Genomic DNA, 122,588 nt, shown 5'->3' on the forward strand with positions numbered 1-122,588 from the left:
AAGGGTTCTGCAGCCTTTAAATGGTTTTCCCTTCACAGACTCCCTTTATGCAATATGAGCATTCATGCAGGCATTGATCCAGGTTATTTTTTTCTCCTTCCCAAGGTTACTGTTAACTCAGATCAGTTTTCCTGTCTATGTGTACAGTGCCCCTGTATGAGTGCTTATGCCAGCACAAAAGGGTTGGTAACAGGAAGATGGGTCTGCTTCCTTCCCTGTCAGTGCCAGCTTAATAAAATGACCATAAAACTGCAATCTCAGCCTGCAGGATAAATGGGCATTATCTGTAGAAATCATAGACAGAATCCCAGAGTCACGGAAGGGTTGAGGTCGGAAGGGACCTCTAGAGATCATCTAGTCCAACCCCCCCTGCCCCAGCAGGGACACCCAGAGCACGTGGCACATAAAAAGGTCCTTTTCAGCTTGTGTGTTATCTAACAGGTTTAGCCATCAGCATATGGCATATGTCACTTTGGCAAGGATTTTTCACCATCTCAGCAGGTTTCGCTTTTGCTGTTGTAGCACACATCTCAGGTAGGAGGTTGTCTGAGACGGCTCTATCCAGGCAACACTATTACCAGAATAGCATAAAACATGGTAGCTGCCTACTGTTCCCTTGCTCTGCTTTAAAACTGCTACACTGCTCTACTTTAAAATATACACCGATTTTACACAGGTCTGAGTTTTATGAATACATTAATCCATGCTTAGGCTTGGCATCAGAGCAGGATTTTTTTTTCTTTTTCTCTGAAGAGTCAAATAATTTTTTCAAATGCTTCTGTGTGTTAGAAAGCATTGTGCACAAAGAGTCAGAAAGCTTTCTGCTGTTGTAGGAGGAGTGAATGTGTCCTGCTACCACTGTAAGGAACCTGGCTTGTTCCAAAACTGATGTGCAGGACTCTGGGTTATTCCTCTTAGTCAACAATATTTATTCCTTGGCATTTCAGTCCCTCCAAAAGTGACAAACACTAGCAAGAAAAATACAGAACTTCAGCATCTTGCATGGGTTTTCACTTAACGATGTCTTGTCCATAACGAAAGACAATTTAGAGAGTGAGTTAAAAGAGAATATTTAACCCCAGTTGATTCACACACACACACTTTATATTAACTCCCTGTTTAAACAAGCCCCAAAAAAGTCTTTAAGTGGGGTGGGGATTTCATGGTGGATGAATTGTGTTTATCACCATATATTTTGTTACATAAATTACAGGCCAAATTATGACCAAAGATAGGTGGAATATGGAAGCATGTGCCTCCACATGGATCGCATTTTCAGACAGGCACTTGATCTGACAGCCACAATGCATGATAGCAGAAGTCAGCTGTGAGAAAAGACAAGGGAGTTTTCAGAGAGGAGGAGGGATTTTTTTGTTGTTTTTCTGAAAACTGACCACATAACAAGTCAAAACACTACAGCTATTTATCACTTCCCTCTGCTGGAAGTTGCTGTCCATGCAAGATACTGTGCTTAATCCCTCTTAGGCAAAATCAGCCAGGTTATTTCAAGCACATTCTTTTGCTATTTGAACTTACCCAAGTAACTTGGTCTGAAACAGATCAGAAATTACAATTCCTGCATTCTGCTTCCAACAAGAGTGGTACTGGCTGTTGTTTCCAGCTGTTGATGGCAACATCTTCAATAAGGACTGCTGTTACCTACACGAAAGGATCTGTGTGCAGTCTTCCAAGCCACATGCATGAATCAGCTTATTAAAAAAATCAATTGAAAACTATTAATTTGTACCATGAGGGGAAAAAAACAGCAAATGGGAATTGCCTAAGTTTTGTGGCTGATGCAAGAGGCTTTTTTGATGTTAGTCCATGCTGTGCTGATAAAGTGGAGATTTACAAAACACGAAGACAGAAGTGGGGTCGAAACGGGGAGGGAAAACACATTTATTGTAACAATCACTGCTGCCTGTGTATTTTACTTTGCAGGATAAATGATGTGCCTATTTTGCTGTGTTTTCCTTTAGAAACCGTGCCCTCTATGTGATGAAGCCAAAGAAGTGCTTGAGCCATATAAGAAAAGGGTAATGTATTATACTACCATGTACATGTCATGTATAGAAAGAATAGTTAATCAGGATTCTTTCTTTATAAAAGAAGATTGCTTGGATTTATTTCCATCCATTATTTTTTCAGGAGTGACCTCTTCAAGACAATTTCAGCACCAATTTCCATAAAACTCATTATCCAAAGGCATTCTCCAACACTGTAACTCAAATAAGTCTTAGCAAACCAAACCAACATACACTTCCCTGTAAATGTTTTTAAAACCTATGCCCTGTAAATACAGGCCTATATGAGCGTTTGCAACTTTTATGAGGCAGATAACAGTGCTGTTTGGAAAGGATATTGTGAAGAAATTTCTGAGGGACAAGAAACTACAAGTATTATAATTCATGGCACAGTTTTTGGTGCTCATTTGGTTTTGATACTTTTCTTGAAGGAAAAGGTAGTCAACATTAGGGTTGAAAAGGTGGTGCTCTCCATTGCCTAACAAGAAACTGCTGTGTTGCCAGCTGTATTTTGGTCAAGTCCGTGCAGGGGATCAAGTGTCTCTTGCCAGACTAGATAGGTCGTCTGCAAAGAAAGCGTTTGTGGCAATATGTATTTTGTGCTGACAAAATGGGAAATTGTCTAAAATATGGAAGAATGTAGCAAAAGAAAAAAAAACCCAGAGAAAGTGATATTGCACATCTAAAGAGAAGCTTATTCAAAAAACAAGCATTTTTTTTCTCCTCAGTATTCACTATGTCCTAACATACTTTTATTATTTGTCACAGTTTATTTTGCAGGAAGTGGATATTACCCTTCCAGAGAACTCTTCATGGTATGAAAAATACAAATATGACATACCTGTTTTTCATTTAAATGGGAAGTTCTTGATGAAGCATCGAGTAGACATTAAAAAGTTTGAGAACCATCTAGCAAAGCTGGAACTGCAAAATGATGGAAAGCAGTGAAGAAAACACAGCTGTCCTTGTGTGGATCAGAAAGGTTTTTGCAACATCAAGCTTGTGAAAGGGCAATATTCATGATCAGGCCTTTACTTTGAACTTATGATACTTCTTTTTTGAAAAAATTGACAACGAATTGATTCTATTTTGTATTAATGCTCCCACCCAGCTGCCTGAGTAGCGACCTTTCCTGTACTGTTTATCTGCTGCTATGCTAAATTGTTTGGCTTTTATTGACAGAATAAGTACTGCTGCAAAGCAGCAGATAAAATGAAATGAGCTTCCAGACTGTTAGCACCTGTACGCTATAGGTCCATAAGAAGCCTCCTTGTAGAAGCTTAGCAATGTATCCTAAGTGTTCATTTTGAAATAGAGACGAGGGCAGTTGCTGTAAATGAAAAGGACACTTGATTAAAGACAGAACACTAACTGAAGTGGAGTCATAGTTAAACAACAACCCCAATTTGATACAGTTACTACTTGTACATGAGGACTGAATGGATTATTTTTCTTTTAATGGGATGAACATGTTGCACTTAAGCCTCTCACATCGACTTCGGTGAGCACTGAGTTCTTCAGCCCTTGAGTTAACCCCTGCCACAGCTTGCGAGGGTGAAGGAGTAACTTGAGTCAACAATTTGAGAACCAACCCTGGAATGGAAACAAAATATCTTACCTCCAAATATGACCTTCTAATTTCAGAGTGTAAAATGAAAGCAAGAAACTGAAGAGTTTCATCAAAAATTTGCTGGCCTAAAATAATGCAGCTTTTCCCTGAAAACCCATGTATGTTCTTAAAAAAGGATAAAAGTAACTTTTAAAAGGTGATATATAATCCATGGCCATGGTTAGGGATGCGTATGGCATAATTCTCTGCCCTTTCAAGTCTAGTGAGCAGAGTGTTCCTAACATGATAGGAATAGTTCTTAGACCAATGGTCTAGAGTTCTGTGGTAGTTCAGCCTGCGCTTTACACTTTCTGACGAGTTTACTCTGCAACACAAATGCAAATCCACTTAGCAATTTCAAGAATACTCGTTCATGAAGGGATGCAGCAGTTCCGTTAGTGCTTCTCTGGAAGGATGCAAGGTGAGCAGTCAGAACACTAATGTTAACCTTGCAGGAGAAGAAAAACTGATTAAGGGACAGTCAACTGTTCTAGGCTGGATAGTAAACACCAAAGAAAGTTACGTGCGTTTTTGGTCTACTTGATAAATCCTTCTAAACAGAAACTAATCCACATCCCTTGTATTTCTGTTCTTTCTGTCATTCTTGTCCCATTATTGGAAATGTATGCAAGGACACTTACCTGATGTGGTCTTCAGTATTGCAAAGATGCCAGACTGCAACGCCCAGATAGACGAGCAGATTCATTACAAACTTCAGCTTCTGGGGTATGGTTTGATGAGAATCCAAGCGATGACAGTAGGCAGTCCCACTCCCTCCTCCGTGGTCCGCTCGTGCTGTGGCTGTAGCCTTTGACAGATCATTTTCTAAGCTAACTCTTTTGGGTTCTGCAAGATGAAAACTTCCTGAGCAGGTGGGGGTGAGAAATTAAAACCTTTCGAGAGTTCAGCAACCTGAGTCTACTCTGCAAAGGCTCTGAAAGCATCTGAGAGCTTGCAGAGGGAACAGCTACTGCCATTTCTATAGCGGAGCGCTCTAGCCAAGTTCAGCCACATCATCCAACCTCACCATGATGTTTACAGGACTTGAGAAGCTCTCACTTCATACCACACCACTATCCTGAAGAAGTTTAGAGTGAGTGTCATCCACAGGAAAGCTTTGCTAGATTCACAAGAACTCAGGAGCAGCCCGTCAGTTTAAGCCCATACTTAGACCTATTTTGAAGTTTCCTTTCAAACGTTATGACTGTTTGACACAAAACTGAAGTTATAGTCAACTATCCTTCCTGTAGAACAACACTGATTTTAAGTAATCTGTTTGTTTATTTTATATCCTTACTTTTACCTTCAGAGCCTTTTGTTTTACCCTGATGTGCTCATATGCCCATGCATGGTAGTTGAAAAGTGGGTGAAAGAGGTTGTCAAAAAACAAGCTGAAAATTCTCAAGAGTAAGAGGCTGCACCCAGGGTAACCCAGCAAAACAGTTAAGTATGGTGCCTTAACCATTAGAAACAAGCCAAAAAAAAGCAACCAAATAAACAGAAAAACAGGTAAAACTTGATGAAGCAAGATGCTTCTTGCACTGTATGCTGTTGCATAGTCTTGCCCTGCCCACAGTGCTTTTTATCGCCTTTTTTTAAAAAAAAAATGGAAGGGTTTACAGTCAAATTTTAAGTCATTTTTAAGTTTATGGCAATCTATTGCTAACTAATTGGTCTGAATTAGTTCTCTGTCAGCAGGCAAGTGCCATTCTCTTCATTCACTTTACTCTTATAATCTAAGATGGTTTGAGAGTAATCTGTTTTTCCTTATGAAGGTTTGATAATAGATAACCAGGGCACATAGTGCTTTTTAGTCATGGTTCTTCAAGTGCCTTTCAAAATACACCATTATTATTACTTATATACAGAGGACACAGGTCCTTGCCCCGTTTCCCAATGTGCATCACTGACAGAGGCTGGAATAGCCATCAGAGAGCAACTTTCCTTTGTTTTATTTTTAGTAAGGTCTCTTTGGGTAAAAATATTGGGAGCCAAAATGAGACTTAATCATGCAGTAGATGATAAAGCCCTTGTTCCTTATTCATTCAGTCTGGGGCAGTTTTCTTTCATAGCTAGAGCCAGATTTTCTTCCCTTATTTTGTAGAGTGCATGATAAGAGGATTTTTATAATAGCTTTTGTCTATGGGCTCGCTTTATCAGTGAGATAGAGGTTTTCCATTAGTTTTGGCCATGAGTTCTGTTCACATTTAATGTGATGAGAAGGGGTGACTGCCTCTTCTTCCCGCTCTTCTTCCTATGTAGGACCAAAAACAGTCCTGCACAGCCCTTCCTCCTTGTCAACGTGAGCAGCAGATGTAGGTGCCTGAGGAAGGTCGTTGTAGACCAACGTGCATGCAGGGGGCCTAGGCTCTAAAAACCAGGACATTTCTACAGTGTATCAGAAGAGTAAGAAAGTCCTTTTCAAACAAACACTTTAAACCCACCCTATCCTTTCAAAGCCGTTATATATATGTGTGTGTGTGTTTGGCCTTTGGATATAAGGCCAAAACCTTCCAGCAGCATCTGAGAAGATGTTACTGTTTTCTTTCAAGGAAGGGAATCCCTCTTCCCATCAGTTTGGATGCAAAGAAATGGAGACAACTGAGTTTGGGACACTGGTGGCCGACATGAGGGAAGAACCTGTCATTTCCAGATGGAAACACTGCAGCACAAGGTGACAGAGCAAGGGGCTGCCGGCTTCAATGAGGCTTCTCATTGCAGAGTTTATGTTAAGGTAGCAAAATATGTTATTCCCCTCACAGTTACAGTCCGGAGTTGTCCCTGGGGAATAGTGAAACCAAAAGCAGGCTACCAGTTCTCATGAAGCTGGCCTCTGCCCAATGGAAGAGTAATTTGTTTAATGGCTTAAGGTTTCACGTGTTCTACGTAGATGAGAAAAGGAAGTGTTTCCGAGTCACCTTGCATTTCCCTTGACAGTAGCAGTCCTGAAAAATGTAATGTGAATTTGAGGTACCATAGGCAAAAATGGTATCAGTGGCACCAGAATTTTGCCTCACATAATTAGCTATTTCCAATTTCCTTTGATATTTTGGGAGACTGAGCAAATGACATTGTGACTTAACGTAACTAGCAGATCTGCTACCCTCATCTTCCAAAAACAAGAAGGGAAATAGCGTACATGAAATGGTGCATTTTTTTTCTTGTTGTATGTAACAAATGCAGTAAACTCCTGGCACATGCATCTCTCTAATCACATGTGTTAAAGTGCAATATTAAAATGAGAAGAAATGTGCCCTGATGAATATATATTTATGGAGGCACACACAGCTTTGTGCAACCTGGCAATTTATTCTTTTGACAGTGAGTATTTGGCAGAAATGCAAACCCCCATAATGTACTATCTCTATAACATAAAAAGAGCTTGAATGCATAAGGAAGGAACCTAGTTCCAACTTCTTCCCAATTAAACACACACACAATGCCCTATGTTCCCTCCAGTAACTATAAATAACAAATACCCACCAGGCTTACTTGCCTAAAATTTCTACTTCTCCAGCAATTTGTGTTTAAAATGCAGTCACTCCATCATAAGGTTTATCTGGTATAGCACTTCTAGCTCAATGTGCTCCCAGTCCAAATTTGCCCTGTCCAAATATTCCTGGTTCCTTAAACAAACAAACAAAAAAACACCTTTCTGTAAGGCATAGAGCACTGAACATAGTTTTCATCTATTGGCATCTAATGCTCGGAGTAACAAAAATAAATGAATCTTTACGTAGACGCAGCTGATTCTGAAAGTTTTGAAGCTCTGTTGCAGGTCTGTGCATGCATTTACCTTTGAGCATCACCACAGGCGACCATAGATGGCCATCTCTATTAGCCAGAAGGGGAAGCGCTTGGCAAGATTATCGCTCCTGTCTTTGCTCAGTGACAGCAGCAGTTTCTCACCTGCCTTGTTTTCTACCACCCTACCCTTGGGAATGGCCTCTGGACCTTCCTTGCTCAGAGGTGGGTTTCTGCTGGGCAGGAGGGGGGCTGTGGCATTCACACGAGGGATTAGGGATCAGCCTTTGGGGAGCTCAGCGGAATACACTGCGCCTGCGCTGCGCAAAAAAACACCCTCTACCCTCACCCCTCATAGCAATTAAAATCAAACTCTAGCTCCTGGTGTTTATCTTCAGGTGTTTATCCTCATGGCATGTGCCCAGCACATGTGGAAGATGGCAGAGAACAGGCTCCTGTAACTCTGGAAAAGGCAAAGTGAGTTTGTCCAGGAGACAGATGTTTTCAGTTGTCTCTTTTGACTGTGAAATGAACTGGAGGAACTAGGACTACTTAAACCTTGCATGTTTTTCCTTGATAGTGCCTTCTGGACTGTATATGATTGATCAAAAATACAGACAAAATCTGAAATAAATCCCCTCCAATCATATGCACACAAATCTTACTGAAACCAAGACACAACTAATACCCACTTCTCCTGAGAAGAGGATTAAAGAACAGCATGTGACATGCATTACTGGAATACACTTTAGATACTATAGTGATGAGCGTATATAGAGTAGAACTGTCAAGTTTAAATCTAGGATTTATTATAGGGCATATATTTTTAGCCTGTCTCTTAAAGAAATGAGACCTGGAAAATATAATCACGTACCCAGCCCAGTTCTTTCCCTTTCCTTTCCCCCTACTCTCTGACACCTTCCCAGGAGCTTTTAGCCCAGGCACCAGCTTGACAAGGGGTCAAAACCCGTGCACGAAGCTATTTATTGCATTCCTAGGAGTTTCCCGAAGGAACAGAAATCGCTCCACGCGCTTCCTGCGCCGGCGGAGACGCGGGTTAAGTCACCGTGCACTTTGTCCAGCTGGTGGCTCCCAAGCAACCAGCTGCAGCAGAGCCCCGTCCTGGCTGTAGCACTTGGCGTCTCCTGTCCAGAAGGCAGAAGGATGCCCAGGGTTATCCCATGAACTTCCCAAGCTGCTGGTGATGTGGCTTGTTACTTTTGTTACTATTTGCTCGTTTAGTTGGAGTCCGAATGCCTGAAAATGGAGGTACAGCTTAAAAAAAAAAAAAAAAAAAGTGATCAGAGGCCATATTTATATACACAGATTTGATACATGTACAGGTCTACAGGCACATTTAAGCTTCTCCCCTAGGAGCTGAGGCATCCATTTCAGTGGGTCTACATGGTGGTAAGCATCTGCCACGGCAAATCCAATTTCAAGGCCAGAACCTAAATGATTTTCTTAATGCACCTGTTCCAGTGAACACCCATCTCTCTGCTTGTTATAACTCACCTGCGTACTCCCGTGCGTAACCGAGCAATTCACACAGCCTGGGCTAGACTCTCTCTCCCCTTTATTTTAATAGACCAGTAGCACCCGGGTACAGCTTCCATTTGCACCTGCAAGAGCACCTGCCTCACCAGAGCACACAGCACACAGCCAGCTGCAGAGACAGTGAATGGAAAGCAAACCAAGGACAAAAACCTCCAAACAATTAGACTTACAGCAAAATTAAAGCTCATCTTGGTGGTCTAGTTAATGCAGAAGTGTTTTAAGAGAAAAAGAATAGGAGGTAGTAAAATGCAGCAAAATCTCAACCCTGTAATTCATTTAGATTTCAGCAAGCAAAACTTGGGGTTCTGGGGAAAAGACTAGCGAATCGAACCCAATATGTATGCAAGAAATCTGTTAACCATTCCACACAATACCAATGCCTCTAACCACGCAGATGCCCCCGGGCTCCCTCCGCACGGCTCCCGGCTGCCTCAGGCTCCCGGGAAGGGCCGTTTTCGGGTGCGGCTCCTCAGCAGCGTCCTCAGGGCTGCCCGTGAAGCCACCCCGAGCCCGCGCACTTGGCCCCGCCGCCAGAAACTTTCCCGAGCCCCGCAGTGCGGCGCGGAGCCGCCCCGTCATCCCGCCGCCCCCTTTGTGCCGCCGCCGCCGCTGCTGCGGGGCCGCGCCGGGCCGGGCCGGGCCGGGCCGGGCGGGGGGCGGCGGGGCTGGGCCGGGCCGGGCCGGGCCGCGCCGGGGGGCGGTTCGACCCCGCCTCCCGCTCCGCTCCCGCCGCGGCCGCGCGCGCGGGTCCCCCCTGGGCGGCAGCGGCCGCTTCGCGCCCCGCGGCGGCGCCGCACGGTGAGTGCGGGATGGGGCCGGGGCCGGGCCGGGCCGGGGGCGGGTGCGGGGCGCCCGGGACGGGGGCAGGGACCGCGTCTCTCCGCGGGTGCCGCCTGGGGCTTTGTGTCCCCCGGGTCGTGCTGGCACCGGCTGCTGGAAGGGCACCGGCGGTGCGGGTCTGTGGAATGGGTGTCACTGGGCACGGAATGGCGAGCCATGGGAATACTTTATCGGTACCGGGATGGATTGCTGCGCCCCCCTCCCCCGCCCCCCCTTTTTTTCTATTATCAGGAAAAATTACAGTAGCAATAGTAAAATGCACGAGTTAATTAAAGTGACTGTTCTAGCTGAAGGCTCTTCATTAGAATTAAACTCTCCAGCTATTAGAATTAAGATTTCTTCAGGATTTGTTTAAAAAGAGAAAAAGTCAAGGGCTTCAAAAGTCATAGCAAGCCCTGGCCATGAGATGCAGCCTTGAATTCAAGTCTAGCTTCAAGGATTCCGAGATTCAGCTTCATATCCCTTTTCTTTTCTATTTTTGTTGTTGTTTTATTAGCCAGGGCTTGCATGGCTCCTTGCAGATAAAAGGGATTGTGAAACTGCTCAATAGTAATGTCTGCATATGCCAGAAGAGTTTAAGGTCAACAAGTTTTTAAACTTATTTTTAACCCTATATTTTACTCATCTTTACTGATGATACCGTGTATGCAGGAGGTAGAGCAGAGTAGTCTGGCAAACTCTGACTGCACGCTCAGGCTCTTTCAAAGTTATGAAACCAGTGAACACAAGGAATAGTTATCTAAGTGGTTTTTGTTGTTGTTTGTTTTGTTTTCATTCTTTTTATGAGGATATGTACAGCGCATCCGATGGGCACCAAAATAACCCGAAAATGCCCATGGGCTTCTTATCAGGCTGTTGGCACATGGGACAGGGAGCTCTCTGCTACTGATCCAGCACAGGGTGCTGCCATAGATAAGCTTTGTGCAATCCCTAGGGATTTAAAGGGAAGGATGAGGTGTGGAGCAGACAGCAACTAGTGGGGTTATGGCTTGATTTGTCTACATGTATTCAGCAATTAAAAATAGCCTGAAAAGGGCCCCCTTTTTATGTTTTTAAGTGTTGTCCTTTAATTAATTGGTCATGACATGGTCTGCTGGTGTCTGTTAGGCTGATGAAGCCACCAACCTGTTTATCTGGGTTAATGGCTATTGTGAGAGCACCTCGGGCGTACAATGCCTGTTCTGAAACTTTCCGATGAGGGACTGGTTGAGCGCAATAGTTACAGACTCGCTCAGGTAATCACCTCATTCTGGAACACAGAGATTAGCTGGTTGCCAGATTTCTAAACCTAGAAGGATTTTTTTTTTTTTTTGGTCTCCATCATTTATGTTGTCTCTTGTTTAATATAGGCAGCAGAATTTCACAAGTAAATTCTGTAGCAAGCCCATAGCTTCAGTGTGGTCTTCACTTGCTATAAAAGACAAGCTCCATCTGGAGCAGGAGTCCAAGTATGTCAGAAACTGCCTTGCGGCTCAAGGGTTTGAGCCCTAAATGATTGGGTAATATCAATTGCTCCAAATAGCTGTAATTAGGATGAGAGTTATTCTGGTCTACCAAAATATAATTTGGTAGATAATGCTTATTAAAACGCATCAGCATAATTATACTTCTCATGGCAAACATACTGGCAGAGCCTCCTTCTCTCAGCAGGAGGATGAAGCTGATAAAGCTGGAAAGGATGTAGACAGGTCTTCTCAAAGGGGCTGAGTTGCTGTGTAGAAGGTTCTTCACTCCGATGTGTGTGCAGATGCCCTCCCGGGTTGATGGCTGTTGTGATTCCCGTGAACTGGAGTGGCTTGGATGGTTCCCACGGTTTTCCCCTCTGGACCCTGCAGTGGAATATGCTTTGAAGGTACCGTGCTGATGTCTCTGTGAGCAGCTAAGGCTTTTGGCACCCGTTGAAATGGCATAGGGTAGTGAACCCTCTAATGCCCAAGCGAGCTTCGGTGTTAGCACAGGTAACTAAAGCAGGTATGACAGCACATCCTGCAGGTATGATAGCACATCCTGCAGGTATGATAGCACATCCCGCTTTGCACCTGCAGGCTACCTTTTAAAGTTCCCTTTTCCACCACTAGATAGGTGCAGACACCGGCATTCAGGACCCTGTCCAGGACAGGTTGGTCTGTCTGTAGTGAGATAGCTGGAGTGTAGAAAGAGATTTTATTTATTTTGCATCCTTTTTTGACAGAGCTAGAGCTGGACTAGCTTTAAGAGCTTCATAAGCAGCTAAAGACTGAACATTAAAGAGGTAACAGTGCTTACAACAAGAACCTCTAATAGAGTCAAGAGGACCCAGAGCTACAGACCAGTATGGTGGCGTTGAAGGGGTGGCAACGCTATCAAGGAGAAAACATTAAAAAGAAAAAGGTGGAGGGGAGGGCAGATTTGGGTGGAAATTTTCAAGCGTGCTTAGCATCTCTTCCGCACGGCCAAGGGCTGGTGCAGCATGTGAAGGAATCAGGACCTAGCGGAGAGGAAAAAAGCCGGCACTGTCCGGCCGATCCGCTGGCCGCAGCGCTAGGTAGGGGCGGGCAAGCTCAGGTACTGGCTGTGCTTTTGCCATGGTGATACTGATTTTCACACAGACTAATTTATCTCCTGCACTACGGTGCCTAGACTGCTTCTGGAGCCCAAACTGACTCATTCAGCTGAGTCCTGATGTGTGTGTTGCACCGTGCTGCAGAGCAGAGCCCTGTGTAGTAAAGGAAAAATAGGAAAGAAAGAAAATAAAGACAGTGGGGAAGAGAGAAAATCTGGCATGTTGCTACCAAAACATGTGGCTTATCTAAAAGGAAAATCAATATATGTTCCGCTCCCTCTCTGCCAACACATTTCAGAATTTATATAGGGTATTATTTCTTCCTTCTCTGCAGCAGATACAATCAAACTCTTTCCACAGGTATGCATAACATTAGAAATTACATCTACATTTGAAAACACGGCTGGCAGTTATATAGCTGTTCTTTGCAATTAGTTTTTCCCTAGGTCCCTCCATAGAAACCTTAGAGGCCTTTTCTTTGCCAACCGTTTGAATGGATTCATCCTCAGACTGGCATTGATCGAATGATATATCTTTCTCTGAAGATGACTCCAGCTAACCAGAACGAGCCCAGAAGAGCCATTGTGGGCACCCTTCATTTAAAACAGAGCATAGATTATGGAGCGAGGAAAAGAGAGTGAGTGTTGCAGTAGTGCACACAACAGATTTCCTCTGCTGAGGGGGTGTCTTCCTTTCTTTCTGAAAGTTGGCAGGAAGAAATACTGCTGCTGCTTAGAGCCAGAGTATTAGAGGGAGGAAAAATATTAATGAGACTGTGCAGGAAGGCTTGTCACAAAATCGAAGTACTGAAAATCACCAAGGTGATAATACAAAGCAGAGCACTTATCAAGGAATTCTAGCTATACCCATATGTCATCCTTGCTGTGGCAGTCCAACGTGTGCTGCAGTTATTCCTCATTTTCTTTATTATGATGCCCCCTCCCACAGTAGAGTGTCTCATCCCTCTTCCTCTCGATTACTGAACCTACTTTCATGTAAATATAAAAAGGAAGGAAAAGAGTTAGTAACTCACTTTGCTCTCTCTCAAGCTTCATACAAGGCACTCTAGACCAAAATTAATTATTAATTCCAATTATATTTTGTGTCTAGAAGATATTGATGATATTTTCAATTCCAGATTGATGCCTCTCCAATTTCCTTTTTTTTACTGCAGCAACAAAGCCAGCAAAGCTCTTAAACACATGCCTATTTTTAAGCCTGCCAGCAGTCCCTTTGACTTAATTCAGCTGAATGGCCCGGGGTGGCTGGGGGCAGTCATTTAGTATAAAACACTGGCTGCCCTGATGGCAGTCTAAGCTGTTGTGGTTTTGTTGGCATTTTGTGGGGGGAAGGAGAGCAGGAGCGAAGGAAGATTTTTTTTAACGCTATTTCTTGCTGGAGAGCAGCATGCCTCTGCCGTAGCTCTTCTGTGTAAGTTTTAAAATGGTAAAAAAAAATACTTGCCTCAGAATTTCAGAACATTTGTTCTGACGTTTCTACCATGCAAGGTGTAGTTTCCAGACTTCACATTCGAGGTCAGCACTGACTGCTGTCCATCTCTGGCCAGCATGGTGCTTCCAGCCCTCTCGGGGGTCCCCTCGCAGGCAGCCGCTGAGCAGGGTCTCCTGTGGGGCACTGCCATCCCAAAACTTGGGTCCTCACAGGGTAACAGTGCCCAGGGACTAAATTATGAGATTCAGATTAGGACCAGAAAAAAAACGCTTTGAGAAGATTTTCCCAACACAAGGATCTGCCAAACTGTGTGGTGGAACACTTTATTCTAAAAACCTCAAATTTTGACAGGAATATGATTCATTCAAAATATTTTTACTGCATCTTGTTCATTCTCACTGAAAAATCTGAAAGATAGTATTTTGGGGTGAAATCTATAGCAGTTGCACCCACAAAACATGTAGTTATAACAAAAACATGTGTTAAGTCTCTCAGGTGTGTCTGTTTCTGGCCTGGCCCAACTCTGTATCTCCAGTGTCTCCACCTTATCATCCATCCACATTTCCCTTTCTTAGCCTTTTATGCCTTAAGCTCTTGTACTTTCCTGTTTCTCTATGTAGCTGCTTTACCTTACACCTTTTCTTCCCCTGACAGCCTCCCCCTCCTAAATGTAGGTGGTCGTGACAGTCTCTTTGCCACCATCAGTGTTCTGCCTCTGCTTCTGTGTTTTCCTTTTTTCCACTGAGTGCTTGTCCAGCCACTCTAAACAGTCAGGGCATGCCTTTAAATCATCATTCTGTATTCGTACAATGCCTCATGCAATAGAGCCCTGTGAGTGCAATGCTGCAATAATCATGATTAATGGTGATATGTCTCTGACTATAACAAGGATATTAATAAAGTGGATAAAGTTTTCTCTATTTCCCTTCGTTTGGTACTGATTGTTGGTGGTCTTCCTTTCTCAGCGCTATTGGAAGAGTCAGACCATGAGGGAGGGAAATGCCATTTGTCCCCACATTACCCAAACCAGACAAAGGCAGGAGGAGGATTAGGGTACAGCTCTGTGTTGGTTCAGATTTGGTCATGCTGTAGTCCTGCTGCTTGTGGCCATGGGGCTTTTCCTTTGGGCCAGGTCAAGCGCTCAGCTGCCCCTGTGGGGAGCTGGCTGGGGGAAGCCCACCAGCAGAAAAACACCAGTTTTCTAATATTCTAATTCCTAACAGGACTAGTGTGGGGCTAGTTTAGTAACCAGAATTGAGTCACTGTAAGTGCCAATGGACAGGAGAGAGCAGGATTAGAGGGGAAATGGGAGGGCCAGTAGTCATAGCACTACCTTCAAATGGCTCAAATAGAACTACATTTGAAAGTGGAACCACAGCCTGTGTGGGTTGCTGAGTGTCACCTGGAAGATCTCTTTCCTGTGGGAGCTTACTGCTCTATTGACTAGCTACACCATCCTGTTCTTACTCTTTCCTCTTAGTAGTGACATTATTTAAAACCAAGTTGGAGCATGCTAACAAATGGAAAGGCTATTTTCATGTTTATACAGAGCAGTGCAAAGCAGTGGCTGATAATGTCATCTGTAAGGTAGCCACGGATAGGGTGGTGAGAAACTGGCTTGTGGTGGCACTTCATGAGCCTTGCTGTTTTCTGCTAGCCATGGAGAGACCAGGCAGCCCGGTAGCTCGGTGGTGGAAGCCTGAGGGAGCCCCGAAGGAGAGCTGCCAGGAGAGCACGTGTGTGGGACCTGTGCGCAGGGGTACGTCCTGCGTGTGGACAGGCGTCTGTCTGCTCGCTCTGACGGTGCTTGTAGCAGGCACAGAGGGGCTAGCACTATTCAGAAGCTGTATTAGCTTGCAGCCCTGCTCAGACTAATGAGTCCTGTCCCTTAGGGTGCGCTTAAGGAGTTTTTTTGCAGGTAGAGGCAAAATTGCTCTGCTCTCCAGGCTGAATTAAAGTTATTTGCTTATACTCTCCCACGTGCCAAAAGCCAGTCGTACGGTTGCTTGGCTGGGAGCGCAGCGTCCCAAAGAGGGACAAGCCTCCTCTTTGCCTGCAAAAGCTTGTGCCAAAACACTGTCCTTTGGAGGCACCTCTGCTGGTGATGTCCCATGCTGACCCTGCACTAAAGCCCTTCCAGGCTTCAGCAGCTCCAACACCAGCCTGTCTGTGTCTGCCCACAAAACTAGCCCACTGCTGCAAGCTGTGGTGCATTTGCCCTTGGAGCGTGAAGCCCTGCTAACCCCCTGTCTTGTTCAGCTGGACTGATGAAACGTATGGTAAAGGGACAGGGCAAAAGGCATGTCTGGCCATACACATCTTAACCTGTAACCATGATGTACTCTTCATATCCCAAAGCCATTTAATAAGATCCATGGCATGCCATGCTGTGCATGTGTAGGGGCACAACGCTGAAATACATAGAGAGAGCTTTGCAGTCATGGCAGCCCTCAAGTCATTGCAGAGGGCACCCTGCGTGGACACAGAAGTCACTCCTGGTGCATCTCAGAGCCCAGTAGCAACACTGGACAAAACCATAACCTGGACCCTTTTCCTGGGCCCTGCCCCGGTGCAGGTAAGGCTTTTGGTTGGTGCTGCGTTTTCCTCTGGTTGTTTCGTTGTGATAGTGTTGGTTTGCTGCTGCTGCCAGACCCACTCTTGCAAGATGAATTTTAAAAACAGGCCACAACTATGTAACTGTTATTTGATATGCTGTTGTAACGAATTCCTATCTAACAACAATGTATTTGTTATATTTCATTCCTGATAAGTGCTAATTACTAATGTGCTTGTTTCCTGAACAATCAGCTTTCTTTTCTAGTTGTCACTCAGTCTGATTTCCTTATACTGCAAATCAGCAATAACAAGATCCGGCTTATTCCTCCTGGTGAAATACAGTGCTTGACACTGCATTGTGACATCTCAGAGTAAACAAACAGGATGTCTGACAGACAAATAAACAGGGGTCTGTTTATAAAATACATGCACCAACGTTTTGTAATCAGTATGGACTGACAAAGAAAACCAGGCATATTTGAAAGAAGTGGTGGCAAAAGCGTCTATGGTATAGCCATTCCTGAACTCATTATTTTCATAAATAGAGTTTGTAAACGAATCTGGTCCTGATAAGTGCTGTGTGGTAGTATGGATGAGAATACCTGAATATCATTTGTCTATTTGTCTCACTTGTTCTTCCTTTCTTTCTTTTTTTTTTTCCTTAGTAAAATCTTATTTAGGCCTGAAAATTGAAACTATTGTTAATATAAGAGAAATATATCAATTTTAAAATATATTTCCATTCATTTTAACAAATTAAAAGTATTTTCTGAGAATGGAAATTATTCTTCTAGAAACACTGTTCTGGGAGCATGAACTAGATTTTTACCCTTTTATTCCACAGTATCTAGCAGATTGAAAATGTGATTTTTTTTTTCTGACTGGGAATAGCAAATGCATTTTTCCAGACCTTGACAAGTGGAGTATTTTCACTTCTCTCCAGATTCCTGAGTGTGTTGCCAAAAATAATTATATATGTCTCATACCATGTCTGTCAGAGCAGTTTAAGGAACAAACTCTTCTTCATTGAAATCACAATTCTAGGAAAGTAGAACTGAGTTCTAAACAAGAGAAGAAGAGTTAAAGCTGATTGTCTCAGCACATGTAGTTTGTGTTAAAAATGAGAAAGTTCCATTCTTACCATGATTTATTTTATTGACAAATATCACACTGAGACAATTTAAACAAAAGCTATAAGAACACGGTTTAATTTCTACAGATTTCCTGGTGAGAATTTTCCACCATTAAACATGTTATGTAAACAATTTAAAAATGTGATTTTCTAATGGCGTTAGAAAAGGCAGGTATCAGAGCACCAATAATAACAAAACGTTTTTGCTAAAGATGACGTGAGCCTCTATATGCATGCCTGCGTGCTCATGTCTGGTGAGATAGCTCTGCAAAGTTTGACAGGAAAGCATTTTTACTCCACAGGCTGCGTGGGTGGGAAACAGCATGAGCTTACAGAAAATGTATAGCAGAAGCAATTAGAAAGAAGCCATAATGGTTACACACACATAACTGAAATACTTCTGAAGTAACATGAGTGAGTCTTCTCCAGAGCCGGGCATGTGCTTTTTCATGTGTGAATACTGTGCTTTGAAAGCTCCTTTATGAGCCACAGACGCAGCTGCTTTAGAGCTAGAGTGGCCATAGAGTTTCTGAAATACATTTAAATAGGTATATTGCAAGCTGCTCCCATCTGTTTTGACGATTTGGGAAAGCCGAATTCTGGGAATGCGTTTATTCAGCAGTAGCAATGACACGGTAAGTACAACGCTGTTAGTCATTGACAGTGAAGTGGTCCCTTCTCAGCTCGCTTAAGGTCTGCAGATCAAAGTCATCAAAGAAAATCAAATTTTGAGTAGGCTTTGGTAGATAACTAATCAATCTAATTTCTACAGAGTCTTCATGAAGGTAATTTACAATTAAATGGGTATTGAAAGAACAGGGAGATTTCTAAAGTACAGTTTTTCAGATATTTCTGATAAAAAAATGTTAACACTTAATGCAGTCTTTTTATTTCAGTGATTAATTAAAGTTATTTTAATCTCCTCATTTTGTTTTTCATAACTGTAGCAATTCCTTTTCTTTATACTTCTGTCCTTTTGAATTATATTTTTGCTGTACTTCCTGTGGCTCTATGTGGAGGTTTGCTTTTGTGCAGCCATAGCTAATGAAAACCCATGTGACAATTTTAGGGCATTTTTGAACATTGTGCCCAAAACAATTTTTATCCAAAGCCTACAAAAATGTTAATTCTGCTATCTCCGTACAGATAATATTAGCAGAGTTCTCAGCTTCTTTACGCTATATGTACTTAGGTGTTAGCTTTGTGTTAAGAACTCTCATGGACATATCTTATAAAACCGAATAGAGGTGAAAATTAAATGGTTTCTAGATAAACTACTCTAAAAATCTGAATAACAAGTTGAAGAAATCACTCTCTGAGTTTTTTCCTGATGTTGAAGATTTTGTCACAGAAGTGTTTTCTTTTATATTCTGGATGACTTCTCCTAAGAGGAAAGACCATGGGTTACTTGTTTAGAAAAAAAAGTACTGAAAAACAGCAAAACGGCATTGAAAACAATGGAAATATTTGACACAGTTATTGAGAAGCGTTTGTATCTTCATAGTTTCAATAATGCAAAAGCTAAAGCAAGCACAAGAGCACTTCAGGTATTTTAGCTGAAATTTTGCTGATATTGTTATAGTGGGTTTCTGCCCAAGAAGTGAACAGATGTAAAATGCAGTTTTTAAATTTCAAATCTGAGCTTTAAGCTTTGAAAATTCCATGTTAAGTTGAACAAGAAGGTTACTCAGTGGTGTAACATGAGACAGGAAATGTCTCCGTTAAGATTAGAAGCCAAACCAATGCAACTTGCCACTCTACACTATTGTCCATTGTGCATGTCTGAAAGACTGCATGGGCTGAATTTCTGAGTTTAACAGCTTTAGGAAGAACTTCTGTTTGTCATTCCCAGTTGTCTCCAGATAACTGAGTTCCTTGTGAAGGAAAGGTAAAAGTGGTTAGGCTTGTCCAGTGCTGATAAACTCTCTACAGCAGTATATGCCATCTTCATACCATATGAAAGCGAAAACTGTGTGTTTGAATTCACACAAAACTGGATGAACGAAGGGCAATTCTCAGACAAAGCGGAGGACTTGACTCAAAATTCAGTTCTCTGCTGAAGTTTTGTATCTCCTCATCTTTGCCTTTGTTTACCTGTGAAATAGCTGAGACTTATTATTCCTATATAAAAATACATTTGGAAAGGATTAGTTAATGCATGCTAGTGTAGACACTATTGAATTGCGCAGCATTATCACTTGAAATAATTTATATCCTTATAAAGAGAAGTTTTTAATCTATGAAAAGAATAAATTATTCTGTCAAGGAAAAAACTACCTACATCTAATGGGATAAAACTTACCTACTAGGTAGCTACTTTTATTCAAAATTCCCAGGTTGCCATCATACTATTTTACTTAAATGATCTGCTGTTAGTCTTCCATTTTCCATCCCAAGTATTTGGATCATATGTCATAGTGTTTAATTCCAACATGTTGACTATAAATAAGTTGTCAGTATTTTGCTTGTTCACTTTTTAATCTGAGAATCCTATGACTATTCAGCTGCTTTTTTTTTTTCTTGAAGATGAATCCTGAATAAAAAAGAAAAAAAAAATGTATACATAATTTCTGTAACAGATTACAAAATGAACTGTGAGTCACAGGAAATGAACAGACGAAAGACATGTACTTTCACAAATTCATGTGAATTTTCAAAATTTTGTTGGAAGATAAGCCCAAAGAGTTTATCTTCAAAAATTGTGATTATTAAAAATGCATGAATATATATACACAGAGGCAAATTTTTAGCTAGATTTTGGAGCCAAACAAAGCTTTTCTGCATGTAATCTGCTTCTAACACTAAATTTGCTGGTACTATACTGTGACTTAACTTTGGGCTCTGATAGACTCCATCCCCTCATGCTAGATTAAACAGTTGAACACATGCCCAAAAACCCTGGGGTTATGTGGATGAGTACATAGAGGCATGCAGTGATGATTGAATTTGAATCTGTTATGAGAGCAAGTATTCATTCACTCACTAGAAGTCCTGGACAGAAATAACCTAAGCTTATAAGTATAGGGTAAACAGCACAGATGGCTGCTGCAATAATTTACAGAAACCTCTAGGCTAACATTTTTGCAGCAGTTCTATGAATTAGACATTTTACCTTTAGCCAACAGGATTCAGATTACTCTCTCACAGCCTTTTTAAAGAAGCTTTTAGAGGACATTTTACTTGTAGGGAAGCTTCAAGGGACGTGTGACCCATCAGAAAGATTTCAGATCCAAAATCTTTATCAGGACTATGCATGACCTAGAATTCCCTCCCTCAGCAACAGCTTCTCTTTAGGACTGATAGAGGGTACAGAGGTCTCGTAGAAACCATCCTTATGTGACACGCAGGTACGGGTCATTGAGTAACAGCAGGATTTTTCTGCTTGCCTTAATCACGCTTTTCTCAGAGGAAACAGAGACTGGTTGGTAATGCTGTGGCCATGAAACTAATTTATAGACTGTCATGACATTGCACCTTGCCCTGTGTGATTTGGGTCTACAGTATGTCACAAAAAATGTTCTCCACACAGAATGATCTTAATTGTGATGGGGCTACTCCAAGTCCATGGCTGGCTGCTCAGTTACTTTATATATATATTTTTTTATTATTATTTTCTTTTGTGTGTGTGTGTGTTGCATGAAGGAATTGGAGAACAAGCCCACTTTGGAGGTAACGAGGTTGGTTTCCTGGGCAGATAACAGTGTTTGTCTGATGATATCTTTCCTAATGCAACAGAAAGTGTTGTGGATGGTGGTTTAATCTGAGTAAGGTAGAAGGCTCAGGATTTCTCCTTGAGTCCAAATGTTAGAGTCATTAACTGATTGATGGTGACGCATATCCATGTTCAAGCCCTGTCCTGGGGTCCAGCAAAGCTGAAGATCCTCCCAGCCTTGTACTGACAAGGGTGCCTGGGCATCACCCCAGGAATATGGAGGTGAATCAAAACCTGGGTTTTCTTTGCTGCAGTGCTGCAGATAAATACCAACTAAAACATGTTTCTATTCTGTTCTGTTCTGAGTAAGTGGTTGACAAGTGGTTAAATAGATGAGTTAATTTGAATGTTGTCCTACACAGTGTAAATAAGCATTTCCTAATGAGAAATTACTAAGTTTTCCCTGGGTGTGTAACATGGTCATACTTACTATTTGCAAGTGAGGCAGCATTTTGTAGCAACTATGCCTATTTTAATCACCTAATTTTTCTACTTCCTTATTGTGAATTTGCATGTGCAAAGAACAGAGCCTTAATACATGCACCTAATATGCAGTCACTGTAAATGAGTGAATAATTTGAGCTCTCACTTTTGCTGTGCTAATGATTCCTTTAAGCTACAGTAGTTCCTTCATTTTGCCTATGTTTCTCTGGGAAACTTCTTAACTAGTTTGGTTGTTTTGACCTCCCTAAGCCTTTGACATTGTCCTCGCTAAAATCAGAGCTGTTACAGTTGGCTAGAGGCATTTCATGCTGAAAAATATGTGCCACAATAGATGAAGGTGGCAAAGTAGGAAAATCAGTTAAAAGCGATTGAATAGACCCTGCTCCCTCTGGGGAGAAAAGCCTAAGAAATCTGAAGCCTTGTGCAATTTATTCAGTCATAAAGGTACTAAAACAAGAGATACTAAATTGGTTAACTACTTGGAATGAGTCCCCAAGCTTGTCTTTTTGACATTGGTGTCACCAAAGCTTAACAGCAATCAGTCCATTTTCAACCAAGCTCTCAGATGTTTTGTGTAGGTAACTCCTCCCTCCTGTCCAATCTACTTCTCTTGATTATATTGATCCCGTCTCCCTCTTTGACAACACGTGGGTATGAATCTCCTGGGACTTCTCTGGACAATCCTGCTGTCTCTTCTTCTAACAGGCTACCTTTCTTGCATTCTTTCCTCTCTCTATTTGTCTGGATTGAAAGGAAGCCCCGGTTCCTTTTGAATGTATAGGCATCAGGCTACATTTGGGCAGTTCAGCCCTGCCTAGCAGACAGTCCTTTATGGCCCTGTCTGTTTCCCTCCACAGGATTACTTAAGATAACCCCTACTGTTTCACTGTAATTATGTCTTCACTATGATTAAACCTCTCTCTCTATCTCCTTTCTTAGCGTTTATCTAGTCTGCATTAGCTCATGTTTCTGAAGCTTTCTGGATGAGGACCTTTTTATAAATCTAAACATGAAACATTAGACATCTTTTCCTTTCTATGTCAACTGAGTGGTTGTATTTCCTTTTCCTTGTTCTTGGTCTAGATCGCCTGGGCCCTAACCAAGATCTGTAATCGCTTGCTTGCTCATTCTGTACGTTTAAGCACAGTGCTGTCAATTCTTCTTCCATGACTTCTGTGTCTGTCCACTTTCTCTCTAACTGCGTTCTTCAGCAGCACTTAACTTCCTATTCCTCTTACCTTGTTTTTCCCTATGGCAAGTCACTCCTTGACAAAGCTTTATCACTTTCTCTTTGGATGTCTCTATTGAATCAAATTCAAATCCTCTTTGAAGTCCCGTGTTATGTCACCTTCCTGCTATCTGTTTTCTGTACTATGTTATGCCCACTTCTATCATATGCTTGGCCATTCAGGCTTGTCTCCTTACATCATTGACTGACCCCCTTGTTACCATTTCTGTGTTTTCTTTTATGCTTTCATTTGTGGGAAACTATTCTTGACCTTGTCCTCAAAGATTCTTTTCTCTTCCAAACTTTTCTTGAAGATAAATGCTTGCCATAATGCCTACAAGGAAACTCACTGACTGATAAGGACACTTGAAGGGTAATTGCAAACAGTTCATATATTCCACTTGGAAGAATTATCCTCAACCACTTGTGCAGTAGTTCTCAACATTAGCTATATATAATTAGAACTGACAGTCCATTGTAGTTAAACAAAAGCCCCATCTCATAAATAATCGCTGTAGCAACACAAAAGGTGAATTGTCTAGATGTAACCACCCTCTACTGACCTAACTTTTCTTGTATCTTGTTCTCCTCTTATTTGAACTCCATCGTGTGTGGGTTTTTCTTTTTCTTTTTCTTTTTCTTTTTCTTTTTCTTTTTCTTTTTCTTTTTCTTTTTCTTTTTCTTTTTCTTTTTTTCTTTTTCTTTTTCTTTTTTTCTTTTTCTTTTTCTTTTTCTTTTTTGGATTTGAATGATGAATACTTTAGGAGAAGTCTACCTTTTTTTTTCCTGTTTGGAAAGTATCTCAGGTATTAGCATAATCAAATGCAAACAAGCAGCAAGTCATCTTTGATTATAAGGCCACTGTTAATACAGAATAAACAGATGCAGCTTCCAGAAGCCTTCTGTTGTAATTCTGCCTGTGATGTACTTGTTATCACATGCTGCCAGATTCTGGAAAGTCAGAACAAAACTGCAGCCTCAGAGCTAATCAAGGCTAAAGGTCTGCACATGCACTGTTACTCATTACACTGTCAGATAAAAAACTGCTTCCAACCAAACAGGTATTTTGAGACACTGACTTCATACGTGTCCAAGGGGAACACCAAAGTAACAAAGACAGATACGCAGCTCTGCAAATAGTAAAGTTTCCACTTACTGTCTAGAAATTTGAGAAGTCATTGAAGCTAAGGGGAAAAAAAAAAGGAAGATGAATTTGGAAAGACAGAATTCATATTCATGTATGTCCCTCATTTTACATGCCTGATGTTTTTGATAGTAAAAAAGACTGTGGTCTCATTTAGCCTGCAAAAAGAATGTCTCTGAACTGCTAAGTCTTCTGTTTAATGTCTGAGATAGTTAAGAAACAATATGCACCAAGAGAAACTCAACACAGCCTACAGAGCTTTTGCCTTGGCTTCCGAAGGGCCTGTGTTCAGTAACTGAACTGCAAAAGGCTGAGTGTGGTTTAAGTTTATTCGCTCAGAGAGTTTGTAGCTCACTGGTGTCTATTGGTGATTAGCTGTTTATAAAAATGGAGAAAAAAAACATAGCTTCACTTTCGCTTGTTTACTATAACAAAAACTTAAATTATTTTCTGTTTTGCTTCATTTCTCTACATATTGGTAATTGTAAAAACAGTTTTGACTAGTGGTATAACAAGATGTAACCTTGTTACAAGGATAACTCCCAAAGGGGAGTCCTTATGAACAAAATGCTAATACTGGTCTTAGGATTTAATGTACTTCTCAGAAGAACATATGATACCCAAGAATACTTGCTCTTTTCCTTGACTTTGGCTTGAACTGTGAATCATGGGCAACATTCTGACTTGGACCTTTCTTGTGTCAAGGTATCTTCAAGCAGAAGTAAGGGCTGTGAGGGAATTCTTAAATATGACAGGGGAGAGGTTTTTTTATTATTATTTTCCCCGATGTACCTGTGTAAAGACCAGTTTGTGACCAAATTTACAGATATATAGAATTTACTGCCACAGCAGCTGCAAGTTACAATATAAATAAAGCAGTATGTCCCGCCTCATTAAATGGGCAGTTTTGTTTGTTATGTGATCCAGATGGTCTATTAAACAAAAACTGTAGCTCCTCCCCTTTCATGTCTGTTCATTTTTTATTTGCTTCGTATTGGAGCAATCACCAAAGAATCTAGCACTAGAGACAATGTAGGCTTGCAAGGTGGGATTGGAAATTTCTTATATAAAAGACCTCCAGAAAACTGTCAGCATAAGAAGAGATCCTGTCAACAAAAACACCCTAATCATTTAGGAAAGATTAAATTCTTACTCTGTCCCTGATCTTCACATCAGTGTATGGCAGCTTTATAGACATCTGTTAGAAACAACAAGTTTTTGTTCTCCTAAACTTCTGCATATAAGTGTCCCCAACACTCTCTCCCTTCCTTTTAGTGTGACAGAAGAAATGTCCAGGATTGAATTTGAGCATCTGCAGATTTCTTTTTAATGCGCAGAGTAAAATACCAGATATTTTCAATCCCCGTCCTTTTTCACTTCTGAACCTGAAGCTTCCTTGTGAAATAAAAAGCTTTAGACCAGACATGTACAGTTTGTTCCCAGAAGGAATCTGGATAGCTTGTTAGGACAGGCTAGACTCAAACTGGAATTCAATCTCAGCAGCAGCAAACAGTAACTGTGCTTGGCAAAACCTGGGGGAAAAAGCAAGGTGTCGTCTAGAGGCGCCTTGGATTTCATCCTGTAACATTTGTTTCACCATTGATTTCAACAGGTGTTGGATCAGCTCTTCACAAAGTACTCCGTGCTTAATCTTAATTTGGCAAGATGGAAAAGAAGTGGTTAGGAGTCTAAAACTCCTATCACATTGATGCTTTCTAGCAAAGAGACATTTGGAATCTGCTGTTTGTCTGCCTTGATATGCTTTAATGATGATATGAAGTTAAGACACCAGATATTTTCTGTTTTAGCTCTCTTCCCACTTCTTTTCTTCAGCCGGTATTTTTGCAAATACAGCCTCCATATTATCTGGCTTAAACATTTTTTTTTCCTTTATCATTTGCTTCTGTATCAGTGTAGACTTGGAGAAAACATTGCTACCTGAAGTACACTGGAAATATTTGAGACTGCTGGGGCTTTATGGCAAAATCTTAGGTTTGTTTTACTTACTTTGTTGTTATTGTTGTTGTTTTTTCTGTGCTGTGCTGTGCACATGCACATCTATTTTCTATCCTTTCTCATGACATGAGCCTTTTATATGCAGTACTCAGTGCATTTCTCTGCAGCACTGGTGTTTTACAGTCCGTTCTCCTAGCAATGCTTTTTCTTTAGTTGATTTTCACATGAAGGGAAAAGTCTGGGTAGTTGGCATCCTTGCCATGGAGCTCTAGATGGTTAATCATCAATAATAAATATTTCTGTTATTTTGCTAAGGGGAATATCTGAGATTAAAATACACGTTTCCTCTGAGGTGCCCGATTCTGCAAGATTCGAGCGGTATCATGCTCGTGTTTGTTGTATTACAACATGTGGAGCACAGTGCAGAACACAGATATACGTGTGGTGCTCTCTGAGGAGCAAGCAATAAAAGTGATGCCAAATGATCCTTACAAGTTGGCAGAGCTCTGCCGTTGCACTATCCTGCTCACTTTTAAATTCTGATTATATCAAATATTGCTGCTGTGGTAGCATAGCCTCTGAGAGGATCAAGTTCAGTCTAGCAGTTAAAAGAGGAGACTTGGCAGGCAAGGCGCTTCTTATTCCTAACATTTGTTCTCTATGCAATCTGAGGAAAGACAGGCAACGTTTCCTTCCACCCTGTTTTTTGTTTCTAAAATGAAAATGATTGCCTTAAAATAATGATTTGAGTTATATTTTAGAAAGGAGATCCTTAGCCTAAAGGAATTTTAGATTTTCCTACTATGTATAATTTTAATAAAGTGAAAAGAGTAGGGTGTTTTGCTTATAATGGTTGAAGATTTCTTAAAGGTGTCTTCTAAAGTCATACTAGGTTGACCAATTTCCTTGAGAAAGTCTGCATAATACAGCTGCTGGTAAATTATAATCTCTCTTGGCAATGATCACTAATCTTTAGATTTTTCTTAATGGAGTCAAAGGAAATGCTGATTTCTCTTTTCACTGGCTTTGTATTTTGCTTCCCCTGCTGATTCAGTTGCATAGTCCTTTTCTTCTAAATGTTGCTTCAGTACTTGTGTGTAAAATGATTGTGATCATTGTGAAGTTGTAAGCTTCATTTCAGAAATAAGTTTGAAAGAGTCATTACTAAGAATACAATTTCCTAATTTCTAAATGTTGCTAGAGGTAAGTTTATTTTTATAGCTTTATAAATGTATTCCCTCTTCCCCTCTCCCCAAAACATACTTTTTTTTTACTTTTTCCTGAAATCTGCTTTGCCTTTTGTAATTGATGAGATATTGTTGCTAGCTGATTACACTCCTATTGTCTTCCTTCTCCTTTCTGTACCCGCCTTACTTTATCTACTTCCTTTCCTGCTTTCCTTTGTTATACTCTTTTCTCCTGTCCTTGGTGGTCTTCCCATCAATGGAGTCCCCAAGTCTTATAGCACCAGACGTTACCAGCAGTTCTCACTTACTCCAATAATTCCTGTCGGGTAGATAAGCACTGGAATTAGATGCTGTCTGTAGAACTATACCATGTCATTTTTCATGCTGACAAAGAGGCTCTTCAGATGAACAAGGCGTTCACGCATGAAGTCAACTGCATAAATCATAAATAACAGGAGATAGTGCTGTGGTCTTCACGTCTCAGACTCTCGTAGGCCAAGCTCTGGAACAGCCTTTGTGTACTCACAAAGTTATACCCAGAGAGGTATGAACATGTAAGCTGTAAGAGCTCTTCATCTGATCTCTGCATTGATCTGGAAAGAGTCAGAAGTCTTGGTAGGCTGAGGCAAATCTAACAGTGAATAGTCTAGGCAGATAGTGTAAGAGTCCGTACATTTAGGAATACCATATGCTCACAAGAGGTATTGATGTGTCTTTTGAATCAGATGACACGCAGCCTTGGAGAACAAACTGTCAAGGTGACAATTTAGTTTATGAAAGTATCTGATAAGTAAGTTACTTTGTAGTATATGCTAGTACCTATTAGAGATGATGCTATAAGCAGAATTTATTGCATTATTTATTACCAAAAAAGAGCCTGTGTAGCTGTGTGCTTCTGATAAAATCCAGTGTTTGTATGGGCTTTTCAGAAACTCAGTAGGAATATGAGCAGAATGTATTTTTCAGTGACTGATTATGGATCCAAGCTATCCTCTGTAGAGGAGTCACTGTTTTATATGTGAACTCATTCCATCTGCAGTAGGTCTATCCGTTGTGAAAGCAGGTAAGACTGGATCATCTCAGAGAAAGGACGTGGCCCTTTAGAGATGATGCCCTTAGATCTACATAAGTTGTCTCAGCTAAACTGCTTTTTTTGGCAGTGGGGACATGCTTCTGCACAACTGCTTGAGCTTGCCCACATCTGCTGGCAGACTCCAGAACTACAGTTAGATTTTGGGGCCTTTTTTTCCTTGAAGAGAGGAATTGAACAGGTAACCAAGTAAGAATTTTTGCTACTCTAAGACTGTTGTAGACATACATTGAATCCTCATTTGAGAGTGTTAGGATTTTGGTGATAGTCTGTAGGTTTTATTATTTCCTCTCAGCACATGAGAAAAGCAAACTGCAGATGGACATGCTGTTAAATTTGTTATCCCACTGGAGCAAGCACATCAAAAGACTGGCAAATACAAGCAGTATTTGGCCCATTTTCAAGACTATTTTTTGCTGCATTTTGAATACAGATTAATATAAGATGACTTTTTTTCTTTGTGTGCATCATGACTTTGTGTTCAAGAATGAGCTCATTCTTGAATCTCAGCCTTATGTCTCTCCTCTTTTACCTTGCACCACCATCGTGATGCATGCCCCAGTGTGGAGGACAAGGACACAGAGCAGAAGGTCCTGTTTTCAGAGACATGAGCAGAAGCCCTGTGGATACCGCTATACTCCGATCCAGCTGGGCTAATAGCCGTTCAGCACATATTGTTAAAGAATATGGCTGACAACCAGAAAGAGGATGAGAACAACATTTGTAAGGAGTTCGGAGCTATTTACAGAAACAAGAATAACACATATCCTAGGTTTTTGAGTTAAGTTTTAAAGACAAATTAGCAGTACCATGCATGTGGTGGTGTTTGGTTTCCCCTGATTATGGATCTCTGACTGAAAATTTGTAGTAGATCTATAAAGAGCCAAAGCTGGAGTAATTAACTGTGCACCATGTGCAGCAGTAAAAATAATTCTGTGCTCATACTGACTGTTCTGGCTCAGTAGTAGGAATGGAGCCATTTTATTGCACTGCAGGTGTTGGATGAGGGACCAATGCTCCTCTTTTATGCTCAGTAAACTGTTTTTCTAGACCTGACAGTGTTTTTACAGGAAGTGAAGTATATGGCTTTTCTGGATTTCATGTGGCTTGAATAAAGCGCCATGGGCACAAGCCATATATCAATTCTGAATACTGGTTAGTGCACTGAAGAAATCTTAGGGGAGGTGTGTTAGGTTGGTGTATTAAGCGTGCAATGTGCTAGACACATTTGTCACTCTGGGGAATGTCTTTAACAAGGAACATAAGACAGTGCTAATGAATATGAGCGAAAGAAGCAATAATGGAGGTAGCTGTCAGCTGTTAATTTTTGTTATTTAAGAAAGACAAGTTTATACTATACTAAAGATTTTTAAAGTGTTACGGGATAATATAGGGTTGCTTAAAACTGAATGCGAGGATGCTGTGCTATTGCCGACAGCATTTTCATGCCAACAGTATTTTTTTTTTTCCCCTGTGTGCATTGCATTTTATGGTTTGGTTCACTTTATCAGTGCTGCTGGCAGCTCTCCAAGTCCTGCACTTTATCCGAAAGCAGCAGCCAAAGTGAAGCCGTGCCAAACCACAACTGATGCAGTGTTGTGTTTTGTTTGTGCTTTGAGGGGGGCCAGGGGAATTAGGGAGGCTTACAGGTACGATTTATGGTGTTTACGAGCAGTCATTTACTGGCTTTCATGCCAGTGGTTGAATTTCTCAGTACATATGTTGAAGTTAAAAAAAATAATAACAATAAACACAGAAAGGGCCTAAAACAAAGTGTTGGACCTTACCACTAGCTCTCTTTTTGTTTGATCTGAACTACCTGTTTGATCTGAATCTGAATGACCATTCTGCTTATTTTGAATCTATTCTACTTTTGTAAGGGAATTGAGATTTTGGAATATCTTCTTGATCTAACTTGTTTTAGATGCTTGTTTTTGTGTTTGTTAGGATGGTATCATTACAACCTTGGGGCTGATAGGGTGGGGTACAAATCACGCCCTTGAGCCATATCTTATCCTTGCATGTTTCCATACTACAGTTGCCAGCAAAAATCAGTAAGATAGGAATGTGGATCAAAGGTAGCATATTGTAGATGCCTTGGATATCTTTAAAAATCAGAATATTACTTGAAGAAACACTAACAGGTTTTGTCACAGTTTAAGAAACTAATATTCGTATATTCACCTTTGAACATTTTGCATTTATGGTTTATTCTCTGCAGATTTGCCTGATCTAATTTAAGGAATGAGGGAAACATGCTAAAACAGTTTTGGAAATTGAAAGTGGGAAAAAATCACCCTCAAATAAAGGTATGAGACGTAATTCACAGGCTGCCTGCATCTTGGCAATCATTCTGACAAGTGCAAAAGGCAGTATGTTATATCTGCTTTTCACATACGTGATTATGCAGAGAAATGTCAATGATATTTCTAACTCACTGTTTGTTTATGATGAAAGTAGCGATAGGTGCATGAATAATTTAAGAGACTACCTTCAGTTTTTCTCTTTAGACACTGCAAGGTTAAGATTGTAAATTGATGCCAATCTTCTTTCATAATTTTAAGTTAAAGGCCTTGGTATCTTAGTACTTGTGATTCAGTTGTTTATTTCCCCCCCATCTTTTCTTTTTAAAGTGTGTACCCTTAAAGTATGAAATAACTGATCAAAGCCTGTGGAGTTCACTGTTTAGTTCTCCATTCTCTGTTAAGAGAATCCTAATGCCTCATCTTTTTATGTTATTTGAAAAACAGTTTGTCTTAAATCTGTAATACTGTGGTATTGCTGCAAGCTATAACAGGATTACAGGTGAATTCAAGAGAAGACTAACCTTTTCAAGAGCGGTGGTTGCACCCAGCTGATTTAGAGCTGTTGAATGCCCATATTCCTTACTAGCCTTTTTCCAAGTCTCCCATGCCTTTTTCAGTGATTAAGTGCAGAAAGTTCACCAAAGCAAGGTTGATTAAGTGACCCTCCATACTCTAGTAACAGCAAATAATAAAAAAACCCACCACATCCAACCAGCACATCATTGGATGATGAGGCTGGTGTCTCCAAAGTAATGGATGGAGAAGCAGATCGTGCTGTTGTAACGTGATGCAGTTTTCTAGGGCCTGACTCACTGCAGCGCTCTGGTCCTCCTGCCTAACCCATCTGTTGAATATGTAGCAAAAAGAGGCAAGAAGCACAGCAGAATTTCATGGTCTGGCTTTGGGATGAGCAGCAGAGACCCCTCAGGAGCCTGGCAGGAGCACAGTGAAATGGAAGAGCAGATGGGGTAGCTGAAGTTCAAGTAAAGACACTCTTCTGTTTTATACAAAACCCCAGATGTGCGTGAAGGTTCAGAACAGATTTACTTGCTGCTTGAGAAAATGTTGACTGCGTTTTGGCTGGATGTGCATATCTGCTATGAAGATATATATCTATATCTTAAACCTTATGCAAAAGTACTGTAAGATAGATTTATAGGATGTCACTGTATTAAAAAAACAGAGTTGTGTAACAGAGTTGAGAGTATATTTGAATTCCAATGACATCCCAGTCCTCATACTCTTTTTTTTTTTTTTTTTTTAGGGAGGGATTCAGAGCTGTAACTTGGCAGGAGATAGCTGCAAATTTGCAATACATACTAACAAAGAAAATTCTTCCTACATACAAACATAGTGTTAAAAGAGAAGCAAGGAAGTGTTCTGCATCTCCTCACCTTCTTCTCACACTTAAATACAATCTGAAAGGGTTTTTATTAAAAGTTTAGTTTGGGAATTGTATTTGTTTTCAGTCTGCTCTTGTATTGCTTGTTCTCAGTGGAAGAACTGAAATTATCTTAATTAGGAACAAGAGTTTAGTCAGCCTGTGCTTGGAAAAGCAGAGAATTGTCTTTCACAAAGCTCCTTCTGTGCACATTATTTTTATTAAAGGCTAGTTAGATTTTAAAAGTCCAAAGCCAGTGTTTTAAATTCTTTTCCTCTTCTGTTTGCTTGAGCTTCATCTTCAAAATTTTATAGTCAAAGTAATTTTTTAGTTTTTCAGTGATTCCTGAATCAGAAACAGAGAAGACAAATGTCTTTTATTCCCCCTCTCTCCTCTCTAAAAGCAGAGAAATACTTCCACAGTGATACTGCTCAGTCTTTCTATGTGAAAAGGGAGACCAAGTGCATCAACACATTTTCTTCTCATCTATGCATCTTTTTTATGGACTGAGATCCATACTGGCAGCCTTCCATGTCAGCTTTAAGTCATGGGTAATTTCAATCTTGCCTTAACACAGTCTTCTCTGGGAACATTAACATTTTTCATTATTGTAATGAGGACCAAACATTCAGTTGTTTGTTAGAATCTAACATTTACATGACTTTAGGAAGAAACAAACAAAAAAGACAACTGTGCAAATGCAGACAGATTTATCACAATATGTTCTGTGGTTGCAAAGACCACCTTTCATGTGACATGAGGTCAAGCCTCCCCATGCCTTGGACAGCTCCAGGGCCACTAGCCCAGCTCACACTGTCCCTAAGCCTCTGTCAGATACAACTACACAAGTGTGAGGGTTTACATGTGTGTTGTGCTAAAAACACAACAGCAATAGTGCGACTGACAAGTCATTCCCTCCCCCAGCTGCCCCTCCAGCTCCATCGGGTCCTGCTCCAACCCTGCCAGTGCGAAGCTTCCATTGAGCTGAGCTTAGTGCGGCAGAAGCTACAAGTTGCTGGTTGTTTTTAACCATTCACCAGGGAAAATGATTAAAACCAGCCCAGGGGAAGGCAGCGTGGTGGAAACCTGCCCTCATCCTCCCGCCGCGACCGGAAGATTGTGTGATGGAAAAGGGATGTGGAGGAGAGAAAAATGGTCTGTGTTGTGATCGTCAGATTATGATGTGGGAGGTTTCATTTTTTCTTAGAAAATTCCTGGCTGGGAGCTTCTGGGAACTAGATTTGAAAAGCAAAAATCCACGGATACAGATTAGCTTCAAAACCGAGTATCTTGCTCTTTTTCCCTCAACTAGATGGTGCGGAAGAGGCTTAGAGGCCTCTAGAGGCCTAGAGGCACATGTTTGCATACGTCTGTCTTTTCATAGCCAAATTGGTTGAACTCTTGGATCTAAGCAGCCAGAACTCGTCTGTGCTTCGCATTTATGGAAAACAGGAGGAGGGAACGGTTGGTTGTCAGTAATGGGGGGAGAAGACCCCTTAGAAAACATGCATATACCATAAAGGGGCAAAGCTTATGCTCCAGAGGAGAAGGGGCTGAGGTGGGGAGAACAAAAATCAAGCAGAGAAAAGGGAAGACCTGAAGTCCACCAAATTCCACTGGGAGAGAAAGTCGTCAAAAAAGTCTGGGATGGGGAATAGGAGCAAGGAATGCTAAGGGGATAGAGTAAGTTGCATATCTGAGTTAAACAGAAAGTTGATTTACATCGTGTTGTGCAACACACCACAAATAAGCCTGTGAACTTCCAATTCTTCAAAGGATTTTTGTCCTTTAAGACCAGGGAGGATTTTGATAGGAGTGGCAGCAGACATGATTCTAACTCTTTCACACACTTAGTTCCTAGGCCCATAGGAACTTGCAACACAGGTCCGTGATCGCTCACCAGTCCCAAGTATTGTATTATTCTTACTGCTTTGGGTCACTTCTAAGGATCTTCCCCTCCTGTGTGCTTCAGAGGGATGTGCGAGCTCAGCAGCACTCAGCACCAGGGCACTTTCCACTGAAACGGGAAACTTCTCACTTCATTTCTCACACCTGCTGGGTAGGGATTTTGCACAGGGCAACTACTTTCCACAGCCCCTCTGGATTAAGTGTTGATGTTTACCTGTCCGAGTCAAGGAAGGAAACATTGCACGTGCTCAGTATGCTTGAAAAGAACTAGAATTTTACCTGATATTTGGGATTTTTTTCTCTCAAAGAGGTGAAAGGCAAAACAGCAAAAAAGAATTTGTCTCAACATACAATTGACAAACACGTATCACAACTTTTAATTTGAACTTTTTTTCTTTCTATAAAAACACATCAGAGTAAGCCATTATTGTTTGCTATTCAGTAACTTTGGAATTACTTAATCATTTCCTACCCTGCAACGCTGAGTGCTGTGCCCGCAGTAGTCCTCAGGGTAAATTATAGCAAGTGAAAGTGGCTGTCCAAATTAAAACCAGCATGAAAGTTAACAACCTATTTTGGAAAATGCCTCTTTGGACATCAGTAGGTACAACTCACTGCCTTGTAGATGTGTTTGTTCTAAGGTAACCTGGAAAAATGAGCTATTTTGGTTGAATTCCAATCTTTCTCACCATTATTGTTTTAATAAGGTGAAAATGGATAGAAAAGAGAATTTTCAGTGAGCTGCTGGTTCTGCCTTGTGATTTAAGGATGATGTACACACACAGCACTACTGCCTGTGTGAATCTATGAAAACAATTAAAATCAGGATGTTAACAGCCAAAGATACATGCATTTCCTAGTGTTTCCAGGGCATGGTCACAATGCATGAGATTAAACCCCAGCTTGGCGGACATTCATTCACTTACACAAAAATGCACTTAAGAGCTTGGCATCTCCATCATGCAGCTGTCTGCACTTTATGTGTTATCACCATGTGTGCTGGCTCACTGGCTAGATTATAAGGAAGATGAGGGATGAGAGAGTAAATGAAGCCAGCAGCCCCAAAGCACAAAATAATTTCTCTGCTAGTGAAACTTACGCTGACAAGCGTGTATAGTAAATGGGTTCTGTACAACAGCGGAGTCTCTGTTTTCTGGAACACATCTCCTCATGCCTCAGTTAAAAGATTTGGGGGTTCAAAAGCATGATGTACAACTTGGAATATTAAAGTTCCTTCAAGAGGCGGTAATTTCTGGCTGTCAAGCAGTCACCCGTGCAATGGACAGAGCCCTTAGTGTGACAGATCGCCTCACTCATGCCTGCATGCACTGAAGTGGCAGACACATCACTCCAAGGTGGGCTACGAGGGCTTGGGGGTGACCTGAAGCAGGGGAGGAATTGTGGGGAGGCTGAGGCAGCAGAGGCTCTGACTGTAATCTCTTGACTTGTTTTATCGGGATGAAGACCCACAAGCAGTTTGGTGTAATATTCCGGCTATGGTTTGATGTTTAGTAGCACTAGAAAATACCTGGCTGTGAATGGGCACTTTTTTAGTCTTCATCCTCCTCCTCCTCCACCTGCTTCATAGAAAGGGGGATAACCAAGGATTACAGATTGTGCCATAAGAGATGCTCTTACTCTCTGGGATGGATAATGCTGCAATTGCCTTTTGCCTTTTCATAGCCCTATTTCTGGCCATCTAGTTTTCTTAATGGATGTCACACATCTAACCCTTTCAACTGAAAGAAAAATTGCAGTCTTAATGACTTGCAAGGAGCTAGAGCTTTGCATGCGCAAGTGGGGGCTGTATGAGTGTAGTGGGAGGCAGATGTAAATGCTCAGATTGTTACAAGGTTGAGAAATCTGTAGAGATGAAAGAAGATAACAAAATCTTAAGTGTTTAATAAAATAGCACAAGATTACAGTTAATATCTGCTTCCTCTATATATGCAATTCTGCAGCACAGAGATCTTCAGTTTATCTTTTTTTTTTTTTTTAATACTAACACAAGCTAGATATCCATAAAGAGCCTGAAACTGCTCCCAGCTGGAAGAATATACTCGACTGCTTCATCAGTTCTGTCCTTGGTGGTGTTTATTGTAACTGAACTCATTGAGCTGTTAGTTGGGACATCTGTGAGCTATAGCAGGTATTTCTGTAGTAATATGCTTTTTCAAAATCCTTAGCTATTTTTCAAAATCCCAAGTTATCTGGAAGGCAGCTCATGAAGAATTAATGTTTCTACATTTGAAAACTGTTTCAGGAACAAGTTTACAGACTGTACAGTATGTATGCACAATTAGTCAGTGCTGATGTCTCACAGGTATGTTTGCCCACGCCTTTTGGAATACTTAATTTATAAAAAAGCATGAATAAAGTTCCAGAAAATGTGAAAAGTTATCAGAAAGCATATGTTTATTTTTGAACATCTAACATCCAAAGGTGCTTGAGGCAATAGAGCATAAGAATTATCTGTCTTCCTTTGGTCCAGTTGTGCTTTAGAGGAAAAGAAAAAAGCAAGGGTTATGCTTGCTTGCCTCTTGGGTTTACTTTGTATACATGACTTTTCAGGTATGCAGTATGTGGTTTGGAGAGCAAAGGATTTTAATCTACAGTATTTGTTCTTTAGAGAGTTTAACATATGAAAGAAAATGGATTATATGAGATATATGAGGGAAACTGTTTCTGAAAGTGGGAAGTGCTCTTTTTCTAGTCATACTAAGCTTTGAAATCTCCGTGCAAAGTTTTCATGCCAGTACTGTCAAGATTTTATGGAAGTAAATGTAGTAGCTTTGTAGGACATGAACGGTGATTTCCGAAAGCTGTGGCATTTGAAATTTCAAAGTTGAAGACCAGAAGCAGAAATGACAGTGATGTACAAACCTGTACACGTTTGACTATAGATCATCTAGTGATTGCCTGTATTTTGCTAGAGTAGAATTCCTCTTAAAGCACATCAACTCATGCAGTCTATGTGACTGCAAAGGTAAGATTCCTTAAATGATCAGCGTTCAGGAGGGCAGACAGCATAACAGCCTTATCATGCTAAATTGTTAGTTCAGCATCTCTAAAGTTATGTAGGCTCTCCTCTTAATTATATTTAATAAAAGCAAGTTTTTTTTTCTGCAGGTGCTAATGTCATATTTATTTATTTCCAAACTTCTTATGATGCATTTTCCAGGTTTGAGTGTCCTTTGTCATATATTTAGTAGCCATCTTATCTGCTCAGAAGTTTAAAGAGCTCTCACTTTAGTACACCACTTAAACTTATGCAAAAGGCCTGGAGAAGATGCATGCTGAAAGTCTCAGACAAACAGGAATGTTGGATCATCTCCTGAGGGAACGTGGTGCATTTAAATAGGAGAGGATAATCGCATATCCCTGCCTCATTTATTTGATTTTGTATGGTGGGCATGCACCGAGGTATTCACAGCATAGATGGAAACTCTGTATTGGGCCCAGTTTTTTTCTCCAGACCTGGAGAAAACAGCACTTTGAGGTTGTACAAAACTAAATGAAGGAGATGAATTTTGCATAGCACCAGTACGGACACAGGGTTGTATGCGCAGGGGTGGATCACAGGCACATGCTCATCGCTGCTGCATCTCTCTGAGCTTGTTGGAGAAGTCTCTATATTGGATTTTGTTACCTAAATGTTATTTATACTGTACTGCACAAAGTTTTGTGTGAGCATTTGGAATTGAGCTAGTGTCAGAGCCTCCAAAATGCTCTTAGTCCCAAGTAACTTCGTTGCAGTTGGCAACCATGTCCTCTGTAATTCTGTGGGAAATGAAAAGCAAATTATCCTTGTATTTTACTATCGTGATTCAGAGACACATTTAGCAAATATGGGAAGAGTTCAAATAAGTAAATGTATTGCAAATATTTGATGTTTTCTTTTGCATTACACAACTGGATGCACACTTCTGCAGAGTTGACTCAGGATGCTCTGGTGAAGCAGGATACATTCATAAAGTGAGATACTAACTTAGATTAAATCAGCTGTCTGTCCTTTTGAAAAACTGTGCTCAATAACTGTGGTTTCCAAATGCTTTTCTGTGGCAATTTCTTAAACAACAAACCAGGTATCAGGTGTAAAAATTTAAACTCCAATACAAAAAGAGCAGCTAGCTGATAGTAAGAATAAGAAAATTTCAACAGTTACCAGTTTAAATGTTTAAGTCACTCTGAAAAGGTTAGTTTTACCTATGCCAGTCTCTTCCTCCACCTGCTCTGCTAAAGAGAGGTTAAACTGTAAAGGCCTTGAACTCTCATGTCTGTTCTGCAGAGATTATGATCCATTTCTCCCCTCCTTTTGTTCACAGCTCCCTTATCAGTCTGTAACTTTGTAAAATGAGTGCCTGACTGATATGCCAGTATTTTTTTTTTCCTTTTTTCCTTTTGGGAATATTCTGGAGCAAAGGGCAAGGAATTAATCCTCCCAAAACAGAGTTTAGTTTACTTTTTAGCACATGCAGATCACAATGTAAAGCCAACAGAAGAAATTATTTTCCCCAACTATATCAGCAAATGCAAACATGGTAAACTGAGTTTCTCTTTCGGATGGAAGAGATCCAGGGATTGTTTAAAAGTCTGAAGTGATGGAGATGAATAAAGCCCTTTTTACTAATAACCCAGGGGTAGTCCTTGCTCCTTAAAATGCTTCTCCTTTTGAGTCTGAATGTTTTCCACCTTTAACTTGCAACCAAAACATCTTGCAATGTCCTCATCTAATCTGCTGAAGAGCTGCTCTCTACAAGAGGCAAGAAACATAATATTTCCCACTGCTTCTTTACCTTTTCTGCTTTTCTCTCCTCCCTGCATTAGCCCACCCCAAGCAAGACCCAGAGGGAGAAGTCAGGATGTTCTTCAGTCACTACTCTAGTGATGCAACCTGCCTGGACCTCAGCAATCTTTTTCCTGACAACATCTAATCAAACAAACTCCAAGAATAGCAGGGTCTCTGGCACCAAGGGGGCATTGCACACACAGTGCATCTGCTTCTGCTTTAAGCCCGTGGAGATGCAAGGGGGTTGGTTTTAGAGTAATTGCCCTGGCCTCCATAGGAGTGGAGTACTGCTGTTACTCCCCATTCCTGGCACTTGTTCCCTTACATTGATCTCAGGCCATGGACTTAAGGACATAACTTTGAAGCAGGCAGCCTGCACACATAGTAACTAAAAGCTAGGACAGCATCACAGACATGCTTCCACTTTTCTTTTTTTGGCTGCATCAGCCTTCTTGGAAACCCTGTGATATCACTGTGCACATCAGGGGAGCACGCACACTTCTCCATTTGCACCGAAGTGCAGCTGAAGCAACGACAAGTTTCCCTTTCATTAACAAAAACTCCTGCGTGGTGCAGTGAGGGCTGCCAGCGTGGCAGCCTCAGAGGAGGAAATGCACTTTTTCTGACACACAAGACCCTACGTTGAATCATGCTGAGCAACACTGTCCATTGCAAGCCCCATGCCCATTGGGAAAGCGATGGCTAAATTAACTGTGGCAGCTAATCTGTAGTTTGGCTGCAGCATAACTTCCATTTTGCTATTCTCTGACCCCATAGAAACTGCTAAAAAAATGCTCTGTCTGCCTCAAGTGTGGCAGGTGCAGAAAGTAAAAGTACCCATCAAATGTTTGTCAACACAAAATAGCCGAATATCAGGGTCAGCAGCAGACACAAACGGCATGCTATTATTTTAGTCAATTGCCAGGAAAAGGAACTAAGTTTATCTGGTGTAAATTCTATTTTTTTTAGGATTCTTAGCATTTCTCACTAGTTTAGTAAACTGGTTTTCCAGCTCTTTCTGCAGGTGTCCAGGGGCTGTGATTATGTCCAGGGGCTACAGACACACAGACACGGCCCCATTAGCAGCAATAGGATCATAGTGACTGGTGTAATGAAGTTGCTCCTCAGTGAGGAAAGGTTGGCTGTTCTGAAGGTTGTATCAAATCTCTCCTTAAAGTCAGCAGGGCCAAAGTTTAATTGTAGCGGCCCAGCTGGAGCTAATACTTTCCAGCCATTCCAATAGAAGTGAAGATGTAATGGAAATATTAGGAAAAAGAGGAGAGCCGGCATGGCTGTGGCAGCATCTCGGCAGCCGGAGCTAATGGAGAGCATTTAAGAGTCCGTCGCTGTAATTGCAGGGCCAAGTGAGCAAACAGGTCTGCCGGGCACGAGCGAGGTCCAAAGTTAACGTTTCAGCATCGAGGGCAGTGGCATGCAGAGGAAGGAGGCCAGGGCTTGATGGAAATCAGGCACGGAAATGCCTGGCCGCTCCTGCCAGGACACGAGCACCAGGGGCTCCTGCAGGGGCTAGGAGCCTCCTGGGGAAGCAGAGTCTCCATCAGGCTGGCCCCTGAATAAGATGGTTTCATCTGCTCCCCTCTTCTGCTGATGTTACCTCACTAGTTTGGCACCCGGCTAAACCCTGTCCTGCTGAGCAGCCTCAGTGCCTGCTGTTATGTTTTGTTCTGCCATGCTGAGCACAAAATCCTGCTGCTTTTTTTCCCAGTCTGGAGCTTTTAAAGAAGCCGTCTTTGTTTTCAGGTGCTATTTGCCTCCTGCTGCTCCTGGGCCAGGCCAGCGGCGGTCCCATGGCCATGCTGCCAGCTTCCTCTCCATCCCAGTGAGCTTTGGGAATGAGCCAGGCTGTTGTTCTGTGTTATATTCTACTCTACAGTGTCCTGGGATGCAATTATTTAAAAATGTAAAGTCTGAAATTAAAAATAGCATTCTTTTTGTTAACTTCAGCCCTTGTGGAGAGTAAATAAGTACTTACATATGCAATCAGGTCAAAGACTGTTCCTGAGAAATTAGTACGTCTGTTTTTTTTTTTTAAAAAGAGGATAAAATAACATAGAGTAAAATTAAAAATCTATGCTTTGTAAAGGGACTGAAACAATGGATTACACTGGATATCATCTAAAGAATATAATACTAGCAGAGGTAGTATTGAAAGTAGTTCACAACACCGGAGCAAGCATTCTGGGGAAAGAGGCCAAAACCCATCTGTTTAGGCAACCCCCTGCCTCTGCCCACAGCTCTGTTTCCACCACCTGCTGGCAACAAAATTTTTCATACAGGATAGTGAAAGTCTTCCAAAATGCCCAGAGAAAGTAGATTTCTGTCTGAAAATAAATAATCTTTATTAACCAATTAAGCAACAAGTTATAGTGCTTACTGGTGAGGAAGGAAAGTTAATACTAGTTTATAAGATATTAAAGGAAAAGCAGTACATGATAACAAAAAATCCAAGTTAACTATTTTATCTCTATGATATCTGCTTGATAGGTAAGCCTCAAAGTATCCAAATGTAAAATGCTTTATTCTTTCCTAACCTTAGCATACAGATATTCCAGGAAAGTTCTCTAAAACTGGAGCCAAAATGAGCGATTTGGTAACTTCATGCAGCAATCTCATCTCTAGCTCTCTAGACTCTCCTGGTTTTGTGGGATAGCCTGTCTTCTCAAAAAAAAACCTGCATGAAAGTAGGAATAATATTACCAAAAGTCCTAGTTTTGCGTCATGTCTTCCCTGTGGCTTGACTCTATGTGTGTCTAAAAGGTGAAAATGAAGCACAAATAAGCACAGTTCGGCTTGAGAAAACTGCCCGTCTTTATTCCTCAATTACCCTCTTAATTTAAATACAAAAGTTAATTTCTGCCAGCTAGGGTGTAACAGAAACAAATGGTCCTATTTTGTAAAAACAGGTTCAGGGGATCTGGGTGAAAATCCTGTTGATCATAGCAGAAGTCCTGTCTCAGGGTCAGTGCACGTGAAAGCACTACGGACAGTGGGATACTGAATGCACGTGTGCTACCTGGATGAAGTATATGGATCCTAAAACTCACGTGTTAATCGGGTAGAAGACTGAACAGTTTAAACAGTTATGTAGAAGGCAACCAGCCTTTTCCTCTGCAAATGCTACTTCACAGTTATGTGACAGAAAAACTATTTTGCAAGTGTCGAAAATGCTCACTTAGGCAAACTCAGCATCAAGCTCTTTCATGGCAACATGATTAGAAGAAAAGCTATCTGGAAAATGATGTTTCATGGATCTGGGACTTGATTCTTTAATAATAATGATGAATAATTGGCAGCTCACCTAATTGAGGATTTTATTATCCTCAGCTCTGTCTGTTCTTTGAGGATGAAAAGCAGAATTGGTAATAGTGCCATTCAGTTTTATTTAATAGAGTTGTGAGGCTTTTTTTGTGTGTATGTGTGTACTAGCAGAAGGCCGTAAATGAACAATCTTGTTAACATAACCTGTTCTAATTTGTTGGTTGTCATTGCAACACTGCTCTGCCAAGGACGAAATAATAGAAAATAACTTAGGATAATTCAGTCTATAAATTACTTTCAGCTGAAGAGTTAGCGTATTCCTATTCTGAACAGATCCTAGAAAAATGAATGTTAATTAACTGGCTGGAGGACATTTATTTTAAAGGAAGAAACTACCAAGAGAAAATGTCAAAAGAAAACTGAAATATCATCTGCTTTTAATTATTGAACAGGTTTAGTGGTGATTAGTCATTGCTGACATTACCAAATGAGAAGCAAGACAAAATATTTAGTCTAACACTTCTAAAGAAAAAAAAAGTCTAAAAGTGCTTAGGTCTTTTTGTCTGAGATGCTTTTTCTTGGATGCTTGAAGATCTGTACTAAGTTTTCTCTGGCATGTCAACATTGCTAGCGAATTAGAAACTCTTACCACTCATGTACACAACAGCAATCAGCATAATGTTATCGTGGCATTACATATCATCCTCGTGCTTATCTTTCCACTCTCATATTTGTTTTTTCTTTTTTCCAAAGTACTGCATTGTTAGATTCATATAATGATGTTTCAGACTATGCCGTGTTCCCATGCCAATTGCACACTCTTGCAAGGAATTACTGCAAGAGCTCGTCCTGTGGAATTACTGGCTGCATAACACTGAGCTATCTCTGCTCCAGACCCTGTGACTCTTGAACCCACAAAGCCCTTTCAGTGTATCAGGTGAATGTTTTCATAGGAGAACACAGATTTCTGTCTGCTGCTTCTGTCAATATTTCTTCCTGTGTTCATGTACTTGGCCTAAACTGTGGAAACTGAGTGAGGATTTCTTTTATTTTTTTAAGATAGCATAATTCTGTGTTGATTTTTTACACGCAACCTCTGAATTTTGAGAACAAATATCCTTGTCTAACTCCTGTGGCTACATGCAGAAGCAGCATAGTGGCGATACCTTGACTCACATAGTGTCTTTTATTTGATTTGACTTATTATTTTTATGTTGATTGTTCTTGGGATAAAAATGGACACAAGATGTGCCCTGGAGTAATGCCTGTAAGTAGGATGGTGCCAGAGTGTGGGAAATAGACATAAAATAAGCTTGCGTAGGTTGTGCCAGTTCCTAGGGGACCTTAATAAGTTCTGCTCAAGTGTCATCTATCTTTTAGGAGGAACAGTTTAAGGAAGGAGAGCAGCACTTTCCTTCCCAACAGCAGAGGTGGCCACTGTTGTCACCTGGGCCAAGCTTTCAAGTTCATGACCTTAGAAAATTCCCCTTTGGGAATAGGTAGAAGTCCGTTACACATAGCTGACCATTGCTTTTAGTCTGCTGTGTTCTTAACAGTCTTCCCAACAACTGTAGTGAGACTGGGCACATACCAAAACTTAACACATAAAAGTTGTAAATGTGGTTTCTGCATAGAAGTGCCTATGATGAAAAACAAAACCAGCAAGAGCAAGACTCTTTTCTGGCTGAGCGATGACAGCCGTGATGAATATGCAAGCCTCACACAAGGTGAACCAAAGGATACAGACAATTGGCCTAAGACTTTTATTGACTGTGATGTTTATTAGGGTGAGACAGTAAACACAAATGAATAACTGCTGTTATGAAATTACTACAGACCAGGCAGAAGAAAGGATTTTAATTTTGCTACTTTATAAAAAGCTAATGTAGAGCAAAAGTACCAAACCTTCTATAAGGGGTTTATATCCTACATTTTAATCTTTATCCATCTAATGATCAGAATATAGTACCATGCAGTAACTGCCACTCTTCTTTGGGATGGTCTTCCTCATTCCTTTTATCTCTATCTCGTCCCTCTGGAGGGGCAAAATAAAGAGCTAGGGCTCCTGACACCGGCGAGCCAAATGTCCCCACAGGCAGTGGTACAGAAACTTCTACGGAGAGCAGCTGCCGGGATAAGGTCTGAAGACAGCTAAGACCATGGTGCAACAGCAGTGGTAGATGCAGTTGTGTGGCCTTCCCTGTGATACCTTGTGGATATGCAACCAGCTGAACACGTTTAAAATCTGACTGACCAGTGCCTTATCTCAGGAAAGACAACGGCATGAGGTGAGGTCACAGATGCAGTTTTCCTGTCTAGGAATCTTTCCTATCTTGGCTTTTCCTATTAGTGTGTAAGCTCGTGGAGAAGGTTTCATTTCCTTAGTGTCCCTCTGAGACCTTTTGAAGCTTTTTTTTCCTGTTAGGCAAAGAGGCCTTAGCTGATGTTGAATAGTATTCAACACAAAAGTTAAGGATCTGGTCTAGCATTTATTAGTATTTGTTAGTATTTGTACAGTTCTTCCAAATGGAAACTACAGTGTAACTAACTCCTGCATATTCCTGATCTTCTGTAACCCTGCAGAAGTAGCTCCAACTGACTGATGGAGATTTTGCTGGTGGACTTTAGCAGTTGCTTTTTTCCAGAGGTGGAGTGCTAAATAAATAAATAAATAAATAAATAAATAAAGCAAGCTTGTTTTGCAGTTTTGAAGTTGTCACATTAGAATAGTCAAGGGCAGTGTTGTTTCCCCCATAGCCAGATGCTTTACAAGCCCCAGTGGACTGAAGACTGGAAGATTAGTCTTGTCCTAAGTAGCTTAGGGTTGAGATAATTGGTTTTCTGAAGGGTTTAAAAAAAGAAATTGTAACTGTGACACAAGGTCAGTGTTAGTTGTTTGCTCATCCGCTTTAGGCTGTTCGTGTAAAGGATCAAATGCATTTATCTATAAAATGTTTGGAACTAAAAAGCTGTAGCAGTTCATGTTTGTAGACAGAATTACTAAAGATACAGGGTGTGTTTAAGCTTCTCAATATTGACAAAGTCATCATATTATCTTCACAGAAGGACAGCCATTACTGCCTTGTCCTTTGGGCTGTTTGGACCATTAAATTACTCTTTTATGTTCGATTCACTTTGAGCTCAAATCTCTGTGGCTGAGGATAAAATAACCCCTGTAGACACTGCTGGAGACCTTATGAACTATGAGAGAAATTCTTAGACCCTTCTGAATTTTAGCAGTGCAAGGGCCTGTCTGGGGCTGATGAAGCTGCTAGGTGCATCCCATCCTCTCTGGGGGAGGCTGTCCTGTCCAAGGCAGTCACATGAGCAGAGGAAGTCAGAAAAATCTGGAACATCTCCCTGGATCTCCTTGGATATCGGTAGGAGCCATGCTGGTTTGGCGTGTTATTCCAGACCTCTGCACAGGCTAATGCTTTGGGACACGCTTGTGACCATCGCCTGGCATGCTGTTCAGGGTGTCCCCTTTTTGAAGGATGTGCAAGTAGTAACAGTTTCTAATATTAGAGCTTAAATCACATCTGAGGGAATTTGGAGCTGCCAGGGGAGAAGAATTACTTGGTGCCAATGAGAGTGTTAAAAAGACAAAGAATAGGTTTTGCCTTCTAGGAGCTGCTCCCATAGGTGATCGTATCTTAATCTTACGGAGCTGGAAATTGAATCCTATCTCTACATTTTCCTCTTCCAGCAAAACTGTTAGCCACTTTTCCACAGCTGCAGAAACTGCAGCTTCTCTGGCTCACTGCATGCCTCTCTGCCAAGATGCAGAGGAGGATGATTGCAGTCCCATTCTGACTTTCTGCCACCGATTTCGTGTAACCTCTGAGGCCATGCAGCTCAACTGCAGCATAAAGGGATAGTTTCCTAGACAGAAGCTTATTTTAGATTTAGGCTGAGGTAAAGCTTGTCAGGTTGAAGTATTTTCAATAGCGCAGAAGGAACTCCTCTGTCATGAAGCTCTTAAGGCTGACTTTGTAGCCATAAGCTGCCTTCATTGCACAGGGTCAGTCACTCGCTGTGACCACAGAGCTGTCTTCCAGGGCATAGTAATCCTGCTTTTAAGGACATATCTTGCACTGGAAGTAATTGTTGGCTGCAAAGCTCCTATGGGTTTTTAACTGTGACCGACAGTTAAGAATTAATTCACGACTGCCCTTTGACTGCCTGACATGCAAGTGCAGCCCGGATGAACAGGCAGCATTTTACAAGAGCCATGGAAAGTGTGATGGGGAGCAGAACCGAAGGTGTTTCACTTAACATTACTATTGAAATCATATTCTAATACCAGTAAGGTTTTAGAAAATAATAGGAAACTCTCATAGGCTTCCAAGAGATCTTATATGTACTCATGCCTTTTCCCTTTCTCCCTGTCTTTCTCTTGCTGTCTCTCATTTTTACAGGTTTCCAATAGGTTTTGATCTGGGTAGTTTGATTTGTGTGCTTCACTTAACGAAATCAATGTGATATAATGAAAAATTGCAAACTTGAGTGACTCCAACTCAAGTTTTGTCACAGGAGTTGATATGTGCCACACTATACAAGGACATCTTCATTGAAACCAAAAAGATGTCACACAAACCAAAAAGATGTCATACAGGAGTTGCAGTTGACAGACTATCCGTTTGTTCACAGTTGGTTAGGAGAGCAGCCTGTGCAGAAGCACAAGCAAGTATACCTTTTTTTTTTCTCCCCAAATAGTAATAATTCAGTTAATGCCTTCTAGTTACAGAAAAAAAAACAACAGTGTCAACTACTGCTAAAATTTCCTACCTTGGCCTCCGGCACTTTACTTCCTTTCTTTGAGCATTAGACTCCCACCAATTTCCTTTAGACAACCCACCAGACTCTGTTGGGGGCCTGGTTTGTTCAGGATTTTAGGGCTGAGATGAGGGATTTTTCACTTCAGTTTTGCATGTCCAGTTCTTTTTGGCAGTTATAATGAAAAAAAAAATCTCAGTTTAGTTTCTGGAAACACCTGGTCACGAGAACCTAACCACAATAAGTCCACCCACAGCAGTACCCAGGAATGTTATGCGCACAAAGCAGGGACTGGCTGTGAGGAAGGAGAATCACCCCAAACACTGAAGGCGCCTGTGAGTTTTAATTATTGTAAGGACTACACGGTTCAGCTTTGGAGAAGAGCTGCACTGAGAAGGGGGTTAAAAAGATGTGTAATTTTTGTCTGGGTTCTGAATCAATGGGGGTTTTTTGCTAGGGTTATAAATAAATTCTGTGTCTGGAGGATATTGGATAGACAGCTGGTGTCAACAAGTATGCCCGGTCATTAAGATGTATTTTATAGAATGATGAGATATCAGGAATTCATTTTGCATCCACAGCTGTGGAAAGAGATAAACTCAGGGGTAGGAAGGAAGAAGGATGTTGGCTTCCTAAAAAAAATAGCAGGAATGCTTTTGTTGGAAAACTGAACAAATTTAAGAACAAATATGACTGAGAACAGTGCCCAAATGGGATGGGAAATGCAATTAGCCATGGTAGTGCAGCAGCAGAGATGGATTTACAAACTGCTAAGAAATATTTATATACTGTGATTGGTTTCCCTTCCTCAATATCAGTGTGACTCTAAAATATGGATGGAAAATATGATGAGAAAGAAGCAATCACATCAAAAATATAGTAGTCAAAGATAAGAGAGGTAAAAATAGTGGAGATGGCCCAATCTTAAACAGAAGATGATTGGAAGTAGTTATCAAACTTGCAAGGTGAGAAATGATCCTCCTGGCAGCTAGGAAAAGTAGGAAGCAGTACTTAATGAGAAAGCTTGGTTCCCCAGTGGTTCCCCATAACAAGGTATACTTTCTTCCTGACAGGATGATAAACCTCAGAATGACATTAAATTGGTAATGAAACACTTTACTAAAAATAATTTTCTTTTTTTTTCTTTTTTTTTTTTTCCCCTGGAAAACCAGAACCAGCTGAATCACCTCTGTAATCTGCTTAGTTCTGAATTTTCAGTTGTCTCTTCACAGACCCTTGGGACCTTCTCCTCCTCTGGCTTGGAGCAGAGCCGTTGTGTTGTGAAGAAGTAGGTAGAACTGGAAATAGGTTGTTTGACTTTATTTGTCTGCTAGGCATGTTTGAGTTGTTGTTGTATGTGCTTTATAAACTTAGCTTGAGCATTAACTGAACCAAAGGAAATACTCTTCATGGAAAGTGTTGTATGCTTGTTTACTCAAGTGCTATTCCGTTTCATACAGCTTCAATGGAGCCAGATCCTCAAACTTCACATCCATAGTCAATGTAATTTTGTAAGTGGCTCTCAATTAAGGGGACACAAAGCGAGTGTATCAGAACCCACAGCTGGAATCATAGTGCAGTACATTTTTAAGTTTCCGTTTTCAGACTTCTCTGATGTCTCTAACAGTTAATGTGTAGTGACTGGGCCATAGCAGTGACAGTCACTGTGTATCTTTTAGAAATATCCATGGTCTTAATGTGGGTAGGACCAAGGGAATCCTAGGGCAGGGTCTGTGGGGAAGTAGAAGGGAATCAGATCCACACAAGCATGCTTTGTGGAAGAGGAAATGTAATCCACAAGCCAACTGGCATATATCTGTAAACCAGTTTATAAAAGTCCTAGATCCACAACCTGGGGACAGAGTATTCCTTCTTACCTACCTCAGCAGTAAGCAGCAAAAGAAGCCAAGCAGGAGAAAATTTAATTACTTGTTTCTTAGAATGGGTCATGCTGTGGGGTGGTGAAGTAGCTTGGCATTTCTGCTGAAGGCGGAAATGATTTTATCTTAGCTTTTATTCCTTGTTCTTCGCAGCTTTTCCAGAAAACCCATCATTGTGCAGCCTCTGGGCCTAAACTTTGAGCTCCTTAGTTATCTTGCCCTTTAGCAGCAAATTATCTTTTCTTCACATAAGTTGGCCTGCAACCGAACCAACATGCTCTGCAGAATTGTAGTGTTTCCATGCTCTTGGATGCCGTCTGTGCTATTAGTGATGCTTTATGATATGCAAAATGGTGCATGCACACATGTTTTGATGAGATGTAAGTGAATCTATAACAAGATACTGCTTTAAAAGGATAGCTGAAGGAATTTCATAAAGATCACATCCCAGGACCTAAAGGGACTTGTTTTTTTTAAGCCATTTGACCAGAATCTCTTCATCATACCCACACTTGTAGGATGAGCTCCAGACTAGAGCCCACTTATCTCAAATAGTCTTCTCTGTCCTTGCATATATTAGGCTTGAGAGGAGTACTTCATCTTAGAGAAGGAGAAAGTTACTGCTTAAATGATAGATATGTTTTAAAATAATTCATATTCAGTATACTTTAATTACAGAGAAAGATGAAGAAATGCCAGATTAATGTGACTGAATATCTGCTATGAGTTGGTGAATGTTGCCCCTGTGGATACAGTTATGTGTGGATTTCATAACCTCATTTGGACCAAAGGGATATAAGCAAATGTTTCAGGATTGTAAATCAGCCCGTATTCCTGTGAAATATAAGTGTGAAGTCTGACATAAGAGGATTTTAAAAAGTTGTTTCAAGGCCATTTGGAATGAGCAAGTAAACTTTTCATATTCTGTTCTTTAAAATTGTCCCTGCCCAAGTGAATATGGTATTTTTCTCAAGGATCTGATACTTGCTACTGCTGAATGTAGTTTTTGAGTCCACAGCTGCTGTGTCAGCTGGGTGAAGATCACCTAAAAAAGAAATATCTTTTTACCCTTACTTTATGAGGTGACAACCAGAATCTGACTACAAGTGACTAGACAGGAATTTCACTGGTGGAGAGAGAGCTTTGCAGTGGTATAAATGAGGAAACTATGATGTAAAAGGCTTAGTCTAGTCCCCGAAAAAGATAGACAGCAGTGGTAAATCTTAGACAGCAGTTGGCTAGACTGCTGAGAAGTTCAAGTGGGACTGGCACAAGCTGAGATGCCACCATCAAACCATTTCACTAACACCATCCTATGCCAAGGTAGATGCACAAGGCAGGAGAGACACACAATAAAATCTACACCTGAGGACTGCTTTCAGTGCAGAAGTTAAAATAACACAGACATTAAAATCTCAACTGAGAGCCACATATGCTCTAAGTTTCCACTGCCTTTATTTCTCATAATATTAAGACTAATGTCTAATTTTCTTCTAATTCTTGTTACTATTCTTGCATTTCAATGTTTCTCTTGGCTTAAGCTAAGGATAATAAAGTTGTCCAGTTTATTTTATATGTGTTATTTCAGTTAAGTTCTGCGTTGTGGCTTCCATGCCCTAATGAAGTATTTCAGTAAATTGCTTGAAAATTACTGAGTAGGAACTGGATTTTATTTAATTTGTTTACAACAATTATTTTTCATCCTCAGGTCTAAATGCCAGGTCTGATTTAGTTGACCAGTCAAGTTTATTTGACAAAGACTAAAAGCATCCTTGGTGTGCTTGTCGCACAGGATCAGGACTCACCGTATAGTATTACACAATAAAACACGTATACATATACAAAACTAGTTAGTCTAGGGAATGATCATTTTTTAAAATTAACTTGCAGTATTCCTGTGTACTCTTAGCTTCTCAAGTGATTTCTAGAGTGCAAGTCACATACTTTGGTGAGAGACCTTAGAATTCAGATTTAGAGGAAAATCTTTATGTAAACATTATTGAAGAGCAGCATTTTGCTCTTGCTGAGAAAAATAAACTTTTATTGTTCTCATATTAGAGCATCTTCCTGTGTAGAGGAAAATGCAGCAGGAATATTTTTAGCTGCTTTTGTCTGGACGGAAAAAGAGGAAAGGGAAAAGGAAAAGAGATGAATTTTTAAGGCATTTTTCTTTAAAGATTTTTTTTAATAATATTTTGGAAGATCAATTCCCTTGTCAGTAAACATCAGGGGTCAGAGGTTGATCACTGCCAACTAAAACACGAGAAGATAAAATAATACAAACTAAATTCTCTTTAGTGAAAGAGAAGAGTTTATTAGGTGGCACTTTCAGAAACACTGAATGATCACACAGCATGAGAATAAAAGAAAGCATATGTTTTACATTTAAATAGGTTTGTTTGGAGTATGCTTTGCAAAGCATACAAGCCTGTACAAGCTAAGCTTCACCTGTTTATGAAGGTCAGGAGCTGACTCACCTCAAATATATTAGAAAACTTGAATCTATCCTAAGGAGTTTGCAGACATGTCATAATACTGACAAACACAATGTATGGGACAGAAGAGGTGGGAGTTGTCCCTCCTTCTTCTTAAGTTTTCATCATATTTAATGGGCATAAGGTTCAATATGGAAACCCAGATGATGGTTTCTTTTAGTAGTGCAGATATCTTGCATAAAGCACTACAGAAAGCCTTAGCTGTTTGAGGTTCATAGAATAGGAGTGAGAGAGGTGCTCAATAAAAGTTAACATTAAATATTTATGCAGCTGGAGACTAGGAAAGAAACAGAGAAATGGATATAAAAATATCTGGTTGATTCCAAGTCAAATTACAGTGCATCAAAACAGAGACATTCAGGGTAAGATAAAAATAATCTTTGTTTTGTTATTTTACAACGAAGAGTCTTAAAAATAAATCCTATTCATCAAGCATCTAATAAAGTTTTTGTTAGCAAGTGTAAAACTGACTTAGTCAATATTGCTAAAACATAGCATTGAAATATAAAGCTATGTAAAGCTAATGTTTTTAATTTGCTCTTTTTTCTTTTAATTTGGACATGTTAATTTTATTTTAGTTTTCGTATGTTCGACTAGGTCAGAACTAGGAATTATTTTTTTTAATGAAGCCATATTTGAGCATAATCAGACAGTTGCAAGAGCTGGTGCTTGATGAATCAAATATATACAAAAAAAGTACAGATAACTCAATTAGCAGCAATGACTAAAAGAATTCCTATTTTAATGAAACTATATGTAGAAGTACTGTAACCATATTTCTCCAAGTATTCCATCTTTATTAGTAAAAAACATTTTCCTTATTGTCTCTGGCTCTGCCTACCCCAAAGTTTCTCAAAAACTTGTCTCCATTGCTAGTCAATGTTGCCTGTGTCTTCTGTCTTGCAAGCAGTTGCATAGAGAGGTTATTTAAGATTTATGCTAGTTAGACCGTTGTGAGACACTGAGCCATGTAAAAACACAGGTTTTCAGCCCTCTCTCTCCAGTTTTTCAAAAATTTCCATTTCCACCAGCTTTGCACAAGCAGGAATTCATTGCTCTGCCCAGTGCAGGAGGTGAGGCGATATTTACCACCCTGTGGTTTGAGCAAGTCTCTTTTAGCATGACCTTACCTGGTCAGGAAGAATTGGATGAATTCAGCTACATTTGCCTGCATGAGTAGAAAACGAAGCATATTTAGGAATTTAGTATGTGGGACAGGGCTGTAATTCACAAGATGTTAGCAATCCTCCTTTCAGCCTTGCAGTGGAAACCGTGAGGACTATTTCTGAACGTTCCCTGCAGAAGACATGGCCTTGGCAGCACATGAAGATTTCATTTTGACCATTTTCCCTGGAGCTTCATCCTAAACTGATGAACAGCAGTTAACAGTCTCCAACATAAAGCTCAGTGAAGTCAACAGTAACTTTTCCATCAAACTCCACAGCCCTTGGGTCAGATCTGATTTGTTTTCTTTACGACTTTCTATTTAACCAAGCGACATTGGTCCTCAACAGGGTCCTGCTGGAAGCTGGAAAAGTTAGCTATAAACCATCAGGGAATGATAAGCATATTTTTAATGCATTTCTTTGGGTTGCTAGCCAAGGCAGAGTGCATGGGTCTTGACTTTTCATTTAGCCTGAGAACATGGAAGGTAGTGTGAGGTCGGTCCCAGAGAGCACACGTAGATATGACACACAGATGGGGAATATCCCATGTAGCTCCATTTTGCTTTTTCTGCCAAAATCAGCACCAAAAGTGAAGAGAGTCCAAAGACGGTCCAGAGGAGGTATGTTAAACTGCTGTTGCTGATGGTGAATGGGGACACCCTTTTTATCTCCCTGTAATCCTGTCTATTTTAATACTTGCTTCCTGAGTTGGGTCATGGAGACCTTGAATGAACTCTGAGGTCCCAAAAAAATTGCTATTACTGGGAGTTGCAAAAGATTTTCTGATGAAATACTAGCCACTTGCAGAAAAAAAAGGGATTTCTGAAATTTTTGCAGTTCCTGTCTTAAAGGAAGTGCAATATCCGTAATGTGTGCATTGTGCAAATGGTTGCTCTCTGCAGTTAGAGGTCAACCCATACATTACAGGAACGACATGGAAAGCCTTGTCCTTCAACCCTTGTTGAGAGGAAAGGAAATGGTGCAAGCTGCTGCTTATAGGTTTTTGGCCAATAAGTAAGCCCTTGTGTCTGACATTTGGTTACAAAATCTGCTTTTTGCATGTGCATAAAGTGACCTAATTTAGGAATATGAAGGAGACTCCAGTACTCATATTTTAGTCAAAAAATGAGCTTGCAGGCCTCTGAGTTTGTGAGCTTTCAGCATATCACTAGATATTGATTCTGTCACTGAATTTCAGTGCCGAGCTTGAAAACACTTACTGTTTACACTACATCCTAGAATAACACACTATCTGAAGCTATCCCTCAGAAACAGCAATTCTAAGCAATGGTTGCTGCACAGCCTGTGATGAGAGGCGTCCCCTGAGACTCAGTTTTAGTTAAACCTGCCTTTCTTCACTAAGCTATGTCATTTCTGTGGGAAGGGAAACTTTCCATTTCATACAAAACTATCAAAAGAAATTAAAGGAGCGCTACCCCAGTGCTTCTGGTCATACCCCACTGTGCCACCTCAGTCTTTTAGTAAAAGCTGCTTATGGTCTACCGGAGCAGGGCTAATGCAGTTGTGGCTGCCGCTGCTGATATGGTGAGCAGAGGGCTGCCAGCCAGGATGAGGTGGGCAGAAAGCATGAACCAAGTGACACTGCTCGCACGCTGGAGAGCTGAGTGCTCTGGAAAACCACAGCCCAAAGGAGCCACGTATGTGAGCAGCGTCTCGACCTGAGCGCACAGCACCCGGGGTAAGGGGCAGCACTGCAGGGGGCCACAGGGCAAGCCGGACCTCAGCCCACCTTGCCCCAGCTTCCCGTGACCACAACGGGCACGCGTGAGTTGCATGCACCCTTTGGGAGGATGGCTCGCACGATCAGGCTCTTGCCAGGGACTTACAAATGCAAAATTGGCAGCACATGCTGAAATACTAGCTTATTTTCCTAGATTATGTGTAGTAAGAATGTGCTAGGCACATACTTTTTTCTCATGCCTCGATGCTACCAGCATCTGCTGGCCCCAGGAAGCCCATTTGGATGAAGGGTGGTTGTAAAAACCCAAGTTGCATCACTGTCAGCCTGTGCTACCCCAGAGCCAGGAAGCCACCAGTCCAGCTCCAGCTCTGGCAGGGAAACCTGCTGGAGGCACCCAGCAGTTCTGCTGAATTACAACTTCTTCCTGCTTGTCCAGTAGTTCAAAACATCTTCTAGGAAAAATATGGCAGGCATGTCTCACATTCCTACTACTATTAGGAAAGACATCTCCACTAGAAAAGACTAATATTGGAGCATAAAATATATGTTTATACTTTTAAGAAGGTGCCATAACTATTTATAAATCAGTTGAGAGCTTTATTTGCATCTACTTTTTTATTATTAATGCAAGACTAAAATGTCACCAAATTAAGTATTTACAGCAAACATTACCATGTTTTCTTAAATACTTGAGCTGGCAAATTTTATGAGATCTTCCTCTCCACCAGTGAAATAGTCCAATTTTGACAACTAGCGAAAAAACGTCATAGCAGAAGACTTAAATTAGCAGCAATATAAACATAAAGTAAATTATTAAGGTCCACAGTGCCAAAAAAAAGGTTGGTCAGTCCTCTTGAAAAGTAGCTCAAGGTTCAGGGAGTGCAATAAAGAAATCACGCTAAATGATTGTTCACGCTAAATTGCTTTGTGCTACTGCCTCTGACAACACTCAGGTCTTTGATGTGTATGTTTATAAAATTACATTTTAAATGCAGCTTAGTGCACAGTAGTTTTTAAGTAACCCTGAAGCTTTCTAGTCAGACCAGCTGAGGAGAAAATGTTGATCTGCAGCATGAAGAATTAGAAAAATGTGGGCTGAAACAGCCAACATAAAGTTGCCCAACATCAGGGAAGTTTGGTATTGCACTTCTTACTGTAAGTTGACATGCTTTACAGTGAAAGCTTGCAAGGAGTGTAAAGTTTGCCATGCTCCTCAATTGATAAACAAGTATTTTCCTCTTGAAGCATTCTCAGTTGCCTTTCATAGCTCCTTGGAGTTGTATTTTTTTGTCGTTGTTATTAAAAAAAAAATGCTATTTAGTAGGTTTCATGGATCTTTAACAAAAATACTCTTGAACATCCTATTGGTAGTGTTCCAGAAAGACTTATGTTAGTTCTCCTCTGCCTTTCTCAGTGGTAGCTTAATTCTAGTGCTTTCCACCTCTACAATTAACACTTTAGATAGATAGATAGTGTCCTGTATAGCCTGATCTACACCAATCCACATGTGACTATCAGACATAGGAGCCTGTTCATCTTCTCAAGATGTAGAAGCTCTTTTTTAACTCCGCAATGTCTGGTGACACTTATTTGAGTCTCACTTCTCTTTTGGTTCAGATGCTTCTAGTGAAAGTTTCTGTACTTTTGTAGAGCTGAGCATACTGATTATACTGGCACACCTACCAAGGCTGTAGGAGAGCATTTCCCATTATAAATCATGGTATTAATTACTTTTATAGGCTTAATTATTAAAACAAAACAAAAACTTGGCACACACATGCAAGATTAGGCAAGAAGATTGGATCGGAGGCAGGATGGAAAAAGAAAGAGCAGACAATGAGCTGGGATCTGGCAGGGACAGGCACAGAACAGACCTGGTAAGACCAAATGTAGGCCAAATAGGGCTGGCAGAGGCAGAAGAGGAGCCCAGGCCCTGTATGCCCACCAGGCGTCCTGTGGCACAAGCTCCTGAGCCTTCCTTGTGACTCCTCCCTGCTGAGCTCTAAGGAACATGCAGGAAGGAATATCTGGGAGCACATCAGCTCATCGCATCGAGGGCAGTAGCTCTAACTGCCCATTGCTCCATTAGTTTCTTTTCAAGGTAATCCTCACTGGGGTTGGGATCAAGTGGGGATCCATGCAGCTCTGCATTATGCAGCTTGCAGGGTGAAGCCCAGATACACGTAAAACAGCAATTCTGTCTGTGAATGTCTTGGAAATGACATCATACAGAAAATTCTTTAGGAAGAAACTTCAAGTTACAAACGTGAGCATTACAAATCCCTAGAATTTAAAATTGCTTTTCTCATGCTGTTTCAGAACCTGTGTGACCATGCCACCTTCACAGTACTCCAGGAGCATTTCTTAGCAGGTAAAAAATTAGGAAATTCCACAGTACACTGTAGCTGGGAATTCTAGTTCTTCTTTTCTGCTCTTAATGGGAAGGCAAATCTGAGGCACGAACCAATATGTCTGGGGCCATAGAGCAAGTCATCTCGTCACTACAAAGCCTATTTGAGTCCCTGGGCTGTATTGACATAGATGTAGTGGGGTGTATCTCAGTCATAGCTGGCATAACCCAATGGGTATTTAGCTCTTCATGGACGTTGCCAACCTGTGCTGGCTTCTGTCTGTCCTATGGTAGCATAACCAGTAGTTTCATTAAAGCAGAGATCTTTTCTGTAGTACTGGTTCATCTCTCTAAGAATCATGCAAAATCAGAGTAATCCAAAGAGGGATGTTTTCTGCAGTGAGAATCTGAATAAGCTGGGACTCAAGAAACTGGCTGGCATGATGACATTGTCTAAAATTGAATGAGGAAAAGAGGGATTCTTATTCTGCTTTTCTGCTTTTCAAAATCAAAGCAAAACGTAGAACTTGGTCAGCTTAAAAGCTAGTGAGGGTAAACTGTTTCACGTGTCATGCAATAACTATATCAGAGAACTAAATTCTATAATATGCATTAGAATACAGCCATTTGCATTCTAAGCAATTATCTAGGATTATGTAATCAATCTAAGTAATTAACTGAGACTAATAGAAGAAATAAAGGCAGAAATCCCTTCTCCAAGAACTGGACCTTTCTCCCCAGTTGCGGTGACACATGAAACTATGGCTGTGCCCGTCACTAAATACAGTTGATTCCATTGTCAGTTCCCCAGATAACGTGATTAACTCCTCTAGCCTTCCAGAAAATGGCTCCTCTTTTCCCACTAGGGTCACTGTCCACAGCTAGCCACCCTCCAAGGAGGCAGTAAACTGGGCACAGAGGCCACCGAGTTTTTAAAACTTAGTCCACTATCTAGCCATGTCTCAGTTAGGCTTTCAGCTTTATGCTGACATGATTAAATACTCTTATTCCCTGATACAGAATTGTATCTGTGCTCCTGATCTATGAAACTGTCCTGAAATACACATCTGTGATTTTTATAATGGTAGAAGACCATGAACATAAATCACTGTTCTTTGAGTGCCAAGTTTTTACAGAGCCACCATTGCAATATGGATTGGTATGTGCCAGCTGGATTGGTCAAGCAAACCAAGGAGGAGACATGCCCTGTCAAGTTGCACAGAATCAGTATGTGACTTGGTTGCACTCTTAGCCTTTAGCACAACTAATCTGACAGACTATTTTTTTAGTAATGGCTGCCATGCTTCTAGGAGAACCTTCTGCATATAACAATGTAGTGGTTTATTGTGCATGCTTTTATGTCTTCAAGTTGATTGATGCATGCTTGAGTTGCGTTTCCTGAAACTAATAGGGTAACTCATGGGAGTATGGAATAAGAAAAGTGCAGGGCTTACCAAGCTGGAAACTGTATGACTATGACAGATGCATTATGTGCTATTTTTAGTAAAGGTGCTGAAAAAAAGACAAACAGGCAATTCACACAAGTGCTCTGTGTTGATACTTGTGTAACTCTTGCATCCCGCTGCTTGAAGTGTAAGATCTGTTTGTCTCGTGCGAATCAAAACCATTTAGGGTTTCAGCAAAACCTCAGAAGAAGTCTCCTCTGGTTGAAAAAATAAAATCTGTTATGGTAATTAAACTCATCAGTATGATAATGCTTTATGGATTTTCAGAAATTAGGTCAGTTCATGTACAACAGGCAAAAGTGTAACAAGGATTGCAGTTGTAGGTGCTTATTGTACATGCAGATGAGTTCTTCCCGAAATGCCTTTCCAGCCTAGCAGTGCTAGTTTTTGACATCTGCTTACGTTTGAGTCTAATTCAATAAGAATAACCCTGCCCTGCTCACTGGCATTTGCAGGGTCTTATGGTTTCTCTTGATTCAGGAGTTATAAATCTCTTAGACAGAAAAATAAATACTTCATAGCGCATAACAAAATGGTTGCTGAGCTCAGTGGGGGAGTATTGCTGGCAGTAATCAGGAACTGGCTAAGTCCAGTAGTTTGTCTATGAAATAGAGATTGCAAGCATTTGGGAGCGTGTGTTTGTCAGGCTTAGAGTCACTTTTCTAAAATATTTGCATTTATTGATACAATGCAAAGAAGAAAAAGACTTCCAGGTTTCTTTTGTTATCCCTCAGAGCCCTTGAGAGAAGTCTAGATTTTGGAATGATTGAAAAAGAAAGCAAAAGAGAGAGAGAGAGTGAAAAAAAGAGAAAAAAAAGAGAAAGCAGACAGGAGGAAGATGATAAGATATTGCTGACCTTATATTTTAAGCACTGGGGTAGTAGCCAGCAGAGCAGATGAAACAAAAAAGAGAGCTTAAGTTCTCACTAGCATTCGCTGGAATAGCATTCTGTAAATTACTGGGGGCAGAGGATGCAGCTGGCGCTTGCGTCTCCTGCCTACCCCCAAAGTGACCTCGAACAATTTACTTAAGTACACTGTGCTGCAGATCCTTTCTGTAGTTTCTTGCTTCACGGTGACAATAAGGTTTAATTTATTAACTGTATGCCTAGCTCCTGCCTTCTTCTTTTTTTTTTTTTTAATGGAAATAACATAAATAAATGCAAGCTCTTGTAACCAGCTGCCTCTCTTCACCATGCTAATTAACCACGGGACTACATTTGTTATTACAAAACTTGTGCTTTTCACATCTGTTAGGTAAACCAGAGTACTGAGTACAGAAGTGAGGCTCAAGTACATATGTGAGACTTGCAGTGCTCTCTGAGCAGTATTTAGCCTATAAGCCATGAAGTGCAGTGCATGGAGTAACTGATAATGAGGAGACTTTAATCAGTGGCAAGCAGAGGCCATTCCATATTGTCCTTCCATAAGAAAAACTTGCACTGAGTTCTTTCAGAGCAGAAATTTGACATTTCTCGAGATGCAGAATGTCACCTGGAACGTGATAGCTAAATTGAAGGGTTTTTTTTTCTTTTTAAATTTCATGCTTATGGTGCAAACAAAATACATGAGATAGATAGATAACTCTTGCTTTACTTGACATCTGTGAGGTATGACACACTGAAAAAGAATTTCTTCTTATCTGAGAATTTTTTCAGTTTGTGATCATTAATCAGCCCTGAAAACAGGATTCTTGCACAGCTAATTCAGGTAATTGCACAAATAGGTAAAGAGAAAAATGTTCTGGTTTCATATACAAAGCACACCCTTGTCAATGCTGGTTGGGAATTGGAGGGTCTCTCTAAAGGCAGTTTGCCATCTCCCCTCAGAAGATCGCTTGTCCTGAAAGCGAGGATAGGGAGACAGAAGCTGATACCAAAGACACAGTAGAAAGGCTAGAACATAAGAAAGATCTGGGTTAAACATTGCAGTGGTAAGGTAGTCTTAAAATAGATTCTGGATAGAAGAGATCTGTGCAAGGTGAGTGGGTGTAGCAGCATACAAAAGAAAAAAAAAGAGACAATTACTTCATTTATTTGAACATACATCCATCATGCCCAATTCAGCCACCCCTCTGTGAATTCGCTACCATCTGAAATAACCCTTGGTATTCTGGTTTCTCCCATTTGCCTTTGCATCTCTATGTAATTGCTATCTGAACACCACCTCCTGCTCTTCTTCACTTCTGCTGTTCTACTAAGAGATCAGTGACAAATCTCCACTTCTTTGGGGTAAAAAATATTCAGTATGTGTTTTGGGTATCGGTGCAGATGTGTACCCAGGAATGCGAATTAACATCATTGCTGGGCTGCAGCTGCATGATTAGAGGCCTGCATGCTTTCAAGTTCTGCGTTTATCTGCATCATCCAAATCATCCATTTCAGCACATGCTCTTGAACTCAGCCAGTGACTGATGGATGTGTTTGCCAAGGCTCGGTCAGTCACTTTATACGCAACGATAAACCCGCTCTTGCACTTAATGAGGTCAGTGAAGCAACCAGAAAGGAAATACATAACTGTGTAGCATGGGTCCATAAGCACAATATTGCCGAAGCTTTTTAAGTGTAATGAAGCAGCTCCTCAGCAGCTGAGCATTCTTGTTGAACAGTCTCAGCACGGATTTTAAGACTGAAGTGCTGCTGTGTCCATCTCTCTCTGCACTCTCTCCTTGGAGAGCCCATGGCTCTTACTCTCTAACAAAGTCTGCATCTTTCATGTGTTCGTGACCTTGGAATCAGCCATCTTGGCTTCATTTTTATTGCAGAGGTGGGTCAGGGTGTGAGTTTCCTTCCATCCTGCCCTGTTCCCTGAACCTTAAACCCACTCTGAGCAGCTCAGCAGCCCCCACATGCGCTCTGGGTGCACACTGCCTGAGAAGGAGCCGCAGTGATCCCGTGAAAAGAAATGCCTTCCCATTGCTGCCCTATATATGCACCTTTCTAGGAATACAAATCTCAGAGGCCCTTTTAGGAATACAAGCCCTTCCTCGAGAGCGCAGGGTGGTCTGGCATCCCCGTTGCCTCCGCTCATAGTGCAAAGTCTTACAGCCACAGATACCCTCCTGGACAACACGTGCAGAACGCCAGCGCTGCTGGTCACTCCAACGCAGCGCAACCGAATTGCATGATTTCCTCCCAAAGCTGGGGGAAATGCCTCTGTGTAGAGCATGGATCCATGATTAATTTTTAAACACCATGTGTGGTAGCGCTGTACAGATAAGAGCAGTGGCCGAGGCCGCCTGAGCCGCGGCCCTCGTGCTCCTAACGCACCTTTTCTCCCTCCCTAGATGGGGACCCAGCGCCGGCGCGGGACGGGCAGCCGCTAGCGGTGGGATTCCTGCGCACGGCCATGACGACGAGCCGCTGCAGCCACCTGCCCGAGGTGCTGCCCGACGGCCCGGGCTCGGCGGCCCCTGCCGCGGGGAAGAGCACGGGCGCTGGTGCCGGTGCTGGCGCGGCCGGCGGGCGCCCGCACTATGTCATGCAAGTGTCGGCCAAGGACGGGCAGCTGCTCTCCACCGTGGTGCGCACGCTGGCCACGCACAGGTAGAGCGGGCCCAGGGCCCTTCACGGGGTCGCGTGGGGCTGGGAAATGGCACGGGCCATTATGGGCAAAATGTGTGGCTTTTCTGTTCGGGAAGCAGTGCTGCGAGACAGCAGTTAAAATCTCCATTGTGAGTTTGTAACAACCGTGGTAGGCATACTGCTAAGTTGTCACGATCACACTGAAAATAAGAAGGATGAAGGAAGTTAGATAGGAATGTGCCTGCTCACCAGCGGGAAACATCAGTCCTGCCCTGTTGCCTGCTCCCTGTGGGGAGCTGTTGTCCCCTCCACACTTTGTGCATCATCACCAAGGTGTTGGTGCCTGCTGAGCAGCTCAGTGTCTCTCCACCTCCCATTCTGCCTTATGATGTTGCTGATGATTCTACCACAGCGCATTTTATCCAGAATCCAGGCAAAGTCCATCCCTAGCTCCAATCCTTGTATAGCACCCAAGTGATGGAGAACAGACCTTGCTACTATCGATGAAGGACAACAGACCAAGGAAAAATGTATTAGCATTGAGGGTGACGGAACACTGGAACAGGATGCCAAGAGAGGTTGTGGAGTCTCCTTCTCTGGAGATCTCCAAGGGCCACTTGGACGCAGTCCTGTGCCACGTGCTCTAGGTGACCCTGTGTGTGCAGGGGGGTTGGACTAGATGACCTCTAGAGGTCCCTTCCAACCTTAAGCATTCTATGACTCTGTGACTTTATGTGGTAGAATAAACATCAGAATCGTGACCTTCAAAACACCAGGCTGCTTGGGGTTGTTCTGTTTTTAATAAAAGAAAGACAGATGATTCTTGAAGGTTTAGCCATACACAGAGTGGATATTCTGGTCAAAACTCAGATCCATTTCACCAGTGCAAGTTTGGAAGAATGTTCTCAATCTTGATCCAGATTTTAGGAAATTAGCAATGAAAATTTGATCTACTGTGCTGTTGTGAAGAGCCAAGTTATTAACCACAACTGCACATGTAATGTGGCAGGCTGAAAGAGTTTTTCCCCCCATTACTTGTCACAATTTTTTAAAGCCATGTATTTTATCCGGGGGGGATGCTCTAGCTCAGACGTGTGTGCAGAGCAGCCCGCTGTGCGTGGCTCCCTTTCCATGTCCTCGGGCTGCTGTAGCAGTCAATGGGTGGTAGCTTCCCTCGCGCTTCTCGGGGTAGCCCTTGCGAGGGGTTCACGGAGGGGCCGGCGGAGCTCGTATGCAGAGAGACGGAGCGATGCCCCAGGCCGCAGACCCACGCGCTGACCCGCGACTCCTCTTTCCCCACACAGCAGCCCCTTCAACGACAGGCCGATGTGCAGGATCTGCCATGAGGGCAGCAGCCAGGAGGACCTGCTTTCTCCATGCGAATGTACGGGGACCCTGGGGACGATTCACCGCAGCTGCCTGGAGCACTGGCTGTCCTCCTCCAACACCAGCTACTGTGAACTCTGCCACTTCAGGTTTGCAGTGGAGCGCAAGCCCAGGCCATTGGTAGAGGTCAGTAAATGGGGCATGTCCTCAAAAGCTCAGCTTTAATGAGCAAATAGTGCTGTTTTCATACGGGAAGCACAAAGCCTTTGCAGCTTCACCAAAGCAAGAGAAAACTGTGAGTTTTGGGCTTTGCGAGACAAGGGCAGGAGCTCAAGGAAAAGGGAAGAATACCAAAACCTTTATTTTGAAGCAAATCAATACATGCAAGAAGAATGGGATTGACGTTTTTACTTTACTGTAAACTGGGGAACAATGTGCAGCAAACACACACCATACCAAGGACCCTGGTAGAGGCTGGTAGAGGGATGTGATAGGACAAATTAATGGTTCATCTGTGCAATGCCAGACAAGCAGCAGTATTCAGAATATTTAATATAGTCAGGATCATCTTTTGCCTTTCTTTGAGAGGCAGAGAAAGGAAGAAGCCCTAGAAACCTAGCTTCAGTGTCCAGCCCACAAGCAGGAATTGTTCTTGCTCAGTCTCTGGCCTTTTTAGCAATTCTTAAATGACCTTTTGGCCTCCTCTTGCATGTGTACCAGACTAGACAGTGAATTGGGCAATTGTTTCTCCCTTATCAATTTAAATTCAGTTATTGCCAGCTATAGATGTTTCAGTGGCTGCACGATGCTTTCCAGATCTGTTTTTATCCTCAGGGGGAAAAACAAGATGGCCAAGACCATTATCTTTTCTTTGCTAGTGTTCTTCTCTCCTCTATTTTCATCTGAGATAAAAGTGAAATTTGTATTTCCTTTTAGAAACAAAAATTACAAATAGTGACATTTTATGAAAATAATGAGAAGCATCTTAGTGTATCAGTTGGTGACACAAATACTTAAAAACTAAGATTGGATTACATATAACATATCCTTCCTTTACATCCTAACTGTCACTATAAGCTGTAGTAGAACTAACTGAAGGAAACACACTAGCAAGAATAAGGGTGAGTGGGAAATTTTGTTTTCCGCTTATTCAAGGACAAGAGGATGCAGGGTGAAAATCAGTGCTAGAAAATGGGTAAGAGGCTGGTGTGGATACCGGGTGAAAAGTCCTTACTGAAAACTGCCCAAAAGGTGGGGTTTTTTTGTTGCTGGATTAAGTAGTTGGACATACGTCTGTGCCTAATCTAAGGATATCTTTTATTATTCTTTGGAATCAGCAATTCTGAATATAGTGCTGGATCCGTAGCCTTGCCAAGTCCTAGCCAGGGAAAGCTGAGGCCAGCTCTGCTCCAAGGGCAGCTCCTCACTGCTGCTCCCAGCACAATTCCAAGACCTCCTAGGAATCTGGTCTCAAGAAATGCTGATTCTCAGTATTCTCAGGTCACTGGTGACTAAATTTCCAAGCCCTTTTTGCTGATCAGTCTCCTGATTTTCTTTTGGTCACCTTCTCTGGGCCTGCATCAAGTGATTTTCACGTGCAGGCAAGGGGGATTTTGGTGCAAGGACCAAGACCGTTTGTTTTGCCTTCTAATGCAAGCAATGTGGAGACAGCACCAAGTAAACAGCTCGGTTCTGGAGTCCAGCCTCTCCAGGCTATTCCCTTACAACTGCCATGCACAGTTTCTTTGCACAAACGGAATGTGAGTTTTTCAGAACTAGCGTCAACTGAAGGCGTTGAAAGCGAGAGCTACCCCTGCCCAAGCTGGGGGAATCCAGCTGCTTGATCATTCCTTGATGAAGTGAGTTTTCTTTTTGACAAAAAACAATAGTAAGAAAAGCTGCCTTTGGTTTCTGAAGTGAAGATAAGTGAGAAGCAGGTACAAGAACACTTTGAAACAGCACACGTTGTTAAATTATGTTTTTCTCTTTACTACCTAGCATTTACTGCCTATCAGCTCCCACAGCTACTTTTTCCTTTTAAGGCAGTGATCAACAGTCAAGAGCAGTTGCAGGAAAGGTCATAATAAAAGGATACTGCTTTTTAACTTTTTACCGAAAAAGTTCTCTGTGATCTTATGCAAGGAGAATGTTTTTGATTTAGAAAGGAATTTGAGCTGTACTTTCAAAGCTGAGAAGAAACAGAGAGTAACTAACATGAATCATAAGGAAAAGGACAAATCTGGGCAGAAAGAGTCATTTCTGTTAGTGTAACTTAGGCTTGTACTTAAAGTTGTGCTTATTTATACACATAATGCCGTTAAATCTGAAGCAAATAACCATAGCGAATCTGAAAGCTTGAAAAGCATAACCAAAGCTAGTATGGGAGCAGATTCTCTCAGTCTGTGCCCTAAAAGCACAGTGATGTCTGCACTGCTTCCCACGCGAGGGAAGGGAGAGCAAAACATCAGTCTGAAGAGGTGGCCGGACACAAAAACCTGCTGGAACTCTGGCGCTGGTGCCAAGCCAGAGTGAGGACCTGCTTTTGGCTCCAACCTGTACTGACAGATGGGGTGGGAGGAAACTGGGGAAGGGTAACAGCACTCCCACTACGTGCTGGCACAGCTCAAAACGTGAGGGCAAACCGGAGGCAAAGTTACCTTCATTTAGCAAGATAGCTAGTTGCTCTGAACTAGGCAATGGAGACGGTAAATCAGTCTTTCAGAGAAGGTGAATGGTGAGTTTACCTATGCATTTTAGGAGGTTTAGGGTGACTATTACACTCAAAGTCATTGGTAGAACATAGCCATATAGAAGATTTATCCCATAGTTCCTCAGCAGGCCATATTTCCTAATGAGAAAATATCCCGTCTGTTGGTCAGTGATAAGTAGCGTAAAAATGCTTTAAGCAATCAGTCATCATGTGCTTTTCTCCTGCAGATTTTCCATCATTCTGTCTATTCAAAGAAGTATTATTCACTTTATCGAAGGAGCCAAATAACAACAATAACAAAATGTTTTCTCCCTATCCATTTACTGCATAGCTCATTGCTTTTATGGGACTTAGCCATGAGTGTGGGGGAAATCTCAACAGAAACAAACTGAGATACTTCACTTGTACCGCCTAGAAATGTCACATCTGAGAAGTGCTCGTGCTGTTAGCACCCAGGAGATGCACAGCAGTACTGGGCTTGCAATGAAATGAGCAGTAAGGAGCACGGCTGCTTGCTCAGCCATATTCCTCCCTCCCCTGCGTACGTCCTCATGGAGGCAGTCAAGGATTTCTTGCTGCGCTTAATGATTTCATCGGAACACGTTAGTGAACCCACTCCATTTCTTCCCCTCATCTTGCTGGTTTGCGATTAGTTCATTATTATAGGAAAGTGCTCCATAATAATTCACTGGCAGTATGGCTTTTTTGCTTCTTGTGAGCAATGTTTACTGGAAGATGCAGGCCGGGCACTTGCACGAGGGCTCTAGTGTGGGTAGTAGGAACATCTCTACAGCTACGTCCTGACTCCTGCATAGCTCATGTGAAAACACCGTGATCCCACACCTTTGCCTTCTGTCAGATATCCAGTTAGGTTAAAGTCTTTTCCTCCCCTACCAGCTTCTCTGGGTCAGCTGAGTTAGCTACTTGTCACAAGAGACATTCCTTGATCTGTGACATATGGCACGCGTCTGCTGTTTGGGCGAGAAGCATAACCCAAGAAGTGTACAGTCTGCTGACTGTCTTAGGCCAGAATGACAGAAAACACGGCAGTGCAGTCTGCCAAACAGAGGCATCCTCTCAACCCTGAATGTGGGAAGCTTCTGACATTCTTGGTTCCGCTTCTACTTTTTTGACCCAAATTCTTATCCCCAGAAAAAATGTTTCTGAGCCTTGAATCTGGCTTCATAGCAGAGGACTGGCCCCATCTTCAGTTTCCAGGGAAAGTGATTTGTTTGTCACCCTCCACCTCTTGTGGCCCAAGACCTGGTTCTGTGAAGCAGCTGTGTGAGCTCAAGTCCTCTGACTCTGAGAGGTATGGATAGCCCAAGGAAGGAGGAAGAAAAAGAGCAGATTTGGATACCTCTGTGCCTCCCAGCCTCACTCCAGCTACGCAAGATGAAGCCAAAGATGCACCCCCCGGGGAGGTGCCTGCGCGTCTCCTCCTCCACAGAGGTTTGCCAGAGGTTGGTCAGCCAAAAGCAGTTGTCTTCTTTGCATTCTTCCTTATCTCCACACAGTGGTTTCCATTTGTCAGGAGTGCCTTGTGTGTAGGAATCATTCGTCCCTCGAGTCTTCACCAAACAGTCTGACGAGTGGCTGCTGCACTGTGGACCAGGGCAGGGAGAGAAGAGGAGCCCCCGGTGCCTCACCTGGCATTCAGCATTTACATGTCCTCAGCTGGGTGGCCTGGCCTGTGCACCCAGCTAACCACATCCTGCCAGATGACCCTGCTTTCCGTGGGACTGCTGCTCCATGGCTGGACGGGGGCTCCCCACAGGACTCAAGATCTCCTAATTTCTCAGCCACTCATGAACTTGTTCATGGCAGGAGCCTTGGAGAGAATATGAACAACTATTGCAGAAGAGTAAGAGATGTCATGTGCTATTAAGAAAAAGGAAAAGGAAAAGAAAAAAAAATCATTTTGGGGAGTGGGAAGGCGATGTAAATAGTCCTTCTGCTCCTGTGTCTGCTGGAGGGCGCCCAGCAAGTTCTGGCACTGAGAAAAATGAAACGACCAACAGATAATCTGCTAGAGCAGGACCTTGTTGTACCGCCACTGGAGTGGCCATTTGGAGTCCTATTTACACAAGACACCATGATGCTACTGAGGCAGCCAGCAGACATCAACATTGCAGGTGAAGCCCCTTTTCTGTTGATCTCAAAGCTCCTCCTCCAGGAAGGGGGATTGCTTGGAGTGACTCACAGCATTACAGTCACTTAAGAAGGGTTATTTGCCAGTAATGCAGAATATGTTGTGCGCATGCAGATTCCTAGTCCATACACCTTCCTCTCAGCCACAGGGCTCACAAAAATATGAAGATCAGTTCAAAAAGTGCTCCTTGATACTTGCCAGATATCATCACAGCATCCTCTGCTTACTCTTGGAAATGAGAGGAGTCTAAAGCACAAGAGCTTGAGAACGTATATATCTCCTCCTGTGAGTGAGCCTAGCCATAGCAAATCCCGAGAAAAGCAGCTATTGGTGAGAAGCCCTGATTCTCAAGCGTCCCAATCACTCTACTGCCAATGAGATCCTAACGACACTTGACACAGGCCAGCTGATGTAGCAGAAACTATGGACACTGAGGGGAAAAGAAAAGCAAAAAAAAAAAAATCTGTAATGTGTGTAGACACCATATTCTTTGCAGTAAACCTGGAGGGATCTAAAACAAACCTAGAGAATCTAAACTGTAGCAGTTAGTGACTTGATAGACCTCTCTATATATAATCTTCTGTGATCCCAGAGATGCTTTAAGTTTTTGATGTAGATGCTTTAGTTCTATTTCCATGGAAAGCTTAGACAAGCTTGAAATCCCCTCTTCTCCATTTTAGTTTCCATATTGCATCTATCTTGTTTTCATTTGGCCTAGTATAGAAACAGACTCAAAACCAAGCACTGCAAAGCACTTAGGTCCAGTAAAGAGTTGGTAGAAACAACCAACATGAAGACGGCACAGCGACTTCAGGTGACCACATAGATCAGACTAGTGCTGCTTGTTTGTTTTCCTGCAGACCAACCTGTATTTGCTATCTAAGGTTTGTTTCTAAAAATAGCAAAAACAAGAAAGACGTTATTAACAGCATAAAAACTAAAAGTAAGACAAAATGAGCAGGAGAAAATGAAATAAAACCAGGATAAATATCACAATATTGGTTAGAAGTAAGCTACAGTCTTTTTCAACCTACTGGTGCCTTTCGAGTTCATAGTAGAAAAGAAGGAAAGCTGACTGGGCTTGACATTATTAGGAAAGGCTTGCATTGCAGTTTAAAACATCCAGAAGCCCAACACTGAAGCACAAGGGCTGCTTTCTCTCTGTCAATACCCAGTAGGGTAAGCTGCTCATGTTAGACCGCTGCAGCAACGTGGCATAAAGGGAGGCAGGAGGGCTCCCGAGGCCTGCGGGCCGGCAGTGCCTCGGCACCTGTGTGGGAAGCGCAGGAGCCTGCAGGCGCTGCAGCCGGGAAGGGGAGCAGGCAACAAGGGGACCTGCTGCCAAGTGGGAATCCGTGCTCGTTCCGAAGGGGGGAGTGGAGCACAGGGACCTAGCGATGGAGAAAGCATCCACAAAATGGGCGAATTAGGGGTGGCTGGGAAATAGAGGGAACCACCGCGAGGCGCGTTATCCAGGAGCGCCCAGAGGGCCGCCTGCGCGGTGCGCAGCGCTGCCACACGGCCCGGGCTGTCCCCTGGAGGCCTGGAGCAAAGCGGAGCTCTGGGAGAAATGCTGGCCTTTTAGAGAAAGTGCTACAAGGGGAAACAATAATTAACCCCACTGGAGATAGATACAGCTCTGAAAACATAACCTGCTTAAGAAGCTGTCATTTTGTACTCAGAGGACCAGAACACATTTATTCAAACAGGGAATAACCCAGAGACCCAAACAAGCTTTGCCTCCCTTAAAGAGAGGCAACATGGTTCCTTTAGTGTTACAGAACAGTTTTCTCTAGTCCTTGACTTTTTCTTACAAGCACAAGTCTTTCTCATAGTGAGAAATACAAACAAGTGTAGAGGGAGCATATGAACAAAACAAACCAAGTCAAAATAACAACTTGTGGAAGAAAGGCACAAACTACTTAGATGAGAAGAGGCTGTGGGACCAAACCCTTACATCAACACCCCTCCTTCCCAAATGTAAAGGGCCAAAAGGCAAGGAGGAAAAGTCTCTCGAGGAAAGCTCCCAGAGGAAAGTAACTGAGCAATCAGAGAGAAAAGAGAGGCTCTGGAAGAGGCCAAATGCAGTTCTTCAAAGACTATTAAGACGGAGAGAAGGTACTGTAGTTCTTCAAAGGTACAGTTATTTATGTTTTAAATAACAGTATTGATGCCTTTCCCTTGGAGATCATGAGTCTGTAATGCAGAACACGTTATCATCAGCTCTGTCCTGCCAGTAACATTTCCATTCATCTGGGGTCAAAGGCTTTTTTATCCAGGGAAATAAGGGCAAAAGTGAAAAGCTGTGTTGTGTTTTTGCCTTTTGGGAGGGTTTTTGTTAACTATCCCTCTATTTCCCACTCATCAGATCTCAAGATCAGGACTTTGGCAACGTTATGAAATACATGTTGCAAATAGCAGGTCTACCTTACTTTTGATTTAAAATGCAAAACCTTTTTTTTTGTCGAGTGATTTTCCCAAATGCTTACTTTTGTCTGCCTAAGTGCAAATAGCAGCATCCAAAATAGAACAGTGGCTATGCCAGAAATACAGATAAAAGGAAATATTGTTTTTCCCCTAGCATCCAAAAAATACCCCAAAACACATCTTCTTGGCACAGCTTGAAATATTTTATGCGTTACAAGTATTAACCTGAAATATAAAATAAGAGTGCACAATAGGAAATTTGAATAGTAAGAATGTTACTGTTGCCACAATAGTGTTAGAGGGTACAATATTATTTATTTGAGGCTGCAAGAAATTTTGCCGATTTTAAGGCACAACTTTGCAACATTTGTTGTTTGTTCTCACTGCTGGATGATTATCAATCCTGATTTTAAACGTTAAATGGGCTGCGGCACCAGCCATGGTCTGAGAGCAGCAGGGCCTGCAGTGCCCTGCTTGCTTATCGGTTACAACCAAGGCTTTTCTACTACCTGAACTGCAGTTTATTCGTCTTTCTTACAAAACTACAAGAAAAAGAAATCTTAAAAGAAAAAAATCTTACACTGCCTTGATAATGAACAATTCTGTTCTCTCTGCAAGAGTCTAAAGACTTGCAAATGAAATTCTTTTGCTATTTTAAAAAAAAGTAACCTTGGCTCATGCATGCATCAACAGTTAAAACATTCCGTGAAACCTTACTTAAAATAAGGGTGAGGTGCAGAGCTGGTTGTGAAGAGGCCGCACTGCATGGCTAGAAGGAAGGGAACATCCCAGTCAGCATCACTCTGCCCTTTCTAAAAGCAGCCCCATGGAAAACGGTAACGCTGTGCCAGTGATTCCATTTTTGATCTAGCCAGGAAAACCCCCAAATGAATATTTTTTCAAGTCAGCTGAAGAGTAACTGTCAAATGTTTGTTTTCTCTGGAAAAAGAAACATTAACCTAGAAATTAATTTCCAGAATGTTTCATTGCCCTGGAAACAAGCCTACCTACTATTCCAGTCCCACAGGCTTTTATTTGCAATCGTGTATAGGCAAACAGTCTCAAAACTTTTCAAAGAGTAAAAAAAAAAAGATTAAGGTAAATGTTTCAAGTAAGAAAGTATTCGATCCAAGCTACCTGTTCAGCTATCGTTTGCTTCTTTGGTAAATAAACCAAAAAGAAGTCATTCATCAAGAGAAATGCTCTCAAAAACATGGCCAATATTACTCTTTCCTTCTTTCAGGCTGAAGGCAAAAAGCACCCATAGGTCGTTGCAGGAGTGAAGCCAGAACCACTAATATTTGCTGGCTGTTTTGCTTATTTACCAAGTGTTTTCATCAAGCATCGCTGCAAAGCTGTCCACATGAAAAGAATGAAATGAACTGATAAAAGTTTGATGTGTGATAAGCTGTTTTTAGCTCAAAGGGAAATAAACTTAGGGAAGGCAGTTCCTGCAAGTCTGCACCACCAGCCTGGCCATTTCATACTGGGCCACTGTGCAGATACCGTAAGGAAAAATCAGCGTGAATGATTTTCTTCATAGTCTGCAGGATGTCCTTTGCTAATGGAATAACTCAGGCAAGAGTTACATAAAATCAATTTTCCGAGCAAAATGTATAGAATTAACAAAGGTCTTTCCAGCAGAAACTGGTAGCGGCCTTATGATTTGACCCGGAAAATAGTACACTCGCACGTTACTGAGTTTTTGTGAGTCATCTAATGGAAGTTAGACCTGTGAGGTAAGTGCTCCCAGGACCTGGCCTTTGGCAAGAGCGAAGTGGTTTGAGTTAAGAGTTCATAAATCCAGAGGTGCTTTTACAGTGGCTCTCTGCTGGCCGCTCTTTTTGTTTTGGCTTGGGAAATTCCTCGTGGAAGCCACTCCAAGGCCTGGTGGCATCCAGGGACTCTTCCCTTCTCCGTGTGGGAGACCCTGTGCCTCCAACAGGCACTGCAGAGCAGCTCAGCCCGTCTCGCTCCTGGCGGAGTCGCTCCACAGGCTGCCGCCCCCAGGACGGAATCTGAGCCCATTCGCTTGCATTCCAGGGCTCAGTAATTCCAAACTGTTTGAGGACATCCAGAAAGCATTTCAGCGTATTCACAGTGGAAGGGGATTTGGGGCAGTTGTGTAGATCTGGTGGCACGTGCAGCTTTTAAATAGCAGGTTAAGCTTCGGGTTGGAATTATATCAGATTCAGATCTGTATCCATTAACTGGTGGGTAAACCAAAAATCCCCCCAGGGACTGTCACAAATCCACCTTAAATTCTTGAGTGCTGGAGTTTGTGTTCAGCTGAAATATGTACAGAGACCCTCTGATGAAGATCAGAAGTTCAACTTAATCTTTCTGCAGTAGCTAATCATTTTAATTCAACTCTGCTCGGCAAAGTAACTGCAACAAATCCTTCTGGGCGCGTTATATGTGACATCAAGTGAGACGTGGGAGCCTCGGGTGCGCTAAGGGTGTTTGCTGCTGTCAGATGCAGGGTGTCAAAATCTCCTGCAAAATTTAAGCAAGCTCTGTCTTAAAAGGGTGTCAGCTCTGGTGAGCTTCCCCTCCTGCACCTCTCAGGAGGCTGCTCCAGGACTGGATCCTCTCTGACAGCTCAGAATTTCTTCTTGGCCTACATTCACCCTACATTTATTTGCAGACAGTTATTAAAACCCGTTGGCTTTGCTCCCAAGACAACGTTATCCATTACCTTAAGTAGCACTTCTCCTTCATGGATGCCCCCTGTCAGGTGTCCCCTGCCTGGGGGATGGTTTGGCTGGGATGAAGGAGTCACGCTCTCTCATCTCCTCATGCAATGGGGGCGCTTGGCTTTCCTGCTCGCTCCTGGTGTCCCCGTGCTCACACATCCCTCATCCCGCAGCGATGCCGCGGCTCCGCGCTCGGCGTCCTGCTCCGCGCCCCGCGCATCACGGCTCCGCACACGGAGTCTCTGACCTGCCTTTTGCTCTCAAGGGGCTTGATAGTGCACATTTCAAAGCAAAATCTAGAACTCAGGGCCTAAGCAGAAGCATACTTAGAAATACTCGTGTGCTCCATCAGGAGGAAAAATCCACATGGTGACTGAAATTCCGACAGCTACTGAAATTACTTACTCATTGCTTTTGACTTCTGTTTCAGAGCTGGCTAATGAGATTTCCCCAGCCTGCCAGGTTAGACTGCAGAGTGGTTTTTGTTTGTTTATTTTTTATCCATTATTTAATTCTTCTGTTATCTCTCCTGGCCACATCTAACACCTGCCTTGCTCCAATAAAGGGAGCTGGAGACAGCACAGGGCCTCCCTCGCCGCCCCATTGATGGGGGGTGGGGGGGGACGGTGCCCTCTGGTGCTGAGCTCTACAAGGAGATATTTAGCGTTTTAGGGGCTAAGTGGTGAGTACCTGCAGTTCCCACTGAGACTGGGAGAAGTGCTGGTGCTCAGCAGTTCTCTTGTGGGTCACCTTTTAAACAAATACTTTCTGCAAAACCTTTAGACAATCACCTTTACAAGCATAATCCCAGCTACCAGGCACTTTCTGTTCCTCTCATTTTTCCGGAGGTTTCTCATTACAGGGATTCATGGAAATTGAATGATGTCAAGGTTGCAATCAGTCATGGCTAGAAGCAACCAAATACAAGCTGGAACTGATGTGGAGGCACCCCTGAGAGGGTTTTTAAGTAAATAGAGTAAAACCTCCCAAAGTGGTGTGAGCCTTGCACAGGTGACTTTGCAATGTTTTCCACAAAGTCACAACAAATTCAAAACCTGTTCCAATGCAATCTAAGCCTCCATATTTTGTATAAGCTCTACCCCAGTATTCTGGTGTTTTAAATAATCTTGAGGCTAAGACACTGCTGGGAGAAAGGACGGCAAACCAACATTGCATCTCCCTGGTTAGCAATCTTTTACCCTATAGCTCTTGCTGAAGTAATTCTCAGTAGCACATGGTAGTTATGAAGCTATGAAAATGGCTTTGCACTGGCATGGGATTTTTGAAGCGCTTAGCAACTTAAAAGCCTGCATTCGGCTGAAAATCATTTATAAATATATTTTTCTGTTCTCCTAAATTCCCAAATCATACGTGAAAATGGATCTTAGGCTGCAAGTTACCCCGTTGTAATGAAACCTTGCAGAAACCCTATGAGGTAGACAATTCACTATTTCCATGGGAAAGAGAAGGTGCGGCTGAAGAAAACCTGTCTGCCCATTTGTTTCCTTCTGCTACTGCCAGGGGAGAACACGTAGCCGCTTGTTCCTGGTGGCCCTCGCTAACTTGACTGGTGTTTCGCCTCAGATTAAGGCAGACAGATAAACACCATGTTTGCTTCAGCAGAGCAGGAGAAGTACAAAAAGACAAGGCAGTTTTTGAAAATAATGGAGGGGTAGGAGGGCTGGATGAGAAATGCTCATCACCCTGCACAAGGCTCTTTCCCTCGCCTTCCCCTTTTGAGTTGCTGAGTCCTGCTTTTCCCCTGGTCGTTCCTGCAACCCTGTAGGGAAGAAGGGATGGAGAGCTGCCTCCCATCCATACTCTGGGGGCCTGGAAGACACTTCTCCTGCTGCCACATCCACATGCTGGGAGGAGCGCACAGGCGGGAACACCGCGTAGGCCGCAGGCCCTGGGCTGCCGCAGGGCCCCCGGCTCCCTGGGGAACACGAGTCCTCCGAGGCCCAGCAGCCTCTCCTGCAGCCTGCCAGAGATGCAGGAGCCGCGCCGGGCTCCGCTTGGCACGGAGCTGCCGCCGCCTCTCTGCCTGCGGCCCCAGCGACAGGCAGCGAACGCGGCACCCGCGGCAGCGTGGCTGTGCGCCCCTCCTGGCATTGCCTCCGAGCCAGGAGCAGCCTGAGGGCTGGCACATGGCTCTGCCTCACGTCCCGTGCCCAGCTTTGCCTCCTCGGCCCAGCTGCGAGCTCTGCAGGCCAGGCGCCATCCTGTGCTGCATGGGACATGTTTGTCCTCAGTCGCTGGAGAACCAGGTACAGGAGAACCTGGTACGGCCACAGGCTTCCAGCTGCCCTGGCACAGAAATATTTGCTGTCGTAGGCAATACTGACTGCAAGAAAAGATAAAATCAAACAATGCTGCAGCAGTCACAAAACGTGGTTTTGACTGACTCCTCCAGCTTGCCTTGGCAAAAGTTGCCTGGCTTGGTAGCTCTCCAGTTTAAACATTGACTTGAGTGATGAAGTTTTGTATTAAAAGGCCTCGGTGTACTGTTGTAGGCTGAACTGCTTTCACCTCTGCTGTCTAAATTCCTGTTTATAGAAATGGGCACGCTGGCCCCTAGCTGCTCAGTCAACCTTCCCTTCAGCAGCTGATGTGCAGGCACGCAGGTCTGCAAGATTAACACCCTCGTAATAGGAGTAGCCATGCCTGCATTCGAAGCTGCTTGTAGGGGAGGGGCCGAAAGCAAGATAAAAAGGGGTTTTGACACTGAGTGAGTTGCAGAAAATCTTAAAAAGGGGTGCATAGCGTGAACAAAGGTATTGCTTGTGCTTTCAAGCTGGCAGAAGGGTGCATGATCCAGGAGGGGAAGGTGTGAAACGCTGCGGCAGCCCTTTCCGGGGTAACGCCTCACCGTGCGGAAGCAGCGCGTTGCTTGCTCCCGTGCTGATGCTGCTCTCGTCTCCGTTTCGCCCGCAGTGGCTGAGGAACCCGGGCCCGCAGCACGAGAAGCGGACCCTCTTTGGAGACATGGTGTGCTTCTTGTTCATAACGCCGCTGGCGACCATCTCGGGCTGGCTGTGCCTGCGGGGAGCAGTGGACCACCTGCACTTTAGTAGTAGGCTGGAAGCCGTCGGCCTCATTGCACTCACTGTCGCACTCTTCACTATTTACCTCTTTTGGACCCTCGTAAGTATGGCTTTTCTTTTTAGCTCTCTGGAATGAGGGAGGGAGGAAGGCAGGAAGGAAAGCATACTTCTGCCGCAGAGCGCGGTGCAGCGGGGGCACCGACCTATGGCGATTGTCGCTTGTATTTGTGGTCCGTTCTGCCTCTCGTTTCCACACCAATTAAGCTCTCTGGAAGTCCAGAAATTCAGCTGGCCTCTCAGCCCCCGTCCCAGAGTTATCACAAAAAATATTTTGCCGAAAGTGAGGGTACGGTGCAGGGAGAAAGCCTTACATGGATAACCTGGCTCCCACAGAGGAGCTGGATTTTTCTCCAGTCCAACATCTGGCTAGTTTAACAGTTTCAAAAATGCTGATTTTGGGTGTGAATCTCTTTATCAGGATGTATTTTCCATGTTCCTGGTATTTGTGATTGCATGGGGAAGCTGTGGCAGAGCATGCTACACACCCAGGGCTGCAGAAACATAGCTCCACTTTTTCCATCGGTCATCCTGACGGAAGAGCTGCGTTATTCCCGCCATACAGCCCGGCATGCTGTCATCTGCGGGCCGAGCACGGATTTAAAAGTGTTTTATCGAGCCACAATCTAGCTGTTCATCAACACTCCCAAGTGGCCCCAAGGGTAACCCTTAGCGAGGGAGGGGAAAGGAAGGGCAGACGCAGGCTGGGAGCGCAGCGATGCACGCGCAGCCGAGCCGGCGCGAGCAGCAACGCGCGACCCAGCCTGTGCGGCTGCACGTGGCGCAGCACAACCCCTTCCAGCAGGTTGGGATCCGCGCGCCGGGGAAAGGGGTGCTGAGATCTGTGTAGGCAGAGCTGCCCCAGCCCAGGAGCTGCCCCAGAGCAGGAAATCTCAGCCTCGTGCTAGCTTCAAGGCAGCTGTGGGTGGTACTGCTGCATTCGCTTCTTTCTCAACAGTGCAGCCCTGTCTCGTCTCTGGAGGACTTTGGGTTTTTTTGAGTAGTACGCAAAAAAAAAAAAAAAAAAAGTGAAAGTCCGGAATTCTTGCCTCAGCTTCCTGCAGATCTGGAGATATTTTTAGGTGGTTGTTGATTTTTGGTTCGCTTGCTTTGCTACTGCTTCTGTTTTTCGTAAAAATCAGCCTCACTTTGCTGTTAACAGCAGGACTTTTTACTTCAGCAGTGAGGCAGCGCTTGGGTTTTCCAGGGCACTAAGTGTGTAGACATGGCCTTCAGGGCCTCGAGGTGACTTACACAACCTTGCTTAACACATAGCCATCTTAAAACCAGAGGCCACCCAGCATGTTCACACTGTCCAATGCCCAAGCACCACTGCTGGGCGTGCAGGGCTGGTGGGTTTAGTTATACGTACTGCGTATATACTATGGAGGATATATCCAGTGCTGAGGAAGCCATTGCACATAATGTGATATAATGCTCTTTTAGGTAGTGAGAAAATAAGAAAACTACAGTTTCGTTTTGCTTCCAATAAATCAGGTAATATTCTCTGAAGGTATAAGCTAGCATTTGGGTTGTTCATATACCACAGTGCCCCAGTGAGCAGAAAATGGGAGACATGCTGTTTTTAACAAATAGGCTATTTTATCTCTTCCCATAAAACAGCCAGGTTCTCCCCAACATACTGTTGCTTTTTCTGTGTATTTATTATTATAATTGATCTATATACAAAAAAAGAAAAAAAAAACACAGTTGTTAGCGCTAAAAAAAGCTTCAGGCCTCAAACACCTTGGGTTTCTATCTAAGCCAAAACTCCACTTTTCACTGATTTAAACTTGCACACAGTGCAATTCTGACTTCTTCAGGACCAAGGCAGGGGTTGGAGCACAACAGGCTTCCTATAGAAAGCAGGAGCTGGTTAAAACTTGCCCCAGGGGATGCACAAAACATGCAAGAGCCTCTATCCCTGCGGTGCTGTTGTCCAGGGGAACAAGGAGCCAGGTAAAGCTGGGCTCTGCAGCAGGGAGGGTTTCTCGCCCAGAGCGCCAGCTTATGGGAATAACCACTGCAGTTCAGGAGCTGACACCACTCAGAGGTGCCTTCGGGCAAGGGCTGCTGTGAACAAGTTGTCATGCTCAGTCAGGGTGTTCTGTCGGTGGCTTCAGCGAGCAGACAGCTTGAGCCTGGCCCAACATCTGATGCTGCTCAGAAACTAAACCCGCGCCTGGGCTCCTCAGCAACAGGCGCTGTGTTTTACAAGGCACCGTCTCCAGCCAGCTCGCCCCCCTTGCCAGCACCTCACTGAGTTTCTGCTGGCACTGCAGGGCCTTTTCCAGAGGGCTATCCCAGGCTCCTGCGTTTGGGATGCTGCGTGGAGAGGGAGGTGCAGGCGCTTGTTCCTTGGGGATGGAAGGTGGGCAAAGTGATCCTTCTCCCTAAGGGGCTCTCTGGGCAACAGCTTCGTGAGCAGCAGCTCTGTAGGGTCCCCTCTTTAAGGGCAGGCAGCTACGTAAAGTTTCAGCAAAAGAAAATACATATATATATATACACACGTCAAGCTAATCTGGGGGGTTGTGGTAATGAAGCACACCTTAGCAGGTGGCTCACGCTCACCTTGATGCATCTCCATGAAGGAGATTGATTCAGCAGTAAGACATCACAAGGTAGAGGAGGCATGCCTGTCGCTCCTGTTCTTTTTTCCCCTTCCTGGTACAAGCACAGCAGTGCCTTTAAGCTACCCACACGCTTTCCCCATGGATCCCGTTACGTTACGTGTAGGGGCTCGCAGCATGACAGCGCTGCGGGCTCACCTGGCCGTGGGCAGCTGCCAGTGCTGCACGCTGGGGGCAAAGACACCAGCATGGACGGTTCCTCCCGCAACAAGGAGGGAAGGAGCAGCGGGCAGCCGCAGGAGGGCAGCAGGACAGCCCCAGGAGGCCAGGGGCAGCCCCAGGAGGCCACGGGACAGCCCCAGGAGGCCCGGAGCAGCCCCAGGAGGCCCGGAGCAGCCGCGTCTCCTCATGGCGGCCACTGAGCAGCCGCGCTGAGGGCCCCGCGTGTTGTGTCCTCGCAGGTGTCGTTCCGCTACCACTGCCGGCTCTACAACGAGTGGCGCCGCAGCAACCAGCGCGTGATCCTGCTGGCGCCCAGGGCGGCCGCCGCCGCGCCGCAGGCGCCGCCGGGGCTGCGGCCCCTCAAGAGGAACTCCAAGGAGACCATTGTGTGAGCGGCGCCGCGCGCGCCGCCCCGGGGCCTGCTGCTCCCGCCTACAGACTCTAAGGAGTGAAAAGGGGAAAAAAAACAAATAAGAAAAAAAGAATCACTGTTTTAATTCAAATCATGGATGCTGCAATCATATGATATTTGCTAAGCTGCCAAACGTGTTTATTTAGCAGATACTGTATGGAATTCTACAAACTCCTGTCAATACTTGCATCACCGAGCGATGCAGACTTTTTTATTATTGTTTAAAAATATTAAAACTATGATGATTAACAATGCAAAACAAGTGAGAAAAGTGCTTTTTGTTCATCATTTAGTGCTCCTACCGTATTTTCTTTAGACAGCAGCCAGAACTTCTTTTTTTTTCCCCCTGAATCACGGTGATGACATTACCTTTTATCTATGCACACCCAGTTTTAAGAATCTTTTATACAGTTATCTTGGACTATTAAAATACCTTTTTAATGGACGAATTCTACAAATTGGCATATTATTTAAACACTATCAAGTGACTGGAAAACAGTCTCCTGTTTCTTGCTTGGTAGGGAAGGTTCATTAGGAAAACTCTCCAGCGATGTTTGAAATGTGCGAGAACAACAAATGCCATGTTACAAGTTACAATGATCTTCCTGCCCCAAAGTGCTTTATTAAGTAATGCTCAGGGGAAAAAGGGAAAAAAAAAATTGGACAGATGTATCAACTTAGGCATCTCATTCTGCACTGAAGCCCTACTGGTGTGGGTTAGCACTTGGCCAGTTCACTGCCTTTTTTATATCAAGCAGAATTTAACTCTCGTTGTATAAATTAATTTTGCAAGGCAACCTCTGCATACATAATGAATGGGATCAGTAGTCATGTCTTAGGAAGCAGGAACTTGCCTTGCATTATAATTAGCATCACTTTAAAGCCGCTGAAGTTCCAGTTTGACAAGTAGATTTAGCTGCGTGCACATAGGCCCTGCCCTTTCATTCTGGCACTGAGACTACGACTCTTTGAAAATGTACAACACAGCCCACTATTGTGACCACATTCAGTTTTATTCCTAGGTGGCATTATCTGTTTCCCCTTTGTCTTCACACCAATTCATTCAGATTTTTGGCTCTCAGAGGAGACGTGGACTCTTTTTATACAACAATACTAAGTTCTATCAGCAAATGCTGCTAAAATCAGCAAGTGATATCTAGTCTCTTCCAATACATACTACACATACACATAAATATATATATATATATGTGGGTATACACACACACACATACATTTACTTTCCCCCCCAGAGTAGATGGTTATGACATTGTGTACTATGTTTCCCAAGGCATGGAGGAACTGAGAAAATACAAGGAGCTCAGAGCAACAAGGGTAATTTGATTTAAATTTGATATAAAACAATTTATAAATTGGACAGGTAAAGGTAATGTGTGTGTTTCCCATCAGGCAAGGGCTTATTTAGTGCTGAGCTCTAGGGAAGAAAAAGTGTACTACCCATAAGCAAGCCCTTAGCCTCCTTAAGCTGTGGGCATCCACACGGGCAATGTAACCATATTCTCTGGGGCCGTCAGTTCCGTGGGGCTGCAGGAATGAACCATCTCCATGGAGTGGCAGCTGCTCTGTTCAGACACGAAACCGCATTTTCGCAGCGAGGCACCATCAGCCCCTGTGCAGGAAAGCCGAGCGCCTGCCAGGCTGCACTCGTTGGTCTGCATGGCCAGGAGCTGGTCGCATGCTTGACAGCAGCCACCTGCTTCTCTTCCAGAATAAAAGTGCAGCAGCAAAAACCTGAAGGCCTGGATATCTGAAGACATCACAAGCTTTGTGATGGCCTAAACCCTGTAGTGCCTTTTCATCCTCTTTCCAAAGAAAAGTAGCCCTCTGGAGAGAGGACAAAAGAAATGCACATCAGGTGAGATGCCCAGGTTAAAAGAAAATCTGCTAGCCCAGAAATAAAGCATGTCTAACTGGGTCAGAGCACTGTCATCCTAGGAGCCAACCCTTTAAAGCCTCCATGTTTGCTTTAGGGAAGCGTCCTTTAAAACCCCATTGCTATTTCTGCATCCCAAAAAGCTATGTGCCATGGAAGAAATGTCAGAGTTGAGTCACAGCCATGGTTTTGTTTCATGGAAAAAGAAAAAGAGAACAGAACTCAAGGATTAACAAGGAACCAGTGTTGCAGTCAAGTTACAAGTCATCTCTGTACAGATTAGCAGGGTCACTCGGCCCAGCTGCTCTGTTGGTTCCAATTTTGTTTCTGCTTACCATGTGGATGCAGCAGGCAGCACCCTCCAGCAGACAGGTGGAAAATGCAGCCCAGTGAAGCAGGTACCTTCGTGCTCTGGTTCCCTCGAGCAGAACTTGCTGCCAAAGCCACCAGCACCAGTCTCCCGTGCATTTTCTGGAATAGCTCCTGCCCAACCATACACTTACCTTTTTGCATTATACCCATGAAAAAAAGTAGCATACCTCAAGCTCCTGTTTTTTTCTAAAACACAAGAACAGGAAGACGGGTTATGCTGACATCTTATTGCCACTACTACGCCAAATCAAGGACCTAGCAGAAATAAGGCTCCTCCAGGTCAGTATTGCTTTTCCTTCCACTAGCTGCTGTTATTCTTGCTTTACCACATCCAAATTTGGATTAGCAATTTTACAACTAGGAAGCTGCAACAGAAATAGCAGTCTGCTTTTTTTACCCTCCTTCTAAATAGATGTAAGAAACAATTAATTAACTGCAGTACTAGTTACAGCAAGCAAACTCCTGGCAAGACAATGACATCTTTGTTAGCCTGCCCCCCTTAACTTATTTTTGCTTAACTGGGAAGTCTTTAACTAATGAAAAGATAGGAGAGCTTTCTTTTTTAAGCTCAGTCTTTCCCTATTCTTTCTTCTCATGCATCTGGTCTTGACATTTACACTCTTTTTCCATACGAGAAATGCTAGAGAAAGTTAGCATGCACTATCTGGAACTGAAAATGCTAAAGAAATAAAAGAAAGAAAAAGCAATAGATGTAATGCAGTTCTGTTCCCTTCTTTCACATCCTGCTAATGGTGAAGACTGCCACCCGATGTGCGCAGCACTGGCCACACAGAGACCCGTACAACTCAGTATTAATGACATGAGCAAGCCCTCACAGCTTAGTCTATCATATCATGTAAAACAACAAGCAAGAAAAACTCAAGTCAGGGTAAAACTCTATTTGCTAAAGAGAGTGGTGGTGAACAGCAAAAAGATACAAAGTCAGAAGGCTGATTGATTCCTTAAATTTCTAGTGCAATGACTGAAAAAGAGGAAGCAGCAGCGTAATGGTTTCTCCCTTGGAAAATGGGTGAAATGTAACCGGCAATGGAGGCAAGAAATCAACGTGGAAGAACCTAAGTGAGTTTTCAGAGATTACAGCAGACCTCCCTTCAACTAGAAGGAGGTCACTGCATGAGTAGTAAGAACAGCCCTCAGGCTTTTATGCTCCACTATTTATAATTCTGTCATCTGCAGATTTGAACTATCATTTAGATTTGATTCATTAAAAATCACTTTGCACCCGTTGTATAATAGAAAATCATGCAGAGTCATTTGACATTTTAGTTCATGAGTCATGGGCCACGCACATAACTGGCCTTGATGTCACAAAGGTGACCAGAGAGCTGCAACCAGAGTATGATAGGAAAGGTATTTTTAAAAGTCTAAAACCTTCCCTTTCAAATGAAGGTAAGTTTACAGAATAACACCATTTAATTATTAAACTCCTCCTCAGTTACTGTTTATGAGACTAAGCTCTACTTAACACAGCTGCTTAATTAAACAAAAATTTTCCCTACAGGCAGAATGGAGTATTACTTATTTTATTGACAAACACTGGTTCATGGTATTCAAAAGCATTCTGAAGACCTTTAAAGAGTATTAGGATTTTCAAAATGTACAACTGAGGGCTGTAGCTTTAAGCACCTAACAGGCCCTTAGAGCAAGCCAGCCTGCAGTATTTGTACTGTGTGACAGAGGTGATGCAGCACCCCCTGCCCACTGCTTCTGTGCCAACGAATTTCTAATCACCCCAGTTTTCAAAGAGAGCAGCAAGAAAGAGTCTTCGAAGTCAAAAAAGTTACATCTCTCAACAGCTGCAAAGTTGAGTGTTTGCTTCAAAATCTTACCAATTTCTTGCTGTTGACCTCCTTGGCCTCATTTTGGCTATGCTACAAAACAATTTTACCTCCCTTGGATATTTAAAAGATACAGAACCAACTCTAACATAATTGTACTAGATATTTTTATAATAAAACTTGCTAAAAAGGTTAATCTACATTGGCATTCTATCTACTGCTTTCCATTACGAAGACTACCAAAACACACTATTTTCAAAAGGTTTTCTTCAATGTTTAACATTACACAGAAAACCCATGTTGGCTGCAGTATTATTCCATAATTTTTACTGGCGAGAAAGTCAGATTCCCAGTAATCTTTTCTGTCCATAAAAACAGGCAGGCTACAGCTATGAAAGGTAAAGAGCCAAAAATTAACAGATTAGTAGAGGAAAATGAAACTCATCACACAAGTGGTTTAAAAAAAGGAGCTGAAATGCTCCTTTACTGATCTCACCAAATATAACTTTCTTCAGAGATGGTCACACAGAGCACAAAACATCCTGTATTTATACAAACATATAGAGGAAACTGGACTTACCCACCATGTAAGTAATCCCACTTGGAATGGTATGAATATAAAACATGTTTTATATTCATACCCAGATTTGGAGCTTGGACTACCCAGATCTGGAGTTTCTCACAGAGCACCTTTTTCACTCCCAAAACACTCTTCTAACTAGTTATTCAAAATGATATTCTGATATTTGAAGAAGTCTCCTGAAGATTAAGACTGATATTAAAACATCACTGTTCCTTTTACAGAACTAGACAAGGGACTCAGTAACACCTATCAAACAGGAAGAGTAGTTGCATATAGTCAGCTATTAATATCTCTATCTTTTGCTGTCTGCTTGGACAGGTAAACGTAGCTGGAGGAGGAAGGTCAGAGACATGAGGGAACTAGCAGCACAGAGCTGCAGATGATCACATTGCAATTGATTAATCACTTCCCTGTGTAATCACAGGACACACTTTAAAAGTTTGCTGTGAACAAAGCCCGACTGGAGCTCCCACTAACCGAAGATCAGCGGACAGAAACATGCGAACTTGCCTCAGAAGCGTTCAGAACACAAGGCCAAGGCCACAAACCAAACCGGCTACTACCAAAACCAGCTGTTATTCTGGTTTTCACAGGAATCAGTGTATTTTAGGAGACAAATATTCGATGTGCAGTATGTAGCAAGTAACTAAAGCATTTTCATCTCATCTGCCAGGATAACTTTTATCTGTTGAGAAGTGTGAACTCTGGAAAGGTCTGAATTTACCTCTTCACATACTACAATAAAATCAGTAAGAAGCCACATCAAAATTTTCACCACAAGCTGAATGAGCCTACACAGCTCACTAGCACACTGCTTCTTCCCTGGCTCATTATCTGAGTAACATCTTCAGAAAACAGCGAAGAAACATTTTACATACCATTTGAGTGCAGATAATGGCTTGTTTTTCAGTGGTCAGATTCCTTTACCCAATCCATCATCCTGCTTTTTCTCTCACCCAGAAGGGTATACATATTAAAGCAGTAATGGTGACAACCAGAGTGAATGTAACTCTGAACTTGGAGAAGAAAGAATTCCTACAGATGTTGTATGTGAGTGGGTATTCCCACAAAAATCAAATTTACATTTGCTGCATACAGTGTCACTGCATGGCAATGCACATTACCCTGCACTTCTGGACTTTGCTATGGGAAGGAGCAGAAAACTGAATGGAAAAAATTCTATGAAGCAGAAACTTTCAATAGTTATTATAGAACTAGTTGGAAAATGCAGGACGTTTAATAGCGAGATCTCCATCTTGTGGTAGGATGTTTCACCCTAAAGATTAGCAGCACACAGAACAGAAGAGTCAATTATAATTATTTACTAACAACTGATGCTAGTTTACAGAAATACTTGTAACAGCAGCATCACCTCTCTATTTTTCCCTTCAGCATCCATCACAAGAGTACTGATTACCAAAATATTCACAACAACTCATCCAGAAGTGCTCAACTAGTAGCTCCTACCTACCTGTTCAGTTGGGAGACAGTTACAGCACTTTGCATAATCCTCTGGTCACAAAACAGAGTCTCTACAAAATCTAGTGCTGAGAACAGTGATTATACAGCTCTTCCCTTATCATGAATCAAGATTGCAAGTAATGACTACATGCAAAACAGTGCCCCCAATCAGTGATGACAGTCTTCAAGGGCTTGGTCAGGCCTTTACTGGAATGCATTACTAGTTTCTGCCATTAGTTTTAACAACAACAAACAAGGAATGGAATTAACAGTTTCTGACAGCAACAAATAAGGAAGAGTGCTCCGTTGAGACGGGTATGCTATACATCTCTGAGATCACAACTAACAGAAAGCTGTTAACCTTCAGAAATAACTCAAAGCATATTAGCATACGGAAGTGATAAAGATATTTACACTACACAGAAAAATAATGTAAGGAAATGAACCAAGTGGTTTAATGCAGTTATTCAAACCAGCATTATTGCCTGAAGAAGCAATCCCACTCATCCCTGCTCCACCCACATCACCCTAAGCCAAACCTCTCACCTTGTGCTGCTACAAACCCTAATGACACAGGCAGATAGTCAGAATGGAAAACTACCAACGTTGAGAGACATGCACAAAAAAGAAAAAAAAGTCCAGCTTTCACGTAAGAAAGTTACCTTCCCCTTAGTTTGGGAGTGCAGCATTTCTAGAGTTCCACTGGATAGTGCTCAAACAGCCCAGCCTGGTACTTGTGTTGATAATAGCAGACAGTAGAGTAAGAACTAATGTACAAGCAAAAGCAAGGCAGAAAGCTATGCAGGAGAGAAAAATCAGATAATGTTCTAAAGAGCTCATTTTCCACATGTGAAGGTAGGTCACCATTAATTTTAAGAGAAATCTTTACATGTCAAGTGTCATCAATTTATTTACAGAGATGCTTCTCCAGATTCTAAATAATCATCACTCATTCAATTTTCAGCTCCGTTCCATCAAAAAAATTCCAAAAACTTCATATTTGAAACGTCTATACTATAGAGACACTTTATTTAAAGGCTTTCTTTAGAGATTAGATGAATGCAGAAAGGAGAGAAAGATTTTCCATTGTTGAAAATTACAGTTATATTCCATACAAATCTGGATTAGATTCCTAAAAGACTTATTTTTGAGCTCTTATAAATTATAGACATAAAACACAATCCATATCAAAACAGCATTTTATTTGTTAATAACACGTAAGGAAATTTAAGCTGGTTACACTACCCTAAAACACAACTAACACATTTAACATGAATCCCCTTCCTCAATAAGAAATCTAAGCAAAGAAGAAAGTACCCATAAAAAACAAGTTTTGCTGCATCCTTCATCCTCTTGAGTACTTACATGATCAACTGAGCTACGTTCTGTTCTTTTTGAACAAGCTGTTCTCTTATATAAAAAATTTTGCAACCTTGATCCCATTGTAGAAAAAAAGGAAAGCTCTTCAGTACAAAAAAGTTCATAGTATTGAAAATGTCTTCCCCTTCCCCATCAGCACCTAAATATAAAGAGGTCAACAGCAGATGGCTAGTCTAAGTGATGTAGTTTGAAAAAAAAACAAACCCCTAGACACAGTGGCATGTCCCCCTTATAATGAGGTTTAAAAAAAGACTGGCATAAAAATTCTCTGTGGGAAGATGTCATTTTTCAAGCAGTACATAGTTCAGTTTCAGTAATTCACATCTTGCAAGAAAGTTAGAGATACCATTTCTTTTACAAAACTTCCTTTTCAGTGATAAAGGAAATTAAGGCCATCAGATTCGCATCTTAAAAATTCACATGAAAGGAATACAAAAATATGTTGTGCTTCTGAGAAGGCTCTGTTATGTAGGTAAGGATTACCATAACTTGAGGAAGTTAATGACTGGAGGAGTCTACATGATCGCACAGCTTCTATTAGATGCCCTTTGCTCTCCCTGTTATGAATAGAAAGAACAAGGGGGTTAGGAGCTCCAAATAACACACTGAACATGTTAAAGATAGGTAGTTACATGTATGGCATAGTGTTCTCAAAAGCCAGTTAGTACCAAAGCTGTAATACAACCCTTAATCTGCAGTAAAGTTAGATATTCTCTTCCATGAGAGGTAATGGAAGATGAGTACCAAATAAACTTCTAGAATCCCAAGCAAAAAAAATCATTTAGTTCAAGTAAGCGCTAAGTATTGTGGGGAACACACGCACAACATCTTAAATATAAAGACATGCACATTAGCTACACAATCCCAGAAATCAGAAGAGTAGCTGGAAGCACTTCCGTACTTAACTGCAACTCCTTCCCCCTATTAAATTCCACAAAGTTACAAATTCAGTTAAAGCCTCAAAAATTTGATAGCCAAACCAGTCCTTTCCAAAGCAGACCCCACTCCTGTCCTTTTTTGTCTGTCTATACGTATGCTTAAGTGGTGATCTACAGTATTTGCATAACTGACTTTTTAAGATACATACTAACTGGATTTAAGAGAGTTTTAGCTAAGGTAAGAAATCTGAATTTTACATTATAAGAACTTGTTACATTTAGTTTCTTTTAGCAAGGCTAACTTCATGGTCCAAATTTTGCATTTAACACAACACCTGCTGTTGGGAAAGGTCTTCCTCCTCCACAGCTTCAACTGCTTCTTCTTCCTCGACTTCATCTTCTTCACCTTCACATAAAGTTGTTTTAAAGACAGTGCTTCTCTGAGCAACTTCCTACAACAGAGATAAATTTAAGGCTTGACACCTCTGGTGATATGGCATTAATCCCCTTACATTTTCAGAAATGAGTTCTAACTGTTGGGAAAGCTACGCAAACTGATTTTGCCTATAAACAAGCATACATGAAAGGTATGCAACTAGGATTCATAACTCTTTAGTTACAAAACTATTGTAATAATTTAAAGGAATCATTTTAACAACTACCATTCAAGCTTATTTTATATTTATTTTGAATGTTTTATATTTAAATATTGTATTTATTTCAATTGCTAAATATTATAGGAACTGATCTACCTGGCCAAACTCAGAACATCCACCTTAGCAGAATTAATACAATTAATGCCTCTTTATTAGAGACAAATTGCATTGTAATTTCCCTCATGCCCTACAGAGTTTAAATGAACTTAAGAGACAGAAGACTCACTGAAAAGCATATAAACACTTTTAACCCTCAAAGCATACTTTAAGACACAGTCCAATTCATGGCATCAAGGGAATACCTAAACAAATCATTCTTTTACTACTTACAATCTATGTAAGAGGAAAAGGAAAAAAAAAAAGAAAATCACAAGCTTAACAAAAAGAAAAACACTTAATAAACAACATAAGACTACTCTTCCTGGCAAGCCAACTTAAAATCATATTCAAAGCCCTGACAATGGTTCTGCCTTTACCTTTAGTGGGGGAGACACTGGGATGGCAACACAGCCAATGAAAAGAGATTAAAATACATCTGAAGTACTTTACCTCTCCCTGAGAATTTTTCAGTACAACTTTCACATCTTCACCAGTTCCCCAAGAATTCTGGTTCTTCCAGATGAGGTCAGTGGGAGGACTAGCAATTACCCCAGCATTTGCAGCCCAAATCTGGTAAGAAAAATTACCTGTAAACATTACTTGCTGGTCTCTCACAATACATTTTCATGTTATCTAACGAGCTAACACATCCCATATAAGTGAATGGTGAATTTCCCCCATTTAAGGAAAAAAAAAAAAGCCTCTCCCTAGCCATTTAGAGTGATTTTTAAACACTAAAGCAGCCTCATATTCTTCAGTGCAAGCAGGTGAACTTTTGTACATCTGTACATGTATTTGCTGTCAAAACTATTTCTTCTACATAGAAGGATTCTGAAAAACGCAGCTCTGTGACAATAAATTATTATTTGCAGCAACTGATAAAAGTAACTTCAATACAAAATGAGAGCTTCAATACAACATAAGAGCTTATTTTCAGAACACTTACATGAAAAGGGCAAAACAAAAAAACATGATTCTTATTTACATAAACTGTTCTAAAGTGTCTCACACAAACAACTGAAACTTACTGTAACTGTCTGTCCTGCTTTTAGCACATATCTTGAGGCATATTTGTAAGTAGCAGAAGTGTCTCCTATTTTTCTGATCATCTCCCAACCTCCCATAGGTTGATCCTAATAAAAAGGAAGAAAAAAATTAATTTACATCAGCCATTGTCTTCCATTACACTTATGGGATATTTTTTTCAGTAAAACCAGAAAGCTTCAGTAAAAACATTTACTACCATTTATCTTCAGCATGTCAATATCTATTTTTTCGTTAATTTTATCTTACCTTTCACTTCAAATTAAAGATGAATATTTGTTAAATAGGTTTTAACTAATTAGGTTTTAGGTTAACTAAATGGGTTAATCTAACTGAAGTTATTTAAACTAATCTAACTAAAGTTAGGTTAACTAAATAGGTTTTAACATGATTAACTAATCATGTTTATGATTTACATCAGAATTTTGTCATAGGTTGGCCTATCAGATATGCACATATATACTGCAAATAGTCTTTATGTACATGTTTATAGTATTGCAAATATTCTTACATCTATATGTAAAAAATATATAATCTGGATATTACCATCTTTTTTAGGTACCTCTTCCCTCTGCCCACTCCCCAACATTTTTCAGTCATCAGATAGCTGCCTCTGGGATTTAAGAAGAAACACTTAAACATGTAAAATAAACTATTATTTATCTTAATGGGTGGTGACATTCCATTCGTCACTGCAACAAAATATACTTTCATTAAAAGATGAATTTACTTATTTTCTATCTCTGTATATCTCTGCTATCTAATATCTCTTTTAAAACACTTGGAGCATCACTTACTACACTGCACTACAGACAGCTGCTCAACTTTGGACACCTCCCCAACATCTTAACCCACAACTACCCTGACAGTAACCAAACTCCTGGCACAGTCACCATAGCTCAGAGAACATCAGAGGAAAAAAACCCTATGTAACACAAGAAAAAGGGAAAACCACTGAAAACCTCCAACGGGATAAACTGGTAGATCCTGACCCACTAGAAGCAGGCTTTAATTTGTCAGACTTCATCCACCTAAAGACTAGCAGTCTAGACCAGGACAGCTAGCCAAGGTTTCTTCCATTCAGCAAACAAGCACTCCCAGAAGACAAGTTTTACCTTGAATAGGCAATTAAGACTTCTACGATGATGTATCACTGTCTGCAGGAGTTGGTCTCTGTTTTGATGAAAGGAACCCAGACATTTAGAACTAGACCAATTTTTGTCATTTAAAACATCAAAAGGAGCTCCCTTTTTAACAAAGCCAATGGATCTGTTCACATTACACAAAGTTTGTGCGTCACTGAAAGCAAAGAATGCAGACTATGCATTACTAACTTCAGTTTTGCTGTAGACAGTTCAGGCCATGACAAGAATTATTCATCTCTTTTCTTGGTAGGACATCAGAATTATAAGACCTAAATTCTTATATCCTCAGTTCCAGAAAAATGTGCAATTTCCTCTTCTCACAAAGATATTTAAGAAACTTTAGTGCTCAGTCTCCAGGCCCACCTTGTGATAATTTGTAGATCTATATACAGCACAGAAACACTGTACAGAAATTACAAGCAACATCCTGAGAGGAAAAAATATTGAATGCAACAATTTTTATCTTCTGAGGAAAAAAAAGGGGAGGGAATATTTTGACTATTACTTACATGAAATACCTCTGATGAGCAAAGATGCAACCTACCCTTCCTCCTCAAGACGAACTCCAAGCAATTCAGAAAAACTCTGTTCAAAGAGTTACCTAACAGAAGAACTAGATGCTATCTAGAAAGAAACAATCTGCACAGCCTGTAGAAAGCTGGCATGGGCTCTGAAGGCTCTTTAAGAAAAACAAACAAAAGCACCACTATTTATGAAACCAAGGGAAAACTATGATTTAGAGAAACTACACGCAAGTAGGAGGAACCTGGCAATTAAATCTTGACCCTAACTAAAACCATCAAGCAGGATTTTCTTTCCAGTCCTTTTTAGGCAGAGACAAACTTTTGAAAAGACTTCCACAGTAGTCTATGTCTGCTTTCACTGTTTCCCATCACTGACTGTTAAGCCAGATTACTTGCAAGGCACAACTCTTCACAGTGCTTTAGTATTTCCATGGGTGGGAAATATAAACATTAAATTTTGCCATGAAGAGCATGAAAAAAATCATCTGGAAGTAGTCAGTGTCAACTCAAAAGGCTGTTTGAAAGCATCTTGGCATACACCAACTCAAAACCTCAGTGCTGCCACTTTTATACAGCATGCTTTAGCTGTATAAACATGAACCCAGGGTGTCAACATGAACCCTCAGACAGTGGTAAGGTTGTCTTCAAATTTCAATAAACCCACTGAAAAGTTGCACCATGTATCATTTTCAAACCTGTTCAGAAGTGTTCTTCAAGCGGATGAACTTCCCATCAACATCAATCTCTTCAATACAGACATTTCCTGTGGCAGAAGCTGAGTGGGAGATGCTGACACTACTGCTGGCTTCAGATTCTTCCACATGGATCCTCTTCCTCTTTCCTCTGGTTGTACGTACACTGCGGCTTGATGAAGCCCTGGAAACCGTCACTCGAGAAGATGGAGTAGGAGAAAGTTTCAGCCTGAATAGAAGAAAGGAACAAACCACTCAGATTAGACTTACTTTACATTTACATTTTACGTTTACATTTTTCTACTTCTTTTATCCCTTCTCTCTCTCTCTCTCTCAATCTCTCTCTCTCTCCCTCTCTCTCCCCGCCTTTTCCCATAAGGGAAGCCTGGTATAATCAAGCTTTTCAACTAAAGACAGAGGAATATTATAACTTTTTATCTCTCCCCTCTCTAGGGGAAAAAAAAAGTGTTGCCAAATTGCTGAGAAATATAAATACTTTGGAAGCATGGAACAGTGATGGACTACTATATTAAGATCATACGATTATCTATAGCACTCACTAAAGACTCTATTCCTGGTCTAATGGAGCAGCAAAGGATTGAAGCTATTGCAGGAAATTTGTGCAAAAATCAAATGGCACAGGAGCTTTTGCAGTTTCACCTTGCACTTAGCCGGGGTCAGCACAGATTAGTAGGACCTAGTTCAGAAACAATGAAGCATCAAAATACTTCAAATGACAGTTATGATCTATAAAATAGAACTCCTCAATATTGCTGAACCCTGAAGCCATCTGTGCAAGATGAAGCTACAACATCACAAGCTAAGTAAACATAAAAGCCATTAATTTATTACCTTTTTTCTTAAATATCTTTAAAGAAAGCTGGCTGACAACTAAATAACTTTGTAAGTACTTCTGAAAGAGAGCATTAAAAGTAGGACCAAGCAGACACACAAGTGACAAATCATTAAGTCGCCAGGGACAAATCATATTGGAAAGAAAAAAAAAAGAAGGAGAGGGAGAGAGGGGAGGGAGGAATTTTGTTCTGACAGAAAGCTAGTGGTCTGATACTCAAGTACACTGCTTTCATGGAGACTTGAAAGGATTATGTCATGTATGAGGAGAGGCATATACATGCCTCAGACACACTAGCAAAGAACCTAATGAATGCTATTTCCAGCAAAACTTCCTTTTAACAGAAGATTGGAGGAGAAAAGCATACAACAATATCAGCATTCATTGCTACATTCTTTCATACCTCTCCTCTTCACCCTCCAGCAATTTCCGGTATGCGTTGATTTCCATATCCAGGGCCAGCTTAACATCCAGAAGTTGTTCATAGTCATTCAGCTGCTGCTGCATCTGATCTCTTATCTCGGCCATTTCTCTCTCCTTGTCAGAGAGCACTCTGCGACAGTTCTCCCTTTCCTTAGCCAAGGTGTCCTCAAGCTCTTGCATTCTATCTTGCCATGCTCTAGACTAGAAGAACAAAAACATTGAAAGACACATCAGTGCTGCAAAGAGGAAAGTTCACTCACACTTCTAAACCATTTTTTGCTATTCAGACATCCTGGAATTCAAAAGGAAGATTAGCCGGAGCACCCCCTCACCACTCTCCAAATTCAACCTTCCCTTCAATTCCCTGTTCTTCATCTCATCTTCTACAAACATAATGTATTTTGTCTCAGCGAAATCTGTTACATACTCAAGCAAATGTCCATGCAGTACTTTGGCAGACAAGCTAGTTGCGCCTTTCCTCAAACTCTGAAGAAACTTTGCTGCAACTGAAGTTACTTAGCCCCAAAACGAACAAATAAATAAACTCCACAAAGCTCATGAGTCAGGCTGTGTTTAAGACATCTGGGCAGCATGTAGAATGAAAACTCAGTGCAAAACTTTACAGCCTACAATAATAATTTCTCTTTAGCTTCCCAATTTTTGTTGCTTGCTTCCGTCTGCTGCTGCAGATTCCAAGCTCTAGTAGAAGATAACACTGAAGGAACACGGATTATTCTCAGTAAATGACTGTCTGCATATTATTAAAGTCTTGAAAGCTTGCTAGAAGTACAGTGGCAGCTGATCCAAGATGAAAGCTAGTTTCTCACCCACTTCAAAAAAATCTCATCAGTTAGTCTATATGTACCGTACACAGAGAATGGAATGCTTATTAAAAATTATCCAGGTGATCTCACTAACCTTTAAAGGTTTACTTTCCCTGAGCCTTTATTTATTCTGCTTAGCAGTTTCTTGTGGTATTTTAATTAAAGGATAGACACGGGAACCAGTGCCCCACCCAGAATCATCTTGTTTGGTTAAGCTACCACATTTGCTAGGCAGCTACCACATTCAGGAAGTCACCACAGTCCAGACAGTGAAAACGGTCAGCTTTAAAAAACTGAGGTAGAATACCAGCACAACTAGTTGCTGAGTCAGATAAGGAGCTGAAGAAGAGGAGTTTGAAATGCCGCATGAAAGATCCCACTGAAAGGCACTGAAGAGTTCAGAGTTGGTAACTCAAACCAGCCCATCACCAGTGAAAGTTACCTTCTTCCAAGACAACAAAGCTAGTTAAAGTTAGATTGCTCTCTGTTTACTAGCACTAACTTCTTGGTATTTTTTAAGCTGACATCGCTCATGCTACAAGAAAGCATAGCAGCAAAATGGACTTTTTTGGTAGATAATTAGCATCAGTTGGTAAAGGTTGATTTTGATAGCTCTGAATTACACAACCAGTTACAACAAATTACTCTGCAGAATCACAAGCAGGTTGTCCAAACCTTGCACTCACTCCCAAGACGGCAACAGAATACGTATCTAACTAACCTAAGAAATAAAGGTCAGAAATCCATTTCAACTGAAACACCAAGACAGATGGTAATAATGTAAAGACAGAAGAGGTAAGCAGACAAGAATCTCAATCCAGTTTTTGTGCAAGTTTGTGCACATTTATTAAATCATTCAGAGATTGAACTGCCTGTGTAACAAGAAGACTGGAAAGACTCATTAGTGGGATCAGATTCTTATGTAGCTCTAGGATATTCATTCTGGGATATTCATTTTTTTCCTGCAGTTTAAGATTTTCAAATGAAACAGCATTTCACTATTTCTCAACATGATTAAGACCTATCCAAAATAGCACACTGTCACGCACTTCCAATGAGTGAACTTGAGATAGGACAAAGTCTGAAGTCCCGCCTACTGTCTACAAAGCATTTGAGGCTGACTCAAAACTAACATCTACAACATCAGCTATAACACAGAGGACAAATTGCCCTCATATTTAGAGTAACACTAGAATAGATGTAGCAGAAACAGTTCCACTCCAATTTTGTCCAGTAATTGATCTTTGTTACTTTTAAGTAAATATAGTAGATTTTTTTAGGCAGAAGCTAAGGAACAGTACTGCTTTTCAGATACTCACAGTTGCAGGATATTACACAATCAAAAAGAAATTAAGGAATTCGGAAGTTTACAGAACAGTAAGGCAGAAGACGAACACACACCATGAAAGTGAATATATTAACAAGTTAGGGGAAATAAAGTCTTTTATATTAAAAATCAACAACTCTAGTTAACAAGACTGAAGAGTCACAAATAACTCATTACTGAAGAGTCAAATAACTCATTACCTCTCTCTGAAGGCTGGCAAGCTGGGAAGACAGATATTCAATACGCATGCGACTTTCTGTCAGTTCTTCTCTTACTGAATTGGCTGTAGAAGTGCTCATCTGAGAGGACAGTCTTGCATTCTCAAGCTGCAGTAAATGACATTAAGCCATCAGTTTCAAAATGTCTTTTAATAAAAGAAAAACAAGTTACCAAACAAAACCACACAGAGCAGCTAGCCACAAAGTTCCTCTCAGCAGCTGTAACACAATGAAATATCTCTCCTTCTTTAGGGGATTAAGTATAGTAGCTCAATTACCATTCTGGATTAAGCTAAATGAAATCACAACCGTCTTGAGTGTTTATTGTAAGATTAGAAACTTGTTAATGTTTCCCTTGCAGGCTTTATTCAAGTTGGATTGCTAAATTCAGTGTTTCTGTTAGGCAATATTTAACTTAATACTGTCATATACTACAACACTTTCTTTTTTTTTTTTTTTTTTTAATATGCTCGAATAGAAGAAACAGTTCCTTAAGAAACAAAATAGACTAGTTAGTTTTCAATCCAATGTAAGCGTGTTGGCAACATGACTTAAGATTATAGTCCTGTGCCCTAAGGCACCACTTCTTCATTCTATCACTACTTCAGGCTCAATTTTATCTGTTAATGCAAACAAAAAGCAGACATTCAGTTTTTTAACTAGCTACAACACTCCTGTTTAATAACACATCTGCTTAGAACTTAGTGCCTAACATTAAATGAAATCTAAAAATTTAAATGCAGAAGTACCTCTAAGGGAATGAGAAAGCTTAACAATGATAGTTTTTCTTTCCCTTTTTTTTTCAGATTAGTAAATACAAAAGGTCTAAATCAAGTATTTTTGATTAGACCTTACTTTCAGTCATTTTCTTTCCTCTAGTTCTTCGAAGCTAGATTGAAGCCACTAAGACAGGCAACTGCACATCATTAAGCCCATAATTTATCACTGAAAACTATACTAAGAAATTCAGTTTGTATTAACTTTTATCTAAGACTCCATTTTGTCTCCAAAGCTACTAACTGTGAGAAGTATAGCCACAGAAACCAGGTTCGGTTGAGACACCAGAATTATTCTTACGAGAAACGCTGAATCATAATAGAGGAAGGAAATTACGAAGTATAACTGATTTCAGTTCAGAAAAGTGTTTTTCATTCTAGGGCATGAAAAGCAGAAACCATAGGGTGTGGTAAAGCCTCTACCTAACACAATTGCATGTAGTGTCAGGGTACTCAGAAGACTGTTTTCTCAGCCTGTTTTTCATGAAGCAAGCTTACTAGGATCAACACCATATTAAAACGCTAGATTTACAATAAACAAATTAATTCTTTTTTCACTCCAAATTATGTCCAATAACTGATCTTTGTTTATTTTGAAGTAAGGATAGTGGATTTTTTAGGCAGAAGCTAATGAACAGTACTAATTTCCAGATACTCATAGCTGCAGGGTATTACATAAAATAGTTCAACTTTCAATTCACAGTAAGCCTAGCACTAATCACTTTTTCCACACTCAGTTCACTTTTACACAAGTCATTACCCTAATTCAGTGGTTATATTCTGCGCTTCCTTAAACAAAGCATGAAAATACAAGTTCATATTCAAAAGCATGGGAACTTTAAATCAAGCTACAAAGGGAAATTCTCTGAAATGATCTCGACATTATCTTTCCCTTAAATAAAGGGGGGATAAAGTATGTAAGAAAGTTGTATGATAACATGTTCTCACTTTGGAATGGTAAGTATATTCCAGCTCTTCTTTGTACAGTTGCACTTGTGCATCGTGCTCCTCCCTTATTTTATGAAGTGCTTGAGCAAGTTTGTGTTCATACTCAATTTGATGTCCAGAATTAACTTCAACTAGGCGAGTTTCATGTTTTCTTCTCATCTCATTAATTTCCTAAGGAAAAAAAAAGAAGAAAAACTTTCAGTAAGTATCAGACAAAACAAATTTTAGGAACCCCATCAGCCAAGAGCAATTCATTTTCTTCAACAAGCAACACAGCTTTTAGCTAGCTTTGCAGACAAGCATTGAAGTAGTTTATGTTTGGTAGTGTTTCTACTGAAATGAATTAGCAGTAGTGAAATATTTCCCTAAGTGTTCCCTAGAACAACTTTTGCTTCCATTATTATAAAGTTATGAAACAAATAAAATTTAAAAAGGTTCACAGCACCTGTTTTAGTGCCATCTTACATCCCATGAAGACACTTTTAGCAAAATATATAATAGTTCACTTTTCATTACTATGAAAAGAAATGTATATGGCACCAGAAAAAGAATTTAATGCAGAATATGGTGATAACACTACTAAAATTTAAGTTCACATGTTATTTTTCTCCAATAGAAAACTGGGAACTTTCCAGGTAGAATGGATCAAACCCTGCTTTGAATAGTTCCTGAAGTGCTTTCCAAACTGAATTATTCTAGAACAAAACCCATTTTCTTCCCTTTAAACTGGATTATTGATACTGAATCTCTTTACCTCCTCGTACATATTTTTACGGAATTCCAAATCCTCAGTGAGGCTCTGACAACGATTTTCAAGATCCACCTTCCGTAAAGTTTCATCTGCAAGCTGACTCTTGGCAGCACTTAAAGAAATTTCAAGCTTTAAAAAACAAAAAGGAAAAAAGGATTCAGCATGGCAAAGGTTATGGAGCAGAACTCACATAATATGAGGAACTCAATGACAGGTAGCAGCTAACTGCATGTTAAGCCTTAACTGGACAAATACAGAACTTCAAGATACGTTTTTGTGTTTTCTTTTAGCAGTTACTTACACAAGGTAATTCTATATACTGCACACAGCTAGCTATCATTTTTATGTCAGTTACAATCTTTTCACACGAATCTTCAGTTTTTCTACTTGACCAATACCATTTTATGGGTTTCAGATATCTCCCAAATTGTTACTATTGCCTAATGCTGTTGATGACCACAAATCAAATATTGCAAAGAATTTATAAAACTAGCACAAGACTTTTCTTCCTGTTATATTAGAATTCCAGAAGATGAAGAAGCACAGGCTTTTTGCAGTGCCATCTCATGAAATTTCACAGAGGCTGCAATTTTAAGCTCACATCGTTAAGATGCTAACTGAACAATACTGAACCCTGGTAGGTACCTACTGAGTTCTTTCACTTGTGACAGTGAGCTCCAATTTACTTTTAGTATTGACCAAATCAATGTTTGTTTTTTGTTTGTTTTTGTTTTGTTTTGCTATTAAAGTTGCATTTTGTCAGAGAATGAAACATGAAATGTAGCTCTTACCACGACTTTACCACATATCTATAAAATATGTCATTTGTTATAAAGCAAAAGCTTTAGAGTGGACCATTTCTTCTCACCTGTGATATCTGATCTCTTAAATCCTCAAGATCCTCCTCCAGGCTTTTCTTATCACCAAGAGCTGTGGCGAGTGCGGCTTCTTTAGAGTTGAGAGCTCCTTCAAATTCTTGAATCTTGACTTGGGCTCCATTAAGATCAGATTCCTTTTTTGCATAACTGAAATAAATCAGAAAAAAGTGAATAAGAAAGCCTAGAAATGCTCCCAAGTAGACAAAAAAGTATATTCTGAATCTTAAAGCTTGAGACACCTAACAAAAACATTCCGTCTTGGCTTATTTTATTCCAAATAAACTGCTTAGTTCTGAAACATACATTACTTTTTAAAAAAACAAGAATTGCACTAACAAGAAACAGCTGCAAAACTTATCAACAAATTAAGACTAACATACTCTAATAAATTCAACACAGAGTTTTAAAAGATGACTTTCAAATCTAATAGGTGCTTTTTCAATATCACATGTAGCAATATGATTAACTTGGGAGAATACTGCACAAAAACTTCCCCAAACCACCTGCTCAAGGAACGCACATTTTTGGATGATTTTGCATTACAGCCACAAGATGGCAGGCTTTATGTAAAAGCTTTAGTACTCCCTGGCTCATCTCCAAACTGCCACAAGTAATCCCACATCCACCAAGGTGACACATTTACTTTTTTTTTTTTTTTTAAAAGGCATAGCTGATTATTATTTCTGCTATTCAGGCATATCTAGGAGAAAATGTAGTCCATCAGCAGCATTTTGCTTGCATTTGCTAGACCCAAGAGGTCAGAGGAGTTGGGTTCATAGAGCAGACAACAGCACAAAATTTCAGTTTTGGCCACATGGGCTTTACTTTCAACTCTCTCCATTACTGGAAAGGCTGACAGTCTACATCAGGCCTTTCTTGCTCGACTAGTGTTAAAGAAAGCTCATTCAAAACATGCAGAGACTGCCTCACACATGCTGAGGTCAGCCAATCAAGCTCACTCTCATGTACACTGCAGTCACAGGTTAAACGGCTTGTTTCAGCTGCAGGACCCGCAGAAAAGCATCTTGCAGAGAGAAACATTCTCCATAACCCTTACTTCAAGTTATTTTGAACAGGCTGGGGGGTTGAAAACAGAGCCCTTGCAATTGGGACAACTGTCAGAAGACATTAACACAGATTGATGATAAGCTGATTTAAAACCAATATGCTACTCATAGCTCTAAATTACTAGTTGCATCAACTCAAACTTTATTTCCCTTGTTATGTTTGTAAGAAGTTTGGCTATGGAGGCATCCTATAATTTGACTGAAGTCAGAGAATGGGGTCTATATTAAAATTGTTATGAGTTGCCTAATTAAAACTCTTCTGAACATATTCTGAAAAAAGCAGAAATACAGCTCATAACCTCATACATTAGAAGACAGATGAAATCTCAGCAACTCACTGTGTCATCCCAACCCTAAAGGAAACCCTAATAGAACCACAAAAAGATATGGAAAAAAAAAAAGAAAAAAAAAAAAAAAACACCTTTCAATTATGAATACAAACAGCCAATGTATGCTACAAGCTCACACCTAGTAATTTCTAGGAGGAAGAACTTTTGTCTCTCAACGATTCCTAGCTTTTTTTCCCCTCCATCCACAGAAGGCCAAAGCTATTATTTCAAAAAATCCTTGCTGTTGCAGCTTTCAAAAGTTAGCAACAAAAACTCTTTCAAGCAGTCTCCCTCTTGAAAGAAAGAAAAATAAAACTACAAGAAATAATAACTGATTTACACCTTCAAACAAGAAAGTCTCCCTCCCCCTTTGACTTTACAGCAAATACGTGGATCTTCTTATCCATGGAACTGTATTTTTAAATGATGTAGAGGTAGGTTCTGACCCAATTTTCTCTTACCCTTTACTTTCTCCCCACATCGAAAAGAAATTGCCCTTCAGAAATTTAACCCACATTATCTAACTCATGAGTAAATACTCACTCTGTCTTAACTGATATTATCAGGATTTCTTTCACTAACAGAGTGGCAACCACATACAAAGGAAAAGCTCTGCACAGATCACAATAATGTAGTAAAATCCATCTCCTTTGCTCCGTATACTCCAGCCACCCAAGCAACTTGTGGTTTGAAAGCACTGCCACTCTCAGAGTAAACCTAACCCCTATGACTGCAGTTCACACACCTGACCAGTTTACCTTTAAAGAAACAAATTTTCCATACCAGATTCCACACAAGGTTCCAGACAGATTAATTTGTTTGCCATTCCCAAGATAAACACTGTAAAGCAGAATAAATCAGCCCTCGCACAACTAAAAGCTACGGTGATTTAAGCTGTGTCTAGTTACCTGAATTATCTTATATACAGATGATTTGAAGTTCTTGGAATCAGAAGTAGCTCAGGACACTCACTGTTCTGATGAGATTACCTCTGCTGAGACTGACCCACTTTGTTTACAGATCAGTCAAATGATCAATCCACTAAAAAAAACACACTGAAAGTGTTGCCTTTTTATGTACCTGCAATCATCTCTCCTCTAGCATCAACTCTGATATTTACCTGATCTCCTAGACTGTTTTTTGCTAAGCTAGCAAAAAAACACCCAGAAAAAAAAAAAGAGAGATAACAATAATTTTCCACCAGTTTAATAAAATGAATTCCACCCCCTTTGGACCCAGATGAGTGGCACGCCCAGTGCAAGAAGAGCAGCAGGACTGCTTGCTCCTTTCAGTAGGTAGCTAGATCTCAGGATGCACTTGGCTGTGGTTTCATACTCCTGTGAGGCTGACAGGAGGAGGATCCACCCAAAGGGAGGTCCTTTCCTATTCTCCCACACCCACCTCTTCATTTGTGCCTGTGCTTACAGTAAACCAGACCACAGATTTAAGTGTGACCAAGCATTACCCTCCTCAAAAAGCAGTGGTTGTTGACGACTTCATGACACAGCTAGAGAAATGCTGGCCAGGTGTTGGCAGCAGAATTATAATGCAGACCACATTTACATACTTACAAAATTACATGGTACAGCACCTGAACGTTTACTGCTCAGCTTGTAGCTCCTCTAAGAGCTCCAACAGTTGATCATTTCAATCCAACTTCTCTATCCTGCAGACTCGACAGGACTTTTATGCAAGAAGTAACACATTAAGTCATTGCCTCAAATTCACTGCATTTATGGCATTTGAAAAAGAGAAGTAAGTTAACAGTACAAGAACACACAGTTCATCAATATGAAATCTGATGCATTCCTGTATTTGCGCTTTCATAAAATAATTCAGATGCAGTAACTCATGATCACATATCCAAATCCAAAAGTGGTGTACAGTCATTTTGCTGTACTTTAATGAACAAAGTATCTGGTCATGTTTCCACATTTTAAGTTTATTAAGAAATCACAAACACATCAAAAAAAGAGGCCTTAATAATAAGCATGACTTTTTTTTTTAAATAAATGGAGCACGAGAAAATCAACAGTAAATCTGCCATAATAGCTTGCAACACCTAATAGATGTGCTAACTTTTGAAAACAGATTAAAGACAAAAATAAAGAAAAACAATCTCTACAGATTTAAGCTGAGGAGCTCACTAGCTGCAGCAAAATCAATCTGTAGTTGTACAGGTTCCTTAACTAGAAGATGCTTTCATAAAATATATCAATACTTCCATCAAGTGTACCTTAAAACCTGTTCTGTGAAAATGAACAGTTAAAAGTATTTTAAAATGCCACTTAGATTACAGGTCCAAATACATGAACAAATTGAATTTTCTGTAACCAAACCACACTAGAAATAGTCCCTTATTAAATGTCAATAAGTAACCATGAAATTTCCGCAGAACATATTTAATGAAGACGAAGTAGTTAAAAAAGATTTTATGGAAGGTAAAAAGAGGTGCTGAAGGTGTCTAAGCAAATCCGAATCAAGGTGTGAACATTCAGCAGGTATCTCATGGAGAAACATGCAATTTTACTGTATCGAATGTCAGTAGGTCTTGAACTATTGCTCCAACTTACACATCCACATAACTGAAAACAAAGCTTGAATTCCTATCATCCTACCCTGCAGAGTATTGCTTCTTGCACTGTCGAAATTGACAGGGAAGTCCTTACTGCATGGAAGACACATTCTTTGATCATTCAACTAATATTCTTACATTTCACTTGATTAAATTATTGTGCAAGAATTTAATTAAGCTTCTCCTTCCTTCTCTGGATGCTATCTCAAGGGCACACATCAAAACAACAACTGAGTTAGATTAAAGCTCAGTACTTCCCCAGCCACCAACTTTGATTTTACTCCCCAAGCACGAAATGCTTCAAAAGGTATTAAATTAGCTTCCCCAAACAGTACCTCTAGCAAGTTACCGTGTACCATATGCGCAGCACAGCAAACCCTGGTGCAGCTGTTGCAGCTTTGCTTGCATAAAGACAAGAGGGTTGTTCAGAGCAGTTGCTCAGTGTATCAGCTGCCCAGTGGCAAACACATGCCCAGTGACTAAAGCCATACGTTGACATCGATCCCATACTGATGTTTATTTTATTGCTCAATTCTACATCGGAAATTGACTCCAGAATGAAGACAGAGAAGGAAAACCAACTTAAGATACAAAGCAAAAAAAAGCTACAGAAATAATTTATTAAAGTTTAAAAAGTTGTATCAAACTAGTCATAATACCTTGCCATAATTAACTGCTTTACAAATTTTGCATTGCACATATTTGGTTATAGTTAATGACAGTTATATCCTTTATCATGTCTTCAATTAACTATATAACATGATCAAGTAAACTTAGAAGAGATAATTTTCTTCAAAGAAGACTGCAGATGTGCTTCAGCCTTGGAAAAATGCCACGGGGAAATCTCAGCCTGTCACAAAGACAAATGTAAACAAGGAGTTTCCTAAATGAGCTAGCGTAACACCAGCAGACACTTCCTTAAGAGCACTATCACCTCATGTGACACAGAATTTGGAGCAGACAAGTCCAGATAGAGATCTTAATCTGTCACACACCTAAATACATCCCCATAATGGCATTCCTCAGATGAAATTCATGCTGAAACCTAACCTAAGCAGGCAGAGTAGCATAACAGTAACAATCAGACTGAATGGCCCTCCATCATTTTAATAAGTCATTACTAGGTGACACAGTTCTGTCGAGCTGCTCAGTGCAAACTGTCATGAGGTTTATTGCTCATGTTACAGATCAGAATTTTTCTTTTGGTTTTACAGCTGTCACTGGATAGCTGCTAGTGCACACAAAGGAAGCATAACAAACTCTCTCCCTCAAGAGGAAACCTAATCCTTATTGTAGGATGCTGAAGTGGTGGATCGATTCAAAGTTCTACTCCTGCAGCTGCTACTTATATTATCTTCAGGTGTTTCAAAATGCCATCATTTCTGTCACTATTTCTGCTTAGTTCTTTCCTCAAATAACTTGAAACTTGCAATATTTTCAAGTTCTGCCTAAGGCTAAACTGCTGTACTGCAGGAGGAGCATCCACATGCTTTGAGGTTCTAGCTGAGGATACAGCTATTTCCAGGGTAAAGCTAAACTTCACCATCATTTGTCAAATGCAGGTCCAAGAGCTGGAAATCCATTGCACAGACATTTCTTCTATGAACATTGAAGCTTAGATGTCCAGGGAGCCTTTATTCAGTGCACTTGCAATTAGGTCTTCATCCAGGCCATGATTCTTCATTTTGTCATTAACAATTTGAATCTAAGGTTGCTCTGACTTAAAAACACTATCTCCCATGGTAGTGTACATACCAACCATGACTACCCCACCATAAACACTAAGCTGTCTCTCCTCTTGGAGGGATGCTGAAGAAGCACGAAGGGCTCCCTGCCATTCTTCTGTATCCTCTCTCAAGCCAACAGTGCCTGTATGATGCTCTGGCCATCAGCATCACAGCTCATTTTCCAGTTACATCAGTTTTTCAATTCTGTTCACTGTGCAACCATGCAAATACTTGTTTCAGCAGGGGGATATGGAAGCAGAAAAACAGGATCCTGGGTGTCCGAAGACTGTATTTTTAGTTAGCAGTACCACCTTAGGTTGTTGAGAACTATAGTTCCTAAGTGGCTTATGAGCTCAACGAAGGAAAGAACTGGGATTTCCCGCTCCACCTTCCAAGAGTTGACCAAGGATTCTATACCCCTTAACTCAAAGATACTTGGATTTTTTTCCCCGCAGTATAATCTTGAGATGAGAAACTTACTTCGGTTTATCTTTCTCTTCCCTGTCACAAGCCTCTTTCACAATCATGCATATCATCTCCCCAGACACTCCTAAGAATAGTAGTTGAGAGTGTTTTTCTTAAAAAAATCTATTTCATTTCACTTTTTAATTAAGATTTCAACTATCAGGAGCAGCCCATTTATTTCACCAGCTACAGTAGCACCCATTGCATGATAGGCATTTCCTAAAAATCACAGTATGCAAGGAGTTAATTACACATAGGAACATCAAGTACGAAAACAAGACGCAGCTCTTTGAGTGATACTATAAATGTGAACAGAAGAAGGCTTTGACACTTCTACTCAAAAAAAAAACAAATTCATACCATATAAGAAGCAAGATAACAGAAAATACAGCGAAGAGGTAACTAGGCCCTAAAGCTTAATTTCATTAGAGGAGTATGAATAGTCCTATAGAATTTTTAAGGTGACAAGAAGCTTAAGTTTGATCCACTAATTAGGTGGGAAGTCAAAGAACTAAAGGATGGATTAGAACAAAAATAAAGCACTCCTGAAGAGCTTTGTACTAATTAGAATGTAGAGTTACACACACATCTAGAGAAACAAGAATAATCACCTGCAAAAATATTCAGACATCAAAGGAAGTACAGCTAAACCACAATTCGTTTTGGAAGACTTAGGCTGACTATATAACTAATCATATATGCCCCCTCCACACAGTCAGAGGACATCTCCAGAGAGCAATATAGCCTATCAATTTTTCCACAATGCTTCTAAAAGGAAACCAAGTATCCAGAAACAACTGTCTGACTCTTCACAAGCAGCTGCCAAAACCTCTAAGACACAGTACTGCACAATCCACTTCCCTGCCCTGCCATCAGCTGTACCCTACATGCCAGTTTTCCCATTTCTCTGCTCTCAGCTAAACAGAGAGAAAATTAGATCTGCAGGAAAAAGTGAGCAGCTTCCCTGCCATCTTAGTGATCCAAGTCAGTTTACTGAATAAGCCAGACAAAAGCGAACAGGAGGCAGGTGGTGAGCACACGTGCTCCCATTTGCCTCCATGGCAGCACACTGCTGGACAGAATCAGCTATCTTGTCCCAACTGCAGCCTCACACAACTACAGGCAGTGGGGATGAACATCATTCCAATGTCCAGGATATGTATCTTGCAGAGAGTGCAAGATTAAGCTTACTGTATAACGACTCACATGCAAGCCAGAGCATCTTCCACAAAACACTCTAAATAAATTGGGCAAATCTCAGCTAACACATTCACTCTACCCAGCTTTTAAACTGGACAGTGTGTACCCCACACTTCTGTTTTCTGAAAGGGCACGGAAACTTGTGTCATGAGGAAGCAATGCACCTCACACCGTAAAACAGTGTCTTTAAAACTGCCACTACACAAAGGCACACTTGCACAAAGTGTTATGAGTCTTTTTGTTAGTTTTAAAATATGCCTTAGTAGTTGTAAGAAATAGCAATCAGAGAGTGTTCTCTGAATCAATCTTTAGGACTTTGATAACAGAATAACAGATCAGATATCCAGAAGTGCCGGTTTTCATACTTAAAATACCTGCACCTTAAAAACACAGAGAGATAACTTAAGAAATTATGTACCCGAGTAAGGTCTGCCACCAAGTAACAACTAACAATCACAGACAGGCGTAAGTAGAATCTAGCAATCTCCACTAGTACTGAGGGTAAGTTTTAAGGAGCTCTAGTCCTATACTGGAAACTCATTGTTGCTTGGTAGCACACAAAGCCAATCTCCTAGACACAGGAAACGATAAATGGAGAATATTGAATAACAGGAGCAGTCATTGTAAGAAGCCACAGTTGCATCATAAAAGCATTTTTACGCTCAGCACGTTTTTGCCAAGTACAGAGAACTGTAAATGAGAATGTTAACAACCTCCTTGTCCCCAGTTAAACTTGCAGAAAGGAGAGAGGCAGACCCCTTCTATCACAGACCATCTCTTCTTCCCAAGCTCAGGTACCCACCCCCATATTCCCTGGTCAGCTTCTGAGCAGTTTAAATCTTTCCCCTGAAGTCACTAGCAAACAGATGCAAACTCCTGGCTTGCCTTTTAAGTCGAGAAATCTTTTTGGTATCCATCTGCAGCTACACTTTCCCTTCCCTGCCACTACTGATGATCTCTTAGGAGTTCCGTGGGGCACCAAACAACAAATACAAGAATTCACTAGTTAGACGCACTAAATGGAAGCTCATGGTTTTAGCTTTATTACCAGATAATGAATCTCCCTTTAATAACATTTGTGTATCATGAAAAAATACATATTTGCTGTTTTAATGAACTATATATTCAAGTATTTTGTATTATGACATCTCATCTTTTGCCATCTCATAATCCTCTAAACCATAAAAACACGTTCAAGAGGGCAGAAAACCCAGACCACAACATGTCCAAAACCCGAGCTCACCTGTCTTTTGGGTTTTTCTCTCCCCCCTCCCCAAACGCACTGCTCAAACCATGGGCACGCTGCGTGTTTCACCCTGCGGCACCTTACACGGCACAGCCCGAGGGCCGAGGAAGCCCTCTTCGCTGCTAACTCGCCCATCTGCCGGTACGGCCACAGCGGGAGGGGAGAGGAGGGAGCGGCGGCCCCGGAGCGCCGCGGGGCGGTGCCGCGCGGGGGCCGGGCCGGCGCCGGGGCCTCCCGGAGGGGCCGGCCGAGGCGGAGCCGCCTCTGCCGCTCGCTCATTCATTCAGAGTCGGGCCCGGCGGGGGCGCCCCGGCGGGACCCCCCACCCCACACACACACCCCGGGGCTGGGGACACACGAGGGTGGGAGGCTGAGGGGACGGAGGCGCGGCGCGGCCCCGCTGACCTGCCCAGCAGCTGCTCGTGCTCGGCGCGCATCTTTCCCAGCTCGATCTGCAGCTTGGCGCGCTCCCACGCCGTGTCGTCCAGCGCCCGGCGCGCGTCCGCCAGCTCGGCCTCGTAGAGCGCCTTGAGGCCGGTCAGCTCGCGGCCGCGTACCTCCTCGCGCTCGGTGGCCTGCAGCTGCAGGGCGCTGTTCTCCGTCTCCAGGCTCCGCACCTTGTCGATGTAGACGGCGAGGCGGTCGTTGAGCTGCCGCAGCTCCTCCTTCTCCTGCAGCCGCGACATGCGCTTGGGGCTCAGCGGCGTGGCCGGCGCACTGACCCTGCCGCGCGGGCCCGACGGTGTGGCGGCCGCCATGGCGCCAGCAGCGCCCACGGACGGACCGACGGCCCCGGCGGGCAGCGGCAACGAGAGGGGAAGGCGGAGCGGGAACGCCGACCTCCGCGTCTCCCGCGATCCGGGGCCCGCTGCGACGGAAAACCCTACGGTAACCGAAAACAAATAAAGCTGCTAAAAAATGAAAGGCGGCGCCGGGGAATAAAACGAGCGCGGAGCTCCACGATGGGGAAAAAAAGGAGGGAAAAAAAAAAAAAAAAAGGAGGGAAACCAACGAGGAGGCGCCTCGGCCGCCGCCGCCGATTGGCTCTGCGGGCGCCGCGCGAGGATAAAGGCGCCGGGCAGAACGCCGCGGCCCCCAGTAAACGGAGCGGGTGGCGCAGATGGAGCTGCTGCTGGGAGGAGAGGAAGGAGAGGAAGAGCAGGTAAGAGCGGGAAAGAACAGAGAAAGGACAGAGAAAGGAGCGCAGCCTCCCTCCGCGCGCCTCGCGGCGCGATCCAATATGGCCGGCGCCCGCCCAGCGCCGCCGGCCCGCGCCGCCGGCCTGCCCCACGTGGGCGCCGCGCTGCCAATGGGGCGGCGCGGCGGGCGGGGCACCGCCCCCCTCTGCGCACGGGGGGCTAAATTCAAAACCCGCCGTCGGCCGCAACTGTCAGCGGCGCGAGAGGCCCCGGCCCGGCCCCCGCCGCGGCCCCGGCCCGGCCCCCGCCACGGCCCCGGCCCGGCCGCCTTTGTTGCTGCCTCCCGCCCGGCCCCGCCGCGGCCGGCGCACAAAGCGGAGCGGCCGCGCGGGATGGCGCCGCCGCAGTCCAGAGCGGCGGGCTGCAAAGGGCCTTACTGAGCGCCCCCTGCCCCAGCCGTTGCGGAGGAGCCGTTGGAGGCGGGCGGGACTAACGTGGCGTTGTGGATGGCGCGGGGGCCCCGGCGCCAGCGTCCCCTCAGCCGGGCTAGGCCCGGCGCCAGCAGGCGCGTCCTTTAAGTTTCGCCCAACACATGTGTTTTACCCTTTTAATAGCTAAAACGGGATTATTCTAATGGCCGTTGCTCACAGCGGGTTTCAGTGCTCCTGTCTGAACCCTCCCTGGCTGCGGGCAGTTTGGCTCCCACCACACTGTCCTTAGTCCAAAGGTCAGCATGAATTCCTGGGGGAGAGGAGCACAACAGGTGAAAAACCCCAGGACAACCCAGCCTGAAGCTAGATCAGCACTGTCCCTGTATGGCAGATAAAATAGTTCACGTTGGGGCCACTTGGCATCAGCACGGGATGAGCAACTCCAGTGTCTGTAGCACCCACAGCGCAGTCCCCTCCCTGCATTTTTATAACGCTTCCACGCAAATATTTGTATTGCTTTCACGTTGTTGGTTGGGGTTGCTGTAGTGCAATCGAGAGCAATGGTTTTAACTCCGCAAGCCTGCGCCAGGGCCATCACAGTCCTGCCCACGCGGCCCTGCACCCTCCGCGTGCGCCATTTGCCCCCTAATGATTAAACTTGCTTCAGCTTTTTCCAGAGATGTAAACAGAACACACAAAACATACCCAGTGCGCAGCTCCGGCAGAAAATAAAGGTTTTCCCTTCGATAATCCATGACTACATCCTAGAAAGCCTGGCTGTTTTCCTCTGGGGCACGAACCTGCCTGTATGAAGTTCAGTAACACTGAGCTTCCAGGACATTTATTCCCTTTTCCATTGTCTTAGTAAAGGCCGGTATTAAAGGACATCCCCGCAACCCCCTTTTTTTTTTTTTTTAAATGCTTTCCAATCACAAAATCACCCATAACTAAAGGTCATTTAGCCTACCAGGGGGTCCCCACTTTTTCGCCCCATACTGCCTGCCTCTTGACACACAACATTTGTCTGCCTTCTCCTCCCCTGTCTGCCATTTCAATTCTATCATATCCAGCCCTGTGGAAAATAGCAAAGCTGGTTAAAAAGAGAAACAGCAGCTGGAAAATAAGGCATTTCATGTCTATAGCACCTGCTGCAACATAAAATTGTCAGGAAAGTAGGATTATGGCCAAGGTAGTTTTACACAGCAGCTGGCACCAGAGTGGAAGGATCAGTATTCACAGGCAGTACAAAAGCCAAAAAAAATTTAGGATAGTTTATTGTAGCACAAGCTGAGCCCTCTGCAGGTCTTTAATACTGTCTTTGATTCTGTCTGCTTCTGAAATTTAATTTAGCACTGAGATTTAAATCACAGAGCTTTCATTTCACTATAAAAATATGCATTATTTCCACAAGCCTCCTCACCTCAGCTGTTTGTTTTGCAGTTAGTATGCCTGAAGAGAAGCATCCTGTTTTTGCCAGGTGCTATGGATGGGGTTAATTTCATTTCACCTCCCATTTAAATAGGCATATTTAAAACACAAGCTACACTTCTTAAGGAGGCCCTCCTTTACCCCTCAGGAGCCTCAAGCTTTAACTTCTTGTTGCTGAAGCTATTGCTTTTAGTTCACTAGCCTATTACATAAAATGAAATTATATGGGGCTTTGTCAGCAGACCAGATTATCCAGCTCTGGACAAATTGCATGGAAACAGATGTTGTAGTAACAGCTAGCCATCATTGCCCTTATCATAATAACAGTTAAGGAACAAAAGCATTTTCTTGCCAAGTCCATGCTTGCTTTCAACCAGACAGTATTTTCTGGTTGTTGGTTTAATCTATATATAAAAAAGTAGCATTTCCTATATACATTTTTAAAAGCTAACAGTAGAATCTACTGAAATCTCATTCTTTTAAAACACAATCTTTTGTGTGTCTTGAACTACTTGATTAGCTTCTCTACTGAAGCAAGTTAATAGCTGTCAATAACCATACCTTCCCATTTCCTTGCCGTTTGTTTACATCTGAGATTTCTTGCTGATGTTAGCATGACTGAAATAATCTCATTCTATTAAGCTGAAGAAAAATGTTGAAAAATAAATTTTTAAAAAATCTGTTTTTGAGCTGTGCCTGGGCTGGTGTCAGATGCTGCATAAAGGGATAAAGTGAGTGTGACATTATTCCTCTTCACCCTCAGCAGCTTTGGCCCAATCCACGGCACGTATGCACTGTACTTCCTTTGTATAAAAAAGCTTCTAAGTGCCATTATGGATCAGCCATCGGGGCTGCTGCTCTGCAGCACAAGCCACCGCGCCAAGGGGCAAAGTGCTCACGTTCCCCTGCCTCCAGTCTGCTGCCCATGGGGATCAGAAATGTTTTCTCTACCCCAGAGAAAAGCCAAGGAATGCGATATTTGTCCTCATTGACTTGCAGCTTGGCTCAACCATTTTCAACTTATTAAAAAGAAAAAAAAAAAAAGGCTTTGATATACTTTACTCCTCTTAGAACCTGTATCTAAATATATGGCAAGTATTTTAATATGGTTTCTAAATACCACCAAATCCACCATTTAATACATTTATAACTAACATAAATCGTCTGTATCAAGAATGTATACATTTTACAGTCACAGCATGCTATAGATATTCAGGCTCACTAAACCTATGAGAATCTTCACCTAGACAATACTGCATTCATTCTATCTGAAGAGAAGCCCAGGTGCCATTTAACAGGAAGGGTTTGGTGTGTGTGTGCTGACTGAAAAAGACTCCTAGGCAATCTAGACAAGTTTGTGGAAGATTTACATAAATGGCCACAGTTCCTAATAAACAAGTAATTTTTAGTGCTGCCAACTTCTTCTTATTATAATGCCATTATACATATAATAATCATTTTTCTTTAAGCTAGATCTACCTTTAGAGTGTCAAGGATCATAGTGAATGCAATCTGCAAATGTGTCAGTACTCTGAAGGTCGATGTTACTTAAAGAATTCAAATGCAACTTTTCTGAAGAAGAAATCGACAAGCATTTTTAATTACATGCTATCTAATCTAATGTCAGTATTTATCAGTGAAATATTGACTGCCTCTACTCAGGGAACATCTCCTAAAGAAGAGCTCAGCGGAGTAAATGCTACAATCTGTGCTTTAAAGCCAGAACTGAGTACCAAAAATAAATACCACTGCATTGGCTATAGTTAATAAAATACGAAGCAGGACTGATGCTCCCCTCAGCTGTATTCAGCATTAAGTAAGCATTGCGTCACTGATCAAGTATTCTTGTAACATCAGAGTATGAAATAAGCTTGTACATACACAACACCACATCTGAGCAGGTTCCAAAGTCCAATCAACTTTACAACTCCAGGGCTGAGAAGGGTCCTTTTTGGATCCCACCCCCCCCGCTTCCCTGTTTTTTTTCCTCTATCTTATTTCATAGTCCTGCAGTATCTCATTCTGGAAAGTTAACCAACCTGCTAATTTTCTTGCTTACCCAGTGTGCCTAGAGAGCAGTTTGGGGGGCACAGCAGCTATGGAGCAGAACCTTGCTGAATTTTCCCCTTGGGGTGCTGCAGAGTGCAGGGTGGGGGGACAGGGATGTCTGCAGCCGTTTCCAAAGGCAGCAAAATCTGCAGGCTCCTCACAGCAACAGATGGGATAATAGTAATACTCCTCCCTGCTTTTTGGCTCCAATAACGCAAAACTGATGCCAGTTAGATAACTGCAAGTACTGTACGGGCCATGTGTTTCTAATTGCTGCTCCCTATTGTAGTAACTCATGTGTGACTATGTTACTTATAATAGGTCCCCTCCTGTTTTAACTTAAAAACTTGCCTACAAAATACTCCTTGCCTACAAAATATTCCTTTTTCTCTCTAGCTATTTTTCAAACAAAGCTATCAATATTTCCTCCATGTAAATGAAATTAAAACACATTCTACATTTTTTCTCTTCTGCCTAGTCTCTCACTTCAAAAGGTTTTCTTTAATGTTTTGTGGGATCTTCTAGGTAGGGTAAACAAAAGGAATAGAGATACATCCTTGCCAGTGTCTCATTATACTCTTGAAGGGCTAAAAGAGCACAGGGAGGGGAAGTAAATGAAGGCTGAAGTAGGAGTCAGGAAAGAAAGGAGAAGTTAAAAAAATGCAGCCCCACCACAGCCGTTGCCACAAGAACTGTAGTGCTCCTCAGCTCTCATTAGCTAAACTGCCACTGCTCAGTTTGCCTTCCTCAAGCAAGTACTGGAGTCTCCAGTTGTTATGAGGCAGAGGAAAGCATTGCGGGATGCACATTTAAAGAAAAATATCCACGGTACTCATTGATTTTGGCCGAGTTTGTGTCCAGGGAATAGTCTGCCTGCCCTGCTGAGGAACACATGGATAGCTACAGTGGTATCAACGTTACTGCAAGCTAAAAGTCACTTTCCACAATGACTGCAAAACCCCAAGGAGGAGAGAAAGAAACTGCAGATGGCAAAAGAGAAACAAACTTGTAATTATACTCATAGCTCCACATGGAGATCTGATTAAGACACGTAAACACACTATGCAGAACTAGAAATACGTTACCTTTCTGCAGAATAGGCAATCATCTATAAAAAAACATTACAGAAAGAGAACTTATTTGCTTACAGTACTCTAGTCAGCACAGATGCCTCATATGTATAAGGAAGTAGGAGTTTTAAGAAAATGAACTTACTGCGGACAAGTAACAGAGCTATTGACCACACTATTACCTGAGATTGCTTTGCTGTATCTGGTGACAGGACAAATCCAATGAACAATGATTGGACACCACTTGTTGCCAAATCTCATGATTTTTAAGGAGTTTTACAGATGTAAGTATTTTTCAAAGACTGATTACCTATATTTCTTTGGTTAATCACAACTCAAGGTTTTAGTTAGTGGAAGTTCTTGCACTTTTAGTGGCAGACCAAAATTACCGGAAGTGTGATTCAGTGCAAAATTGACCATCTTTAGACAAGCAGCTAAGCCCTTGCTCTAACTCAAATGCAGTATCTGACAGGCAATACCAGGCACAGCAAGTTTCCAGACCTCTCCGCGCTCAGAGGAGCTCTCGCTCGGCTGATGTGCTCCATGCCCAGCACATAGCTTCAAGAAGCTGCATTTCGATTGCCTGCTGCTCACACATGCATGCTGCTTTCTCACCAGTGGTTTACACATGAGAATAAACACCTGGGAAAAACACGGGAGAAATACCCAACTGTACCTACCACGGTGAATCACAGTGCTCACCAGACTGGCTTCTCCACGCTGGCAGAGCATAAGAAAAACAGTGTGAGCTTGCAGAAAAGCCACAAGAAAAAACAAACACCACGTCCCATGCACATTCGTGTTGGGATTGAACAAAGAGTAACTCAGGTTAACACGTATTGTTAGGATTTGCTTCTGGCAGAAATCTACCTCCAGGAGGCTTAGAAATGTCAGCGCATATGCAGCATTAACAGCAGAGTAATTCATCATGGGGTACCGAACTGGAGCACACTTTAAAATAATAACAATAATAAAAGATTTCAGTGTGTTTTCTCACAATGAAAATGAAAATGTTGACCCCTAGAAATACGGACAGGGTTTGTTCACTCCTCCTCTCATTGCTGTGGCAAATATAAGAAATCTTAGTGAAGTTCAGGCATAGGCATGCCCTTATATTTAGTTTTATACCAATAGACTCTTTTATGCGTCTGGGAAGATAAGGAGTGTCAGTGTTTGTTCTGAGGGTGTTGCATCTTCCAGGCAAGGGTTGGAAATACCAGTTTTCAGTCATATATTAGAGGAGTTGGAGACATGTGAATACCCTATGAATTTTTAAAATAAATTAGCAAGACAATTATGATTTAAAAGTTTCACATCTAGGTTGCAGGGTTCTTTTACATTGTTACTCATAAGCAGTGTTACTCATTTGCCAGTACAAAAGTTGTACTATATTTCAGAGTTCGGAACTATGAATACCTCAACCCTTCCAGGGATTTCTAATTTAGAGTACTGGCACAAGGAATGATAGTCAAATATTAATATTTACAAAGCAAATACTGCAAACTGCAACACGATTACAAGGCAGTTTAAGACTAGACTTTTTCCTAAGTACTTTTCCACAAGGCAAATAAGTCAGTGATTCTCATGGAAAATAAAATCAGAAAGTAAGTTTCTTCTTTCCAGGGCCTAATTCTGCTTTTTCTGAAACCACTATATTCAGCTTCAGAAGGATCCAGTCTAGCTACAAGATATCAACAAGGATACGTTACTATATCACAGTCATATCACAGACGTGTTTTATTATTTGCTTCATTAGTCACTGAGTGCTTAACTTGTTAATAAAATCTCAATTTCCTTTATATTAACAAAAATTAATAGGTGGATTGCAATAGTATTATCATTAAAATAGAAAAAAAATCATTATCTCTGTTTACACTCCTCATAAAACCAGAAGGAGGTAGGTTTGATGAGTCTGTTGGTTTGGCAAACCATTAAATTGTTGCGTATTGTAACTGGTGAGACACCAAGTCTTTTTTCTTACACTCACAAAATCATTTATTTAAAATCCACCATAAAAGATTATTTTTGATAATTGCATATCAAGTTCTATATTTTTAGCGGATATGGAAGCATATGGAAGCATAGTGAAGTACTATGTATTTCTTATCTGATACTGTCGATAAATACTACACTGAGATTCACACAGCAACCAATATTCAACAACAGTGTCTACTAACCTTCCCGTTGTATTCTGACTTCTTGCACCGGCATAATTGTCTAGGTAAACATAATTCCTTAGCTGTGTAATATTTCCCTGATAGTATACTCTCCTTAATAGAAATTCAACCCCTATTCTGCCTTTGATCGAAAGTCAATGTCCATTTTTTTTAAACAAAAATAGAATTTAAGAAACATGCAGACTTGAAGCCTATCAAGTTAATTGTAATAATTCTTCCCAATATTAAATGTTCTTTTTTAGTCTTATCTGTGGAATCGATTCCCTTTACTCTTGAGGGAAAAAAAAACAAAAGGCAGTCCTCAAAACTGTCAGAGCAGACTTTTCTCATCATTCAGCTACCTTTAGGCCCGAACCACAAGCTAGGCTGATTATGACTGCCAAGAAAGTCGTATGAACACACATGCAGACATTTTTTCTCATATTTGAGAAGATTCACCAAAACTTCAGTAGGGAGTTGCAATAGCTTTTTTTGATATGCTGAGAGTTCACCTCCTGAACTCCATGAATACCACACTAACTACACTATATTCACTTTTAGTTTCACTAACTACAAGTGAATATAAAAGTTTTTTGGCTCCACAAGTTAAGTAAAGATGCCTATGGCACATTGTTGTATAGTCCCTAATACGTCTTTCTGTTTTTACTCTGTGGCTGTGTTTCATTTCAGTGTGCTGCTTTTGGTTTCCCCCAAGCAGTTCAGATGCAAATATTCCTAGTTTTACTATTTTATTATCTATTATTCCCTAAAAGTCAAATCTTGCATCTACTAAACAGGCCCTGCCAGTCCTTTAGCATTGTTTAATTTCACCCTGCTCATCATTGTAATTAATAGGCAGAGCTAGATGCTAATAAAAACCTCAAACCACATGCAGATAAAAAGTAGCAGAGGAGCCTTGTAACAGCTATATATCTTGCACCACTCAGTTATCCGGCGTGTTGAAATTTAAATGGTGAAAACAACAGGCACATGCAAGCAGAGCACTTGGGACAGGGGGACTGCGTCCCTGGAAAGCCAAAGCCAAGCTCGGCAGCTCAGAACACCCTTTAATTCACCCAGAGCAGCCCTGGGCCTCGCTGGGGTATGAGCCCGCCAGGCTGCATTTCATTCCTTGCATTTAAGCAGAGGCAAGAGGCAATATTCCCGGCAGCTCCGGAGCGGAGCTTGCTCAGGCCCTGCTGCTCCAGAGCCATGTCCATGAGCCAGGAGAGCCTAGATGGAAGCTTCAGCAGTTATCGACCACCTGCGTTCATTTATCACTGCAGGCAGACAAAGATTCATACTGTAGAAAATGTTTTGAAGTTAAAAAAGGAAATCACTATTACATGTTGGGAGCCGAGCTGGATTACAAGACACGGACTCAATATGAGTTTAGATCTTGCTCCGTTTATTAGCAGAAGTGCGCATATATTTATACCTACAAGCATCTGAGGGATATCCAGGTTAGCTACGATTGGTTGTTAAGGGGGGTTGCTATGTCCCGGCCGCATAGGCTCTTCTCAGCCCTGCAAAGTTGTTTACCTTAAGCGGCTAGCTCCCCATTCCCAGCCAGCCAAGGACAATTCGCTAACACTCCCCTGTACATTACCAGCAAGGCGCAGGTGGTGCAGATCCTCAGCACAGCATTTCCCTACAATAACATATGAGCATGTATCATTTTTTTTGGCTGAGAAATCAATACTGAGAAACACACAGATGATGCATCTTTCTGCTCAAGAGAAGGAAAACACAGAATTTGAATTAAGTACAGAAATTATGAGCAGGGTCTCATCTTTTAAATTACCGGTAACACTGGTAGGAGCATAACTCTTTTGTGTGACAGCACAAAGTTGGAAACCATAAGGCATCCTGGTGAACCTTCCTACAACAACATGCACCTTTTCTTGGTGTTGATATGTGCAGGGCAAAATATTCAGTAACAAGGACTTACAATAAGCCAGAATACAGAATCTTGATACACAGATACCCTGCACTTTGATGAGACTGGCCTGAACCTGTCTTGCTTTGCATGGAACAACAGAACATAGTAATGGTGCTTATAGAACAAGATAAAATTTAACTTTTGCTTGCTGTTTTCACTTCATTGACACACATGCCAAATGACACAAGAATGTGAAAACTTACCTACAGAAAAAAAATCAGTGGATTGTTTACTCCCATTTGGCTTCAGCGACCAAGACAGTGTTTTGTTCTCACCACCAGCATTCAGCAAGCAAGTTCTCCCAAAAATCAGCTCATTACCCCAGAACCAATGAGCCATTAAGACCACACCAACCAAGAATCAACAATACAAATCCAATCTTTCTATGCCCATGTGCATCCCCCTCAGAGGTTATATCCTGAAGTGCTTGGTGCTTACCCAGTCAAAATTACATATAGGATTACATGACACTTAGAAATCTCCCTGAGCAGGATGGGCAAGTCATTGCTGTTTTCAGGTACCTCTTCCCGAGCCTCAGGCACTTGCTTAATTTTCTCTTGGGCGATAGTTTTACTTGGGTCCTTATAACGCTATTTTACATTCATCATTGGTTGCCTGGCACATGAAGAATTTTTGGAATCCCAAAGCTTAGTTCCTCATCGTTTAAGAGATTTGAATATTAATTCCAAATGGTGTTTCACAAAGGGCCAAATTCTATCCAGGGATAAATGACTGCTCATCCATATCAACTTTAATGGGATCTGCTTTGCTCAGCAGACGACAGGATTTGATAAAAGGCTCTTACCCAGTTTTGCATTGATTGGCAAAATCTAATACAGTATCTCCTCTCGAAGCACTATTCAAACAGCAAATGATGTTAAGCACTGCAAAGAGGCCAAGAGTGCCAAATAAGGACTCGGTTAACACTTGCTTACTGATAAAGCACATTTTAGAATTAGTTGTCAGAAACCCTATCTCATGCATAACAACTATTCTGCTTTGTTATAGCTTGCAAGTGGTAAAGAAACAGTTTCTGATAACAATGCTTTCTTTTAAATAACCTCTTCCAGGTTGTTATGGAGAAAGCAGTTTAGTACAAAAAAAGGTAATTGCTAGGATAATGACATACTGGCTGCAAAAGACGACTCCTATATCAATCCAGACCTGCATGTGCGAACTCTAAGAATCTGTTCGTCTTCCAACTTCCTTGAAGGCTTGAACAGTTGCTCAACTGGTTCACAAAATTCAAAAACATCTGATTAACTCTTTTGGGCTTTGTGCCAAGAATTACTTCCAACATCTTACAGAGATTACTTCATTCCAAAAACATGCATTCAGCTAGACAATAGTTAACCTGAAAGATATCCTTTCCAAAGTTTTTTTTTTTTTTTTTCCCCTAGGCTAATGACCTAAGGGAACAAAATCTTCCACACCTTTCTTTTCAGCATGTAGCTTTTTTTTTTTTTTAATTTTCTTCCTTGTCCATGATTCTCACAAAATATGCTATGGCAAAACACCCCTACCTCTTCTGTATTCCATAATCAGACAACATAACAGGAGAGAAACATACTAATAGAAAGAACAACTAATAGCGACTAATAAAGTCATTTATTTCCCCAGGGTGCCAGTATAAAATACAGACTTCACTTTGCCTTAACTGCCTGCCTCAGAATGGGAAATATTTCAAAAACTCTCTTACTCATACACAAACCCTCTTACTTATACAGTATTAGTTTTTGTTCTTTTTTTCTTCCCCTTCATCTTTAAACTTGAAAGCATCATCTGTATTGCTTAGGAGAGAAAACTCAGTACCTGCCCACCTCCCATGGAAATTCTCACAATTACTTAAGAGAAAAGATTTAAAAAAAACTTGGCTAAGTATCACAAATTCAGAGGAAGAAGAAAAAAAGCAAGTACCACCCATGTGCAGGAAGTACTTAAAAGAATGGGGCATAGGCAGATTCCTTTACAAAAGGAAAAAAAGTGGGGGGAAAGCATCCTGAGTATTAGTTTGTTATGATAGGAAAGGGACATTTAATCAAAATTTAATCAAAATGTACTTGGGAAGACTTTCAAAAACTAAGCATAAACTGCTATGTCTATATCCAACCATAAAAAAGAGGACTTCATAATGGAATCTAGATATATTAATTTGCTATTTTTCATCTATTGTTATATCCAACCCTTCCAAGTATAAATAGGCAGATGTTCACAATGCCAGGCTCCCCAGTTGCTTTGCATGTAGGGAGGCACCAAACAACTACCAAACTGCACCAATCTACATGGTCCCAATTAGAGATGGTTTTTTGCTTGTGCCTATGTGGTCCAAATAACTGCAAGCTGTATTCACCTGTATCTTTGTATACCTACAACTCTGTCTGAATGCAACAATGAGTATTTTTGTATACAGAGGCTTACGCAACTTTTGAATGTGCAGTGTAAGGAAACTGGGATCTCCCTCTGGAGAGAATTTGGTCATAAATTGAAGCATGTTGAATTCAGTCACACTACCTATTATTAAGCATTAACATGAGTTTAGAGTACTAAAATACAATAATTTTGAGACAAGGTTGGTGTGGTTCTGTAAAGAAGTCAGCTTAAAAAAATCCTTCCCATAGTGATATACCTCATCCACTTTGACTTTATGATTCATATCAGTAAAATGTGAATCATATTTACAGTTTTTTATTATTACTTTTTCACATTCTAATATCTGTAACACCGCTAAGATTCTTTGACTAAAAGTGTCACAGCTTACAAAGTACCTTTAATCCTTCTGTTTTATATATTCAGTTTTCTTCTTACAGGCCTCTGAGCAGCATAAGCTATTTCAAGGAAAAAAAAAAAAAGAGAGAACTGATGAAATAGGTTGGATCAAGTCTCACCAAGTTTAGTAGGAATGACAAATATCCTTTACTCTGGATATATGTCAAAATTAATAAACACCTTTACTGAATAAATAGGTGAAACCATTGATTGCTGGACATGAAATGAAGCTGGCATAGAAGCAACGATTCAGTGGCTGGTCGGAGCATTCAGACAAATTTGAGGAGTGCAGGCAGCAAGGCGTGTGTGTGTGAACAGGAAGCAGCAAAAGGGCAGAAGTAGGTGCAGGAAAGAAGCAGGAAGCTAAGGCAGCAGAAAAACACCAGGGAGCTGAGCCCAGGAGGAAGCCTGACAGAGTAGCACTTTTTGAATAAAGTTTTAGATCTGGGGGTCCCCCACCAAAATCATTTAGAAGCATGAGTAAAAACCCTGTTTTACGATTTGATTTCTTCTGTCTGTAGGGAAGTACATGTGTATTTTTTTTTAATGTGGAATCACTGGACTTTGTCTTTTTTTTTTTTGTATATTTGTGGTATTTCACCAAAGAAGTAGTTGCCTCCATGAGCCAGTTTTTACCTCTTCATTAGAAAGGGCTATATTTGGGGATTGCACAGGTTAACTGTGAAAGTCAAAGCAGCATGATGAACGTGGAAAGCAAACGGCTGTGATCCTGCAGTTCCCAGCAACTCCTGCAGTTGGAGAGATTTATTTATTCCCTAGGTTGGCTCTGGGACAGATTTATCAGTCCATTTTCCCAGAGACACAGACATTAATAGCCAGACTAAGAATTCAGACTTCTACACATTTAGCTACATTTAAAGCAAACTGTCGTTAGAGTCCTCCACCTTAAAGGGTTTTAAGCAAAACATTTGGGCACTGCAAAAAGCTGTCTTAAAACCAAGCTAATTCTGCGTGTGCCTTCGTTGTCTACATTAGACGTATTATTTTGTATTTTTTTTAAAGTAACAGGAATATTTCTATGGATAGCAGCAGTAGTCAAACGATGCAAATTTATTTCAAGACTTCCACACCATTCAATTTTTCAAAACGTAGCCCTACAGCAAGAGACGTAAAGCTTCTTTCAAAAAACTGGCTTGAAATCATAAAATTCCACTAACATGTGTCACTATTTTTTTAAAATAGGATCACTGTTGGTCTCCGATAAGCACACACAGCCTACGCAATCTTAACCCCACACTAACTCCTTTTGAAAAAAGCTGTTTCCATGCCTTTGCTTTGCTGAGAAATGCTTCGGGCAAGAGCGACACTCAGAGGAGGAGGAGATGAAACACTTGCTGTCCAGTATTTCTTTGTCAGGTTTGGCTGTTTTTTGCCCCATTTTCCTGCTGATGGTATGGTGGGTGTCCCCATTCAGATGGCCCTCCTCCCCCAGGGTCACTTTAAAACGCGGCTTATTGAGTCTGGCGCCCAGTTGTGTTGCTGACACTTCCTTCTTGCTCAGGAAATTAGGTTTTTGACAACATCTGTTTTCCCCATCATTCTTCCTCAAGGGAAATTTAGCCTCCCGCCACAGGCCAGCTCCAGATTTCTCAGCAGCCTTCCAAGCTGCCTCATACTCTCGAGCCAGAGATGTTATCCGGCATTTCCTTCCAGGATGAAATTGCTCATTTTGGCCTCTTTTCCTAGATGTCCTCTCACTCTTTAGAACAAAGCAAAACGACAGTTTCTCTCAGGTAACTCAAATAACCCTGGGGAGCCTGCAAACACCGCCGCCTCGCTCCTAACCTCGAAGTTTTGCCTTTTGTCCAGCAGTGTGGGCTAGGCCTACCTCCAGGTGAGGCCCAGCTGCAGCAACCTAAAGCTTAAACTCTCCCTTCAAAACACTGCACAATAAATAGGGCAGAAATAATCACTTTGACTGAATAGAACCAAAATGTCACCAGGGTCTGTGGTCCCCAGCTGAAGCTTCATCAGCTTTAGAGACTGCCGGGTGAACAGTAAGATACTGGAGACAGAGATAAATATGGAGGAATGTAAAAACAGTTATACAGCTGCAACAGGAGCATATGGGTGACTTCTCACACATTGCTCTAAAGAAAAAGACAACAAAAACTCAAAATAATGGTGAAATGTCAAAGAAAATTACTTTTATCAACACAACTTTATAGATAAGGAAGTTCGATTACCTTATACAATGAAAAAAAAAAAACCAAAAAAAAGTTTTTTTGCCTTCTTGAACAGCCTCACTACGACTACACAAAGTTATATTAAAAAAATGTTTTTAACTCTTATTCAGAAAAAAATTAGAAGAGAAAACATAGCAAGTAAACCACTGGCCATTCGCTTATATCACTACTACTACCCTCACGGAGAAAGCCAACAGAAAATAACTGATCCATACCCTTCTTCCTACATTAACCCTTAAAGCTCACTGTTTTGAGTGCATATTCTAATTTTCTTCCACTGGAAACATTTCTCCCTCCTCTGCCCCGTGCAAGGTCAAAGGCTTGTAAGTGCATGAGAACAGCGGTGCAGCCTGTCTCCTATCACACGGTGCCCAGCCTGCAATAGACACTTTCCCTTGGGTTCCCCATGCCCTT

The 122,588-nt window shown here is 41.7% G+C and overlaps 3 protein-coding genes across 3 annotated transcripts in view; 2 read left to right on the top strand and 1 right to left on the bottom strand.

The window, feature by feature from the left end:
* The window catches only part of CUNH5orf63 (chromosome unknown C5orf63 homolog), a 4,555-nt gene extending 1,566 nt beyond the window's left edge, over nucleotides 1-2,989 (top strand). Inside the window, exons 2-3 of the mRNA XM_010222927.2 lie at nucleotides 1,980-2,036; nucleotides 2,793-2,989. Of these exons, the coding sequence (XP_010221229.1) occupies nucleotides 1,980-2,036; nucleotides 2,793-2,972 (237 nt within the window). The 3' untranslated portion in view covers nucleotides 2,973-2,989. The remainder of the gene's footprint in view (nucleotides 1-1,979; nucleotides 2,037-2,792) is intronic.
* A 6,693-nt stretch (nucleotides 2,990-9,682) lies between these two features.
* On the top strand, nucleotides 9,683-78,835 carry MARCHF3 (membrane associated ring-CH-type finger 3). The gene is made up of 5 exons (XM_088523964.1): nucleotides 9,683-9,732; nucleotides 61,002-61,260; nucleotides 62,544-62,751; nucleotides 75,485-75,694; nucleotides 78,683-78,835. The coding sequence occupies exons 2-5, from the start codon at nucleotides 61,064-61,066 to the stop codon at nucleotides 78,833-78,835; spliced, it is 768 nt and encodes a 255-aa protein (XP_088380090.1). The 5' UTR covers nucleotides 9,683-9,732; nucleotides 61,002-61,063.
* Nucleotides 78,836-87,542: 8,707 nt separating this feature from the next.
* Nucleotides 87,543-107,744, bottom strand: LMNB1 (lamin B1). Its single transcript, XM_088523955.1, has 10 exons — nucleotides 107,392-107,744; nucleotides 98,368-98,524; nucleotides 97,503-97,628; nucleotides 96,749-96,919; nucleotides 95,007-95,132; nucleotides 92,636-92,856; nucleotides 91,383-91,608; nucleotides 89,003-89,107; nucleotides 88,425-88,544; nucleotides 87,543-87,671 (listed from the first exon to the last, which is right to left on the bottom strand). The coding sequence occupies exons 1-10, from the start codon at nucleotides 107,742-107,744 to the stop codon at nucleotides 87,543-87,545; spliced, it is 1,734 nt and encodes a 577-aa protein (XP_088380081.1).
* Nucleotides 107,745-122,588: the final 14,844 nt, after the last annotated feature.

This window comes from Tinamus guttatus, unplaced genomic scaffold, assembly GCF_059628265.1.
Source record: "Tinamus guttatus ecotype Peru unplaced genomic scaffold, ASM5962826v1 Tinamus_guttatus_pri_ptg000199l, whole genome shotgun sequence".
Classification (NCBI taxonomy): domain Eukaryota; kingdom Metazoa; phylum Chordata; class Aves; order Tinamiformes; family Tinamidae; genus Tinamus; species Tinamus guttatus.

What these genes read in the sequence shown, in the direction of transcription:
- MARCHF3 (XM_088523964.1), top strand. Translation starts at nt 61,064, where the DNA reads ATGACGACGAGCCGCTGCAGCCACCTGCCCGAGGTGCTGCCCGACGGC. An exon ending in CGCACGCTGGCCACGCACAG is followed by an intron (nt 61,261 to 62,543) that starts GTAGAGCGGGCC and finishes TTCCCCACACAG; the next exon opens with CAGCCCCTTCAACGACAGGC. An exon ending in TTTACCTCTTTTGGACCCTC is followed by an intron (nt 75,695 to 78,682) that starts GTAAGTATGGCT and finishes GTGTCCTCGCAG; the next exon opens with GTGTCGTTCCGCTACCACTG.
- LMNB1 (XM_088523955.1), bottom strand. Translation starts at nt 107,744, where the DNA reads ATGGCGGCCGCCACACCGTCGGGCCCGCGCGGCAGGGTCAGTGCGCCG. An exon ending in TTGCCAGCCTTCAGAGAGAG is followed by an intron (nt 92,857 to 95,006) that starts GTAATGAGTTAT and finishes TTGTTCTTCTAG; the next exon opens with TCTAGAGCATGGCAAGATAG. An exon ending in TGAAAAATTCTCAGGGAGAG is followed by an intron (nt 87,672 to 88,424) that starts GTAAAGTACTTC and finishes TCTCTGTTGTAG; the next exon opens with GAAGTTGCTCAGAGAAGCAC.